At 44.4% G+C, this 132016-nt stretch overlaps 2 protein-coding genes across 2 annotated transcripts; one reads left to right on the forward strand and one right to left on the reverse strand.

Moving 5' to 3' along the window:
• Positions 1-435: 435 nt before the first annotated feature.
• On the reverse strand, positions 436-73806 carry MED29 (mediator complex subunit 29). Its single transcript, XM_082262803.1, has 4 exons — positions 73567-73806; positions 64521-64579; positions 25206-25290; positions 436-698 (listed from the first exon to the last, which is right to left on the reverse strand). Exons 1-4 carry the CDS (start codon positions 73774-73776, stop codon positions 468-470), a joined length of 585 nt encoding a protein of 194 aa, XP_082118929.1. The 5' UTR covers positions 73777-73806; the 3' UTR covers positions 436-467.
• A 135-nt stretch (positions 73807-73941) lies between these two features.
• On the forward strand, positions 73942-115797 carry PAF1 (PAF1 homolog, Paf1/RNA polymerase II complex component). The gene is made up of 14 exons (XM_082262539.1): positions 73942-74095; positions 78877-78906; positions 87946-88038; positions 88114-88235; positions 94028-94094; positions 95092-95193; positions 95469-95574; positions 95663-95731; positions 105203-105306; positions 108159-108275; positions 108515-108643; positions 108759-108864; positions 113752-113842; positions 115316-115797. Exons 1-14 carry the CDS (start codon positions 74049-74051, stop codon positions 115711-115713), a joined length of 1581 nt encoding a protein of 526 aa, XP_082118665.1. The 5' UTR covers positions 73942-74048; the 3' UTR covers positions 115714-115797.
• Positions 115798-132016: the final 16219 nt, after the last annotated feature.

The following is a 132016-nucleotide window of genomic DNA, read 5'->3' on the forward strand; positions in this document are numbered from 1 at the left end:
AGAATCAAAAATACACAGATAGAAAAAGAAAAAAAAAAAGGTTAAATATCCTACAAAAGAAAGCAAACCAGCTTTGCTTCAGCTGCTGGAAAGAAAAAAAAAAAACAAAGAAGGAGTCCAGTAGTCCCTTTTTGCTGAAAATTAATGGCAGTGCACGATGGAACTTGCAGTACCTCAAAAGCTAGAGAGTGCAGCCTGACAAAAGATGCTTGATCCAGTCCAAAAACACCAGCTTACAATAAGTCCACTCTGCAATATGCTCCAGATGTCTGATCAACGGCGGGCAGTCAAAGAGTATATCCACTACAAACCATACTGGGTCAAGTACAGAAGGGACGAGGACATTTCAGAAAAAAAAGTCATCGGCTACACCTCCAGGTTGAAGATAGGTTGCAATTGAATGTGGATTATAACATGATTATTGGTCTTCTTTGACAACAGGTGGACTTATGGGTCGCAGAGGCAGATCATAAAACACCCTGGGTAGGGGGTGTTTTACCCATAATCTTTTTGGAACATTCCAACAGGGCATTGTGTATGTCCTTGGCACAGGCAATCTGGGACTTGATCATGCTCAGGTACTGGGTATACGGCAGGCTCTCCGTCTGGACAGCATCTGGTTTGGTGGCTGTAGGCACAAGAGTAGGGGAGTGCTTGGCGCTGTCATAGCTTTGAGAGAGACACTCGTAGGCAAGGCGCTGTGGGAAAAGACAAGTGAGACCACATTATGGCATCTCCTCCACAAATACACCAACTTCTTCCTGTCATGCAGCCACAAGAGGTCCTGGAAAAAACAGGATGGCACTGAGGACCTTTGCTTTGGAAAACGCTAGTTGCCCGACTCCCTGGCTTCAAGACTTAGTCATTGCTCAAGTAGGCAAATCAGGAAAGTTTTAGACACTGAAGATCCTATTTGCATACTTGTTCTTGATCAGCATGACAGTCCGGCAATTAGCATTTTCTAAAAAACAGCTCAGCAAAGGTAGCCTTTGTGTAGACTGCAATGATCTTCCTACCTGACAGTTATCCATTCATACATGATAAAAATTGCAGCGCTAAATAAATGAAGTTCAAAGTAAATCATTAAAAAATAATCCATATAGTGCTTGAACACTAAAGTGCATAGTTTAAGATGAAAAGAAAGTCCATTGAAGTAATATCCAAGGAAATGGGATTGTTTAGATGAATATCCACCTGGTGCACCTCCACCGTGATAATAAACAGGATATGAGCTTACCAGATCTCTAGACTCCACGTTATAGGAGTCTAGGCAAGCATTTAAAACAATAATCCAGCACTCAAAGCAAATCCCTCAGTGGTTAGACCGGAAAGGAAGACTTAAGGTTTATGTTGGAGTTTAGGGATTTTTTTGGGTGTGGTAAGTATACAAAAAGGGAGTTAAAAGGGAAAAGTTTCAATACTTACACTGAAAATAATAAACAAAACAAATAAAAAAAAAAAAAAACCCACATGATTTTTCTGTGCCATAGCACAAGTTCTGTGTGCTATTGCACTAGCCATGTCAAATCTCTTTAGCCCCAGTCACACCAGTGTGGCTTTAAAATTGGGCTACTTCAGCATGATTTCAAAGCCGCACATCAGTGCAATTTGCACTACCGATTTCATTGCGGCTTGCAACTTAATACAACAGAAACCTATGCAAGTCGCAATGAAATTGGCAAAAAGTAGTAGTGATTTGGAACTGTCAAATCGCACCAGTGTGAACATGTGTGAATATCGCTAAAAGCGATACGTGACCTTTTCTAATACTGTTGGATAGTGTGCACCAACATAATCAAATCACTTGCACCAAGTTTCAAAGTTAAAAATGGTTTGAAAATGTACACCATTACCATAGTGGCGTCAGTAGTGTAGTGTAGGGTGGCGGACGGTGAGGAGCAGCACTACAGGAGGGAGAGGAGAGCTGGACAGGTCTACTCTAGATGAACAGCGCACCACCATAATGCAACAAATCAATGCATTGTCATGAAACCTTTGTTTATTTGGTGAATAAGATGTTAAGTAACTGCATATAGAGAAATTAGCACATTTTTCTCCACGTGCTAATTTTTTCCCCCACCACCTCTATAAAAATAGAAACTGTCAAGCAAAACACATACTCTCACAAAATAATGTGATTTTTGACTTACCGTAAAATCCAATTCTCTGATGTTCATTGACGGACACAGCTCCTGATCTTCATGACCTGCGAGACCTTTAAAAAAAGAGGAAGTAAACCCTCCTCTGCAACTTGTACCTATAGGTAAGCCTTAGGCTTACCTATAGGTACTGTAAATATCTCCTAAACATGTACCGTTTAGGAGATATTTACCTTACATGCAGCCAGTGACATCACTGGCGCATGCGCTCTGAAGGAACGGCCGCTGGTGCCGTTCCTTCAAAGCCCCGTGACCGTCAGCTCCTGCGCGGGAGTGACGTCACCGCGGCCCCGGCCAATCAGATGGCCGGATGCCGCGATCCCGGAAAACGGGCGACTGGACATGTTGCCCGTCATACAGGTAAGCGGGCGGCACGGCGGGGGCTCGTTCTAAGGCAAGTATTTCATAATGAGCTAGTATGTTAGTACTAGCTCATTATGTGTTTCTCTTTCAGGTTGCAAAAAAAAAAAAAAAGTTATGGGTTTCCATCCTCTTATCATCCAGAGTAGCCCCAAACAGGTGATCCCCTTGAAAGGGGAGATCAGTCAAGGCCTTTTAGACGTCTGGTCCACAGACCAGCATTTTAGCCAAAAGACACGCTGAAGGACCACTGCCGAAACAGAGCCGAGCCACTAGGGGAGCCTTCCTGCCAGCCGAATCCTTAAAGGCCAGGAACTTTTCAACCTGGAACTATGGTTGCCTTGTTCAATCTGGAAACCGGAGGGTCCACAACCAGCAGAACAGTCCACTTCTTAATAAGAGACTCCACATAGGGGTGATGCCTAGTAAACTGCTTAGGGGCCCCAAGGGGACGCTTTGGTCGTCCACACTCTTTAGGGACAATACTGTCAAAATAGGCGGGGAAAGGAAACAGCTTTGCCGCTCTAGATGGCTTGTGAGTGCCAAAGGGAAACTGCCTCTGTCGTAGCTGCATTCTCCATCTTCAAGGTCTCATGCACAGATACAATCAGTGCTTCCACCAGCACCTTTTCGTGCGCAGTTACAGATGTGGAGGACTCATCCTTACTATCTGAGGATTCTGGGCGCACGGTCCAAGACCCAGCAGGGTGACCCAGGTCCGCAGCGGCCGAATCAGATTCAGGATCTGATGAAACAGAGGAAGTCGGAGGGCGCTTTTTGCTAGCCCGTCGCCCGAAAATCCACCTCCACCCAGGACACAAGGACTCCAGGACCACCGTCAGTGCATAGATAGACCTAGGCCCGGAGGGCCCCGCAGCCTCAGAGAGGGGATATGGTGGGTGTGACGATACTCACAGTTACTGGGAGTAAAAGACAGATACTGAATGGTTTGGACTGCTTCAAATGGGTTTAGTGTTTACACTTATGATAATGTTTATTGAACTTCAATGTCAGAGACAGGCTCTACCTATTGTTTTTGTATTGTATTTCAGGAGCTCGAGGACGGCCGTCTGCTAGTTAATTGGCCCAGGTTGATTGAATCATTGTCATCTGTTAGTTGCTGAGTGGAAATAGTATACTGTTTGTGTTGGTTGTTCTTTAGATATGTTAATTATATTTCTGTATACAATTTGATCTGCATATGATAATGTAATCAGGCAACCCCTGACCTGATGGGGTAATTTGATCAGGAGGGGGGAGGTCCAAGCTGTATATAAAATTCTGTGTGACTGTTCGATAAAATGAGAAAATTCCAGTACAAGCTAAGTTGTTGTCTAGCTTTGTATGGGGGCGGCTGAAAAATCTGATATCTATGTTCACGACTGGGAGGGCGCCCTATACTGATGGAAGTCCACAAGTACAGTGTAGATATGTGCTCCAAAGACTCCATGGGGACCCCTCAAAAAGTGTAACATTCCAAAAGGGACAACCCCCACCACGCTGGCAGTACCACCCGGTTGCCAGGCACAAAGCACCAAGCGATCCTCAGCAGAGGGAGAGAACCTCACCAGACTCACCACCCAGCAAAAACAGGGACCTGCAGCCACCAGGATATTCTGCACCCCACCTGCGGCGATCAGGAAATGAAAATATCCAGGAGTCAGCACCAGGGGATAAGGAGGGACCCACACCACCGACATCGCCGCCCACAGGGCACCACTGTCATGGCCGCCGCCATTTTCAAACCACCACAAAATGTCCGCCAGACTACACAAACATTGCCACTGCATACAAACACACAGGCTACAGAAAAAGGAACAAGCCCCCCCCCACAGCTGATCGTCGTCACCAGCGGGGGGGGAACCCCTCCGGCCCCCATCACCAGCAAAGCGCCCAGTGTCCACCTCAGGAGGTGGACCAGACCACCCATGTGGGGTTAGTGGGAGGGGCCAGATGAAGGGGGTGCCTGACTGGAAGGAGGGGAACCTGGGGGTTTGACCTTCCCAAGGAGGAGCCCATATCCACCCCAAAACTCTCCAGGGGGAGGGGGGGGGGGGGGACAGCTACTCACCATACCAGGAACCAGACGGGCACTGCTCCATACAGAACCTCCTCTCCATGGCAGACCTAGCGCGGAGATGAGGTCTGCGCATGCTCAATGGCCAGACTGAGGTGACCACTGGATCTAGATTATCCAGCCTGTCATCCAGTCCAGCAGTTGATTGCAGATCTGAATTTATATCTAAAAAGAAAAAAAAGATTGCCAGGACCAGAGATCCTGGCAAGGAACTGGATCCTTATTCCTGACTAGGCAGAAAAAAACTGAGTAACTATAGCAAAGAGAGGAAGTATACCCCCTGGGACTGCCCACAGACGTAGCCAGATTCTTTTTCTGCCTAGTGTCCTACTCCTGTAAGGGGCAGTATACCCCAATGGCCATGAAGATCAGGAGCAGTGTCCATCAATGAACTAAAGAAATGCCCACTTAGCAGCTCTGGAACTCTGACATCACACATCAAATGATGCGCAACTGCCTCGGCTTTACTGCCCTGAAACTAGTAGCCCAGGCGTCAAACATTTTACACCAATTTTTTTTTCCTTTAAAGAGCAGTCCAACTAGGATCCAGCTGAACGGCCCAATCTTTGGCTGTGTTGCAAACTTCTCATCGTGTCTGTATACTCTCCTGCAACCCCACACTCTCCCCCCACCCCAGTGAGCTGCAAGGAATGTCAAGAATGTCCCACATATCCGGCTCAACCTCGCACAGAACATTAACTCCAGCTGTATGGAGATTTACTGGGAGAGGGAAAAGTTATGTGATAAACATGTAGAAACATCATTGCCTACTAGTCTGTACATCTCCATTCCAAACATTCTCTGCCAATGTCCAATGTCCCTGGAACACATTCAGGCAGACCTGACTATTGAGTGTAATAACGATGTTTGAGGAAACGGAAAGGAGGTCAGACATCGGCAGACCGTGAGCCAGTAATGAACATAATTATTCATTTATTTACACCAATCTCTGTCTTTCCTTTGATCTGCACTGAATTAAAAAAATTACGCTTTTCAGAACAGACAGTTCGAAGTCCCCTGTATGCGCAGATGGCCGCACGTTATTACCTGACTTGCGTAAACCTGATTTTACAGGGATGGGGATGGTAACATGTTCCTGTTTCACAAAAGGCATCACTTTACTATTAAATATTTTTTGAAGGGCTGTTGTGGTTTACTTTTTTGGCCCAAATTATGGTTACTTGACTGTACTGAATTGCTCTGCAGACCTGGAGGCACACCGAGACAGGTAGGGGTATTCTTCATTATTTTGCCAACTATCCTAAAATTACCAATATCCCTGTTTATTTCAAAGTTTTGTTTAAAAAAAAAAAAAAAAATGTAAAATAATAAAAGCATGCCATACTCACTAGCTCTGTGCAATGGCTATGCACAGAGTAGCCCTGAACCACCTCCTTCTTCTAGGATACCCCACCCCCGCTCCTGGCCCCTCTTTTGCGAGTGCTCCCATAGGAAGCTGCTTGCTAGTGGGGCACTCATACGGGCTTGCTCCCCGAACCAGCTATGTGTGTCTATTGAGACACACATTGCGGCTTGGCCTTGCTCCTTCCTCTCAACCAGTGGCTCCCACTGTTGCCTCCATGCCTAGCGAGGAGAGAGAGGGAGAGCAGCGCTGCTGTCGAGCACATCGCTGGATCGAGGAAGTGCTCAGGTATTTGGGTGGGAGGTTGGGGGAAAATGTTCACAGGAGGTTTTTTTTTAACCTTTAAGTGGGGTTAAACATGATTCATGAAATTTGGCCAAAGCACATCTTTAGTGTTTTCTTACCTCTCTCCAAAGCCCTAAGTGTCTTTCTGCGGTTTCTTTGCTCTGGTATAAGCATGACATAAGTTCTCTGACAACTGAGATAAAACCAGGCTGAATGTTGTGTCATGGGAGATTACTATAAAATAGATTAGCAGAGAGCTTGTCTTGTCACAACACAGCTCTGCAAGTCTCTGCCTATGTGAAGTGGGGGTGTGTGCCTTTCCTCCAATCAGCTGTCTTGGCTGCATGCCAGGAATCCACTCCCAGTGCTAAACAAAGAAAATCTGACACAATGAGCACTTTCTAAAGAATATAGAAAGCTGAAGACAGCAGATATGCATGTAAAACTTATGTAGGGAGATTTGTTTTATCTGTCATCTGAGGCTGTTCACTTCACTGGGTATATGTAAGGGTTTACATCCACTATAATGTAGAGAAAGCATTAAAGCAGTAGTAAACCGTTTTTTTTTTTTTTTTTTTGCAACCTGCAAGGCAATGTCAAAATGTGCTAGTATACATTGCATACTAGCACATTCGGTGACTTACCTTAAAACAAAGCCCTCCAGCAGCACGTTTTCACCGCTGAAGACGCTTTCTTCTTCACCCGGTCTTTCTTAGGGGGTTTGCAGACACTGGCTGTATGAGTTGCTGGATCAGTAATAACCTCACTCCCACGCATGTGCGTAGGAGCCACCATTTTTGGCATACTACTCTGAAGGAACGGCTCGGGTGGCCCTTTCTTCAGAGCACATGCGCCGTTGACATCACAGGCTGCATCTTCAGTAAAGATCTCCCAAACTGTGCATGTTCAGGAGATATTTACAGTACCAATAGGTGCACAATGTGTGCAGTTGTTGGATGCTATTATTCTGCATCAGGGAAGCCTGTGGCAAGTGGACAACAGAGAAGCACATTTGGGAGAGTTGTCACACCATAAGTGCTTGAACAAGGACTTGTGGCAGGGTCAGTGGGTATTTTTTAAAAAAAAGCTACAAATTAAAAAAAACTGAAAAATGTTGTAATGACCAAGGACACTGGAGCCTGTTCCAGGCCTGCCTTCAGTCACTAACAATGTTGGCTGGAGGAATGTTTCTACACAGATATTTACCAACAGGCACAAGGATCTGGCATGGACGCCAATCCAAGGGGGGTTGCCATTCAGGACATTTATGCATACTAGAATCCTGTGCAGATACAGGCACTGCCCCTTCTGCATCATCTAGGAGGAAACTGCACTGCACATTTTCCCAGCAGTGCCCCTTCGTACAGGACCTATTTAGGGCCTTGGAATCAGAGCTTTGTGGACTTTGGTGTGCTGAACAGACTATTTTGTGGGGCTTTTGCTCAAGAGAACATTCATGGAGCCTGGTAGGTGAGGTGTTGCTTTAAGGATGCTTTATGGTGTGCCAGAAAGTGCCTCATCCACCAGCGGGAGAGGATGTCCATTGAGGACTGTCGTAGACTGGTCCACAGTCTGCTCAGAGATTATAACCTGATGGACTTTGAGGAAGAGGACATCTGAACCTTTTCTCCTTCCCCACTCTCCCTTGTGTCTTGTTCAAGAAAGCTTTGGGCCTTTGAACCCTTTTCCCCTCCCTTATCCCCATTTCCTACTCCCCCATCACACCTATTGCTTATCGATTTGTGTTTGGAATGATGCATGCTTTATTTTAGTTGTGGAGCCTTGTAGGATATGTGGGACAGGGGTCTAAGCCAGGCACTGCACGTCAGACATTGCGCCACTAGTTCAGGGAACAACGTTAGGCATCATACCACAGGGTGAATGTATTTATTGTAGGATTGGAACTGTATTGTAATGTAGTGCATTTATGTGCTGTGTCGCAGTACAGAGTGGAGTGTACCCTGATTAAGTATATATATATATATATATATATATATATATATATATATATATATATATATAATTTTTTTTTTTTTCCTCAACAAAAAAATTGAATGGTAATTTAAATGACATTTTACCACCTTTGTTTTGAGGTGTAATGATTGTGGCTTCTTTTTGGTCCACACCACTATAACGTCAGTGGTCATATGGTCCCGTCGTTCTCTAAGCCCCACTTGGCTGGCACATGGTTTCAATAACTTGCTCTGAAGATAAACAACAAGCTGGAAACAGCTGTAAAGAAGGTTAATAAATGGCCATATAGTTATGCTGTATCTGTGCTAGAATACAGCAATTCTGAAAAATTATCTGTAGGGTTTTTCTCTGTATAAAAAAAAAAAAAAAAAAAAAAAAAAGAAGGAGAATAATCCTTTTTTTTTTTTTTTATTTGTCAAGTCATAACGTCACTAAAACCCATTGCAGTTTTCACCCATCTCACTGGACTCTAAAATGACTGTGCTCCCAAAAAAAAAAAAAACACAAATCATTGGGCCCCTTTGTAATACAGATTCTCCCAGTCCTGGACATACACAGTCAGCTGCACATGAACCGCCAAAGAAAACAAAAACGGTTTCTTCCCTGGAGGAACTTAGAAAGGCAGGTGCAGAATGAATTTGGCATGTATCCAGGCAATATACAGCTATAAGTAACATTTAAAGAGGTTCACTAAGCTTTTCTTTGAACTCACCACCCCTGTACCAGGAAACCCATCTGAAATATTTTTGCATATATTTGCAATAAACAGATAATTTGCAAATTCTTTTAATCGCTTAGAACATGCACGCACTTGCACTGGTCATAGGCATGAGATACCTTTGACCACAGGACGCAATTCATAAATAAAAGTTGTAAGCTGACCCTACCCGTCTCAAGTGATTATATATATATATATATATATATATATATATATATATATATATATATATATATATATATATATATATATATATATATATAAATAAAATCTCCATCCATCTCTATATATATATATATATCTACACACATACACACTCACACACATATACACACAAAGTGCCTTGCAAAAGTATTCAACCCCATTGGCATTTTTCGAGTTGTTGCCTCAAAACCTGGAATTAACATAGATTGTTTGAGGATTTGCATCATTTATTTACAGAACATGCCCACAACATTGACTTTTTTTTTTTTTTTTTTTATTGTGAAGCAAACAAATAGGACAAACTAAGAGAAAAAGTCAATGTGCATAACCATTCACCCCCCTAAAGTCAATACTTTGTAGAGCCACCTTTTAGTAATCACAGCTCCAAGTTGCTTTGGATAAGTCTCTATGAGCTTGCCACATCTTACCACTGGGATTTTTGCCCATTCCTCCTTGCAAACCTGCTCCTTCAAGTTGGATGGTTTGCGCTTGTGAACAGCAATCTTTAAGTCTGACCACAGATTTTCTATTGGATTGAGGTCTGGGCTTTGACTAGGCCATTCCAACACATTTACATGTTTCCCCTTAAACCACTCAAGCGTTGCTTTAGCAGTGTGTTTGGGGTCATTGTCCTGCTGGAAGGTGAACCTCCGTCCTAGCCTCAAATCACGCACAGAGTGGTACAGGTTTTGCTCAAGAATATCCCTGTATTTAGCACCATCCATCTTTCCCTCAACTCTGACCAGTTTCCCAGTCCAGGCTGCTGAAAAACATCCCCACAGCATGATGCTGCCACCACCATGTTTCACTGTGGGGATGGTATTCTTTGGGTGATGCAATGTGTTGGATTTGCAACAGACAAGGCATTTTCTTTGATGGCCGAAAAGTTTAGTTTTTAGTCTCATCAAATAAGAGCACCTTCCGCCATACATTTTGGGAGTCTCCCACATGCCTTTTTGCAAACTCAAAAATGTGCCATGTTGGTTTTTGCTGAAAGTAATGGCTTTCTTCTGGCCACTCTGCCATAAAGCCCAACTCTATGGAGCGTATGACTTATGGTCGTCCTACGTACAGATACTCCAGTCTCTGCTGTGGAACGCTGCAGCTCCTCCAGGGTTACCTTAGGTCTCTGTGCTGCCTCTGATTAATGTCCTCCTTGCCCGGTCCATGAGTTTTGGTAGGCAGCCATCTCTTGGCAGGTTTGCTGTTGTACCATGTTCTTTCCCTTTGGTTATGATAGATGTGATGGTGCTCCTGGGGGATCATCAAAGATTTGGATATTTTTTTTTTTTTTAACCTAACCCCGATTTGTACTTCACAACATTGTCCCTTACTTGTTTGGAGAGTTTCTTGGTCTTCATGGCAGTGTTTGGTTAGTGGTGCCTCTTGCTTAGGTGTTGCAGCCTCTGGGACCTTTGAAAAAAGGTGTATATATGCAATGACAGATCATGTGACACTTAGTGAAATGGTGTCCACCTGTGTGCAATCTATTTATGTGACTTCTGAAGGCAATTGGTTGCACCAGAGCTTTTTATGGGCTTCATAACAAAGGGGTGATCACATACGCACATGCCAATTTTCTGTTTTCTATTTCTAAAAAATAGTTTTATATTTTTCTCATTTCACCTCACCAACTTAAACTATTGTGTTCTGATCCATCATAAAAAAATTCAGATTAACAAAACATTGAACTTAAGGCTGTAATGTAACAAAATAGGTAAAATTTCAAGGGGAGGGGGGACTTTTGCAAGGCACTGTTTAAAAAAACAAAAAAAAAAAAAACAAACACACACAGCTCAAGTCAAACCAGGACTATTAATTTTATAGGTATAAAAAGGGATGCTAGCATGGTGGTACTACACACAGTTGTAAGTAGAAAGTGTGTCCTTTTACTGATAGGTAGCACACATGTTGCGGGCTAGTACCGAGACTGTTAATCAAGATGGCAGACAATTGTAGTTAATTGTAAAGCACCCACCCCATCTCTAACAGTATATAAGAAAGCATTTCTTGGGGAAGGCACATGTGCAAGGGGGGCACCTCTGCTTTTAGGGCTCTTTTCTCAAGGTGGGGCTATTTCTAAAAGGGGGAGCACTTCTGACTTTGCACTTCAGCGAATGCATAAAGTGAATGAACAAAGGAAAGGCTGATATAAACAACATACTGACTACAGGTGACCTTATTTACCCCTTCAGCTCTTTCTCCTGCACTCTCTACCACTTCTTCTGACAGCCGTGTCCTCTATCCTTAAACAATCTCTCCTTCACCCCACAGCTTATATAGATCACCCTCACTTCTGTCCTCTCCTTATTACTGCACTTACCATCTCCTGCCATTTCTAAATCCGCACACAAAACCTCAAGTACACTGGGGCATGTCCCTTCATATAAATCACACTCTCATATTACCACCCTCACCTTTCTGCTTCTCCCAACCACTGGAGACATATCCCCAAACCCTGGGCCTCCATCATTTACCTGTACTCAACACGCCCATTACCCTGCACCCTCTGGCCACAGCTGCAATTAGCACAATTTAGTTCCCATCTCTCTTCTTACCATGACCAGACTCCTTTTCTCTTGCGCCCTTTGGAACGCCCGCTCTGTCTGTAATAAACTCACCTCTCTCCATGACCTTTTTATTGCGAACTCATTTAATCTACTCGCCATCACCGAAACCTGGCTTTACGAATCCGACAACAACGTCTTCTGCTGCCCTATCCCAAGGTGGTCTTCTCGGGACTCACGCCCCAAGACCCAGTGAACGCAAGGGAGGGGGGTGTTGGAATCCTTCTAGCCCCACATAGCACCTTATAGGTACTTCACCCACCTCCCTCTCTGTCACTCTCCTCATTTGAGGTACACTGCATTTGTCTTTTCTCCCCTGTTTCTCTAAGGATAGCTGTGATCTACTGCCCCCCTGGACCAGTATCGGCCTTTGACGACTTCTCTGCCTGGCTACCCTACTTTCTCTCTTCTAAAATCCCCACAATCATTCTCGGCAACTTTAACATCCCTATTAATACTAACACTCCTGCCACTTCCAAATTTCTCAGTCTAACCTCCTCTTTTGACTTGAAGCAATGGCTACATGCTTCTACTCACTCTGAAGGCGATACCCTTGACCTTGTTTTCTCCCACCTATGCACTCCGCACAACCTTTCAAACAACCCTCTCTCTGAGAACTACCTTATTAGTTTCACTCTCTCCCTCTCCTCCTCTCCCTCCAGCTACCTTACAGTTACCCGCAGAAACCTACGCCATCTCAACCCTTCTCTTCTCTACTCTGCTACCGACCACCTCTATGACAAAAATCGCACCCCTGTCCTGCACCAACCTAGCCACTTCTGTCTACAACGCTTCACTTTTAGCCTCCCTAGACACACTGGCCCCCCCTCACTAAACATCAAATCAGGCCCCCACCCCTTCAACCTTGGCAAACAGATAACACTAGAAGTCTGAAAAAGCATAGCCGTGCTCTTGAGCGACTGTGGCATAAGACTAGGTCTCAGATTTCTACCAATATAAATCTGCCCTCCAAAAATACAATTCGTCTCCACACCGCCAAGCAGACCCATTTTATCACTCTCATTAACAACTTGTCATTCCGCCCCCGGCAACTCTTCGCTACCTTTAATTCTCTACTTCGTACTGCACTACCTCCTCCCACTGACTCACTCACTGCCCAGGAGATTGCCAACCACTTTAAACAGAAGATTTATACAATTTGTGAGGAAATCATTGCTGTTCAGTTACCTTCCATGATTTACGCTTCATGCCCACAGGTGCAATCACTACTTCCCTCATTCAACCCCACCACTATAGATGAGGTTGCTAAACTACTTGCCAACGTCCACTTAACCACTTTCCCTCTGAATCCTGTTCTCTCCCAAATGCTACGTTCACCCTCTGGCCTTATTCTACACTCTTTAACCCACATCTTCAATCTCTCCCTCTTTTCTGGCATCTTCCCCAAATCTCTTGCACTAGTCAGCCCCGTACTTAAAAAGCCCTCACTAGACCCAACCAATCTTAACCTATGCCCTATTTCCCTGCTCTCCTTTTTATCCAAACACCTTGAACATCAGGTCTACAACCTACTGTGCAACTACCTTGCTGAGAATAGCCTCCTTGATCCCCTTCAGTCTGGATTTTGCCTCAACACATCACTGAAACTGCTCTCCTAAAATGGCCAAACGATCTACTAACGGCCAAAACCAATGGACACTACTCTGTACTCCTCCTCCTGGACCTTTCTGCTGCCTTTGATACGGTTGACCATCCCCTCAAAAAAATCCACGCCTTTGGTCTCCGCGACTGTACTTTTCACTGGTTATCTTCCTACTTATCCAACCGCACCTTTAGCGTTACTTACAATTCTACTTTCTCCTCTCCTCTTCCTTTTTCTGTTGGGATCCCCCAAGGCTCTGTTCTCAGACCCCTCCTATTTCCAATCAACACCTCCTCTCTGGGTCAGCTGACAGCCTCCCACGGCTTCTAATACAATCTCTACGCTGACGATACCCAAATCTATTTCTCCACCCCTCAGTCTCCGCACATATCACTAATTTACTATCAGATATATCAGTCTGGATGTCACACCACTACCTCAAACTCAATCCATCCAAAACCGAGCTTATACATTTTTCCTCCAAAATGTGCCCCTTCCCCTGATCTCTGTCAATATCAATGGCATTACTATCAGCCCATCCCTGCATGCCAAGGTCCTAGGTGTTGTTCTGGACTCTGAACTCTCCTTCAGGCCCCACATCCAATCGCTGTCCAAATCTTGCCGTCCTCAACCACTGCAAAATCTCCAAAATACGCACCTTTCTAACCAAAGACACAACAAAGCTCCTAGTTCACTCCCTGGTCATCTCGCGCCTCGACTACTGCAATTCCCTTCTCATTGGCTTACCTCTACATAAGCTATCCCCCCTTCAATCCATCATGAACGCTGCTGCCAGACTCATCCACCTTACCAATCGCTCAGTGTCTGCTGCTCATCTGTCAAGCCCTCCACTGGCCTCTGCTCACCCAACAAATTAAATTCTAACATCTTACAAAGCCATCCACAACTTAGCCCCCAGCTACATAACTAGCCTAGTCTCAAAATACCAACCTAATCGCTCTCTTCATTCCTCTCAAAACCTCCTGCTCTCTAGCTCCCTCATCACCTCCTCCCATGCTCGCCTCCAGGACTTTACCAGAGCCTCTCCAATCCTATGGAACTCCTTACCCTTATCTGTCCAATTATCTCCTACTCTATTAGCTTTTAGAAGATCCCTGAAAACCCTCCTCTTCAGAGAAGCCTATCCTACCCACACCTATCAACTATACATCCATTTTCTCCATCAGCTCATCCCCCACACCTATTGCCTTTTGTTTCACTTGACCCCCCCCTTCTAGGTTGTAAGCTCTAACGAGCAGGGCCCTCTAATTCCTCCTGTATTGTCTTCCCTCATATTGTAAAGCGCTGTGCAAACTGTCGGCGCTATATAAATCCTGTATAATAATAATAACAACATTACCCATCAGGCGCTGGCAGGGGCCAGCATAGAGGAGGGAGGAATAGAGGAGACGCAAGCAGCAGAGGTACGCAGCTGGGTGACTGTTAGGAAGGTTAGTGGGATGAGTGGCAGGGAGGCCAGTCCCGAGTTGGTACACCCTAACATATTTGCCGAGTTGCAGGTTGAGGGGGATATCAGCTCAGGGGTGGCAGAGCTGGAGCATGCACCCTCCCCCAGCTGCCAGGGGAGGGGCGGCTCCAGGAAGAAGGGGGGGCCGTAACTCAGGAAAGGTTAGACAGGTCGTGGTAGTTGGGGATTCAATCAAGAGGACAGAGAGGGCAATCTGTAAAAAAGATCTCGGTAACCGAACAGTATGTTGTTTACCGGGCGCCCGCGGTCGGCACATCGCAGATCTGGCAGACAGATTATTGTGCGGGGCTGGGGATGACCCAGCGGTCATGGTACATGTGGGCACTAATGACAAAGTAAAAGGTAGGTGGAGGATCCTAAAGAACGATTTCAGGGACTTAGGTAATAGATTGAGGAAAAGGACCTCCAAGGTGGTTTTCTCTGAAATACTGCCTGTACCTCGAGCCACACAAGAGAGGCAGAAGGAGATTAGGGAACTTAACAAGTGGCTGAGGAACTGGTGTAGGAAGGAGGGGTTTGGGTTCCTGGAGAACTGGGCTGACTTCTCAGTCGGCTACCGGCTCTTTAGTAAGGATGGGCTGCACCTTAATGGGGACGGTACAGCTCTTTTGGGGAGAAAGATGGCCACCAAGTTGGAGGGGCTTTTAAACTAGGAGACGGGGGGGAGGGCTCAGAAGTAGAATCAGTCAGGAGGGAGCAAAGGACTGAAGGCAGTTGTAGGGTCAGCAGCGACAGTAGGTCCACAACGTCAATTGGCAGGTCTGTGCAGGAGAACCTCAGACCAAACAGGAACATACATAACCGCCAACCACGTTTAACTTCCGTAAAACTAAGAGGGGTATATGCTTATGCCAGGAGCCTAGCTAATAAAATGGATGAGTTAGAAATGTTAGTACATGAGGATGACATAGACCTTGTGGGAATAACAGAGACTTGGTTCCACCCCTCACATGACTGGCTGGCCAATATCCAAGGGTATTCGGTGTACCGGAAGGACAGGGTAGGAAAAAAAGAGGGGGAGGGGTATGTCTCTGTCAAGAACAATATAAAGGTGATAGAAAGGAGTGACATTACGGATGGGATGAGCATGGATTTAGAATCTGTGTGGGTTGAACTCCATAGGGAAGGAGAAAAGGGAAAAGTAGTTGTGGGGGTTTGCTATAGGCCACCTAACCAAGGGGAGGAGGTAGAGCTGGAATTTTTAGCACTAATGGGTAAAGTGGCAAGATTGGGATCAGTCATCATATTGGGGGACTTCAATTATCCCGACATTGACTGGGAAGAGGGGACTGCACACTCACAGAAGGCCCGTCTATTCACGGAAACCTTACAGGACAACTACATGTCACAGTTGGTGGATTCCCCTACCAGAGAAAACGCAGTCCTGGATCTATTGATCACTAATGACCCAGACATAATCTCGGAGGTAGGAGTCCAGGACAACCTGGGCTCTAGCGATCACAGGATGATCACATTTAGTATAAACAACAATATAACAAGGCAAGTGGGGAACATAAGAACCCTAAATTTCAGAAGAGCAAACTTTCCAAAATTGTACTCATTGATGGAAAGGGTAAACTGGGACCAAACCTTGGGATCGCTGACCACAGAGGAAAAATGGGAATGCTTTAGGAACATATTAAGCAAATGCATCTTGCAGTGCATTCCTATGGGAAATAAATTTAGAAGAGATAAAGCCAAACCTGGCAGGCTAAACCGTAGTGTTAAAAAACGTATTAGGGGAAAAAAATTGGCCTTCAAGAAATATAAATCAGAGGGCACAGTATCGGCCTTCCAGCAATACAAGGAGGCAAATAAGAAAAGTAAACAAGAAATCAAGATGGCTAAAATCAACTTTGAGAGACAAATAGCGAAGGATAGTAAAAAAAACCCAAAGAAATTCTTTAAATATATCAAACAGCAAAAAAACTAGGGCAGAGCATATTGCACACATAATGAACGATGATGGGAGGATGGTTACAGAGGACACTGAAAAAGCAACCGTGCTGAATGCTTTTTTCTCGTCAGTCTTTACACAGGAATAGGAGGGGTACACTGACCATGACTGCATGGTTAGTAGTAATACACAGGACTTGTGGCTAACAGAGGGTGAAATCAGGGAAAGGCTGGATAAACTTAACACAAACAAATCACCAGGCCCGGATGGCGTACATCCGAGAGTACTCAAGGAACTCAGTAAGGTTACATCTAGACCACTGTTCCTGATCTTTGCTGACAGTATTAGGACAGGAGATGTACCAGGGGATTGGAGGAAGGCTAACGTGATTCCGATATTCAAAAAGGGCCAGAGGCATATCCCAGGAAATTATAGGCCTGTCAGTTTGACATCAATAATATGTAAACTTCTGGAGGGGATAAGGGACTATATCGTAGAGTATGCTAAAGACAACAGCATCATCAGCAGTAACCAGCACGGGTTTACAAATGGGCATTCTTGTCAAACCAATCTCTTAACATTCTACGAGGAGGTGAGCTGTGAGCTAGATAGGGGCAGACCAGTGGATGTGGTGTACTTGGATTTCGCTAAGGCGTTTGATACAGTTCCCCACAAGCGCTTAATTTAAATAAAATAAGGTCTGCAGGTATCGACAGCAGGATTTGCTCTTGGATACGAAACTGGCTAAAAGGCCGTGTCCAAAGGGTGGTAATAAACAGCGCATACTCAAACTGGTCTGAGGTAGTAAGCGGGGTGCCCCAGGGCTCAGTCCTGGGACCAACCTTGTTCAATTTATTCATAAACAGCATTGAGGACGGGATTAGTAGTTCGTTATCAGTTTTTGCAGAGGACACAAAATTGGCCAGGGCAATAACTGCACAGCATGAAGCAGATATCCTACAGAATGACCTGGACAAAATTACGGAGTGGGCAATGACATGGCAAATGAGGTTTAACGTGGAGAAGTGTAAGGTTTTGCACTTGGGGACTAAAAACATAAAAACACAATACACGTTAGGAGGGGAACCCTTGGGGGAATCAAAAATGGAGAAAGATCTGGGAGTCTTGGTTGAGGATAGATTAGGCAACAGCATGCAATGTCAAGTGGCAGCTGACAAAGCCAGCAGATTATTAGCATGCATAAAGAAAGGGATGTATTCCAGAGATAAGACCATAATCCTTCCACTTTATAAAACTCTGGTCCGACCGCATCTGGAGTATTCTGTCCAGTTCTGGTCGCCAGTCCAGAGAAGGGCAACTAAACTGATTAGGGGGTTTGAGGACCTTAACTATGAAGAGCGGCTGCAATCGCTCGATTTATTCTCCCTGGAGAAGAGACGTCTGAGGGGGGACATGATAGCAATTTATAAATATCTTAATGGGGATCTCAGCTTAGAAAAAAAAAAGCTGTTCATTCGAAGGAATTGCATGAGGACTCGAGGACATACAATGCGATTAGAGGAGAAGCGTTTTAACCTCAGGCAACGAGGAGGGTTCTTTACTGTTAGGGCTACAAGATTGTGGAATTGTCTACCACAAGAGGTGGTTTCTGCGGGTAGTATGGTGGCTTTCAAAAGACTCAGACTTACATCTCAAGGATCAGGACATTAAGGGCTATGTTAGATGATTACAGCCACACACACCTACACAGGTTGAACTGGATGGACTATTGTCTTTATTCAACCTCACCAACTATGTATGTAATAATAACAGTGTTAGTGCGTGTAAAGGCATAAAACCTGCAGATATCTACAGAAGTATGGCGAAGAGACACTCAGCCGCAGGGAGACATTTAAATGGTGTAAACATTTCAAAGATGGCCATAGGCCCAGCCGTGGTGGTGCCCAGCCCACAGCAGTCATTTTTGTCAACATTCAGCGTATGGAACGCCTGCTCCTGGATAATCTCTAAATTTGGAGTATCCAAAAGTCCACCCTGCACCCCAAACAAGTTCAATGAGCTTTAAAGGCATAAAAAGACATTCCTTGTCTGGTCATTGAGTTGTGAGACTGCCCGTGTTGTGTGTGCCTGGCTGCTTGTACGTCAGAATGGGAAGAGAACCCGGGGCACATTAGCGGCGCCAGATAGGGGCCTGCGCTACATATAGTCACTATATTACCAAAAGTATTGGTAAGCCTGCCTTTACATGCACATGAACTTGGATGGCATCCCAGTCTCAGTCCGTAGGGTTCAGTTTTGAGTTGGCCCACCCTTTGCAGCTATAAGAGGTTCAAATCTTCTAAGAAGGCTGTCCACAAGGTTTAGAAGTGCGTCTATGGGAATATTTGACTAGTCTTCCAGAAGTGCATTTGTAAAGGTCAGGCGCTAATGTTGGATAAGGCAGCCTGGCTCGCAGTCTCCGCTCTAATTCTTCCTAAAGGTGTTCTATCAGGTTTGGGTCAGGACTCTGTGCAGGCCAGTTAAGTTCCTCCACCCCAAACTCACTCATCCATGTCTTTATGGACCTTGCTTTGTACACTGGTGGTCATGTTGGAACAGGAAGTGCCAACCCCAAACTGTTCCCACAAAGTTGGGAGCATGAAATTGTCCAAAATGTCTTGGTATGCTGACACCTTAGGAGTTCCCTTCGCTGGAACTCAGGGGCCAAGCCCAAACCCAACCCCTGAAAAACAACCCCTCCACCAAATGATTTGGACCAGTGCACAAAGCAAGGTCCATAGAGACATCGATGAGTGAGTTTGGGGTGGAGGAACTTGACTGGCCTGCACAGAGTCCTGACCCCAACCCGATAGAACACCTTTGAGATGAATTAAAGCGGAGACTGAGAGCCAGGCCTTTTCATCCAACATCAGTGCCTGACCTCACAAATGCGCTTCTGGAAGAATGGGCCAACATTCCCAATGACACTCCTAAACCTTGTTGATAGCCTTCCCAGAAGAGTTGAAGCTGGTATAGCTGCAAAGCGTGGGCCAACTCAATATTGAACCTTCCGGGCTAAGACTGGGATGCCATTAAAGTTCATGTGCGTGTAAAAGCAGGCGTCCCAATACTTTTGGTAACCGTGTATTTTATATAAATGGAAATAACGGTTTTACCTACGAAAAATGTGTAATTCATGGCTAAGACTTGCCTATCTCTGTCACACAGCAAAACCCTGTCTTGATTTTTCTCTACTGTAGTTAAAGTGTTTGTAAACGATCACCCCCTTTTTTTTTTTTTTAGAAGTAATCACATTCTCTCTGGTTCTCGGCTGCATAAGATCTGGGGGAGGAGAAAGATCAGTACAAAGGCTGTGCAGGAGGGGCCCGTTAGGACGACTCTGATCATTGGAGAACAGATTGAGTTCCTAGCAGAGCTAGAGAACTGACCATGGTGTGTTCTCCTGCATGGTGTGGTCAGTTTTTAATAGGAAAACAGAGAGACTGGCAGGAACACCAGAGATTTCACACAAAGGAAGCAATACAAAGAACAGGATACTTTTTCATACAAGTACATGCTACAGCAGGCTCATATTAGGAATATAAAAATGTTGGGTTTACATATTCCTTAAAAACGTATCTAGACTTAAACCCAAAATGTAATATATTGCGGCTTAACAACTTTCAAAAACACGGTGGCTACATTTAGTCTCATTCAAATGGCCAAATTGGCCATGGTAATGGTTTTGCAATTGACTGCACTCAGATACCCAGGGGTGTGTGGACAGCTGCGAACAGGAAAAAACTGTACAAAGCAATGAAAGGCTGACAGCGGCCACAGCCGTTCGCTGCTGTTCAGAAGAAATCCCGCAGGGAGAGATTATCTTCGGTTAGGGACAGATGAACGTACCAGGAGGCAAATGATCTCATGAGCACTGTAGCACACCTGACAGGCAACTAGTGGTGCTTTTCTCACTCTCCCAATTTTAGCTCTTACAGGGGATTGCAAGAGTTTGATATCCAGTCAATATCAGATAGGTACTTACACTTGTTTGCTTTAAAAAAAAAAAAAAAAACATTGCCGTAAAAGCGTTACAAAAGTCTGACAGAGGCTGTATGCATGACCCTTTCTTGGAGCAGCATCCCGCACGTAGACTATTAATTGCTGTATATTGTGCAGATTCTTCAGAATTCACGTTGCTTTGGAAAGATTGTGGGGAATTCTCGAAAGTAAAGCAAGCCAACTGACTGGCAGCCAGCATGATAGGAAGTACACAAAGCAATCAGTTTCTTCCCTGGAATTAGTGATTGTAAGTAGGGCTGTGATCTTGCAGTGGACCGGAGATAGATTTCTGGGTTGGTTAGGAATGAGGTCATTTTCATCGGAAAGCAGTGATCACTATTACAGCATACAGTTGACAGGAGAGGTGATGAAGAGGAGTGGGTGGAGGATAGTGGCATTGGAAGGTGGCCAATAGAAAATTCTAAGTACGACAGTCACTTGGATTAGGTTTCCCATTGCATATTGTCAGCTCTTGGGTGCACTGAACTCTGCAGCTTAAAAATAAAATAAGCGCCTGTTCTTCTGTAACTTTCTGTAAGCAAGTTGTAGACAGGGATCAAGCATTTTCAGAAAGAGGTAAACCATGGCAGCCTAATTTTATCATGTACATGTACTTGCAAGTAAACCTGTTGCTTGATAAAAATTAGGCTGCCATTTTCGACCTTTCTGAAAATACTTGTTTCCTGACGGTCTACAGCTGCTTACAGTCACTGGCTGGAAGACGAATGTAGCAATAAGGGTGCTTTCACACTGCTTCTTTGGGGGGGGGGGGGGGGGGGAGTAAAATGCATGTTTTCTGGTTGGCATGTACCTGTGACAAAAAAAAAAAAAATGCACCAATAAAACCGCAGTATTTTATTTTTCTCTCTAAAAAGGGTTTCTATGCATTTTAAAATTGGGTTTTGAAAAGTTCCCCAAAGGACTTGTGTTGTGAAGCATTCCATAGGATTTCGAAGGGAAATGTTTTTATTGTATTTTTTGTATTTTTAGCAAGGTAAAAAAAAAAAAAAAAAAAAAAATAATGCATCAGTGTGAAAGGGCCTCAAGTCAGACCTGCTAATACAGGATCTCAGAAGAGAACACCCCTCACATTTTTTGTAAATGAATATATCTTTTCATGTGACAACACTGAAGAAATGACACTTTGCTACAATGTAAAGTAGTGAGTGTACAGCTTATATAACAGTGTAAATTTGCTGTCCGTTCAAAAAAAAACTCACAGTCATTAAAGCGGAGTTCCACCTAAAACAAAAAAAATACATAAAAATACCCCGGGACAGTCAGGGCTAGTGCATTCCACAATGGATAGCCTCTGTACAGTCCCAATTTGCACTTACCTTTTAGAAGAAATCCTTACCTTGAAAATGTCTTGTCCAGCGCTGCCATCTCCGGTGTGGGCAGCTGAAGCCAGTGCGATCCTCTTCTGCGTCCTCTTCGGTCCCACGATGCACTGCACCGGCCCTGCCGTCACTTCCGGGGCTGCAGCGTCATCCCTACACAGCTTCTGGGCATGCCCAGAAGCTGTTTAGCAAGGTATGACGCGCCTGCACCGGAACGGACGTCGGGGTCGGTGCAGGCGCATTGATTCCTGGGAGCGTTGACATTCAGCTCCCAGGAATCATTGCAAGCCAGAAGTGACGACGGGCCGTGGCCCCAGAGGGAGGAAGAGGAAGGTGAGTATATTTTCTTCTAAAACAAGGTAAGTAAAAAACAAAAAAAAAAAAAAATTGCGATTATCCATTTGTTTTTCAGGTGACCCGGAGCAAGAAGATGGACCGATGTTAAATTTTAGGGTGAACGCCACTTTAATGTCTAAACTGCTGGCAACAAAAGTGAGTACACCCCTAAGTAATCATGTCCAAATTGGGCCCAAAAAATGTCAAAAAATGTTGTGACCACCATTATTTTCCAGCACTGCCTTAACCCTCTTGGGCATGGAGTTCACCAGAGCTTCACAGGTTGCCACTGGAGTCCTCTTCCACTCCTCCATGACGCCATCACAGGGCTGGTGGAAGTTAGAGACCTTGCGCTCCTCCACCTTCCGTTCGAGGATGCCCCACAGATGCTAAATAGGGTTTCAGGCTAGAGCCCAGCTTGGCCAGTCCATCACCTTTACCCTCAGCTTCTTTAGCAAGGCAGTGGTAATCTTAGAGGTGTGTTTGAGGTCGTTATGTTGGAATACTGCCCTGCAGCCTAGTCTCTGAAGGGGGGGGGGGGGGGGGGATCGTGCTCTACTCCAGTATGTCACAGTAATCGTTGGCATTCATGGTTCCTTCAATGAATTGTAGTTCTCCAGTGTCAGCAGCACTCATGCAGGTCCAGACCATGACACTCTCACCCACATGCTTGACTGTAGGCAAGACACACTTGTCTTTGTACGCCTCACCTGGTTGCCGCCACACATGCTTGGCACCATCTGAACCAAATACGTTTATCTTGGTCTCATCAGACCACAGGATATGGTTCCAGTAATCCATGTCCTTAGTCTGCTTATCTTCAGCAAACTGTTTGTGGGCTCTCTTGTGCATCACCTTTAGAAGGAGGTTTCCTTCTGGGATGACAGCCATGCAGACCAATTTGATGCGGTGTATGGTCTGAGCACTGACAGGCTGACCCCCCCCCCACCCATTTAACCTCTGAAGGAATGCTGGCAGCATTCATACATCTATTTCCCAAAGACAACCTCTGAATATGACGCTGAGCATGTGCACTCAACTACTTTGGTCGACCATGGCAAGGCCTGTTTTGAGTGGAGCCTGTCCTGTTAAACCGCTGTATGGTCTTGGCCACCGTGCTGCAGCTCAGTTTCATGGTCTTGGCAATCTTCTTATAACCTAGGCCATCTTTATGTAGAGCAACATTTTTTTTTTCCAGATCCTCAGAGAGTTGTTTGCCATGTTGAACTTCCAGTGACCAGTATGATAGTGAGAGCGATAACACCAAATTTAAACACCTGCTCGCCATTCACACCTGAGACCTTGTAACACTAACGAGTCACATGACATGGGGGAGGGAAAATGGCTAATTGGGCCCAATTTGGACATTTTTCTTCAGGGGTGTACTCACTTTTGTTGCAAGCAATTTAGACATTAATGGCTGTGTGTTGAGTTATTTTCAAGGGGACAGCAAATTTACACTGTTATACAAACTCTACATTCACTACTTTACATTGTAGCAAAGTATTATTTCTTCACTGTTATCAGATGAAAAGATAATAAAATATTTACAAAAACGTGAGGGGTGTACTCACTTTTATGAGATATTGTATGTATTCTTGCTCCAGGTCAGTGATTTAGGAAGCATTGAAGGCATTGGATCGGAAAGACAATCAACATTTTAAGAAATATCTGCAGTTGTCTTCACATCTTCACACTTCTCCCAGCACAGGTAGGAGATGCTTGGGAGACCATCCCATAGAACCCTATGAGAATTACTTGGCAGGCGCTGCTGGCAGGATGTGAACAAACACTGGAGGCCCCAGGAAGACTTGAAGGTACAAATCTGGGGAGGGGGATAACAGTGGCTAGATTATGGTAGGACAAAAAGAAGGGGTACAGCAATTGAAAGTTCCTTTCTGCAGCCACTGCACAGATATCTCATTCTTTTTGCTCCATCTGTTAATTTCTTTATTACAAATAAGTGATGGGGAGAGGAGGGAATCCCTTTTTAGGCTTTACAAATGGCAAAAACGCATAGAACAGGGGAAGAAATCCTGCAAAAAAACACCTTACCAACGAGGTCTAGAAGAGGTATAAAAAGGCAGCTTGGTGACAAACTACTGGCATCCACCTACAGACTGACCGATTGGCTGTGGGTGAAAGCAATTGTGATATTGTAACAGATCTAACCTGCTTATTCCGATGTATGTTACCACAGTACCGAAGAATAAGCATGATGCCAGGAAAATCTGCTCAACTTAAGTGATTAAAAAAAAAAAAAAAAAAAAAACCTTTTCAATCAATCATAAACAGGTCATACCTACCAGCTCTGTGCAATATTCCCTCTTCTTGGGTACCCTGCCGGCGCTCCTCCCCCTCGTATCCCCACAGCAAACTGCTCGCTATGGGGGCACTTATGCATGCTCGTTTCCCAGCCCTGCATGGTTTTTCCATAAGACACACAGAGAGGGGCTCGGCCACGACGCCCCCATACTCCCTCCCTACTTGCTGATTGACAGCAGTGGGAGCCAATGGCTCCTGCTGCTGTATTTAGAGCCAGTGAGGGAGTAGGGGGGGGGGGGGGGCATGGCCAAGCCCCACTCTGTGTTCAGGCCAATGAAGAGAGGGAGAGCCTTGGCTCTTGTGCATATCACTGGAACAAGAGTAGGCTCAGGTAAGTATTTGGGCGGCTAGGAAGGGAGGGAGGAGCACGCAAAAGATTTTTTTTTACCTTCTTACATAGAATCAGTAAAGTAAAGAAAAAAAAAAAAAAAAAAACACAAACTTATGCCTTTACAACCACTAAGAATTATGCAATGTACATCTACTGGCATTCTGGGAATACTTACCAAACAAAGCTCCAGCTGGTCACACAGGGCATAGAATTCCTCCAGACTCTTATCAAACCTCTGAACTGGGACATCTGCAATTTTCCTGTGTGAGAAGAAAAAGGTGAGCACAGAGCAGACATACAGCACCCTTCCAGTAATAGAGACAGAGGAGAGCACAGAGCACACAAATGGCACTTGTTGAAACAGAGAGCAGACTGGTGGTAAGCACAGAGAAGGCACACAGCACTCTTCTATGTGCCCTCTACTCTTATCTTACAGGTAGGTAGAGTGCTGCCTGTCTGCTCTGTGGGGAGAGGGAGAAGAGGAAAATAAAAAAAAAGGAGTGCTGCTCGCAGTGAGGAGTGGAGTACAGAGCAAAAGAGAACAGAACATACAAATGGCAGTCTTGTTGTGTGAGAGAAGAGATTGGTAGTAAGCACAAAGCAGGCATACAGCAATCTCCTGTAAGAAAGAAGAGACTGGATTTGAGCACAGAGAATACAACACAGCACTCCTCCTGTAAGTGGAGACAGGGGAGAGAACAGAGCAGACACCATGCACTCTTCTGGTGTGAGAAAAGATAAGCAAGGCAATAAAACGATTACAACATGTGTATTTGTGTCTAATCAGAATGTCTCAAAACTACACTTCAGTTAAAAAAAAAAAAAAAATATATATATACACACACACATATACACATATACACACACACACAGAACCACCAACAATTTAAACACCATTCTTACGAATTTCTGCAGAAAACAGGATTCAATATACAGTAAACCCCCCTCCATTGCGGGGGTTACGTTCCAGACCCAGCCGCGAAAAGTGAAAATCCGCGAAATAGAAAAACCCTATTAAAACGCATTGTAGGCATGTTTTTTTTACTGTCACTGTACCTGTAAAAGCATTTTAAGGTCTTTAAAACACACTTAAAACAATAGAAAATGGATTTTTGTAAGAACTTACCGTAAAATCCTTTTCTCTTAAGCTCATTGACAGACGTAGTCTTCTTGATTCTCAAGAGCTGGGTTATGTTGTCTCCGCAGGAGTAGGACTAGGCAGAATGACAAAACGTTCTGGCTCCACCCCAGGGGCAGTCCCTGAGGGTATATCCTCCCTCTCTCTGCTACAGGGAATCAGTTCTGTTTAAAGCAGTACAGAGAATTTAACCCAACCCAACTCAATGATAGAGGGGCGGGTACTACGTCTGTCAATGAGCTTAAGAGAAAAGGATTTTACGGTAAGTTCTTACAAAAATCCATTTTTCTCTATCGCTCATTGACAGACGTAGTCTTCTTGATTCTCAAGAGCTGGGACATCCAGAAGCAGTGCCACAAATGAGGGGTGGGATTGACAAAATCAAATCCAATCTAGAAGGCCCAACCGGTGCCAAACTAGAAGTTTTAAAGGCTCATTATAAACAAAGAATGAGGCTAAAGAAAAAAATTTTCCAACGGAAAAAAACCCTCGAGGTAGACCACTGGTCTCCTCAAATTGCGGCCTGCAAAACCTTGCGGCCAAACGAGGCATCAGACGATGCCATTACATCAACTTTATAATGTTTAGAAAAGGTATGCACCGACGACCAGGTAGCCGCCTTGCACACCTGGACCACTGACGCCTGATGGCGAAAGGCCCATGACGCACTAAGTGCCCGAGTGGAGTGCGCCTTAACAGGGAACGGGGGCTCCCGACCCTTAATAGAATAAGCCTGCACTACCGTCTGTCTGATCCATCTGGAAATGGTCGCGGCAGATGCAGGCAACCCCTTTTTGGGTCCATCTGGGATCACAAAAAGTGAATCCGTCTTGCGAAACGAGTGTCGTTTTCAAGTATACCCTGATCGCCCGGACCACATCCAAGGAGTGCAAAGCAAATTCCCGAGGATGACTGGGCTTAGGACACAGGGAAGGTAATACAATTTCTTCATTCAGATGAAATTCTGAAACCACTTTTGGTAGGAAGGATGGATTCGGACGAAGAACCACCTTATCTCTATGAACCACCAGATATGGTGAACGACAAGATAATGCGGCCAGCTCTGACACCCTGCGTGCAGAAGTAATAGCCACCAAGAAGGCCACCTTCTGGGACAACGTGGGTAGAGGAATCTCCCTAATATCTTCAAAGGGAGGTTTCTGAAGAACCGACAACACTAAATTAAGATCCCAGGGGGGTAACGGCGCGTGCACTGGCGGAGCCAGATGTCGCACCCCCTGGATGAAATTCCGCACCAAGGAATGAGTAGCCAAAGGCTTCTGAAAGAAGTTTGCTAATGCTGAGACCTGACCCTTGATAGTACTCAAGGCCAGTTTCTGCTCAACCCCTTGTTGCAGAAAAGCCAATATTCGACTAATCGAATAAGACCGAGGACAGAACCCCAAAGGTTCACACCATGCAATGTAGGACTTCCATGTGCGATGATAAATCTTTCTGGAAGTCGCTTTCCTTGCTTCAACTAGAGTAGGAATAACTGAAGCTGACAAACCTTTGTCCTTCAGCACCTGGGTCTCAATAGCCAGGCCGTTAAAGCCAGCGATCGTAAAGCAGGATGGAAGATCGGTCCCTGAGACAGTAGATCCTCTCTGAGAGGAAGTCTCCATGGGACGTCCGCCACCAGTCTGGCCATGTCGGCGTACCAAGCTCGACGAGGCCAGTCCGGAGCTACCAGGATTACTGGGATTCCTTCCTCCTCTACCCTGCGAAGAAGTCTTGGCAGTAACGCGAGAGGAGGGAAGGCATATATTAGCTGGTATTGCCCCCACGGGGCGATCAGTGCATCTGCGGTTTCTGCTAGAGGATCGCGGGAGCGAGCCACGAATCTCTGAACTTTCCTGTTGAATCGTGATGCCAACAGATCCACATCCGGGGTGCCCCACCGTAGGCACAACTGGTGGAAAACGTCTGGATGGAGGGACCTTTCCCCCTGATCCAGGGTCTGACGGCTGAGATAATCTGCCTGCCAATTCTCCACCCCCGGAATGAACACCGCAGAGATTGCTGGAACAAATCGTTCCGCCCAGCGAAGAATGCAAGCCACTTCTTTGGCCACTCTTGGTGCCCCCCTGATGATTGACATAAGCCACGGCCGTGGCATTGTCCGACTGGATCCGAACCGGGCTGCCCTGGAGCTGCTCGGTCCAGGGAATCAGACAAAGTCTGATCGCTCTCAGTTCCAATACATTTATCGGTAACCTGGATTCTTCCGGGGACCAAAGTCCCTGGACAGATAACGGACCAAGAATTCCTCCCCATCCGGATAGACTGGCATCCGTGGTCACTATCGTCCAATATATTGGCAGAAATGACTTTCCCTGGCTGAGCATTGGAGACCGAAGCCACCAAACCAGAGACTCTCTGGTCTGTTTGCTCAATCGTATCTGATTGTCCAGGGATTCCGGATTCCGATTCCATCTGAGAAGAATCTCTTGCTGAAGAATTCGGGTATGGGACTGGGCAAATGGGACTGCTTCGAATGAAGCCACCATCAACCCCAGAACCCTCATGCAAGTCCGAAGGGAAGACCAGCTGTTGGACAGTAACAACTGGACTGCTGATTGAATCTTTCGGAGTTTCCCTACCGGAAGGAAAACTCTTGTCCTGACTGTGTCTAGAATTAGACCCAGATATTCGAGCCTCTGGGTGGGAACCAGAAATGACTTTTGCTGGTTCACCAGCCACCCGAATTCCTGTAAAGAAATCATAGTAATTTCTATGTTTTGTAGCAAGGTCTGAGGAGACTCTGCATGAAGCAGAAGATCGTCTAGGTAACCTAGAATCGATATACCTCTTTGGCGCAGAAGTGCCAACATTGGGGCCAACACCTTTGTGAAGACCCGCGGAGCCGTGGCGAGACCGAAAGGTAACGCCACAAACTGATAGTGGTTCTCCTCTACGGAAAAGCGTAGAAAACGCTGATGTCCTGCGAAAATGGGAATGTGAAGATAGGCGTCCTTGATGTCTATGGACGCTAGGACATCCCCTGGATGCAGGAAGGCTGCTACCGTGCGAATGGACTCCATTCTGAATCTTCTTATGTTGACGAAAGAATTGAGTGCTCTTAAGTCCAGAATTGGACGCACTTTGCCCTCTTTCCTGGGTATTGTAAACAGGTTTGAATAAAACCCTTGAAACCGTTCTGTCCAAGGAACGTGGACTACCACTCCTTGTTGTAGTAGATCTGTGACTGCTCTCCGCAGATCTTCTAAACGATCCGGAGATAGTCGGATATTGGAAGGGAAGAATCGCGCCGGTGGGAGAGATCGAAACTCGATCTTGTACCCTGACTTTATGACTTCGCAAACCCATTTGTACGGGATTCTGGAAAGCCATGGATCCGGGAACCGGCGAAGACGTCCCCCCACCCCAGTTATGGGTGGGGGCGCACCTTCAGGCTTTGGATGGTTTATCTTCAGGTCTGGAGGGGGCGGGCTTTTGCTTGCCCGACCAACGACCCCTGACGCCTCCTGCAGGAGCTTTGGAGGACTTAGTTTTTTCACCCGCTGGACGAAAAAACCTCTTGTGAGCAGAAAAAGAAGGCCCTCGTCTTTGACGAGTTCCTCTACCTTTAAAATTTTGCGGTAAAAAGGTGCTTTTTCCACCGGTGAGATCCTTAATGATCTCATCTAAGTTGGCTCCAAATAGACGCTCTCCTGAAAAGGGGATATTAGCCAATGCTTTTTTGGAACCTTGGTCGGCTAACCAACCTTTTAGCCACAGTGTACGCCTGAGAACCACTGCTGAGACTGATGCTCGCGCCATTAATGGAGTGGCGTCTAACGCCGCATCACATACAAACTGTAACCCCTGTATCATTTGTTCCAACAAATCTGATACCGCCTGAGGGACTTCTTCTAAGTCCCGGCGTAACCACTTGGTCCATTCAGTTACAGCCTGCGAAACCAGACCAATAGCAATTATTGGTCTGAAAGCTGATCCAATCAAGGAAAACATGGTGCGAGACATAGCTTCTATCTTGCGATCCACTGGATCTTTAAAAGACGGAGCGTCTTCTAAAGGAATAACCGTGGCTTTATTCAATCTAGCAATAGGTGAATCCACCACAGGTGTCTCTGTCCATTTCTTAATAAGGGTTTCCTCAAACGGATAACGCCTGTCAATGCGTTTAGAAATAGTAAAAGTGCGTTTTGGCAGACGCCATTCTTCTTCGATTGGATTGCCAAAACATTTGGGCAATGGAAAAACCTTCGCCACTTTGATGCGCTTTTTAGTCCCAAAAGGGATCTCAGTTTCAGCTATTTCTGATGGAATACCCTGTAACCTTAAAGTCTCTTGAACAGATACAATGAGTGCGTTTACCAACGCTTCCTCTCGGGCTATGGCGGATGCCGAAACATCCTCCTCACTGTCTGAAGAGACAGGACCCGAGACACCAATACCAGATGAAGTACCTGCAACTGCAGAAATAGGCTCAGAGTCTGAATCCGAAGTTTCAGATAATAAGGGGTTAGGCGGGGGTCGCTTTCTTGCGCCCTGTCCCTGACAAGCCACTTCCACCCGGGACACAAAAGTTTCCATAATAGCTGACAAAGATTCAATTGTCAATGGGGTGCTGGAGGATCCCGCAGACCCCTCGAGGGGATCCGGAGGAGATACATGAGTGGCAGGGTCCATGTTAATACAGGACACCTTTGCCAGCAAAAACAAAAAAACTTTTTCTTTCTTTTTTTTTTTTTTTATGTGTCTCCCCCTAGCGCAATAGCGCCCCTCAGAGTACCTGCTTCTCGATCCCAGAGAGAGAGAGAGGGACCCCCAAGGCTCACCAACCGATGCAGTGCAGTTTCCAACAAACTGCAGTCAGCGTCTGTCTTACACAGACTGGAAGGAGCGGTTTGCTTTTTCCCGGGCAGAAGGCGTGGCTCCGCCCCCTGTGTACGCCTTCCGGCGTTCCCAGCCCTCCACGAGGAAGCTGGGCTCACAAAACATGGCCGCCCCCATAGAAGAGACATAAGACTCCAAAAACATGGCGGCCGGCGTGACCTGAGGACATACATGCATTCGGTCTACGGCAAAATGGCGGCGGACCGCCGATATAGTCTTCCCAGCACATCCACCTGCACTCTGCTAAGAGGTGACATATGGATCTACAGAGATACACTGCACATAAGGTAGGATTATACCTCCTATGTCTGCTGTAATGTTACAGTCTGCTGGGTAGAGTGTTAGCTCTTGAACCAAGTCCACTTCCCACAAACACATGCTGTATTACAAGGGGGACTTGTAAGTATCAGATATATACTGACCATATATGGAGGGGCCCATAATATATACTACCTCATAATGAGGAAAAAAGGGAACGTTTACTCACCATACCGAACCGACAGGCACCCTCTCTTCACAATACCCTCTCCACCGGGGTGGGGGTTTGTGGACGCCTCGACTCTCTGGTACCTGGCGTCCAAGCGAGCTTTTAACTCGCAAAGTCAGTCCCTTTACTGGGACTCCGTCGCGGCCGACTCAGCGCACTGGTCTGCACGCGCTCTTAGGCAGAAACCGGGGTGACCACTGGATCTCAACATCCAGCCCGTCGCCCGGCCCCGCATACTTACTTGAATATGTCGCGGCCGACCAAGCGCAATGCCATGGTCTGCGCGCGCTCGTAGGCCGGCTGGGGTGACCACAAGTGTCGCCCAGTCCCGCATTTTTGCTTGAAGATCTCACAGGAAAAAACACTGGAGAAAACTACCTAAAAAATGTCTTTTTCTTAAAGAAAAAAAGTCTTGCCAGGACCAAAAGATCCCAGCAAGGAACTTAGGTCCTTACTCCTGACTAGACAGAAAAAAACTGATTCCCTGTAGCAGAGAGAGGGAGGATATACCCTCAGGGACTGCCCCTGGGGTGGAGCCAGAACGTTTTGTCATTCTGCCTAGTCCTACTCCTGCGGAGACAACATAACCCAGCTCTTGAGAATCAAGAAGACTACGTCTGTCAATGAGCGATAGAGAAAACTCATTTAAACACATAAAAGATACTGAGAGACATAGCAAGAGCTATGGAAAACACAAAACTATTTAATTTTTAATGATTTATATAGTAAGATAACATTACAAAAAAAAAAAATGCAATATACCGGGACCGCAAAAACTGAACCGCAATGGAGCGGGGGTTTACTGTATACAATTTATCAATGTGAACATGGATCTGCATAAAATAATCTATCCTAAATTCATAACTGGAATCCCAACATGATATGATTACATACAAGAATAGTATTGCATCAGAACACAGGACGTAAACCAATAATGTTTATGGTTATACAACCCTGATAACATTTAAACTTTTACTCCGTGCAACTCAAAAGCACTTCATAAACAGAACAGATTGCTGCAAATCAAAAGATCAAAGAAAAACATTTATCCAATACAAAGAATATAAATGTACTAATAGTTAGAGTTATAAAAGCCTCGAATGAGAATACAAGATATTTTTGGTGAAGGGCTATCCACAGCAAGTAGATATTGGAGGACAAAAAGAGAGAAGTATTCCGTGTAGATCCAGAATCTCTCATTTTCTCCAAGACAAAGTGACCAAACAGACTGAAAGTGGCACACAAGCCTCTTATCCATGGCAGAATTTTCTAGGCTGCAATTTGGAAATTCTGTAAGCAATAAAGGCTTCAGACTAGTGGTGCACCGAAATGAAGATTTCAGTAACAAAACCATAAATTCAGTATGCACTTTGCTGAACGCCAAAATGGACAGTTTTTAAAAAATACATTTTATATATTAAAAACGCAACACTTACTTTTGCCCCCCTTTTTCATGAGCTGAACTCAAGATCTAAGACTTTTTCTATGTACACAAAAGGCCTATTTCTCTCAAATATTGTTCACAAATCGGTCTAAATCTGTGTTAGTGATTAGACAACATGATTATTGCACAGGTGTGCCTTAGACTGGCCACAATAAAAGGCCACTCTAAAATGTTCAGTTTTATCACAAAGCACACTGTCACAAGTTTGAGGGATGGTGCAATTGGCATGCTGACAGCAGGAATGTCCACCAGAGCTGTTGCCCGCGAATTGAACGTTCATTTCTCTACCATAAGCCGTCTCCAAAGGCGTTTCAGAGAATTTGGCAGTACATCCAACCAGCCTCACAACCGCAGACCGCGTGTAACCACACCAGCCCAAGACCTCCAAATCCAGCATCTTCACCTCCAAGATCGTCTGAGTCCAGCCACCTGGACAGCTGTGCAACAATCAGTGTTTGACTATGGGGCAGGAAGTGAAATTTCCCCAATGGGACACAGATGGTTTTTTGGCGATCCAAGCGCAAGTTCACCCCCCTCCCCTGCAGCTGTTTGGGACAGGTCACATACCCCAGAAAGCTGTGGGACCATTCACAAAGCGCAGCCTGACTCAAGCATGCACGGTGGGAAGCCGGCTGTGAAGCTACAAGCAGTCAGCACCGGCTTACCAAAGTAAACATGTCAGCACCTGAACCCGAATTCGGCCAAAAAGCCAGCTCGGGTGAGGACCTAGCTGAATCCCTGGACAGGTACAGTAGGTGTCCTGTTAAAAGTTGGCAGCTACAGTATTTGGAGCTGCTGACTTTAATTTTTTATTTCTAGGTTGAAGAACCGCTTTAACTCAAAAAAAGGAACCTTCTATTGCCCTCAGCCTCCTCCATAAATCGCCAAAAATAACTTTTTTCTCAAATAACATGCACTGCTCATTTCAAACAAACACAAGTGAGAGGTTCACAAGTCCATGGAGGATGTTACAAGAAGGCAGAAAAACGAAAAGAAAATTTTTCATGAAAAATAGATTACAGGGGCCAGTAAGTAGTACATTTTAGTGTCATAAATGCTGAAGACTCTGCAAAAAGCTGCAGCACTGGATGGGAGGGAAGGGGAGACATGGGCCGACCCCCAGAGGGGCAAATATAAAAGCTCTTCTACAACAGGGAAAAAAAAAAAGACATTTCGATTTCGAGTGACTGACAGGGTCCCTTTATTGAATTCTCTTCAATTTAAAAAGAAATTCTAAGACAAATAATTACACCTATGAGTCTTCCATGCACATGAATTGCACACTAGCTTATCTCCCATTCAAGATCTAACCTTCAATATCATGTTGATTCACCGCACGCAACAAATGAAAGGAGCGCAAAGAAAGCAAATCACACCATAAGAAGTATTTCTTTCTACCCGCAAATTGTTTGGGTGTTTTTGAATTTTGGTTCCGCTATGTGGCTGATCATCTGAACCATTTCACATCTAGACATGTTCCCCACTGGAAAGACACATGGGTGTCATTTATTTTCATAAGGACAAAGGCTTTTTTTTTTTTTTTTCCCCAAAAGCACTGGTCAGTGTGGTAATGGGGCCAGTTTAGAAAGAATTGGGTTTAGTCAAATTCTCCATATAAAAAGGGGGAAATGCCGCCTAGACTGTTCCATGAGGTTTCCAAACAATGCAGAAGTGTAAGAACCTTTACAATGTAATATATTGCTAAAATAATATTGCATAATAGAAACAAAAATAAAAAGCCTCAAAGTAAACTATAGGCAACACTATTTTCCATTTCGGATAGAGTAAGAGAGGGAAATTACCTCTGTTAGATGGTGCAAAAAAAAAAAAAAAAAAAACACAACTGTCCTTGGAGATTTCTCTTGACTTTTTGCCCCATAGATACAACAGGCAGTGAGAGGAAACCTTCAAAAAGGAGGGAATCCCTGGATGTCCCCAAAACTAGTGTCCCCATGAGAATAAGATTTCCCCTCTATTCTTGTCCTGAGGACAACCCAAATTTTGGGATTTTCTTTAACTTTCGGGGAGAACGGGACAAATAGAGAAGGCACAAACCAAAAATTTAAAAGCTGACAGGTGTCCTGATTCCCCTCCTTATAGTCCAAAAACGAACAAAAGTTTTGTCTATAGTTAATAAATTTTTTTTTTTTTTTTTCTCCAAATTACGGTCCATAGCTTTCTTTCCCTGTAATACCAGCAACCCCTATTTATTGTATAGATGTCAGAGGGACAAAAAGGAAGCCCTCGTTCATGCAGATGCGATTTGTCATGCTATTAGACAGGTCTAAATCACATGACAAGTCGCACCCCACTGCTGCAATTGAAACTGTTCATAGCGCCGAGATAAATGTCACAGCGTTTATGAAAAAGATTCCTGTGCTACTTCTATCAGATTTCATTGCGACTGGCATAGACTTCTGTTAAATTAAGTCGCAAACCGCAATGAAGTCAGTGGTACAAATCGCACTGATCTGGAGCTTTGAAATCACACTGAAGTAGCATGATTTCAAAGCCGCACCAGTGTGACCCAGGGCTAAATGAGAAAAACTGAATTTTTGTAAAATCTTACCTGTAAAATTCCTTTCTCTGAGTCCTCCGACAGTCGCCGCCTCCTCTAAGTCATCACTATTGGGTATTGACTTCCTATCCGTAGGAATAGCTAGGCATATAGGACTTAGTCAAAAGACAAAAGGCATTAGCATATACACACCCATGGGGGCTGTCTCACTGGTCAATACCCCCCCTGCATCACCACTCCAAACTCAGTTTGGTAGCATAGCAGTAGGTAATAAGAACCCCAAAAGAGGGACGGGGGCGGCGACTGTCGGAGGACTCAGAGAAAGGAATTTTACAGGTAAGATTTTACAAAAATTCCGTTTTCTCTTACGTCCTCCGACAGTCGCCGCCTCCTCTAAGTCATCACTATTGGGATGTCCCAAAGCAGTATAGACATGAGGGGTGGGAGACGCAACCGTAGAAAAGGCAACGCAGTACCCACATCAGAGAAAGGAATCTTACATGCACCGTAAGAACCAACTGGGCAACAGAAAAAAACAATGCTCAACAGGAGCAACAGCCCAGGAAAGCAAATGCCAACAGCCAGGGACCCAGAGAAAAAATTCAAGGGTCCATCATGGCACAGTCGCACTGAGAACTTTGCGGCCAAAAGAAGCATCAGCCGATGCCAGAACGTCTACTTTGTAGAACTTGGAAAAAGTGTGCACCGACCACCAAGTCGCAGCCTTGCACACCTGGGCCACCGAGGCCCGATGCCAACAGGCCCAGGAAGTACTCAAAGACCTGGTAGAGTGCGCCTTAACAGGGAAGGGTGGAACCCGTTCCTTCAAAGCATAAGCCTGCTCAATGGTCTGTCTGATCCATTTTCAAAGAAAATCAAATAAAAGATTAGGAAGGCTGAGACTGAAGCCCCAACACAAGGTAAGCGTGACTATTCCTGACGCTAGGCAAAGTAAAACTGAGTTGGGAGTGGTGATGCAGGGGGGGTATTGACCAGTGGGACAGCCCCCATGGGTATGTATATGCTAATGTCTTTTGACTAAGTCTATATGCCTAGCTATTCCTACGGATAGGAAGTCAATACCCAATAGTGATGACTTCGAGGAGGCGGCGACTGTCGGAGGACATAAGAGAAATATATATTTATATTACAGACACACACATACATATACATTATTTATATATATTACATATATACATACACATACACACACACACACACAGTGCCTTGCAAATGTATTCGGCCCCCTTGAACTTTGCGACCTTTTGCCACATTTCAGGCTTCAAACATAAAGATATAAAACTGTAATTTTTTTGTGAAGAACCAACAACAAGTGGGACACAATCATGAAGTGGAACAAAATTTATTCGACATTTCAAACTTTGTTACATAAAAAACTGAAAAATTGGGCGTGCAAAATTATTCAGCCCCTTTACTTTCAGTGCAGCAAACTCTCTCCAGAAGTTCAGTGAGGATCTCTGAATGATCCAATGTTGACCTAAATGACTAATGATGATAAATAGAATCCACCTGTGTGTAATCAAGTCTCCGTATAAATGCACCTGCACTGTGATAGTCTCAGAGGTCCGTTTAAAGCGCAGAGAGCATCATGAAGAACAAGGAACACACCAGGCAGGTCCGAGATACTGTAGTGGAGAAGTTTAAAGCCGGATTTGGATACAAAAAGATTTCCCAAGCTTTAAACATCCCAAGGAGCACTGTGCAAGTGATAATATTGAAATGGGAGTATCAGACCACTGCAAATCTACGAAGACCTGGCCGTCCCTCTAAACTTTAAGCTCATACAAGGAGAAGACTGATCAGAGATGCAGCCAAGAGGACCATGATCACTCTGGATGAACTGCAGAGATCTAAAGCTGAGGTGGGAGACTCTGTCCATAGGACGACAATCAATCAGTTGTATACTGCACAAATCTGGCCTTTATGGAAGAGTGGCAAGAAGAAAGCAATTTCTTAAAAGATATCCATAAAAAGTACCGTTTAAAGTTTGCCACAAGCCACCTGGGAGACACACCAAACATGTGGAAGAAGGTGCTCTGGTCAGATGAAACCAAAATCGAACTTTTTGGCAACAATGCAAAACGTTATGTTTGGCGTAAAAGCAACACAGCTCATCACCCTGAACACACCATCCCCACTGTCAAACATGGTGGTGGCAGCATCATGGTTTGGGCCGGCTTTTCTTCAGCAGGGACAGGGAAGATGGTTAAAATTGATGGGAAGATGGATGGATCCAAATACAGGACCATTCTGGAAGAAAACCTGATGGAGTCTGCAAAAGACCTGAGACTGGGACAGAGATTTGTCTTCCAACAAGACAATGATCCAAAACAAAGCAAGGCAAAATCTACAATGGAATGGTTCACAAATAAACATATCCAGGTGTTAGAATGGCCAAGTCGAAGTCCAGACCTGAAACCAATCAAGAATCTGTGGAAAGAACTGAAAACTGCTGTTCACAAACGCTCTCCATCCAACCTCACTGAGCTCGAGCTGTTTTGCAAGTTGGAATGGGCAAAAATTTCAGTCTTTCGAAGTGCAAAACTGATAGAGACATACCCCAAGCAACTTACAGCTGTAATCGCAGCAAAAGGTGGCGCTACAAAATATTAACTTAAGGGGGCTGAATAATTTTGCACGCCCAATTTTTCAGTTTATTTGTTAAAAAAGTTTGAAATATCCAACAAATTTCGTTCCACTTCATGATTGTGTCCCACTTGTTGATTCTTCACAAAAACTTACAGTTTTATATCTTTATGTTTGAAGCCTGAAATGTGACAAAAGGTCGAAAAAGTTCAAGGGGGCCGAATACTTTCGCAAGGCACTGTGAGATAGAGATTATATATATTATATATATATATATATATATATATATATATATATATACACACACACACATATATACATACACACACACACACACACACACACACTATATTATATATACATATACACACACATATATACATACATCTCAAAAAAAAAAATTAAAGGAACACGTTTTAATCAGTATAGGATCGGGTCAATTACACTCCTGGTAGTAATAAAATTAATAGGTGCACTAGATAGGTAACAATAAGACAACCTCCAAAACAGGAATGGTTTTACAGGTGGCGGCCACTGGCATTTTTTTTCCTACTTATGTTTTCTGTCTTTTTTTTAACAAGTTTTGCATTTGGCTAGAGTCAGTGTCACCAATAGTAGCATGAGGGGATACCTGGACCCTATAGAGCAGGGCTTGACAAATTTTCCTGAAATCTAGGAGCCAGCTAAAAAAGTTAGGAGCCAGTTTTTTTTTTTTTTTAAACTAACAACCAAGCTTTATTTTATAAAATGGATACTAAATTTACACATAAATACGACTAGAACCCCACTCTCCTCTAGCGCAATTGGATGAAAACAGACTGTCTCTTTCCATCCGATGCCATCTGATCCGAACCACGGGATGGATAGAAAATAGAACCACCATCCGTCTGCTTTTGGCGGACAGGATCAGATGGCGGCAGATTACTGCTCCATAGAGGAGAATGAAGGGTCCGATCAGGTCTGCCTGAAAAACTGACAGGCGGACCTGATCAGACAGCCCGTGTGAAAGGGGTCTTCGGCTGTTGCATGGCGATGAGAAAAAAAAAAAATAAATAAATATTATTTCGTTTTTACATTTAAAAAATAAATTAAATTAATAATAAATAACCACACTCCCTGTTAAAGGTAACTAACTGGACAGGGAGATGGCATTGTGAACAAACAGGCAGTGGAAACAGTAATTACAACAGTCATTACTCCCGGCCACCACAAGAGGGCGCCAGTTCCCCATTGAAAGCCTCTCATGTCGAAAAGCCGGGGCCTCAATTTTCGGACGGCCCGGAAGTCCGTGCACTCCGTGCTCGGAAGTCCGTGCAAAAATGACAGGACACCTTCTGCAGGGCACCCCAGGCGCCAGGTCGCTAATTCTAGTCGCAAATGCGACCTGGCGCCTGGGTTTTGTCGAGGCCTGCTATAGATGGCACATCAATACGTGCCATTGCCAGAAGATTTTGGCTCCCAGTACAGTCTCAATAACATGGAGGAGATTCCAGGAGACAAGACAGTTACACTAGGAGAACTTGACAGGTCCGTAGAAGGTCCTTAACGCATCAGCAGGACCAGTATCTGCTCCTTTGTGCAAGGAGGAACAGAATGAGCACTGCCAGAGCCCTACAAAAGGACCTCCAGCAGGCCACTGGTGTGAATGTCTGACCAAACAATTAGAAACAGACTTCATGAAGGTGGCCTAAGGGCCCAACACCCTCTAGTGGGCCCTGGGCTCAGTGCCCGGCGATGTGAAGCTTAATTGGCATTTGCCATTGAATACCAGAATTGGCAGGTCTGCCACTGGTGCCCTGTGCTTTTCACAGATGAGAGCAGGTTCACCATGAGCACATGTGACAGATGTGAAAGGCTCTGGAGAAGGCGTGGAGAATGTTATGCTGCCTTAACATCATTCAGCATGACCGGTTTGGTGGTGGGTCAGTGAAGGTATGGGAAGGCATATCTATGGAGAGACGCACAGACCTCAACAGGCAAGACAATGGCACCATGACTGCCATTAGGTATTACGATTAAATCCTTGGACCCATTGTCAGACCCTACGCTGATTCAGTGGGTCCTAGATTCCTTACAGTGCACTACAATGCCCCACCTTATGTGGCAAGAGTAAGAAGCCAGCTGGAGGATGAAGGAATTGATGCCATTGAATGGCCCTCATACTCGCCTGACCTAAACCCAATAGAACATTGCGAAATTATGTTTCGGTCCATCCAACCTTGCCAGGTTGCACCTCAGTCTGTTCAGAAGCTCAGTGATGCCCTGGTCTAGATCTGGGAAGAAGTACCACAGTATACCATCTGTTGTCTCATTAGGAGAATGCCCTAACGTTGTCAGGAATGCATACAAGCACGTGGAGCCCGTACAAACTACTGAGTACCATTTTGAGTTGCAATGAAATTTCAGCAGAATGGACTATCCTGCTGCATCATTTTTTCACTTTGATTTTCAGGGTGTCTGAATTCAGCCCTCTGTAGGTTGATAATTTCCATCAAACAAACAATGTGGCACCCTTTTGTTACTAACACATTACCCAGGCCATATCAGTATAGATATCCAGCATGAGATTTTTCCCCATTGAGATCTGGTGTGTCTTCAAAGTGTTCCTTTAAATATTTTTGAGCAATATTATATTAGAAAAAAAAAAAAAAAAATATATATATATATATATATATATATATATATATATATATATATATATATATATATATATATATATATATATATATATATATATATATATATATATATCTCCTGAAGGAAAGGTAGCTACTCCCCAGGCAGGAATAGGAAAAAAATAAATAGAAAATGGATGGGTGGCTACAATGTGGAACAGAATGGCACCCATGTGACACACACACACAGATTTCTTCATTCACAAACGAGGTGGGTGGAAAAATTCTAACCTCTCACCGCCAGGACATAGTATTCTCACACTTTCTCCTGCTGCTGTCAAAATACACTGATCAACAGCAGCAGTCGCTGATCGAGAAATGTTTTTTTCACCATGTCCCTGTAACAGAAGTTGAACTTCTGTCAAGGGAGGACAGCCACATACTGATTGACATTCGGCCAGTTCAGTAGGGACTGACTTCTATTCGATCAGTGTATGGCCAGCTTTAGCAAAGGCTAAAAGTAGGTTAAAGGGGAAAAAAAAAAAAAAAGTCTGGCTACATCTATGAGCAGTCCCAGGGGGTATACTCCCTCTCTGTGCTATAGGTAGTATATTTTTTACAAGCAGTGTCAGAAGAATTACAACTCCAGAGAGGGGTGGATACTGTGTCCGTCAGCGAACATCAGAGAAATAGATTTAATGGCAAGTCAAAAATCCCATTTTCTGTTTCGTCCATTGATGGACGCAGCTCCTGATCTTCTTACCCATTGGGAAATCCCAAAGCAGTGTTAAACATGGGGGTGGGAACTGCGAAAACGCAATTCCCAAGGCTAACTACAGCCAACCAGGTAAACAGGAGCTCAACCAAAAGCAACAACTGGAGCTCACCTGAAAACAACAATACACTCTCAAAGAGGACCAGGTTTCCTAAACAGCAGCCTGCAAAAACCTTGCGGCCAAAAGGAAGCATCCGCAGATGGCAACACATCCACTTTATAGAACTTTGCGAAAGTGTGCACCGACGACCAAGTGGCCGCCTTGCAAACCTGCGTCACTGACGCCCGATGACGGAAGGCCCAGAAGGCACTGAGCGCCCAAGTAGAATGCTCCTTGACAGAGAAAAGGAGGAATCTGACCCTTGATGGAATAGACCTGAACCACCAAGTAAGGTGAACAGGATAACCTGTCTTCCAGTCCAGCAGCTGATTGTAGATCTCACAGAAAAAAAACAGGGGGGGGGATAAAAATATCTTATCTAAAGAAAAAAATTTGCCAGGACCAGAGAACACAGCAAGGAACTAGGTCCTCATTTCTGACTAGGCAGAAAATAAAAAAAAAACGGAGTACCTATAACAGATAGGGAGCATACCCCTTGGGACTGCCCATAGGCGTAGCCAAATTTTTTTGCCTAGGGTCCTCCTCCTGTAGGGGACAGTATAACCCAATGATTCAAATCAGGAGCTGTGTCCCGTCAATGAACGAAAGAGAAATCACCAATAAAGATAGCTGCGCTAACCCCTACACAATATATACAGTGCCACAATTGCAGTGCTAGCAGTCCATAAAAGTGCTTCAAACAAAGTGCTCCAATTCTTGGACAAAAAGTGATTGTGCTCCACAGTAAAAAAGAAAATTGCCCGTTTCCATCACCATGCTCGTGCCCTTCTAGAACCAAACTTACCACAAGTTGTTGACCTCCTAAATATACACTTAGGTAGGTCAAACTGTGCTTGACTGAGCATTGGAGAAACAGCATCCTAGTACATTTTGACAGAAGATTATTCAGAGTGCCAGGGGAAGCACTACATATTGTAAGTGCATACTTTAATGATTTTGTGGGGATGTTTTAAGAAGTAGCATTGAGATCTTTTTGGTTCCTTTCCAATGTGTGTGGAGTATTGCGGGGCTGTGGATGTTGACTTACCTTGAGCCGCTGACCAGAGACAATAGGTGCAATTTCACCTACCTCAGTGTATACTGAGGAGGTCAACAACTTGTGGTGAGTTCGGGTTTAGAAGGGCATGAGAATGGTGACATTAACAGGCAAATTTATTTTTTTACCACAGAGCAGTAACTTTTTGTCGAAGAATTGGAGCACTCTTTTTGAAGCACTTTATTTGAAGTACTTTGCACTTTTATGGACTGCCATTACTTAAATGTTGCACTTTATAAACTGTGGCACTGTATACATTATATAGACCACCTTCCTTTTTCAGGTACGAGCAATTGGAGGATGGATATCGGTAGTTCGATAAGGGTCTTTGGGGTGTGACTCCACGGGTAGGAGGTAAATTTGCACCAGGCTTTCATCAACGCCAGGATCGTCAGGGGGAGATGGTGCGGGAGAACTCCTGTATGTTTAGGCTACACAACCAAGTTTTTAGATTTTAACCCGGAACAAGTTTTTTTTTCCAAGTCACTCCACCTAGTGAGGGATGTTGGGCAAACCATTCCTTCAATTGGGTCAGGATACAAGCCAAGTAGTAGTCCTCTGTCTACTAACCCTGATCCCCCTACAGTTCTATGTTTAATGAGCCTAAGTTTTGAGACGCGTGTTTTTTTCCCCACCCAAATGAATAGTTGAAGCAGTAATTGTAGGGAGTTAAGGAAGTTTTTAGGAATAGGGATGGAGAGGGTGCGAAACAAATAGGAGTTGTGGGAGAGTGGTCATTTTAAATGCTGTCAGGCGGCCCGCCCATGAGAATTCATGTTTTACCAGTTGTTGTTGGAGGGAATGGATAAATTGTTGCTAGTAATGGGAAAAGATTTCCTTGAAAAGGAGTTTTGGATTTTTTGTTAAGAGTAATGCCAAGGTATTCTATACTGGAGTCTGCCCATTGGAAAGGAAATTTGAGGGTTAATAAATTATGGGTAATGCTATCAATCCCCATATCCAATATGTGTGACTTAGTGGTGTTTACCTTGTAGTATGAAATATTACTAAATGCATGCAAGATAGATTGAACTGCTTGTAGAGACTAGTGTGGATTTGTAAGCATAAGGATGATGTCATCTGCAAATAGGCTAATTTTATGTTCGTAGTCACCCACTTGTAATCCCGTAATCGAAGAGGAGTTTGTAATGTATTCCGCTAGTGGTTCTATAGTTAAATTGAAGATAGGGGGTGAAAGGGGGCAACCTTGGCGCGTGCCGTTTGATATACGGAATGGGGTAGAGAGCATTTCTGCTACATATACTCGAGCAGAAGGATTGGAATACAATGCCATTATGGCGGATTGGATTAGGTCTTTAAATCAAAATTTAATGAGTACCTCTTTCCTATATCCCCAGTGTACACGGTCGAAACGCCTTCTCTGCATCTGGGGACAGAAGCAGAGAAGGTGTTCTAGTGGCACAAGCCCTGTGGATAAGATTGAGGATTCTTCTTGTGGCGTCTGAGGATTGCCTGCCTTGGACAAAACCAGTTTGGTCGGGGTTTATGAGGAGGTGGGGGGGGGGGGGAAGTAATTTAGAAATGCTGTTGGCTATTAGTTTGGCATATAGTTTCAAGTCCACATTGAGAAGGGAAATGGGGCGGAAGTTTTGCGGGGAGTCAGGGTTCTTTCCTGGCTTAGGGAGGGCAACTACAACAGCAGATATCATTTCAGGAAGAAATTTAGAAGAAGAGGCAGCGTCATTGAATAGATTACATAAATATAGGGTAAGAGTGGAGCTGTTACAACTGTTTGTAATATTCCCCTGGCAAGCCATCGGGTCCGGGAGATTTGCCAGATGGGAGAGAATGAATTGCTTGGGCTATTTCCTGGTCAGAAAAGGGGGAGTTTAGATCTTTTAATTGGGCTGTGTTGAGCGTTGGGAGACATATTTTTGATAAAAAGTTGGATTTGTTCAGGGGAGGGCTGTGTAGATCTTGTTTAAGGTTGTACAAGGATTTGGAATATGTACTAAAAGGTGTTGGCGATATCCTTAGCTTCTCTTTAGTTAATGGGTGGAAAATGTGGGGGGGGGGGGGGGGGGAATCGAGGTTCTGGAGTGGAGCCCCCGAATCCTCTGGGCAATGGCTTTCCCTGCTTTGTTAGACGTGGAATAGAAGGAGGCTTTGAGCCTGTGTTGGGCTATTTCGTAGGAGTCTAGTAGTAGAGTTCTTGAGGAAGGGACAATCGTTTTAGTTTCAGCTCTTGGGTAAGGTGTAATTTGTTTTAGGCGTCAATTTTATTAATTTCCACTGTAATCTCATCTAGAGAGTGCATTCCTTTTTCAACCAGGGTGCCCAGGTACCCTGGAGTGCCTTCGGGTTTCTTCAGTGGTGCCTTGGCAAAATGCCTAAACTGCCTAAAAATTGTATAAAGGCTGCCTTTTAATTATACAGTTTAATTATACAAAGCCACAGGTTTTTATTGCTCACCAATACAACCTTCTAGCTGCCAGCGTCCTAATCACCAATGATGTCACTACCTATGGGGCTTGCTTCAGCAGTTGAGAACAGTGTTTGCTCTATATCTAATACAATAACACGGAAAAAAGAAAACCGTCAAACACATCATATTAAATATTGCTTTACAGTAAACATTTCAACAACGGGAAACGCGATCACTAAAAAATACACAGTACTTCCCATTTAAAAAAAAAAAGAAAAACTGTAGCGTATTTTTAGTGAGCGCATATTTTCAGTCACCATCGCCACGTTTATCGTAATGTAATTCTCAGGTGCGCAGTGCCCGATACGTCCTTCAAATGACTTCTTCTTTCACTATAATCATTCAGCTTCCTTGACCAGACAAACAGAGATAAAATCTCAGCAATATTTCAAGTCTGTCAGACCTGTCTTAAAAATGCTTGTACTGAGGGGGAGTAAGAGGAAGCAGGTTAGCTCACCTTTCAGATATATTAAGTTTGTCCTACAGCACTCAGGTTCCAGGTCACTTGACCTGATGCCGCAGCAGCACTCCGCAAATAAAGACCGTGCAGCCATCAGTACCCACAATGTAATATGCAATACTGTTGCAGGTCATGTGACCCAAACGGGTAGGTTCTGGACACGTGATAAAAATAAAAAGCCGCTGAACCTAGTCATTTCAGCTTATAGACAATTTGTACTCAAGCACCATGTTTCGGATAGAGAGGGGTTACAACCACTGTGTGTTTGGTTTTTGTTTTCGGAGTCATTGAAATTAAAGAAAATCTCTCCAAAATCAAGAGACTGGAACAAGTGTCCACATGAGATACTGAATTCACCCTCTACACATTCCTAGCAAAACCTTTGCATAAAAAACGGAATTTTTGTAAAATCTTACCTGTAAAATTCCTTTCTCTGAGTCCTCCGACAGTCGCCGCCCACTTCATATTCATCACCAATGGGGTTATGTCCTTTATTCCGTAGGAGTAGCTAGGCAATAGAATATGTTAGTACAAAGACTTTTAACATATCCCACCCCCAGGGGGTGGTCCCCTCAGTACATAACCCTCCACTTCCTGTATCCAACTCAGTTTCAGTGGAATAGCAGTAGAGAGTACATCAAAACCCCAAAAGAGGGGCGGGGGCGGCGACTGTCGGAGGACTCAGAGAAAGGAATTTTACAGGTAAGATTTTACAAAAATTCCGTTTTCTCTTACGTCCTCCGACAGTCGCCGCCCACTTCATATTCATCACCAATGGGGATGTCCCAAAGCAGTGTAAACATGAGGGGTGGGAAGAACACAGCCGCGCCCAAGGCAACGCCGTCTCCCCATCAGAGAAAGGAACCTTACCAAAGGAAGGAAACCAGTTGGGCATAAGAACAAAACACTCGCTCAACAGGAGCAAGAAAACCCAGGGAAAAAACAAAAAATCCCAAAAAGCCAAAGAACCCGTAACAAGGGCTCTAGAGAACTGCCGCACTAAGAACCTTGCGGCCAAAGGAAGCATCAGCCGATGCCTGAACATCTACTCTGTAGAATATCGTGAAAGTGTGTACGGTCGACCAAGTCGCCGCCTCACACACCTGGGCCACAGAGGCCCCATGACGACAGGCCCAAGACATACTCAGAGATCTGGTAGAGTGCGCCTTCACAGGTACAGGGGGAACTTTCCCCCTCAAAGCATAGGCCTGATCAATGGTCCGTCTGATCCATTTGGCGATTGTAGAAGCCGACGCCGCCATGCCCTTCCGAGGACCTCCCGGAAGGACAAACAAGGCATCCGACTTGCGAGAAGACTCAGTCGATGTGAAATAGACTCTAATCGCCCGGACAACATCCAAGGAGTGAAGCAACACCTCCGTCGGATGCTTTGGCTTCGCGCAAAGCGAAGGTTTGACAATGTCCACATTGAGATGAAAGTCCGAAACCCTTTTTGGAAGAAAAGAAGGGTTAGGTCGCAAGACCACCTTGTCCAAATGCACAACCAGACACGGAGACTTGTAGGACAAGGCTGCCAGCCCCGACACTCGTCGAGTCGAGGTGATAGCCACCAAAAAGGCGACCTTCTTGGATAACAAAGACAGCGAGATCTCCCTGAACCTTTCAAAAGGAGCACGCTGCAACACTGATAGAACTAGATTCAAGTCCCAAGGGGGAAGAGGTTCCCTCCTAGGAGGGATCAGATGACGTACCCCCCGCACAAAAGTGCTAACCAAAGAATCAGATGCCACAGGCCGTCGAAAAAGAACGGCCAAAGCAGACACCTGACCCTTGATCGTGGCCAGCGCCAGACGCTGGTCAACACCCGTCTGAAGGAAGGGCAACACCCTAGACACCGAATAAGTGTCAGGAGAGAAAGCCCTGGATACGCACCAGGCAAAATACGCCTTCCAAGTACGGTAATAAACCTTCCCCGAGGAAGACTTCCTCGCATTTATTAAGGTGTGAATGAACTCAGGGGAAAGACCCCTGTTCTTCAGGACCTCGGTTTTAACAGCCAGGCCGTCAAGGCCAGCGACTGTAAAGCAGGATGGAAGATCGGTCCTTGCGACAGAAGATCTTCTCGAAGAGGCAGACGCCACAGGGCGTCGATTGCCAGATTTACGAGGTCTGCGTCCCAGGACCGGCGAGGCCAGTCCGGTGCCACAAGAATCACCGTGGTTGGTTCCGCGAAGGAACCTGGACAGCAATTGAATCAACGGGAACGCATACTTCAGTTGGTACTGATGCCACGGGGCAACCAACACGTCCGACGCGTCTGCCCGAGGATCGCACTCCTTGCCACGAACCGTGGTACTTTGTAGTTCAGACGAGACGCGAACAGGTCTACCTCCGGAAGACCCCACCTCGCGCACAACATCTGGAAGACAGCCGGGTGAAGGGACCATTCTCCCTGGTCCAGGGTTCGACGGCTCAGATAATCCGCCTGCCAAATTTTCACCCCCGGAATGTGACCTGCCGATATTGCCGGGACATGCGTCTCGGCCCAAGACAGAATCGCGGCCACTTCTCGAGCCGCCCGGGCACTCCTGGTGCCCCCTTGGTGATTGATGTAAGTCACCGCCGTGGCATTGTCCGTCTGCACCCGAACCGGGTAGCCGTGAAGATTGTCCGTCCAACGACGAAGACAGAGGAGTATCGCTCGCAGTTCCAGAACGTTGATCGGAAAGGAGGATTCCTCCGTCGACCAAACACCCTGGGTGGACAGAACGCCCAGAACACCACCCCAGCCCGACAGGCTGGCGTCCGTGGTGATCACCGTCCACGAAAGGGGACGAAAAGACTTGCCCCCCGATACTGAGGGGGATAGAAGCCACCACAGAAGATCCCTTCTGGTCTGAGAACTCAATGACATCTGGAGATCCAGAGACTGCGGACGCCCGTCCCACCTGGACAATATCTCCGCTTGGAGATCCCGCGTGTGAAACTGGGCGAAGGGAAATCGCCTCGAAAGCCGAGACCATCAATCCCAGACACCGCATGCACGTCCGAATGGACGAAGACGGAACGTCCCTGAGGGACCTGACTGCCTCCTGAAGAGCTGCGAGTTTTTCTTCCGGCAGGAAGACCTACGCCTGGACAGAGTCCAGAATCATACCCAGGTAAGAAATCCGAACCGATGGGCACAATGTCGACTTTAGAAAATTGATCGTCCAACCAAACTCCTGCAGAGTCTGCAACGTGACGGACAGATCCTTCTCCAGACTCTGGCTGGTCGCAGACCGAACCAGAATATCGTCCAGATACCCCAGAACCGAAATGCCCTGGGCCCTCAACAAAGCCAGAACCGGTGCCAGCACTCTGGTGAACACCCTTGGAGCAGAGGCGAGACCAAAAGGCAACGCCACAAATCGGTAATGATCTTCCGCTATGGCGAATCGAAGGTACCTCTGGTGACCCTCGAAAATCGGGATGTGAAGATACGCATCTTGCAAGTCGATGGAAGCCATGAACTCCCCCGGAACCAGGGCAGCCACCACCGACCGCAGGGATTCCATGCGGAACTTGCGCACCCGCACAAGGCGGTACAGCGCCTTCAAGTCCAGAATCGGACGCACCTTGCCCTCCTTCCTGGGCACGGTGAGCAGATTGGAATAGAACCCCCGAAATCTGTCCCGATGAGACACCGGGACCACCACTCCCTGAGCCCTCAGGTCCTGCACCGCTAGATGCAGGTCCCGCAAACGCTCCGGGGATAACAGAAGACTTGAGGGAAAAAATCTGCTCTCCGGCCGAGAGAGAAACTCGATCTAGTGGCCAGATCGAACGATTTCCTGTGAAGTGGGTGAGGGCGCCCCTTCAGGCCGCACTGTAGTGGGCCGCAGAACCGGAGTGGCCGGACCTTTGCTTACCTGCCCACAGCTTCTTGCGGGAGCCTTGACCCTTGGACAGCTTGTCCCAAAAAATGTGACCGAAAGGCACGAAAGGACCCCTGAGGGGGGCCGAAAGAAATCATTCTGTTTTCCAGGAGCCGTCTTAGTCTAGTGGGATTGAGGTAAGAGCGTGCTCTTACCCCCCATGACCCCTTTAATTAGGGCACCCAGGGATTCGCCAAAAAGGCGAGAACCATCAAACGGCAGATTGGCCAAGGTCCTACGTGAAGATTGATCCACAGACCAACACTCCAACCAAACCAGGCGGCGAGATAACACCGCCACACTGTGTACACGTGTAGCCAACGGAACCATATCCAGGTCCGCATCACACAGATACATGACACCCTGGTGGATTTGATCCACCATATCCAAAGTCGCCTGGGGGGCAGAATCAGCCCCCAGGACACGCCTAAGCACCTGCGTCCAGTTCGCGACCGCCTGGGCCGCCATAAGTGAAGCAATAAAGCTTTCAACATAGAACCCATAACAGAATAGGTACGACGGGCAAAGGACTCCATCCTCTTGTCCGCGGCATCCCGGAACACCGGGGTGTCTGCAGCAGGAATCGCAGTGGACTTGTTCAAAACTGCTAACGCCTGGTCCACCGGAGGTGGGACACACCAACGCCCATCAGTAGCGGGCGTAAAAGGATAGCGCAGCTTAAACCTACTTGGCACAGCAAAAGGTTTGCGTATATTACGCCATCGTTCTTTCACAGCGCGCTGAAAATCATCAGTGCATGGAAACATCTGCGATGATATGCGCCTTTTCTGCGACCCATAAGCCGCCAAGGCAGCAGGAGGACATGTGTCCTCCTCCAAACGCAGAGTTTGCTTGATAGAAGCAACCAAGTCATCCATGAGCGCAAGCTCTTCAGACGAGCCAGGGGGAGAATTATCAACCCCCTCTACCTCAGCCTCCATTACTGACCCTATAAGGTCCCGGGAGGAACGAGACCCCGATAAGGAGATCTCTGCCCCAGCAGCCCCAGTACCATCACCCTCTTGAAACAGAGGAAATTGAAAACTCTGGGCCTTTTAGAGGATTGAGCAACCACCAGCATTTGCACCTGAGTCGCAAGGCTAGCCACAATCGCAGCCAAATCCCCCCCCCCGGGGGGGGGGGGGGGGGGAAACCGCAGTCCCCTGGCTTCCCCCTAAATTGGCAGGAAACTAGTATTCCTGAAAATCCATGCCCTTGTAGCAGCAAAAATAAATGGGTGACCGCACCTTTAAGAGAGCGCTGCGATCGTAGCCCACTCTGGATACAGGGAATAAAAAGAAATGAACCTGGAGAGATCGGTGCTGCTGCTGCTGCCTGCGGTGCTCCTGAAGGAAAGGAAATGCTGGCATACAGGGCGCTCTATGAAAGCCTATGGAGGCTACAAGAAAATGGCCGCCATGCATGTAAAACATGCGGCCAGAGCGATCGCAGTCAAAATGGCGCCGTTTGGAAACTGCCGCTCCCACACCCCATGAGGGAGAAGTAAAACACACCATCTGCCCAAAAAAAGGAACATGGTAAACCGCCGCAGCGGCGCTGTAATGTGCCCCAAGCATGAGAAACTCAAGCCCCACAGCACACAGCCGTTCACACAAACAGAAAACTGACACAGAGTGCAGCCAGCCCCCCCTCCTGCAGCCCACAGCTTGCAATGTGAGAGATAGGGAAAACGTAATAGTGTGAACACAGGGCAAGGTACACAGTCCCAGACTGACACCCCCCAGACAGACAGGTCCCCACATAAATGCACTTACCTCTTACATGGCGTGGGGGACCCGCACAGGCGAACAAACCGCTGCACATGAGGCAGGGAGAGTCGCATCCAGGACGCATCAGAAGGTGGGTTGAGAAACCGCACAGCGTCCAGTGAGGTAGCCACCTCACCTAGCATCCCTGCACGGAACAGGGATGGGTCGTTCAGATAACTCAGGAGCGATACCTGACTGAACGCTCGATGGCGGGCTGAGAAGCCACTGACCCACAGCCTGCTACCAGGGGGGTCAGCCCGAGACGCAGCCCGCATGATCCTCTTCATCAGAAGAACTAACTAACGCTGGTAAAATAACAGCTAACAAGAAAGAGAAAAAAACTCAAATAAAATCCAAAGAAAGGAAAGAGAGCTGAGACAAGGTGCCCCAGCACAGAAACTTCCAGCTACTCCTGACAGCTAGACAAATGAAACTGAGTTGGATACAGGAAGTGGAGGGTTATGTACTGAGGGGACCACCCCCTGGGGGTGGGATATGTTAAAAGTCTTTGTACTAACATATTCTATTGCCTAGCTACTCCTACGGAATAAAGGACATAACCCCATTGGTGATGAATATGAAGTGGGCGGCGACTGTCGGAGGACGTAAGAGAAATATGAATTCTTGGTTTGCATAGATTGCAATACATGCTCAAGCTAGTCAATTGGGTCAAAGCATTTTTTGGCCAGTAGAGGGATCACTTTAATGCAGTTGGACAGCTTGATGCTATATTGCATATACGGTTTTTATGTAAAAGTTTGCTAACAATATTTAGATGTATAGCAGTGTGCAGAGGTGGTAATTCAGGATTTTCAGTGTCAAGTCAACATCCTTTAACACCGTTGTTAATACTATACAGTATCTCACAAAAGTGAGTACACCCCTCACATTTTTCTAAATATATTATATCTTGTCATGTAACAAAACTGAAGAAATTATACTTTGCTACAATGTAAAGTAGTGAGTGTACAGCTTGTATAAGAGTCGGTTCACACTAATCCGACTAGAAGTCGCCCCGACTTCGGGCGACTAATGAAGTCGCCCATGCAGCGCGGCTTGCAACGACTTCTCATAACAGAAGTCAATGCAAGTCACTCCGACTTCGCAAAAAAATAGTGCAGGAACCTTTTTCTAAGTCAGAGCGACTTGAGTCACTCTGATTAGAACGGTTCCATTGCACAGCATTGGAAGCTACTTGTCAGGCGAAACAAGTCGGATCAGTGTGAACCGGCAGTCATAGTGTGAATTTGCTGTCCCCTCAAAATAAATCAACACACAGCCACTAATGTCTAAACCGCTGGCAACAAAAGTGAGTACATCTCTAAGTGAAAATGTCCAATTCGGGCCCAATTAGGCATTTTCCCTCCCCGGTGTCATGTGACTCAGTGTTACAAGGCGTCTCAGGTGTGAATGGGGAACAGGTGTGTTAAATTTGGTGTTATCCCTCTCACTCTCTCATACTGGTCACTGGAAGTTCAACATGGCACCTCATAGCAAAGAACACGGACGATCTAAAAAAAAAAGAAAAAAGAATTGTTGCTCTACATAAAGACGGCCTAGGCTATAAGAAGATTGCCGAGAAACTGAACTAAAGCACAGTGGCCAAAACCATACAGCGATTTAACAGGCCAGGTTCCACCCAGAACAGGCCTCGCCATGCTCGACCAAAAGTTGAGTGCACATGCTCAGCGTCATATCCAGAGGTTGTCTTTGGGAAATGGATGTAGGAGTGCTGCCAGCATTGCTGCAGAGGTTGAAGGAGTGTGGGGGGGCAGCCTGTCAGTGCTCAGACCATACGCTGCACACTGCATGAAATTGGTATGCACGGCTGTCCTCCCAGAAGGAAGCCTCTCTCCCTCAGTCTCCTCACGTATCACTAATTTACTATCAGATATATCGGTCTGGATGTCACACCACTTCCTCAAACTCAATCCATCCAAAACCGAGCTTATAATTTTTCCTCCACCGCGTGCCCCTTCCCCCGATTTCTCCATCAATATCAATGGCATTACCATCAGCCCATCCCCACATGCCAAGGTCTTAGGTGTTGTCCTGGACTCTGAACTCTCCTTCAAACCCCACATCCAATCACTGTCCAAATCTTGCCGCCTCAGCCTCTGCAACATCTCCAAAATACGCCCCTTTCTAACCAAAGACACAACAAAACTCCTAGTTCACTCCCTGGTAATCTCGCACCTCGACTACTGCAATTCCCTTCTCATTGGCTTACCTCTACATAGGCTATCCCCCCTTCAATCCATCATGAATGCTGCCGCCAGACTCATCCACCTCACCAATCGCTCAGTGTCTGCTGCTCCTCTCTGTCAAGCCCTCCACTGGCTTCCGCTCACCCAACGAATTAAATTCAAAATACTTACATCTTACAAAGCCATCCACAGCCTAGCCCCCAGCTACATCACCAGCCTCATCTCAAAATACCAACCTAATCGCTCTCTTCGTTCCTCTCAAAACATCCTGCTCTCTAGCTCACTCATCACCTCCTCCCATGCTCGCCTCCAGGACTTTTCCAGAGCCTCTCCAATCCTATGGAACTCCTTACCCTTATCTGTCCGATTATCTCCCACTCCATTAGCTTTTAGGCGATCTCTGAAAACCCTCCTTTTCAGAGAAGCCTATCCTACCAACTCCTAACAAATTTACCTCCATCAACCCATCCCCCACGGTTATTGCCTTTTGTTTCACTTGACCCTCCCTTCTAGATTGCAAGCTCTCCCTTCTAGATTGTAAGCTCTAACGAGCAGGGCCCTCTAGTTCCTCCTGTTTTGAACTGTATTGTAACTATTGTCTTCCTTCACATTGTAAAGCGCTGCACAAACTGTTGGCGCTATATAAATCCTGTATAATAATAATAATAATAATAATAATAATAATAATAATAAAAGATGATGCACAAGAAAGCCCACAAACCGTTTGCTGAAGACAAGCAGACTAAAGACATTGATTACTGGAACAATGTTCTGTGGTCTGATGAGACCAAGATAAACGTATTTGGTTCAGATGGTGTCAAGCGTGTGTTGCGACAACTAGGTGAGGAGTACAAAGACAAGTGTGTGTTGCCTACAGTTAAGCATGGTGGTGGGAGTGTCATGGTCTGCGGCTGCATAAGTGCTGCCGGCACTGAGGAGCTACAGTTCATTGATGGAACCATGAATGCCAACATGTACTGTGACATACTGAAGCAGAGCATGATCCCCTGAGTTTGGAGACTGGGCCGCAGAGCAGTATTCCAACATGATAACGACCCCATACACACCTCTGAGACAACCACTGCCTTGCTAAAGAAGCTGAGGGTAAAGGTGATGGACTGGCCAAGCATGTCTCCAGACCTAAACCCTATTGAGCATCTGTGGGACATTCTCAAACGGAAGGTGGCGGAATGCAAGGTCTTTAACATCCACCAGCTCCGTGATGTCATTATGGAGGAGTGGAAGAGGACTCCCAATGGCAACCTGTGAAGCTCTGGTGAACTCCATGCCCAAAAGGGTTAAGGCAGTGCTGGAAAATAATGGTGGCCACACAAAATATTGACACTTAGGGCGAAATTTGGACATTTTAACTTAGGGGTGTACTCACTTTTGTTGCCAGCAGTTTAGACATTAATGGCTGTGTGTTGAGTTGTTTTGAGGGGACAGCAAATTTAAACTGTTATACAAGCTGTACACTCACTACTTTACATTGTAGCAAAGTGTAATTTCTTCAGTGTTGTCACATGAAAAGATAATAAAATATTAACAAAAATTTGAGGGGTGTACTCATTTTTGTGAGATACTGTATATGCATCTCTCTCTCTCCCTCCCATCTCCTCTCTATGCATCTCTCTGAACCTTTTTGAATTTGAGTGAAGACATCTCTGCATTTCTTTTGCACAGGTCAGTGACTACATGCGAGTCAGCAACCCCAACTGTGACCGTCTGCCCCATATTGGCACTATATGTTCACTGAAATATAAAATAAGCAAACATTTGGAATTTTGAAGAGCAGAGTAGGGACCGGCCAGAGAGGGATCATTTTGCGCGGTTGGCTTTTTTTCTAAAAATTTGCGCCGATCATCAATTGCACCATTAGGACTACAAACAGTTTAATCACCAAGATTTAAGGCAACGATACATGGTTCCATATTTGGCTGGTTCAGAAGGGACTTGAATAATTTCGATCCATGTATGGGAAGGCTGGTTGTCCATAATTTGATTGCCTTCTGGACAACCAGCCTGTTGGATAATTTTCGAACCATTAGTGTTGCCGGTTATAGCCTGCAACACTGATTAGTATATTCAGACAGCAGGGAACTCTCCCCGCTGTCAAAATATAATAGCTTGGCAGAAGGGATTCCCTCATACACATTTTGAATTTGCAGATGGGGGGGGGGGGGTCAATTTATTTTTTTTATTCAACCCGCTGGGAGACAGACAGAAATAAAACCCCTTCACCCTACTCTATCCAAAAAGCTACAGAAAATGTTTTGATTTTAGCTACAATTTAACAGATGAACTGAAAGACCAAAACCTGTGAATTATTAAAAGCAAAAGGTACACATGACCACAACATTTGGGTCAAGCAGTGACGGGTCTTTGTTAACTCATGGGTGAGTAAACCTCTCGATCAGTCTCAACTCAATGACCTGCAGTGCTGCTACGCAATGTCTGAGTGTTCAGGCATGTGATGCCTGGTGAACCTTTTAAAATGAGTTCCTTCAGTATAAAAAGGCCTGTATTTAAAGAAAAGCTTGGACCAACATTTTTTTTTTCATGGAAGAACATTACGGCTGCTAAGGATGCTGTAGTAGACTGTAGTAGCTTTGCTGCCTACAGTAAGCTGCGTTGTTTTCCTGCGCTGATATAAGAAACTTCACTTCTGCAGCAGGAAAGAGACTGCACCTGTATGCAATCTGCCATATATGAGGAAGATTATATACTACAAAAAATTGCGTGTATACTCCTCGCGCCTATGGGTGTCCCAACAAGTGGGTTTTAAATGAAATTAAATCAATATACGTAAAGTGCAGCTGCTACAGGGAATGGATTGTAGTATAAGACCCCAAAAGATTTGCAGCCAACTATAGCGCTTGCTTGGAATAAAACAGGACTGGATAATGACTAGTCGATACCCAGGGTTTGAAGATTGGTGGGCTTCAAATACAGTGCTGGGTGCTATCAAATAATCCAATAACGATAAACCATTAATTTCTAAAATTTAAGGTAAAGATCACAAAAATAAAAATGTGCAGGTAAAAAAAGTCCATATACAAGTTCATAAGTGACTCAGGTGAGAATGCAAGTATATCTTGAGTGCCAATAAAGGAAAAGTGCAGGTGCTCTGTGTTGAATCCTCCAATGATCCAAATGCTGGTACTTGTGGTGTCACAGTGATAGGAGAATACACTCACCAGATGCTGTGGGTCCTATATACCAGTGTTAATTTCGTCAACTAAAACCGACTAAAACATTTTCGTCGACTAACACAATTCAGATGACGAAAACTAAAATGGCATTTTAGTCTTAAGACTAAAATACGACTAAAACTAAAATGGCATAAAGACTAACTAAAACTAAATCGAAATTTGCTGCCAAAAATTAACACTGGTGCATGCTCAAAGCATAAATAATAACATATTCGATTTTTCACTCCAGGACCAGCAGTAGTATATAATGAGTTTGGAAATTGTAGAGAAATGCTTAAATAATGCATTACAAATCACAATTGAACTACACCCATTTGATTATAGATGACTAAAATTAGTTTTAGTCGACTAAAATGTAGGGCGTTTTAGTCGACTAAAATATACTGGAGTTTTAGTCGACTAAATACGACTAAAACTAAAACACTTGCAGAAGACTAAAACGCCATTTTAGTCCTAAGACTAAAACTAAATTGAAATTTGCTGCCAAAATTAACACTGCTATATACCATACGGTATTAAGGCCTATAATCACTTTATGGCCACCAGGGCCAGAGAGGACACTGCTGGGCTTTGTAGTACCGCGATGATCCGTAATCCCCTTCCTGGATAGCCTTGATCCGCAGGATCCGGTCAGGGTAAAAAAAGCTCCAGATAGTGTAATACCATTAAAAATAGTCTTTAATAGGGTAAGGAGGTATACAGTACATAAAAAAACGAAATTTCGCCAGCCAAAATGGTGCCGTGAGTGGAGAGCGGTGAATACCGGCTTGCGTTCCACTCAGGCACCTGTGATGTAAGCAGCGTGCGTTCCACCTTACGCGCATTTCATCAGTGCGTATGACGTCTTCCGAGCTTTTTTACCCTGCATACCCTGACTGGATCAAGGCTATCGAGAAGGGGGATTCCGGATCATCGCGGTACTACAAAGCCCAGCAGTGTCCTCTCTGGCCCTGGTGGCCATAAACTGATTATAGGTCTTAATACCGTATGGTATATAGGACCCACAGCATCTGGTGAGTGTATTCTCCTATTAACCCCCACGGTGACACCACAAGTACCAGCATTTGGATCATTGGAGGATTCAACAGAGCACCTGCACTTTTCCTTTATTGGCACTCAAGATATACCTGCATTCTCACCCGAGTCACTTATGAACTTATATATGGACTTTTTTTACCTGCACATTTGCACTTGAGGCACCTATTGATGTAATTTATTGAATATATTATGTACTGTGATTTTATTTGACATATTTGATTGTTTTTGCACTCACTTTTAGCACCTTCCTCACTATTATTACTGCAAATCCGTCGCCAATTTTATTTGTGATATTTACCTTAAATTTTAGAAATTAATGGTTTATCGTTATTGGATTATTTGATAGCACCCAGCACTGTATTTGAAGCCCACCAATATTCCAACCCTGGGTATTGACTAGTCATTATCCAGTCCTGTTTTATTCCAAGCAAGCGCTATAGTTGGCTGCAAATCTTTTGGGGTCTTACTTAATCTGCCATATAGGAACAACGTATTAGTCCATGAATACAAGGCGATTGGTTAAGGTGGAGAGGTAGGTGCATGAGGTCACGATCTCCACCTCAGCCAACCAGAGAAGGATAAAAATACAAAGTGTTTCTGAATGACAGAGGTGCCATATAGACATCTTGCTCTCTCTTTCTGGCAGCAGAAGGGAAGCCACCTATACAGGAATCGAACGCAGCTTACTATGTGTGGCAAAACTACTGCAGTCCATTACAGCATCCTCAGCAGCCATACGGTTCTGCCACATAATTTGTTTGCGCTAAGCTACCCTAAACAAACTATATAATGAGAAAGTAAACAGAGTTCCGGTTTAAGCCTCACTCCCCGTCATACATTTTTTAAATGCCAGAGAGATTTGCTAAGGGTCAGAGAGGAGACTAATCTCAACTGGGATAGAAGCTCAGACCCTTTGTTCTACATTGACCTGAGATCCACAAGGATTGACATGAAGACTAATGGCCCAATCACACCAATCCGTTTTAACAAAATCCTACTTTCAGAACCTGAATCAGTTCACTGGTGTAAAACGAGCCTAAAACGCATGAAGAACCCAACATGCATGCAATGCACAACTGGCTTGATTGTTAAAGCAGATCTCCAGACAGGGACCCAACCCCATTTAACTTTGCCATCCCCTTTGGATTATTACCCAGCAGATTAAAAAAGAAAATCTATTGCGGCCCAAAAACTTCCCAGAATTTTTGGTTAGATGATGTTCCTAGTCCCCATTATACTTTCTTCTGAGCTGTAAATAAGGAGGGCTCTTCTTCGGGGTTCCATGTTGCGGTCCAGAGACACACAGTTCTGCACTTCCACTGGCTGTGCAGGCTGCTCCATTAGCAGCTTAAGGCCTCATTTCACATGGCCGTAAAAACTTTACCGAGGTTTTTTTCTAGGAGAAAAGTTCCTGCATAATGATCAGTAAGATACTTGCATTTAATGCCTAAAGACGTATACGCATACATAGCTGGTTTTTAAAAAAGGTTTTTCCCACTTTGTTTAGACTTAAACTCGTATACATGCATTTATATGCACAAGCACGTAAAGTGCATGTTCTTAGACACAGATTTTTAGATTCTGTGTTATGGATCTGAATGCAGTTTACGCACCTGTGTGGGTGGCTTCATTGAAAATAATGCAGCTGCATTCAGAACCGTAAATTAAAAAAAAAAAAAAAAAAAAACACAACACTTGTATGCTTCCCCCAGCCCCTTTTACGGCCGTGTGAATGAATCCTAATGTCCCAACAATGGCCAGCAAACAGATCAGACAGTGGGTCTGGACTGCAGCAACGGTTTACCAGGCTTAGCGCCTACAAGAGGTGCCGCAGGGGGCGACAGGATTTCAAAACATAAATAGGGCATGAAAAGTGTTTGTTTTTTTAAGTTTGTGGGCAGTGTACATTTTGGCCTTAATTTATTGGATATGTTTAAAAACCAGATGGTAGAAAAAAAAAAAAAAAAAAAATTATATACACACACACACACTATATATATATATATATATATATATATATATATATATATATATATATATATATATATATATATATATATAGCTGTCTTTTTTCATTTATATAGCAAAAAAAAAACCCCAGTGGTGATGAAATACCACCAAGAGAAAGCTCTACATGTGTGAATGAAGTGATATAAATTGCAGGGGATCAGATTGAGTTCCTGATCTGAAACAAGCACATAGGAAAATGCGAACACTTCTCAGAGTTCACTATCTTCATGTATGTGACAGGTCTGTGACGAGTACAGACGCCATGACTGGGAATCACAGCCCTGGAATCTACACCTTTAAAAAAAAAAAATCAAGTCAGCAATGTCTGCTTCCGCACTCCTCACCTCACAGGTTTGATGACAGCAAGTTGCTAATCAGCTATAGAGATATTAGGGGTACAATATTGAGTGATCAATACAGCATGTCTATAGGGACCACAGAACCAAAAACCCAGTAACCTCATGTATCCAGTACTTTCCTGTCTAAAGTAAAGCAGTAAAACAGAAATAGAAAACCTGAAGCCAAATGTGAATGAAAAACTTTGCAAAACAAGGCCAAATTCTAAAAAACTTCCACATCCGTTTCAGGGACTTTCTTAAGGTTACAGCGCCACCTTGTGGTACCTTCAAAATAATGCACAAGAAATCTGATGAAATACAGTGAAACAAAAAGTAAATATAACTTTGGTGCCAATCTACAGGTATGTGAACTGTGTTCTAGTTTAAATTTGAACTCTATAGGGGGGGGGGGGGGGAACCATACTTTACTCACAGCTTCACTACTTAAAGGAGAAGTAGGGCCAAAGCTCTTTTGGCCCCATTTCTGCTGTAGGTCACAAGAGTGCGAAACTTCGTTCTACACTCCTTTGACCCTGGACATCACTCATCCAGTCCAGGGTCTGGCTCAGTCTCTCAGCGAGCCACTAGGGGACTGAATCAGACACTCCCGCCCCCCTCCCCAGCCCCGCATGCCAGTGAGCACTGGAGGGGCAAAGCAGACAGAGACAGACAGTCACTGCTCTCTGAGTGATTATGTGAACACTCAATTTTCGGTCTTAGAGGTGGCGGGGGACAGATGCAGCATCAAACCAATGCTGCATTCACCTAGGTTAGTAGAATGTTTTTTTTTTTTCTTTCCAATTCCTAAGCCTCTTTTTTTTAACCATAGTTACATAGTTGGTAAGGTTGAATAAAGACACCAGTCCATCCAGTTTAACCTGTATATATGTGTGTTCATGTCAATCATTTCCCATATCTCTGTTTGTTGTGTTCACTAAGATGCACGCCCAAGAGTCTTTAAACTATCAATACTTCCCGCTGTGACCACTGATTGTGGAAGGAATACTTGCCACCCTGACAGTGAAAATCCCCCAACTCAGCTTAAGGTTAAACTGCATCTCCTCCAATTTCAGTGAGTGGCCACGTGCTTTTTTTACTCTAGTACCAGCTTGTAACTCCTTCATTACCAGGTAATTTTTTAGTTCAGTGTTGTGACAGGTTGACTAACAATTACTCGATTATGTAACACTGCAGCCAAAAGGAATTTTTTCTATTTTTGACAGATGATCACAAAGGCAGTAAAAATGGGCAGTATGGTTGTGTCTTTACTGCCTCCCAACTGCCCACCAAAATCCTAACAGTGCAGCCAGAGAGGTTCATATGCATGCCACTGCCCAATGCTTTGCTGCCGCAGGACATTTGACTTGGCTTGCCCAGTTTCAAACTCACGCAATGAGACCTCCCCACAACCGCAAGCCAAAGGCCTTCTAAATGGTGGTGGGAAATAACCATACTCCGCTGTTTATAAACACACAGCAGTAGTGTAGTGGAGTTTTCACATGGATTGCTCGTGCATTGGTTAAAATTAGTTTTTTTGTTTTGTGGTCCCACTGTGTGGGAAGTGACAGGAGATCTTTAAGAGTACAGAGTACAGAAAAACTTCTCTTAAAGTGTTTTTTTTTTGGTTAAAGTATCCTGTTCCCTAAAAGCATGTTTTACAGCACAGTGTTTGTGCTGTGTAATTAGGCCCCCTGTATCGCATTTCTTGGCTGATCCTGCCTGGCTATACCCTCCCTTCCAAAAACTGACACAGTTTATCATGGCTGCTGAGCCCTGACACCATGGTCAGTCTACGTGCCTCAATCATCCACAGCCCTGCTCTCCTGAGTCCTCCCCCCTCCCTGCCTGTCCGCTCTGTGTCACGGCCCGCCAACCCTTCCTGCTGCAGAAATAACTGTTAATGTGTTATAGAACGCTCTTTGTTTCCTAAGCCCGTGTGCCATTTTGTTTTTTTTTTTCAAATGCTGTATATACCCGATTACAGTGTGCTAATCCGCAATCACGTGATCAGCCGGCGCTCTCTCTCCCCTCCAGAGTGAGGCCAGTGGGGGATTTTCGGGCCCCTCCCGCTCTAGCTGTCAGATCAGGAGAGGGAAGAGGTGGTAGGTTACGCTATTGCCGAGCAGCACACTAAAATCAGGTATATACAGCATTTTTTTTTTTTTTTTTATAAAAAAAACACAGAGACAGAGGCACACAGGCTTAGGAAAAAAACAGGATTATACAAAGTCATGCAAGTGGCTGTTTTCCTGCAGGAAAACACACAGAAATGAAAGCCTGATGGAGGTTCTAACTTAATCGATCCAGGTAAGGCTTTTTGGTGATAGCCAGCTAATTGACTACATCTCCAATATATATAGGGGATATATTTATAGTCATACAAAGAATAATTCTGGGGAGCAGAGGACACAATTTCCAGTGAATTGTCTTAACGCACTGGTCTTCTAACTGGGGCCTGCGGACCGGATGTGGCCCTTTGCTTATCTATCTAGCCCTTGGGGCACTATTCTTCCCATTAATAAAAGGCACTATGGTCTCCACTGACACCAACAGTGGGGCATAATTCCTCCCACTGACACCATTGATGGGGCGCTATTCCTCCCACTGACACCAAGGATGGGGCGCTATTCCTCACTCCCACTAACACCAAGACATTTTCTACTCCCACTGGCTACAGTCCAGCCGTCCTAAAGCCTGAAGCACTGTAAACCGGCCTTTTGTTTAGGAAAAGTTTGGAGACCCCTGATCTAGAGGAACAAATGGAGAATGTACTCCAGAGAAGTGAACCAAAACAACTAATTTACACCAATGCCCTAGCTCTCACCAGGACAGGAAGAGATGGGGAATCTCCAATTGTGGCATGAACAGCAATAGCACTCGTAACCCTTACCATCTATAACCAAAATGTTTTGGCTGGCGCTTCCCTTCAAAGCCCAACTGGACTTTTAATTTAAATCACATTTCTGACGCATCGAACAAATTGCATGCAAAGCCCTATAGCTAATTTTTATTTATTTATATTTTTGTTTTTAGAAAGCAGCCACAGCCCGAGTAGAAAAACCCCTCCACTGCCAAAAAAAGTTTCTTCATTTATGTGGAAGCAGCGGTCTCTACTGCGATCCAAAATGCACCCTGCTAAAATCAGAGCTAGAACTTTCTAATCAAAAGGCAGCAAAAGCTTTGCTGATTGCACAACTATAGGTCAGACTCAGCAAGGACATGTTAGGTCTCTGCAGAAAAGACCATTTCTTCCACAAAGAGCCAAGGCCCTTCTCTGCATGCTGGCAGACTTTTCTACTCAGGCTGTGGCTGTTTTTATGAAGAAAAACCACAAGACTTTGCACACATTTTGTTTTGATGTATTATGAATGTATTTAGCCAAATAAATTGACATTTTAATTTTATTTTAGGACAAAAAAGTCATGCCATATGCAGTATGAGCTTATGAGTTCTGACATTTCATGACAAAAAAAAAAAAAAACAGGAACGAGTGAATTTATCTTGGTCATTCACTTTCTGTGACAGTTTAATACTGTACATTTCCCTCAGATTTCTGCTGTGTTTTTTTTAAAGTAGAAGTCCTCCCTAACACTAAAATCCCTGCATCTACAGACATCCACGATTTAACACTAACCTATGTAGCCCTGTAAAGAAGCAATCAGTGTACATACCTTTTTTGAAGCTGAACCAACCCGATTCCACGCTGAGCTGTCATCCGCGGATTCGCTGTGGAGGAGGGTGCAGAGGACACAGCAGACAACTGAAGCCCCATAGTAAGCCTATGGGTGACGTCACTCCCTGTTTATTTTCTGTTGTTGGCTGTGTCCTCTGCAGAGCTTCCGCGGCTGGAGACCTGGACCGGATCGGCTTAAAAAAAAAAAAAAAGGCATGTATAGCAATTTCTTCTTTGTGAGGCTAGATAAGTTAGTGTTAGATCGTGGATGCCTGAAGATGTAGAGATTTTAGTGTTCTGCTGGACTTATCCTTTAAATTACCAGGAAAAAAAATGAAACCTGGAATCAGACTTGGTTGTATACCTTTCTATGATCCAGTTAAAAGGAATCCATAGTGTTAACATATACTTGTGACAGTATTCCGCTAAATTCATGTATAAGTTAAAGCTAAGGTTCAAGTATGGCACTTCAGTAGTTTAATTGGCTGAGCTTGGAGCAAAGTAAATATGTGTCATACCTGTAGGATTCCCTACGGAAACCACTGCAGAAGTGCAACAATAAGCAGCGGAGCAGCCACTCAGCACAGGACCCGGATGCTAGTGGCAATCACCGTAGTAGTAATGTCTACTACAGTAATTTACACCTTCCATAGGGGGATAGCAGGTATGGCACACTGGGCCCAGCTAAGACAATGTAACTATGTAAAAATTGCCATACCTGGGATTTATTATTGTATACAATCCCTGTAAAATACTCATTCAGCAGTATCAAAAAATGAGCTCACTGAAGCATCAGATTATGGTCAGGTCAATAAGATCCTGATAACTATGAATACATACAGCACAAATACTTACTGCCCATTATCAATATTTGTGTTCTGGGCCAGATTCAGAGCTGCGATTTTCATGAGATTCTAAAAAACAAAGAGCACACAGATCAATATTAAAAATATATACATAAAATTCTAATGTGGAACAAGTCATTTGTACAGGGGTTGTAGGGAGCACAAATGTGAAGGCATCAATTTGTAAAGCTGGTTTTAAAATCACTGATCGCACACATCCTCCCTAGCATGTCCGCAGCTGCTCACCTTCTCCCCTAGCACGTCCTCCTCCAGCACGGCGGCAGTCTCCCGCCTCCTCCTCCAGCACGTCGGCAGTCTCTAACCATCTTAGGTCTTCAATCCGCCAGCTTTTTGTAGTATTACATCTACTGAATAGTCTGTACAGCCCTGCGCTTGAGGCCCCCTATATCACGTGAGCTGACTACCACTGGACTACATGAACACTCAGTAACAAATAACCGCTTTTTGTGTTGTGAAAGTTGAACACACCCCATCACAACATTCATTAAAAAAGAATTGCAACCAAAAATAGAACAACAATGAATAGCCCAATACAAGATAATAAAAACAACAAAACCAGCAGCTTTTATTTCCAATTTAGAGATATCCCTGCTGTACCTGGGAAGATCACTGCTGCCTGAGGAGAAGGCCCCTCATGGCCTCGAAAGGTCGCTGCTTTCTGCACGGATGCAGGATGGGGTCCATTCACCTGAATCGGCTGCACTCAGACGATGATACCGTCTGCCAGGTTGATGAGGGTCTAATTCCTGCGTCTCTATGCGACATGTACAACCCCCCCCCCCCAGTCGCAGCTTAAGTGGCAACTGGGGGAGTGGCTGAAGGGCAATAAAAATGGGTCCCAACCGTGGAGGTTTTATGGCCCCCCAACCACAAGTGTAAACAAGCCCTTAAAGTGGGAAGCACTGTGGCTAAGTAGTTAGCACGTTTGCCTAGCAGCACTAGGGCTGCCGTTTTAAATCCCAACCATGGTACTGCCTGCCAGGATTTTCCATCTCCCTGTGCTTGGGTTTCCTCCCCCACTCCATAGACACCCAGGTAGGGTAATTTGCTCCTGTCTAAATGGGCACTGGAATATGTATAAAAAACATAAGTTGCTGCGCTAAATGATCAAAAGTGAAAAAATTAAAAAGCCACAAGAAAACAGTTTATGTAGTGCTCTAAAAAATAATGCAATAGTGATAAGTAAAAAGACTCTTGTTAGGGGTCCAATGAGTGAATGGAATGCGGTAAAAAAAAAAAAAAAATTCACCTGAGTGCACCCTTTACTGTGATTTATACAAAATGCTTACTAGATGCCAAATTACAAGAGTCTAGACATGCAGTGGATGGTAAACCAACGATCAGAACAAGACCATCTGCTTTAGGCTGAAGAGGATGTGTCATGGCTGACAGTGTAAATCGCTCCAATTTAAAACCCATAAGGAAGGGAAAAAAAGTGCCCACATTGAGAAAAACTGTATGAGGTTTGAGACAAAGTGAGGTTAAGAACTTACAGAAATCCACATAAAAGCCAGCATAAGAAATTCGAAAGCTCCCAGGAACTGGTCCGCTAGTAAACAGATTCGGCTTGCGTGTTCAGACAGACTCCGCCCTATTTGTTTCGTCAGAGGCGACATCAGGGGCATGGAGTCCTTGTCCCTCACCACGCAGATATATATACTGCCTGGAGCAGAAAGCACAGCTGTCCCATGAATCCAAACAGACTGCCAGTTAACCGGTTCCGGACCACCCACCGCATATATACTGCGGCAGGCTGGCCCTCCCGCGGGAACAGACGTAGGGCTACGTCGGTCGCGTGCCTGCAGCTAGGGGGCACGTGCTCCCGCCCCCACTCGGCAGCGGGGACTCCGATGCACATGGCAGGCAGCTCTGATTGCCGCTTGACACCCGCGATCGCTTCCCGCTGAGAGAGAAGAATGGTCAGCTGTTTTAAACACAGCTGACCGTTGTTCTCTCTGGAATGATCACAGAGCTCATGTGATCCTTCTATATAGGATCACAGGTCTCTATGGTCATTCCATAAGCCCCCCCCCCCACAGTTAGAATCACTCGCCTAGGCTCACATTTAACCCCTTGATCACCCACAGTGTTAACCCCTTCCCTGCCAGTGTCATTATTACAGTAACACTGCATATATTTAGCACTTATTTACTGTAGTAATGTCCCTGGTAACCCCAAAAGTATTAGTTAGGGGTCCGATCTGTCCGCCGCAATGTCGCAGTCCCGCAAAAAAAAAAAAAAAAATTCGCAGAACGCCGCCATTACTAGTAAAAAAATAAATCTTTTCCGTAGTTAGTAGACACTATAACTTTTGCGCAAACCAATCCAAATATGCTTATTGCGATTTTTTTACCAAAAATATGTTGCAGAATACAAAGTGGCCTAAAATGTTAAAAAAATTTAGATTTTTACATTCTCTTTTGGGAATGTTATATAGCAGAAAGGCAAAAATATTGTTTTTGTTTTTTTCAGAATTGTCACACTTTTTTTTGTTTATGGCGCAAAAAAAAAAAAAAAAAAAAAATTGCAGAGGTGATCAAATATCACCAAAAGAGAGCTCTATTTCTGGGGGGGGGGGGGGGGCGACAATTTTTTTTTTTCGGTACAGCGTCGCATGACTGCGCAATTGTCCATTAAAGTAACGCAGTGCCGAATCGCAAAATATGGCCTGGTCGTTAAGGGGGAAAATCTTCTTCCGGTCTAGAAGTGGTTAAAATGGCTGCCGTTGTTGGAATAGATGGTCAAGCCTCGTTCTGAATGTTAAAAATGGCCGCCTTTATAGCAAGCCGGGTAGCCAAGCCTTTTTCAGAAAACAAGATGGTCGCCTGTGTACCAAGATAGATAACCAAGCCTCGGTGTCAAAATGCGGAAACAACTGGACCTCATCTTGGATGGAGACACAATAGCATCACCCCATGTCACGAATCCTTCTCTTCAGGCGCTCCAAATCGAACAAAAATAAATGAACTGGTTAGTCTAAATAAATATGTATGGTCAATAAAATAGTGCTATTCAAAACAAAAAATAAATAAATCAATGTGATGTCCCATACAGACTGGATGGTGTCGGGTCCGGTTGGATACAATATCTAAAAAAAAAAAAAACAGGTAATCAAAAATGGGAAAATATACACCCCATACATCCCAAATAGACATTGTACCGGAGTGATGCCTGCAGCTAGAGGCATCACCCAGTACCGGCATCCATAGCCGAAGGTCGGCTGTCTTGTAACGACATCCAATGCGGCTGAGAAACTGCTCGGCTAGGAGCGGGAGTGGGGGGCTCAGGGGACAACGACTTTCCCCCGCTGCATTCCGCGAGCCGCCCGGGTCTCCCGTTCCACCGGGAGACCCGGGCAACCAGCATGCACGGCCACCGAAGACCCGATCAAAGCCGCATTCGGCTCTGATCGGGTCTCTGTGCAAAAGCCCAGAAGTGATGTCATGAGTGACATCACTTCCAGGTACTGTCTGGCACCAGATTAAAAAAAATTACAGCATTCAAAACAGCCAAACTTGGCATTTTGAATGCTTTCAAGTGCAGAAAAGTACTTGGCAAAAAAATTAAAAAAAATTTTTTAAATGTATAAAAATATCGGCCAATACCGATATGTATTGGCCAAAATATTGGTATCAGTAACGAAAAACAGATATCGGTCGATCACTAGAACGTATTAAAACTGTTCATTTGTTTGGATGGAACAAATTTAAGACCCTTATCTAAAAAGAGTTTGCTCTTGTGTGAGGGTAGTTCAGCTGAGGTTAAAAATACCATTCTCTTTTACATCCTTCTCCTTTTGCCTCTGTATTCGCCTCCCCCCTCTAGTCCATCTCTTTGTTCGGGGCCCCTCTTCCTTTTCCCTTGAGTTCCTTTGAAAAACCCCACCCATTCTGTATGGGATGGTCCTGATTGTAATTGTAATGGGGTTTGTATAAGTGTCCCCATCTTGTATCATGTAGGGATAGGATGAATGTCCTTGATCATCATCTCTTAAAGCAGGGGTGGGGAACCTTTTTTCTGCCAAGGCCCATTTGGATTTTTGTAACATCATTCAGGGGTCGTACAAAATGTATGCATAAATGTAATAGGCATTGCTTTGCGGCAAAAAACGCTGTAAAAAATTGCGTGACTTTGGAGGTCACAAAAGTGTGAAAGGGGCCTTCAGTAATCAAGGTATAGCATGCCCCCTTTCAATGCAGACTGACCACTGGGTGCCCCCTTTCAATGCAGACTGACCACTGGGTGCCCCCTTTCAATGCAGACTGACCACAGCGTGCCCCCTTTCAATGCGGAGTGACCACAGCGTGCCCCCTTTCAATGCGGAGTGACCACAGCGTGCCCCCTTTCAATGCGGAGTGACCACAGCGTGCCCCCTTTCAATGCGGAGTGACCACAGCGTGCCCTCTTTCAATGCGGAGTGACCACAGCGTGCCCCCTTTCAATGAGGAGTGACCACAGCGTGCCCCCTTTCAATGAGGAGTGACCACAGCGTGCCCAATTTCAATGCGGAGTGACCACAGCGTGCCCCCTTTCAATGCGGAGTGACCACAGCGTGCCCCCTTTCAATGCGGAGTGACCACAGCGTGCCCAATTTCAATGCGGAGTGACCACAGCGTGCCCAATTTCAATGCAGACTGATTGACCACAATGCAGACCACAATGCAGAGTGAACAGTGTGCCAAGCCCCAGTGCACTTGACTTACCTGTTGTAGCGGCGGCTTCCTCTCTTCAGTCCCCGCGTCTCTTCGAGTCCTCCCGCGTCCCGCCTCCTCCTCGGCCAATAGCATTGGCCGAGGAGGAGGAGGATCTGTGAGACAGTAGCGAATTTTCATTCGCTATTGTCACACAAATGGGTGGGCTCGAGGCGCACTGCTCTGCGCCTCGGGTCACCCCTTTTCGGAGATTCACAGTGTCAGAACGGAGCCATCGGCTCCTTCTGACACAGCGGCACGGGGGGGGGGGGGAGGGGGCAGACAGAACGATTGTGCAGGCCGCATGCGGCCCGCAGGTTCCCCACTCCTGTCTTAAAGGGTAATATCTTATGAGTCGACCCCTGTCTACCCCTTAACGGTTCATATGGAGCTCTGTAGTTAGGACTGGATTGTCTACCATATGAATATGGAGGGGGGGGGGGGGGGGGGGGGGAGTGTTCCTGGACCACCACCGCTCCCACCATGGTTCCTTCAAATTAGTATAGTCCCTGTATGGTTGACCATTATGGGAGTGATGTTTTGGAGTCTGATGGTTACATTCCCCGAATCGTAACCATAAGGCCTGGTTTGATGATTCTGAGTGTTCTATGGCTATTACCCATAGGTGGTTGAAGGGATGAATGTGCCCTATCAGGAGATTGACCTCTCCTGTTGACAGACCCATGGGTGGCACCATAAGGAATCTACTCTCCTGGTTGGCCAGCTCTAGATTTTGATTTCCATAGCCAAAATTTTCCTTTTTGCCATTTAAAAAAAAAAAAAAAAAAAAAAGAAGGATTGGTGATCTCCCACGTCACAGATATACTTTCATTTCTTTATTTTTTTGTTCAGGTTCCTCTTTTTCAAGGGTATTATGTAAATTGGAAGAAAGGGAAGGATATCTTGCATCATCTGTAAATGGCACAACTTTACACTACGTAGGCACTTTTTCCTTCCTTATGGGTTGTGAATTGGAGAGATTTAGGCCCTTTTCACACATACGGTCCGTTCAGTTCATCAGTTCGGTCACGTCAAAATGTATCCGTTTTTCATCCATTTTTTTTTTTTACATCCACTACCAATGCAAAAACGGATGAAAAAAACACGGACCGTTTGTCCATTTACTTCCATTTTTCGTCCGATGAAAAATAGGGCTTTCATCAGTTCCAAAAAACGGACATTGACGGAAGCGGATGAAAACGGATGTTACTGGATGATCATCCATTTTTACATAGAGATGCATTGATGTCTGTTTTTCATCTGTCAACGAATGGATGAAAAATGGACAAATGGACCGTATAAGTGAAGGGGCCTTACACTGCCAACCTTGACGCTATCCTCTTCCGCCTAAAGCAGAGGGAGTTTTTCTGATCGTTGGTTTACCATCCACTGCATGTCTAGACTCATAATTTGGAGTCTATTGTTTTGGTAAGCAAGCATGTTGTATAAATCACGGTGGAGGTGAACTCGGGTGAAGTTTTATACAGCATTCCATTCACTCATTGGACAGCTATCAAGAGACTTTTTACTTATCACCATTGGATTTTTTGGAGCACTACACTGTTTTCTTATGGATTTTTTGTGGTTTCACTTTTGATCATTTAGCGCGGCAACTTATGTTTTATATATGGTTTAACACAAATGGATTTGTTATGGTTTTGCCAGCAGCTTTCCCTCACTTTGTTTATTGTAATAGTTCTCTACCTGCGCAATATTCTTCATATACACTACTATATGTATGTACATATGTATGAATGAATGCATGAATGAGAGTTAGTGACTTTTTTGGTAAGGGAGGGCTTTTTTGCCATTTGTGTCCCATTGGGGAGATTTCTCTTCACTTCCTGTACCAAAATGATAACAGGAAGTGAGAGGAAATCCCTTCCCAGGGGAATCTTTGGTTGTCCAGTAGACCTGGAGTCCCCACTGGCAAATTCCCCCTCTATTCCTGTTCTGCTGAACTCACAATTAAGATTTTCTTTCACTTTTGGTGATAAAAGGTTATCAGTACAAACATGGTGAATCACGCCAATAAGACACAGACAAAAACCTGACAGGAGATCTAATCCCTCTCTGCTCCATCCAAAACTAAAAAAAAAAAAAAAACACATTAAAAAACAAAAACTAACCCCCCCCCCCCCCCAAAAAAAAAAAAAAAAAAAAAAAGACTGCGGTCAGTTCTACTTTCTGTAGATGAATATGAGGTGTGCGCACAGCTGTGTGTTCATAGTTCCCTCATATCACTGACCAGGTAGTGGGGAAGGAAAGATAAGGCTCACAGGCCTTTAACCACTCGCTGATCGCAATAAGTATTTATATATATATATATATATATATACACACATATACATATACATATACACACATACACATTGCGATTTGCAAGTGGTTTACTGGCGATATGACTAAAGCTAGCAACCATAACCCCGGTATCTTTGTTTTCAGCAGGTGGCTGGCTTTCTCTTGAACGCAGTCCGAGTGGCTCATCTGGCAATTGACTGCTTTCTGATGCGGCGGCAGGAGGGTGGTGCTCCCCCCCTCCCGTTTTCCACCGGCTCAACCGAGAAAAGATCCAATAGAGCGGCCAGCTGTTCACAGGGGCAAACAGAGACCAGATGTTCTTTGATCGCCTCCATGACCTTGGAGAACCAAGAGTGATATCATGACGTCACTTCTGGTCCAGGGAGGAAGTAAACACATTTTTTTTTTGTTTTTTTTGTTTAAAAAAAAAAAAAAAAAACTACAATTTTTTATCTTTTGTGATCTTTCGCTTAAAAAAAAAAAAAAAAAAGGAAAAGATTTGGAGGGCTTTTTGACTCCAGATCTCTCCATAAGGCGGACCCACCATCCTTATTTCTATTACAATGGATGTTTACATTTCATGTAATAGGAATAAAAGTGATACAAAATAAAAGTAAGTGCAAGTTTAGGCAAAATCTAACACTAAACCTGCTCTGTGCCACATTCTAAACCTAATCTATCTAACCCTGTAATGCAAAAATTGCTATACTTACCTATTTTGCAGGCGACCTGGTGAGGTCCCAGAATCAGCGGTGGCTTCAGTGTAGAGGCGGGTGCAGGAGAGGCAGCCGGCAACGGAAGCCCCATAGGAAGTCTATTGGTGACTTCACTTCCCAGGCATTTCACAGCCATTGTCGGTCCTCTCCTGTTTCAGTTTCAGCCGCTGGAAACTGGACCGCATCTGCTGCAGAATAGCGATTTTTGCTTTCCAGGGTTAGATAGATCAGAGTTAGAATGTGACAGGGGGCAGGTTTAGCGGTCATTTGTTTTTGCCTGGACTTAACACTTTAAATTTTTTTTGAAAGCCCAATCCCTTGGTGCTCGCACGCACACAAAATTATATTAAGTCACGCAGCAATATGTAAATGCTATTCGCACCACACATGTGAGGTATCGCCACGAACGTTAGAGCAATCCATCTGCTGCCAGATCTTCTCTGGATCTCTAAACTGGTAACCTGTAAATAATTTTAAAGCATCGCCTATGGAAATGTTTTAAGTACCATATTTTGTCACCATTTAACCACTTAAGCCCCGAAGATTTTACCCTCTTCCTGACCAGACAATTGCGCGGTCGTGCGACGCTGTACCTAAACAAATTTGACGTCCTTTTTTCCCACAAACAGAGCTTTCTTTTGGTGGTATTTGATCACCTGTGCGATTTTTTGATCATGCGCTATAAACAAAAAAAGAGCGTCAATTTTGCAAAAATAACAATATTTTTCACATTTTTTTATATGAAAATTCCCCAAAAAAAAAAAAAAAATGTAAAAATCAAAATTTATTAACATTTTCGGCCAATTTGTTTTATGCTACATATGTTTGGTAAAAATCGCAAAAAGCGTATCTTGATTGGTTTGCGCAAAAGTTATCGAGTTTACTAACAAAGGGAAAAATTGTCATTTTTGGTGTTTTTTTTTTTAACGAGTAATGGCGGCGATCTGCGATTTTTTTTGTGGTACTGCAACATTGCGGCAGACAGATCGGACCCTTGACTGACATTTTTGGGGTTACCAGTGACATTACTGCAGTAATCAGTGCTATACATATGCACTGTTACTGCAAAAATGACATTGGCAGGGTGTGTGTGTGTATATAATTTTTGGGGGCTACAAGTAATTTTTTTAGCAAGAAATACTGATTTATACTTGTAAACAAAAAGGCCTGACCTTAAAAAAGGATAACATGCAGCAAGCCCCACAGTCTCCCATAGCAACCGCAAGCCTAGTTTCCCTTTCCTAGGACTGGTCGCTGCTGGGGTCACCTGTCCCCTCTAGCCCCACCTAGTGTTTATCAGTGATAATCCCCTCAACCCGGGTGGTACCTGCAAACTCTCCTTTAGCTGCGGGATGAGCATCCTGTACCTCTGCACCGGGTCGAAGTCCTGCTGCTGCTGTTGTTGTTGTTGTTGTTGTTGTTGCTGCTGCTGCATCCCCATCTGCTGCTGTGCGCCCCCGGGGCCAAATTGAGGCCCGGGGGGTCCGCCGCCCGCAGATGCCTGGGGACCCAGAGCTGGGTTCATGGGCGCCGCCATTGTTCAGTGGAGAAATCACGTGACTTCAGCACTCACGCTTTGGTGATCGAGGGCTCCGCCTACCTTTTTGAACGATCTTTATTCAGCAGCAGAGGGCTCTTCAACATCTAAACTACAAGTCCCATGATTCCTTGGGGGCCCATCCAGGACCTTACGTTATGGGTGGCCGTGGCTGTGCCTGTTGCGTGTGTTAGAGGAGGCGGAGCGATTGAGGGCCCCGGCAGTCGGGACCTGGGATGCGGTCGGCTGTGGTTTGTGTGCTGTGAGGTAGTATGGCGCCCACCATCCAGACTCAGGCACAGCGGGAGGACGGCCACCGGTAAGTCCAGACGTAGGGTGCCGCGCGGGGACTGTATTGGGGGTCTGAGGTAGAGAAGAGAACGGTGTTGACGTCACTTGTAGCTGCCTCTGTGAGGGCTCCATGGGTCACACACAATGCTGCTCCTGGGGAATATACCAATGCCTTTTATTGTGAGGGGATAGGAACAAGGGACAGGCTTGGCTTTGAGGTAATGACCTGGAGCAAGCATGCAGCAAGGGAAGGCAGCTGCTGATTGGCTAAAAATGACCCTTTAACACTTGTGCGACTTATCCTGTGACTTGGGACTGCAAAGTCGCATGAGAGGACGTACCCCATGATTTCCAATGAGCGCCGTTCATATCTGCGGCTTCAAGGTAGTTCTGCACTACTTTAGTCTGACTTCGATGCGACTCGAGGTTCATAGACCTCAAGAATACAAAAGTCGCATCAAAATCACACGACGTTCAGGTCATACAGGTGTGAAAGGGGTCACATACTGAGGTCACCGTATTGACATTGCAGCCAGGCGATTGGCATTTCTAGAAGGCCTCCCTCAGTACAGGTACTCTTTAGGCCTCAGTCACATCTCCACCGAACGATTGTGGAGCCATTCGTTCTTAACCACTTCAGCTCCGGACGGTATAACCCCCCCTTAATGACCAGACCATTTTTTGCGATTCGGCACTGTTATTTTAACTGACAATTGCGCAGTCGTGCGGCGCTGTACCCAAATACGATCGATGTCCTTTTCCCCCCACAAATAGAGCTTTCTTTTGGTGGTATTTGATCACCTCTGCGTTTTTTAGATTTTGCGCTATAAGTGCCAGTTCACACTTGTGCGATGCGGGAACTCTGCGAATATACAGCCTGTTCCCGCATCGCAAACGCACATCTGGCAGTTCACACTGCCATATGCGTTACGCAGGGGGTGTCAATTAAATGTTAACGACACCCCCAGTTTGATTGCATATTGCAGTGCGATCTGACAGTTCGCACAGGCTCGGATCGCACTAGTGTGAACCACTGTGCGATCCGATCCTGATGCGGCTGCAAAAAAAGGGTCCTGTGCGTTTTTTTGTGCGAATTCATCCATACAAAGTGTATGGCTGAACTCGCACCGTACATCCGATCGCATGTAATGAAGGAGCAGTGCGCTCCGATATTACATGCGATCTCCGCACTCGCAATAATGTGAACCGGCACTAAACAAAAAAAGAGAGCGACAATTCTGAAAAAAAAAAAAACATTTTTTACTTTCAGCTATAAAACATTCCTAATAAAAAAAAAAAAAAAAATTAAATATCAATTTTTATCAGTTTAGGCCACTTTGTATTCTGCTACTTATTTTTGGTAAAAAAAACAAAAAACAAAATATTAATTGGTTTGTGCAAAAGTTATAGCGTTTACAAACTACAGGATAGATTTTTGGACTTTTATGTTTTGTTAATGGCAGCGATCAGAGATTTGTAGCAGGACTGCGACATTGCGGCAGACAAATCGGACCCCTAACTGACATTTGACAATTTTTAGGGACCAGTGACATTACTACAGTAATCAGTGCTAAATATTCTGCACTGTTACTGTATAAATGACACTGGCAGGGAAGGGGTAATACTGGGGGTGATGAAGGGGTTAAATGTGAGTTTACTAACCGTGGAGGGGGGCTCTATGAAAGGCACAGAGCGATCGATGTTTTAGCTTAGCTGTAACACACAATCTCACTGTGCCTGTCTGACAGGAGAGCCGCCTGCTTTGTTTACATAGACAGGTGCTTCTTCTGTCAGTTTCCTGAAGATCGCGGGAGGCCGGTGGTGATCAAACCCACTCCTCCCCCGGTCTGACGCAGAGACCGCGTGCATGTAATCACGTAGATCTATGCGATTATGCGCAGCCGAGCCGCCCTGCCGCAGTAAGTCTGCGTGGGGCAGTCGACAAGTGGTTAATGAAGCTACAAACGCAGGTCGCATTCATAGGTGGAAAACGCACATCGCAAAAACACGAGGCGCACAAACAATATATATATGTAAACCGAGGCTCGGCAAACCCTGCGAGCCAGGTTGCCATGGCGACAAAAAGTTTTATCCTGGGCTGCCGCCTGTGCGCACCCCCCCCCCCCTCCTCCTCTGTAATGTATGCCAGGCTCCGCTTGCCCATCTGTGGGCCCAGGACCGGCATAGCAGGTGCCAACGGGTAGAGGGGAGGAAGGAGAGTGGACACACTTCCGTTTAGTTGTTGACTTGGAAGTGACATCACTTCCGCATCCAATACACAGTTTCCCCGCCCATCAAGGCCGGGAAAGAATGTAATGCAGTGCAATGTGCATTGTATTTAGTGATGGGCTTGGGTGTATTTGGATCCAGCCCTCCAGGAAGCCGGCACCAGACACTGCCAATCATAGATAGTGTGTGTGTGCAGCTGCTGGTCAGGAAATGCCTCGCTGCCCGTGATTGGCAGTGAGGGCTTCCTGGGGGGCTGAATCCAAACACGTCCAAGCCCATCACTAATTGTATTACATTCTTGTAACAGAGCAGGAAAGTATACATGTTTGTTATTTATATAGAATGCATTAAAGAGGAAGTAAACCCTCTGCAACTTTTACCTATAGGTAAGTCTATGATAAGTCTTACCTATAGGTACTGCAAATATCTCCTAAACATGTACCGTTTAGGAGATATTTACTTTGCATGCATCCAGTGACATCACTGGCGCATGCGCTCTGAAGGAACGGCCACTGGTGCCGTGACCGTGGGCTCCCGAGCGCATGCGCAGGAGTGGCGTAATCGCGGGCCTGGCCAATCAGATGGCCGGATGCCGCGATCCCGGAAGACGGGCGACTGAACATGTCGCCCATCATACAGGTAAGTGGGTGGCACGGCGGGGGCTCATTCTAAGGTAAGTATTTCGTAGGTATGTATTTCATAATGAGCTAGTATGTGATGCGTTTCTCTTTCAGGTTGGGAAAAAAAAAAATTTTCAATGGAGTTTACAACCTCTTTAAGGTGGAAAACTTTGAGACCTTACAATCCCTTTAAAGGATAAGTTCACCTTCGCGAACATGTTACACGTTCCACCCGTAAGATTTGTTGTTAAAAAAAACCTGGCTCCTAACTTTTTTAGCTGGCTCCTAGATTCAAAGCAAGTTTCTCCAGCCCTGATATCAACAAACACCCCCAGAGCTGTTTTGGCATGTTTGTTGCACGTCACTCAATGGGTTAAAAAGGATGGCGAGGAGGTGACAGAACGCCTCAGCACTGCCTGTCAAACGCCCTCTAAACAGTGGTCCACCACAAATCTCTCTTCAGAGTGTCACTCATGTATAAACAAGCCCTACTTAGTAAGAAAAGAAGCTTCCTAATGGGGGCACACAGCAATAAAATCCTGACAGAGGTTATAACCCCTTGTCACTGCCCCTAAAAGTTATGAGTTTAAATATACACTAAGTGAGAGAAATGTTTGTCCCAAGAACCAGATAGAATCATACAAAGGTTGTTTGAGGACCATTGCCTAGAGCTGGCCATTGATGGACCAAAAGTCAGCCAGTTCAGCTATGGCTGTTCCTGCTCGACAAAGTGACTGTTGGAATACTTTCATTTCATCCAAGGTTGCAGCCAATGGCACAGCAGAGAGAATCCCTCCATCCACCTCACCTTGTGTGGATGGTGGAATTGTTCATTTTTTTTAGTTTGTTTTTAAAACCACTTGCCAACCGCCCTACGCAGATTTACTGTGACAGGGTGGCTCGGCTTCGCGTAATCACGTAGATCTACGTGATTATGTGCACGCATGTCTCAGCGGCGCACACGCCACTGGAGCCGCGCTCCCGCTGTTATTGGACACCACACCGTGAGAGGAGCGGGCTCGATCGACGCCGGCCTCTCGCAATCTTCGGAGAAACTGACAGGAGAGCCGTCTGCCCATGTAAACAAAGCAGGCGGCTCTCCTGTCAGACAGGCACAGTGAGATTGTGTGTCTCAGCTAAGCTAAAACATTGATCTCGGTATGCCTTTCACAGAGCCCCCCCCCACAGTTAGTAGGCACAATTTAGGCTCACATTTAACCCCTTGATCCCCCCCAGTATTAACCCCTTCCCAGCCAGTGTCATTTATACAGTAACAGTGCATATCATTTAGCACTGATCACTGTATTGGTGTCACTGATCCCCAAAAAGTGTTACTTAGTGTCAGATTTGTTCGCCGCAATGTTGCAGTCCTGCTAAAGATCGCTGCCATTACCAATAAAAAGTCCAGAAATCTATCCCGTAGTTTGTAAACGCTATAACTTTTGCGCAACACAATTAACATTTACGCTTTTTGGGATTTTTCTTTTTATGTAGCAGAATACAAATTGGCCTAAACTGATAAAGAAAATTTTGATTTTTTTTACTGGGAATGTTTTATAGCAGAAAGTAAAAAAAAATGTTTTTTTCAAAATTGACGCTCTTTTTTTGTTTATAGCACAAAAGCTAAAAATCGCACAGGTGATCAAATACCACCAAAAGAAAGCTCTGTTTGTGGGAAAAAAAAGTACATCAATTGTATTAGAGTACAGCGTCACACGACCGCCTAATTGTCAGTTAAAGCAACGCAGTGCCGAATCACAAATAATTAAGGGGGTAAAACCTTTCCGGGACTGAAGTGGTTAAGGCGCCTCAATGCTTTCTTTTTGATGTCAATGTCTATACATATTATGAAGAGTGTAACAAGAACGGTAACATCAAAGTCTCAGCAAGAAGCAGTTTGTTTTCTATAAGCTTTATGCCTTCCTCTATTTACCTGATAGAGCTCTGTTTTGTCTTCCAGGTCCAATGCCCACCGAACAGTTCCAGAGCGGTGAGTTGCTCACATAATCTATTACGTGGGGGCTCATTTATAAAAAAATGGGTGTGTAGCCTATAGCAGCCAGATTCTATCAGTAATTGTTTGGGCACAAAGTTTTTAAGGGTTATTTCCACCTTTGCAGCTTATATAGTAGAACAATAAATGGGGGAGCAAGAAAATACTGTGCTAACTAATAAAGTGAAAAAGCAGCTAGCACCAATCACTAGACAAAAAAGTGACCAATAATACAAAAACGGAAAAAAAATGTGCAGCGCTAATAAATATGTATAAACAAATAATACATAAAAGTCCAATCAAAGATTAGCAAGAAAATTGTTTTGAATCTAGAAAGATTTCTTGCTTATCTTTGATTGGACTTTTATGTATTATTTGTTTATACATATTTATTACATAGTTACATAGTTAGTGAGGTTGAAAAAAGACATCAGTCCATCCAGTTCAACCTATGATGTGTGTGTTTTCTTTTAACCGTACATTGTATACCCCTGTATGTTGTGGTCTTTAAGGTGTCCATCTAATAGTTTTTTGAAACTATCAATGCTCCCTGCTGATACGACTGCTTGTGGAAGAGAATTCCACATCCTTACTGCTCTTACAGTGAAGAACCCCTTACGCACTTTAAGGTTAAACCGCCTTTCCTCTAGTTTTAGTGAGTGGCCACGTGTCTTATTGTATCTCCTTTCTCTGAATAGTTTGTTCCTTATGCTCGGGTCGCCAGTACAGTATTTGTACATTGATATCATATCCCCCCTCAATCGTCTCTTCTCCAGAGAGAATAGGTTCACTGCTTGTAGTCTTTCCTCATAGCTGATGTCCTCCATTCCCCTAATTACTTTTGTTGCCCTTCTCTGAGGACCGGTGTCCAGAACTGGACAGCATACTCCAGATGTGGCCGGACCAGAGTCTTGTAGAATGGGAGAATAATCTCTTTATTTCTGGAGTGAATCCCCTTTTTTATACATCCCAGTATTCTGTTGGCTTTGCGGCAGCTTGGCATTGCATGCCACTGCCAAGCCTGTTGTCTACCAGTACCCCCAAGTCCTTTTCCATCCTAGACTCACCCAGAGGTTCCCCCCCTAGTGAGTAGCTTGGTTTCTGGCCCCCAAGTGCATTACTTTACATTTTTCAACATTAAACCTCATCTGCCATGTAGTTGCCCACCCCGTTATTTTGTTCAGGTCCGCTTGCAAGGTTTCCACATCCTGCATAGAAGATATTGGCATGCCTAGTTTAGTATCATCTGCAAATACTGAGATTGTACTCGATATCCCCTCCTCTAGATCATTTATGAATAAATTAAACAGGATTGGTCCCAGGACAGAACCTTGGGGGACCCCACTTTCCACACCCGCCCAATCCGAGTACTCCCCATTAATCACCACCCTCTGTACTCTCCCCTGGAGCCAGTTCTCTATCCAGGTACTCACCCTATGGTCCATACCTACCTTCCTTAGTTTGTACAGTAAGCGTTTGTGGGGAACGGTGTCAAAGACCTTTGCAAAGTCCAGATACACCACATCCACAGGCTTACCTTTATCTAGGTGGCTGCTCACTTCATCGTAGAAGGTTAATAGATTGGTTTGGCACGAACGATTTTTCATGAATCCATGCTGATTACTACTAATACCGTTTTCATTACTAAAGTCTTTATTAGCGCTGCACATTTTTTTTTTTTTCCGTTTTTATATAGTAGAACCCCTTCTTTTATATTTGTTACATGATCTTATCCTGGCTCCTGGGCTGCCGCCCAAATTCTTCCCACACCCCATGCACAACCCTCCCTCTGCAATGTTTACCAGGCTCTGCTGGCCCATCTGCGAGACCAGCATAGCAGGTGCCAATGGGTAGAGGAGAGTGGGCACACATCCGTTCTCCCATTTTAGTTGTTGACCCGGAAGTGACTCCACTTCTGTGTCCCAATACACAGTTTCCCCACCCATCAAGGCTGGGAAAGAACGTAATACAGTGCAATGTGCATTGCATTTAGTGATGGGCTCGGGCGTATTTGGATCCAGCCCTCCAGGAAGCCGGCACTGCACACCACCAATCAGTGTGTGTCAGCTGCCGGTCGGGAAATGCCTCACTGCCTGTGATTGGCGGTGTGCAGTGAGGGCTTCCTGGGGGGCTGAATCCAAACACGCCCAAGCCCACCACTAATTGCATTACATTCTGTGGAGCACAGGGGAGACATTGGGGGTCTTTTAGACCCTGGATGTCTCATTAAAAAGAACTTGTCACCGACAAAAAAAATCAGCCTATAGCAGCCGGATTCCATCAGTAATTGTTTGGGCATAAAATTTTAAAAGGTATTTTCCACCTTTGCAGACTATATAGGATAACACCTACTTTTGTATTTGCTTGTTCCAATGCACATAGCATAACTTAAAATATTATTTAGAAATTGCTCCATACCTTGCTTACTTGCTGAAAAATCCTAATTCACTTTCCTCTTCTGTGTAATGTTATGAAGGGGGCTGGGGAGTTAGGTTTGCCACAGTAAATGGTGTCTGTACTGTGCTGGTCCATTATCAGTTGTAATCCAGATGTGTGCAGCATTTATCCTAAGAAAAGAATACAGTTCTCAAGGCCTGAGTGGTACACTGTCTGTAAATGCTCTTTTTAAAAAAATAAAATAGTAACCGAGTGTGCCTTAAAGCTGAGCTCCACCCAAAAGGGGAAACTCCACTTGTCTGCCCCCCTCCCCCTTCCTCCAGGTACCTGGTTTATAACAGGTACCTTCTCCTACTTCCAGCTCAGTTTGCCTCAGGAAACTAAGCTGGAAGCTCACTCCCTTGCCCCGCAGCCGGCCTATTCACAAAGCGCAGCAGGAAACCGGCTGTCAAGCCCTAAGGCTTCATTGCTGGTTTCCCTTAGTCAAGATGGCGGCGCCAGCACCTGATAGCTGATTGAAGATTTGGCTCAAGTGACGACACCGTTGGATGCCAGGACCGGTAAGTGCCCTAATAGTAAATGTCAGCAGCTACAGTATTTGTAGTTGCTGAATTAATATTTTTTTTGGTGGGGGGGGGGGGGGGGCTCCTCTTTAATGACACATTGGAAGCTATTCCAAACAAAACTAGCTGATTGTCATAGGTAGAAACCTGCTCCAAAGGAACAACCTGTAGAGTAAGATTATTTTTTTTTAGTTATGTTGTGTGAATGGGAACACATAACAAAAATATATTGGGGTTTCTCAAATTTCACTGCAATGATGGAAATATTCTTTGAAGTAAACCTTTCCTAAGGAAACTACAAGAGCTTCCTTTGCTGACGGCCTTCTGAAAATCCAAGTTTCCAGGCTTTAATCCGAACTTGAATACTTTTGAGTCGCTGACCCTAAACAAGTATGCAGATTGGGAAAATCCTTATCTACTTAAGGCCCGTACACACGTACCGATCGTCGTCATACAAACGTCGGCGGACGAAAGATCTGCCGATTGTACGCTTGTTAGTATGGTGCCTCCGACAGCTGTCTGCGCACATTCTGCGGACAAGAGTCTTTCTTGCAAACATAAAAATTTTTGTATGCCGACACCAGAACGGACGATTTTTCGCCAGTCAGTACAGAAATCAGCCGACAGACCGCAGATTTGCAAGACTGGGCATGCTCAGAAAAGAAAAAACACAGGGAAAGTTAACCATTACATGACATCACTTCTGCAGTCAGCTGAAGTCGGCGGACAAAATTCTTGTGCTGTCTTTGCACTTTTCAACAGACACCGACAGCCCGGGGAGAAAAGACGAACGTTTGTATGACGACGATCGGTACATGTGTACGGGGCTTTACTTAATCGAGATTAGTGGATGTCTGCATTGTTGACTTGTTTTTGGGGCATGAATTCTGTGGCTTCCATCCATATGCTTTACTTAAATCACTGATCTGCAATATGTATGTATTTCAGCAGTGATAAAGATGGGGTTTGCATTTGTTGACATTGTTTAGAGTTACACCACGTGATTATTAATGTTGTGAGTGAAGCAACTGAGTTGTATAGAACATTTGGTTAGCTCATTACATGAAAATAAGGCTAATAATAAAGTTGATAAGGTTCGATAATTCAGAAATTTACAAGTTATAGGATGGAGAAGACCTGGCCTTTCTCCATATCTCAGAGATCCCAGTTAGAAGCTATGAGAAGTCTATTGTGCCGTATATGTTAAACGCCACAAAAGCATGTATTCCACTGTATTGGAAGAAAACACAGGCTCCATCAGTGTCGGATTGGGCACGAAAAGTAGAAAGTATTAATAAGATGGAGGATTTAGTTCTATCTTCACAACATAAACAAGTACAATATAATAAAACCTGGAATGCGTGGAATCTCTTTGTTGCCTCAGAAGAGGGGAAACAACTTATAGTAAATGGACTAAGTCCATAAAAGTATGATGGGGTAGATGTAGAGGAAGGCGCCATCCATCTCTGAGGGGGGCTCAACCTTTTTTTTTTTTTTTTTGGGTTTATGTGTGGGGATTTATTTGGTTTTATGAATAAAGGAAAAAAGGGATGCTAAGATGAAAGGATGAGGGGAATGGTAATTTATGAAGATGAGAGGAATAGACTTGATTTAGAGAGAAATGTGAAAGATGAGAAAAGCAATGTAATCTTGGAATTTGTGGTAGAATTTATGTGATATATGATTCAGATTTTTTTTTTTTTGGATACCCATTCCTACGAGTCATGTTTCTTTGATGTAATGTTCATGTTTTTGTATTTTTGGCACCCGAATAAAGTAATATTTGAAAAAAAAAAAAAAGTAACGAAGGCTAATAATATAAGTTGATTACAAAATCTTCAGTTTTACTCAAATTAGTTGATGCAAAAATAAATACACCCCACAACAAAAACTACTTCATCTAGTATTTTGTATGACAGCACCAAGACCTCTAGGCATGGAATGAACAAGTTGATGACATATTGCAACATCCTATCTTTTTCCATTCTTGAGGAAGGGCCTCCTTTTAGAGGCTGGATGGAGAGTGATGCTCAACTTGTCTCTTCAGAATTCCGCATAGGTGTTTAAGTTCAGATCAGGAGACCTACTTGGCTACTGAATTACTTTCACCCTGTTTTTCAGAAATGCAACAGTGGCCTTAGATGTGTGTTTTGGGTCATTGTCATGTTGGAAAAGTGCGTGACGACCGAGGGCGCAGAGTAATGGTAGCATCTTCGCTTTCAATATAGAGCAGTAAATCTGTCAATTCATGATACCATCAATGAAATGCAGTTCCCAGACACCAGCAGTACTCATGCACCCCCACAGAAGGACACTGCCACCACCATGTTTCACTGTAGGCATCATGCATTTTTTTTTTTTTTGTACCGCTCACGTTTGCGATGCCATACAGTTTTTTTTTTTTTTTTTTTTTTTTTTTTTTTTTTTTTTTTTGAAGCAATCAGTTCCAAAAACCTTTATCTTGGTCTCATCACTCCTGAGTACCTGAGTACAGAGTCCCAGTAGTCTTCTTCTTTTTCAGCATAGGCCCTGGCAAATTTTAGGCGGGCTTTTTTGTGCATGGGCTTTATGGAGAGGCTTCTTTTCGTGGATGACTCCTATACAATTCCATTCCTCTACAGTGTACACTGTATTGTGTGAAGAGAAACAATCACCCCAGTTTGGCTTTCTACTTTTTTAGCTAACTCCAGTGAAATTGCATGGCGACTTTCTTCAACCCTTCTCATCAGAAGATGCTCTTGTCGAGGTGTTCACTTCTGTGGACGGCCTGCATGCCTCTGTGAGATGGTTGGAGTTCCATCTTTGTTACATTTTTGTATCACTTTTGCTAAAGTATTCTGAGTGATCAGTAAAGCTTTGCTGATCTTCTTGTAGTCTTCACCTTTCTTGTGTAAAGAAATTATTTTCTTTCTCAGGCCTTGTGACATATCTCTTCTATTGGTGCCATTGCTGACAGCATGAAATGGGGAGGGGTTTTCTTTGTTAAATAACGCCCCTTTATAATCCACTTTCTGCTGGACACCGGTTTTAATAAAAATAATTAGACTCACCTGTAGTTGAGTTCTTGTTAATTAGGATTTTGTCTAAAATGTGCATTGCTCCTAAGACTTTCTTTGGGGTGTATTCATTTTTGCAACATGGTCTTGCTAACTTAAGTTTTTTAATATTTCGTACAAAATCCTTTGTTGGTAATGACAGCTTCAAGATGCCTCCTGTATGGAGAAACTAGTCGAATGCATTGCTCAGGTGTGGATTCTTCCACACAGTCAGTCTTTAAATCTCGAAGGATCTGTGGGCCTCTTCTATGAACTCTGATCTTTAGTTCTTTTTATAGATTTTGTATCAAGTCAGGTGATTGGCTGGGCCATTCTAGCTGCTTTTTTTCTCTCTTTGAAACCAATTGAGAGTTTCCTTGGCTTCGTGTTTTGGATCATCGTCTTGCTAAAATGTTCACCCTCATTTCATCCTCATCATTCTGGTAGATGGCAGCAGATTTTTATCAAGAATGTCTTGGTACATTTTTTTTTATTCATTCTTCCTTCAATGACATGAAGTTTGCCAGTATCGTATGCTGAAAAACTGCCCCACACCATGATGTTCCCACCTCCCAAACTTCACTGTCGGTATGGTGTTTTTTGGGGTGATGTGTAGTGCCATTTGACCTATAAACATGGTGTGTATTCTGGCATCCAAAGAGTTCAATTGTAGTCTCCTCTGACCAGTTGTATTGTGTAGCAAAGTTTAAATGAGCTTCAACATGCTGTTTCTTCAGCAATGGAGTCTTGCGTGGTGAGCGTGCATAAAGGTCATGGTGGTTGAGTGCATTGTTTTCTGTTTTCTTTGAAACAATTGTTCCTGCTAATTCCAGGTCTTTCTGAAGCTCTCCACGAGTGGTCCTTAATTCTTTTCACTCCTCTGTCCGAAATCTTGCGAGGAGCACTTGGTCGTGGCCGGTTTATGGTGAAATTATGTTCTTTCCGCTTCCAGATTATGGCCCCAACAGTGCTCACTGGAACATTCAGAAGTTTAGAAATCCTTCTGTAACCAATGCCTTTAGTATGTTTTGCAGAAATAAGGTTGCAAAGGTCTTGAGGGAGCTCCTTGCTTTTAACCACCATGAGAGGTTTCTTGTGTGACACCTTGGTAATGAGACACCTTTTTATAGGCCATCATTTGAGACCAAACCAGCTGATATTATTTGCACTGACAAAGGGGCAGGATTGCTTTCTAATTCACAATAGCTTTCAGCTGGTGTCTTGGCTTTCCATGCCCTTTAACTGCCCTTTCTTCATGTGTTCAATACTTTCTCCCTGTGTCATTCCTTTTTCTTACACATAACTTAATTCCTAAACTGATTTGTTTTGGTTTGTTTGTGTGCATGGACTGCATGGGTTATTACTGATGTAGTGAAAATTTCATATCAATAGGACCTTTTAGAAATATGTTTACTTAGAAAAATTGTGACATGTTCAATACTTATTTTACCCGATGTGTGTGTATATATAGATATAATGTGTGTATGTATGTGTGTGAGATAATATATTTATATATATATATATATATATCACACACACAGCATTTAAAGCGGACCTTTCCCCCAGCCATAAAAATCCATTGCAAATGCATCTGCTGATGATACCAAAACATAAGCAATCATTGGTTAATTATAGTCTTTTTTTTTTTTTGTACATTTTTTGGCTGATTGAGGCACTGGTGACTTAGCCAGGACCCCACTGCTGTCCCCTGGGAAAGCTACATCAGAAGTGCCATGGAACACCATAATCTCAGGGAAAATGTCCCCCCCACCCCTCCTCAGATGATGTCTACTGTCATTGTTTATTGGCTTCAGCAGTGTGAGTGTCACGCATGTTGCTTAAGCCATGACAAAGTGTAAACAGTAGGTGACCATGTTATGCCTCGTTTCCACTGAGCGGTTCGGTACGGTACGCTAATTTGAGTGTTTCCATTATGAAAGTGGCCCATACAACCGAACCAAACCGCACCATTCCTGGTCCTGCTTTAGATGTAGGGCCATAGGAAATGGTACGGTACGGTTAGGGCGGAGCTACTGTCGTCACACAATAGATTCCACTGATTGGCGGACAGGAAAACTTCAATGCTCACGTCAAATGAAAGAGCAAAACAAACGCCTCATTTGGTGTAAACGCTGCATGGTCCCTGGTGGCCCGACTTGCAGTGGAAACGCTCACCTGAATAGACCGGTCCATTCTAACCCTTCCAAACTGTACCGACCCGAACCGTTCCGCTCAATGGAAACGAGGCATTAGATGTCATAGTGCGCATGTGTGTGATCTGGCGCTGTTATCCCCAGTGGGTCAGCGCAGAAAGTGCATAAGAAGCCAGCCGCCAATGACGTTGGCTTTAAAGATGGCGGCACAGTTTCACAGGAGGTAGTGCAGAGCAGCATAAGGAAAGGGGAAGACAGCAAGACAGGCAAGCGACAATGGTTAATGTGTTTTTGTTTATCACAATGTAATCTGGTGTAGATTTCTCGAATTGATCTAATTTTGATAGTTTGCACAATTATACATATCTTTTATTGATTTTTGTTTTTTTTGCCCCAGGGTATTGACTTTTCACACCGGTGTTATGTGCTTATGGTAGATTTTAAATTTCATAATAAGTGATCTTTTAATTCTATTTTCTAGTCCCATTTGTCATTCTTTTCTATATCAATTATATGATTTTTATGGAGTAGGTTTCACAGGTTTTTGCAAGGTAGTGGTCGAATTCTATATCTAAATGTGTAAGAATAAGGCTGGCAGCTCAGAAATATGCACCTGTCACAGCGAAGTATTTGTGTATAAAACTTCATGCATTGTCATTCTCTGACTCCAGGGAATTTTGCATTCATTCACCTACCTAGGGCTAGTAACAATTGTAGGAACTCTGACAGTGGCAGCTTTCAGCAGCGCCAGAATAGTGTAAGCAGTTTCAGAATTTTGCCTTCATATTTCTAGACCCAGGCAGCTTTCCCTGCAGAATTTGCACTCCAACCTCAGTTTGTACAGTTCAGAGTTCATATTTTTTAAACAGTTTCTCTGTCTTTCTGCAGGTCTGGAGTTGTATGTCGGGTAAAATACTGCAATACATTACCAGATATTCCTTTTGATCCCAAATTCATAACTTATCCCTTCGATCAAAACAGGTAAGTGAGTGACACAACTGTGATGTTTGCCTAGATGCCATTTCTCTGCTGACAAGGCCTAATTTCCTCTTTCAGATTCGTGCAGTATAAGGCCACATCTCTTGAGAAACAACACAAACATGACCTTCTAACCGAGCCAGACCTGGGAGTCACCATTGACTTGATCAACCCTGATACATATCGCATTGACGCAAATGGTGAGTGAGGATGCAGGACCACCTCACCTCCTGCCCCCAATGACTTTCTCTTACGCCTATCCTCTGGGCTGAATATATAGCAATGACTCTTTTCTGCAGGATTGGCAGAGAAAATTTTGAACCACTTACATCAGTCTGTGCCTTTAGTGCCCATCTCTGCCTCTGCCTTTTAACAAACACAAGTGTTCTCTTCAGGTTTGCATGCGTTTTTGCGTTTTTTCTGTGCTGTCTGTGAGGTGTCAGGTGTCTTGGAAAAAGAAAATCCTAGTAGGAATGCTGCTAATGTGACCTATAACAGGAAAAGGTTGCCATTAGGTGACCTCTTTCTGAAAGTGTTAATTTCCAGGTGTGTATATAAAACTGAAAAGTCCCACGTACACACTAACAGCGATTCAGGACAAAATATGTAAAAGTCCCACGAACGACCTGAACATGGCCAGCTCGCATATATACACATGCAATAGTCCCAAGTGTGTGTGGTGAAATCCTCTTCAGTATTTCAAATACATAAACCGGATGATGAACACCTCCACTGCACCTCTGTGAGCCCCTTAGGTAATAAACACGTACCCTTATGTCATATGACTGGCGCTTTCTATGATTAATTCAGCCTGGCTCTCCACATCGGTTTGCTTGCAAACACCTCAATCAGGAACCTCTCAATATGAACCGCCATCACTCCTCCAGATGCCTCTCAACATCGGTGGTAACATATAATCATAAAGGGGAACTCATAATGTGATCCGTTTACAAAATGGAACTTTATCACGTAAAATCATGAAAAAAACACACTCACATTTTTGTCTTTTTTTGGACCGCACCAGTGACTACAGTGGCGGCAGATCGTACAGCCGCAAGGGTGTCTATACTTACTATACGCTGAGAGTACAAGCCAAAAATGTGAGTGTGTTTTTTTTTTTTTTTATGATTTTACGCAATAAAGTTCCATTTTGTAAACGGATCACGCTATGAGTTCCCCTTTATGATTATATGTTACCACCGATGTTGAGAGGCATCTGGAGGAGTGCTGGCGGTTCATTTTGAGAGGTTCCTGATTGAGGTGTTTGCAAGCAAACCAATGTGGAGAGCCAGGCTGAATTAATCATAGAAAGCGCCAGTCATATGACATAAGGGTACGTGTTTATTACCTAAGGGGCTCACAGAGGTGCGGTGGAGGTGTTCATCATCTGGTTTATGTATTTGAAATACTGAAGAGGATTTCACCACACACACACTTGGGACTATTGCATGTGTATATATGCGAGCTGGCCATGTTCAGGTCGTTCGTGGGACTTTTACATATTTTGACCTGAAGCGCTGCTAGTGTGTACGTGGGACTTTTCCGTTTTATGTACACACCTGTTTCCAGACTCACTATTTGTCTTTACGGATAGACCTCCCAAGGGGCTGGCTGCTTCTGCTGTGACCTTTTCCAGATGGATCAGACAGACTGTGGTTCAGGCTTATTCTGTTAAGGGTCAGGTTATTCCTTTCCCGGTCAGTGTGTGCTCTACTTGGGCGCTTAGTGCCTCCTGGGCCTTCAAGGCGGCCACCTGGTTGTCTGTACACACATTCACAAAGTTTTATAAAGTGGATGTGTTGACATTTGCGGATGCTTTTTTTGGCCACAAAGCTTTACAGGCTGCTATTTAGAGGACTTGTCCTCTTTGAGGGCGTTTTTTTTTTTTTTTTTTTCAGGTGATCTCCAGTTGGTTATAGTTGATCTCCAAGTTCCCTGGTTGGCTATGTTAAGCCTTTGGGAAGGTTGCTTTCTGCTGTACCCACCCCTCATGTTTGACGCTGCTTTGGGGTGTCCATACGGTCATGAAGATGAAGAGCTGTGTCCGAAAGGCAAAATGGGATTTTTGACTTACCGTAAAATCCCTTTCTCTGGTGTTTGTCGGACACAGCACCCGCCCCTCTTTGGAGTTGTTTTTTTTTTCCTTCTGACACTGCTTGTTACAAAACTGATTACCTATAGCAGGAAGTGGGAGTATAGCCCCAGGGACTGCCCCATAGGCGTGCTCAAGCTTTTTTCTCTGCCTAGTGTCCTACTCCTGTAGGGGGCAGTATAATCCTATGATCATGAAGATGAAGAGCTGTGTCCGTCAATGAACACCGGAGAAAGAGATTTTACGGTAAGTCAGAAATCCCATTATTACAATCTTAAAGCATGTGCAGCATTTATGATCTGCAAAAAGCACCCACAGTATTTAACCACTTAAGCCCCGGAGGATTTGGCTGCTAAACGACCAGGGGGTATTTTGCGATTCGGCACTGCGTGAATTTAACGGACAATTGCGCGGTCATGCGACGCTGTACCTAAACAAATTTGACGTCCTTTTTTTCCCCACAAACAGAGCTTTCTTTTGGTGGTATTTGATCACCTGTGCGCTTTTTACTTTTTGCGCTATAAACAAAAAAAGCGTAAATTTTGCAAAAATAATATTTTTCACATTTTATATGAAATTCCCCCCCCCCAAAAAAAATGTAAAAAATCAAATTTTTTTTTAACATTTTCGGCCAATTTGTTTTATGCTACATATGTTTGGTAAAAAAAATCGCAAAAAGCGTATTTTTATTGGTTTGCGCAAAAGTTATCGCGTTTACTAACAAAGGGAAAGATTTTTGTCTTTTTTTTTTTTTTTTTTTAACGCGTAATGGCGGCAATCTGCGATTTTTTTTTTTTTTTTTTTTTTTTTTTTTTTTTTTTTTTTTTTTTGCGGGACTGTGACATTGGGGCGGACAGATCGGACCCTTGACTGACATTTTTGACACTTGGGGTTACCAGTGACATTTCTACAGTAATTAGTGCTATAAATATGCACTGTTACTGTAAAAATACACTGGTAGCGAAGGGGTTAACTTTATTTGAGAGGGAGGGGCTGTGTGTGTCCCTAGGGCGTGATTCTTACTGTGATTGCCTGTGACTTCAGGTGTAAGGACACTGTTTAACGGTTCTACATAGTAGAACCGTGTGATCAGTGTTTTTACACCGAGGAGAATGACAGGCAGCTTGTTTACACAAGCCGCCTGACTTTCTCCCTCTCCCCCGACGATCGCCGAGTGACCGGTGGACATCGGGTCCGCCGGTCACATGCGTGGGGGGGTCCGTGAACGCGCCTCCGGCGGCGCGCGCTCGCTCCCCAGACCCTCCCAGGCTAGTGACGTTAATTAACGTCACTTTGCCTGTGAGGGGCTGACCGCCGCAGTAAATTTACTTGCGGCGATCGGCAAGCGGTTAAAAATGATAAAAAATCGGTGTACATATTTTTCATTTATAACGTTTGAATATTTATTATTATTTTTTTATTACTTTTTTTATATTATTTTTGAATATTGTGGATTTTTTTTGCACATTATGAATGCTGTGTTCGTAGCACATGCTGTAAGCTGGGAATATTCTATATTTGGAGACACTGCATTATTTTCTTTGTTGGTTTGTTTGGGTACTGTATATTTAGCTATTGCAAGCTGCCCATTTATTTTCTTTAGCGCTGACCCCTTTTTTATGTTTTTACATATATTGCAGCTTACCAGTCCTTTAACTGTGGTGGCTGCATTGGTGGTATTTTTTAAGGTTGTTTTTTTTAAATCTTAAGTAAAAAAGTATAACCGCGCTAGTGACTAGACAAAAAAGAGCTGCAGCTTCCCGTAATATACCACAAATGTAAATAGTAATAATACAAGCTGCGCTTAAAATTGATGAAAAATAAGTGAAAAGTGAATGACCACTGACCAGAAGTTATAGTGGAATAAAACACTAAATAACACGTATATTATAATGTGCAATATTGAAAACGCATATGAAAAATCCAGATAATCGATAGTGAGTATAATAGTAAACAGTCAGGTAAATAACTAAAGAAAAAAAGTCCCAAATTGTGAATGGTGAATGCAAATCAAGTGTATCATGCTTAAAATATATAAATAATAGACACGTGATGTGTTGTCCTCCACCGCCTATGCACAAATCCGCCACCACATGCGAGTCTGCTTACCAGATGGCACAGGTAATGGAGCCCAAACAGCCACTACAGGAGGATCAAGGTGCACCGATGTTCATTAGCTCAACAGGACATCCGTCCAAATGTAGATGCAGGGAGATTCCCGGAGAGCCACCCACTAGCAAGGGGGAAGGCAGCAAGGACCACTTGTATAACACCGCTCGTCGCTCAATCTCAGGTCCACGGATCATCAAACAGCCACCATTTAAAAGAGCAATAGGGGCTCCGTAGTGTAAAACGGCTTAAGAAATTTGTTATAAAAAAGAATCACACTTCCATATTATAAATCAAATCGCGCTATATTATTATTTATTATACAGGATTTATATAGCGCCAACAGTTTGCGCAGCACTTTACAATGTGAGGGAAGACAATACAGTTAAAATACAATTCAAAACAGGAGGAACTAGAGGGCCCTGCTCGTTAGAGCTTACAATCTATAAAAAGTTGTGTGCCGGCCGGCTAATCGCTCTCCCATCCTTCCTGGTAACGTATGTGACGTCAGCATGCTGTGACCCGACGCGTTTCGTCACATATGACGTCTTCCTGGGGCGACTTTATTATTGATTGCGCTGGCACTTTATTATTTAGCATATGTGATTGATTTGTGGAAGAAGGGCTAAGTTTTAACAACCTTTTGTCCTCATTTTCTAACCTTACACAGTAGCAGCAGCTTCAATCCCACTTTCATTAATTTTATATTTAACTCTTTCATGCACTTTTATAATTGGTTTAATATATGTGTAAACTGTTCACAGATGGTTGTGAGTACACTATCCACAGACAGGACACTGAACTTAAAACCATAGCACGGGTACAATAACCTTTTTTTCCTCATGTGGGTGACAGGAGTGCACTTACTTTTGTATTCCTGCGACCCAGAATCAGCTGTCCATGGGCTAAAGTCCACTGTTGGCTATTGTCACAGAGCTGCTCCTGTCTCTGGATATATCCCAATAGTAATGTCAGGATCTGCCAAAAAGCCTAGACCGGCTGCTGGCTTAGTCTCTCACACACACCGCTAAGAGCCTGAGCCAGCTGCTCCCACCCCCTCCACAGCCTGACACTACAGTGAGCATAGAGTGATGACAGACTGTTACTGCTCTGTGCTCAGGGCAGGCCCAAGAACTGAGCCATCAGCAGTAATGTGATCATTCCGTTCTCCGGCTTACAGTTGGCAGGTGACCGATGCTGCAACCATAAGGGTGAGTATATACAGAATATTTGTTTTTTCACCTCCCACTCCTCTCCTTTAGATCCTTTTATCAAACCAATGTTTTCTGCAGTGTTTTCATTTATATTCTGCCTACTAGTGCACACGCAGTGTATGCTACATTCAGGGCATGCTTCTGGTTAGAGTGGTCAGTTTTCAGTGTGCTTATGTTTACTCTCAACCAAGCTCTCAAATAGCTGGTGTCACAGCTGATCACAAGTGCAGTACCATTGCAACTGCAGATCTACATAGAGGCTAATGCCCCATACACACGTGCAGATTATCTGCAGACTTTTGTCTGCAGACTTACCTTTTCTATGTAGTGCAAGGGCCTGCCGGATTGCATACAAATTGAAAGTGTTTAGGTTTGACCTCATATTATATGGTTTTGGTAAGTCTGCAGACAAAAGTCTGCAGATAATCTGCACGTGTGTATGGGGCATAAGATGGCGATGTCCCCAGCAGAATGGAAGGGTTTAGTTACACCTTAAAGAATGAATAGGCTTTTTCTAAATTTAAAGTTGATGATGATAATAAAGATAGACAAATTGAAATATTTGCTTTTATTGCAGTCCCCCTGGATTTAGCTGATGAGAAGCTTCTTGAAGAAGAAATTCAAGCACCCACCAGCTCCAAGAGGTATGGTTTATAACTTTGTGCGTCATCATCTTTGCATAAGTTAATGGTCCTGTACTCTAATCCTTCTTACTTAACATAAATGGCCACTTAAAGTGATATTAAACCTTCATTTTTAAAAAAAAATTAAAATAACAAACATGTCTTCTTACCTGCTCTGTGCAATGCTTTTGTACAAAACCTCCCCAATCCTCTTCTTCTGTGGTCCCCCGCCCGTGCTCCAGGCCCCTCTTCTTCAGCAAGTGCACCCACGCAAAACCCCCCTACATGGGGGCACCCGTGGGGGCTCACTCCCGAGCTGCCCTGTCTGCATTTATTGACAGAGCAGGCGTCTCAGCCACGCCCACTGCTCCTGTGTCACAGCATTTGATTGGCTGGGGGGAGCCGCAGCTCAGAAGGTTTTTCAGCTTAATGAATAGAGTGTATATTTTTATGTTATTTATATAGGGAATCAGTTAATTATACTAAATTATTTTTGCGCACAGGTTATTCATTTTATTTTTTGGTATATCCACACAGCGCTGCAAATAGGTTTGGTTCAGGTTATTTTATTTTATCTTAGTTATTGGGTTTGGGTATATATTGCAGCAACAGTGGATTTGGGTTTCATCTTTGATGCACTGGTAAGCACTTTTCCATAAGAACAGTAGAGGAGATACATAAATTAATTAACCCAATTAATTGCAAAATGTTCTTCCAGCTCTTCCTTGTTGTACCACTTACTTTGAAAGCTTTTTGTTGCCCTGCCCCAACTTTTCCGAAACATGTTGCTGCCATCAATTTCATAATTACCTTATTTTTTCCCTAAAATTATACCGTTTCTCAGTTTAAACTTTTGAAATATTTTCTATTGTGGATAAAATATGGATTTATGAGATTTTCAAATCATTACATTCTCTTTTGATGTAGGTTTTACACCGCTTCCCAACTTTTTTGGAATTAGAGTTATAATAGATTAGCCATAATGGTTTCTTTTTTTCATCTTCTATTTTACATACAGGTCCCAGCAGCATGCTAAAGTAGTTCCATGGATGAGAAAAACTGAGTACATCTCCACAGAGTTCAACAGATATGGCATCTCCAATGAGAAGCCTGAAGTCAAGTAAGTTCAGTGTGGATATATTTCCCATGCACCTTTGCAGCTATTACCCTTAGTGTTAGTCTAAAGCTGGATACACACTATCCAACTTTTGTGTTTAGATTTCCTTCAGATTTACCTTTTCTATGTAGTGCAAGGGCCTGCCGGATTGCATACAAATTGAAAGTGTTTAGGTTTGACCTCATATTATATGGTTTTGGTAAATCTAAAGGAAAAAGTCTTCAGAAAATCTTATAGTGTGTATGGCCCATTACTCTATGGTAATTGTGTCACCGCAGGATTGGAGTGTCTGTCAAGCAGCAGTTTACAGAGGAGGACATTTACAAGGATAGAGACAGTCAGATTTCAGCTATCGAGAAGACGTTTGAAGATGCTCAGAAATCTGTGAGTGCAATGCATGATGAGCCTCTTATAGAGGATTAAAGGACCCTGTATGTCTCCATTATTAACGTTGTTCATTTCCTCTCTTCAGATTACTCAGCATTACAGCAAGCCTCGTGTTACCCCAGTGGAGGTCATGCCTGTCTTCCCTGACTTTAAGGTACAGTCCTTAAGAGAAATAGTTGACAAGGCGTAAGATAAATCGGCTACCCCCTACTATCCAGGGAAAAACTGTAACTGCGCTAAAGACAAATTCTTTTCATTTAAATTTTAGCCCAAATTTTACAGCATTCAATATAGCCAATGTTAGAGGGTTTCTTTGGTATAGTTGGGTGGGAATACTGCCTCTTGTGAGATAATCCTGTGCCCCCAATGTGTGTATATGTATGAAGTTTGTGGGCACAAAGAGAGGGAGGATCTGAGGTCGGTGAACTCGGCTACCTGCAGTCTAGGTAGGAGTTATGGGTTTCCAGAGAGGTGAGTATAATACCTCTTCTCATGATTTATTCAGAGACATTCCTTAACTGTTTTGCTGCCAGAGGCAGTGTGCGCATATTAAAAAGCTAATTTTTAACATGAAAACTCAATTTAAACCTAAAAACAATATATATAGCCATGTGGCAAAGCAATTACAGGCCATGGAAAAAGTTGACTTTCAACTGTTTTGACCCTTATTTAAACAGTGCCTACAGATAAGGGTGATCTACTTGAACAAAAACACAAACATGTGCCTTTTCAATCATTTATTCAACAATAAATATTATTATATGCACTGTTTAAAAAGTAAACATACCCTTGGCCTCAGAAGCTGGTATTGCTACTTTTAGCAGAAATTGCTGCTTGTAATTCTATTGCATAACTGGCCACCATACAATATCGGCTTAATCTATGTACCTCCATTCAATTGCAAGATGTTTGTGGGACTTCCTACATGATCTGCCCATTTCAATTCCTGGATTTGTGTGTGTTCTTTAGATCGTTTTTGTGTTGAAATATCTCTCTCTGGTTCAACTTTAGTGATTATCAAGGCTTGTGGTGTTTAAATAACAAACCTGTCATATTTACCTGCTCCGTGCAGTGGTTTTGCGCAGAGCAGCCCCAATCCTCCTCTTCGCAGGTCCCTTGCTTGCACTCCTGGCCACCCCAGCCCTCACTGAGTGCCCACTTTAGCAAGCTGCCTGCCATGGGAGCACTCGTGCGTGCTTGCTCCTGAGCTGCCTGTGTGTCCATAAGACACACAGAGGGTGGCTTGGCCCTGCTTCCTCCTCACTGGCTGTGATTAACAGCAGTAGGAGCCCATGGAAGCCCCTGCTTTCATGCACATCACTGGATTGAAATTGGTCTCAGGTGAGCATAAGGGAGGGCTAGGGGGGTGAGCTGCACTGCATGAAGGTAAAAAAACCTTCTACCTTTACAACCACTTTAAACCTCAGATGGGCTCACATTTCCATCAAGCACAATTCAAAGTTTAATCGATAACTGCAGGCTGTCCATTCATTAAACAACAAAGCATCCCCAAGCCAAAACATTTTCTCTATCGTTCATTGACAGACGCAGCTCCATATCTTCTTGACCATTGGGTTATGCTGCCCCCCTACAGGAGTATGACACTAGACAGGAAAAACTTTACCATGCCTATGGGGCAGTCCCTGCAGGCATACACCAACACACTCTGCTATAGCACTCAGTTTGTTTCTGCCTAGTTTGGGAGTAGGACCAAGTTCCCTGCTGGGACTTGAGTCTTAGTGGTTTGTTTTGGTGACCTTTTTTTGTAAGACTTTATTTTTTTTAGTTAGTGTTCCTGAGAGAACTACAAGCAACAGCCGGCTGGGTTTCGGACTGAATATCCTAGATCCTGAAGGTCTCCCAGCCTAACCAGCGAGCCTGAGCAAGTCATAGTCCAGCACTAGGCATCGCTACAACAGAGCCCTGATGGACGGAGACTGCCCGCGCATGCCCCTTGGCTGTCAGCACCCCCACCCCATTTGGAGAGGTAGTCTGTTCGGAGTGGCGCCCACCTGATGCCGTAGTATGTTGTCCCCCCAATTCTCTAGCAGTCTTGGGGTGGACGTGGGCCCCCTCCCTTGGAAAGTCAGACCCTCGGGTATCCCTCGGTTCCCCTGGCCTCTCAATGATACCAGGCCCCCCTCGGCTGTCCCCTCCCCCCACAAGGTTCTGCAGGGGGGGGGGGGTGGAGAGTCTGCCCTGGTGGGGTCTCCTCCTGGGGACCCCCCAATGCCTTCTGTCTGATAACCCCCCTGGGGGGGGGGGGGGGCTGGAGACTGCATGGTGCACCGTGGGGGCCCCCATTTTGCTGTAGGCTTTCTGCTCTGCATCAATGTAAATCGTTTTCTCATTGAAATGCATGGGCAGCCATGTTTTGGTAGTTCCCCATAGGAATGCATGGGACAGCTATTTTCTTGAAGTCCACGATCGCTGGACAGCAAGGGAGAAGCTAGGGGTTCTAGGCATGACCCATGTGCTTTTTTGTTTCCTTTGTCAGATCGTTTCTATTCTCTGCACAGAACGTTCCTGAAGCCTCCAGACTGGTTTGGTGGTATGTTCCTGGGGACCCTATAGGTATTTCTCATTCCCCTGCTGCAGGCTGTGTTAGGGCTGGGACTTGTGGCGCAGCGGTGTGGATCGTGTTTTTTTTCTAAATTTCTTAAAGTGACACTGGCTTTTTGTTTTATACTAATGGAGTCCCAGGACCAAATATCGCCTATAGACCCCCTCAGTGTGGTTGCAGGACCCTCCGGGTCACAGCCGCTGTCTGCTTTTACAGCAGTTTTGGAAAGCCTGGTGTCAAAAGTGGATTTAGTTTTGAAAAATGCCACTAGCCGAAAACGCTCTTTGCCTTCACCTCCCTCTGTAGTAGAATCTGCCGCGGACGCATACCATCCTGGTGGATCCTGTGTCTTCAAAATGGCGGATGGGTCTACAGCGTCAGGGACGCAAGTGTCTTTTGGCACTCGCAAATCCCAGAAGTTGGGCAAGGTGTTTCCCTGTCCGGTACTTTTTGACAATTTTGTCAGTGAACAGTGTGGACACATCAAACAAATGTTAGTGGTGCCTAAGCGCTTTAAAAGGCGTTACCCCCTTCGCGGATGCGGTTTCCACTAGGTGAACCGTGCCACCTAAGATGGATCATCCGGTTTCCAGACTAAACAAGTCTACTATGGTCTCAGTGGAAGAGTCCCCGGTATTTACAGACTCGGTGGCTAGACGGATTGAGTCTCTGTCCCCCCATTTGCATGTGTTAGCAGGCTCCATACTAAAACCTAAAAGTCTTTGTGATCACTTTGGTGTCACAGACCATCACAGAATGGGCGAAGTTGCTAAAAGGTGACTTGGAAATGGAGCAGCTCTCACCAGCCTGATCGAGCTAACGGACCAAATGGTTCAAGGCCTTCTGTATATATGTGATGCGTCGCTGGATGCGGCTCCACAGGTAGCCAGAGTGTCTGCGGTGGGGGTTGCTATTAGATGCATGGTGTGGCTGAAAAGCTGGTCTGCGGACCGGTCTTCCAAAAAGGCTCTTTCTGACCTTCACTTTACGGGGGACAGGTTGTTTGGATCCTCCCTGGATGAGTTGATCAAAGACCTTACGGGTGAGAAGAGTACTCTTCTACCCCAATCCACCATGGGCAAGGCACCTTGTAATAGAGGGGGGGGGGCCTTCATTTACTGTTTAGAGGCAGCCCTTTCGTACTTCCGGGTCGCAGGAGAAAGGAGCTAAGCCATTCAGGTCTTCCGGGGGTTCCAAGAAGCCTTGGTCGGGTAAGCTGAGAACAGGCCAATCTGGATCTGCGGACAAATCCTCGTCTGCATGAAGGGACGCCCTCACCCGTTTCTGGGGTGGGGGGACATCTTTGCTTCTTTCCGGAAACATGGACTTCCTTGATTCAGGACAAATGGGTCCACGAACTGATCCGATCGGGTTACAAGATTGAATTTCCGGTCTCAGCGGTCGGACAGGTTCTTCCTGTCCAATCTACACCTATCTCCAGACTGGTTAAGGGATCTAAGAGAGGCGGTACAAGATCTGCTGTCGCAAGGGGTGATTGTGCCGGTTCCTTCTCGGGAACGCTTTCAGGGGTTCTGTTTACTATGCCCCGGAAAGAAGACAAAGTACGTCCAATCCTGGACTTTAAGTCTCTGAACCCCTTTGTGTGGGTGCAGAAGTTTTGAATGGAGTCCATTCGCACAGTAGTGGCGTCTCTACACCAAGGAGACTTTTTGGCCTCCATAGATATCAAGGACTCATATCTACACTTCTCTATTAAGCGTTTTCTTCGCATTGCTGTAGGAGAAGAGCATTAGCAATTTATGGCATTACCCTTTGGTCCTGCCTCCGCCCCCAGGGTCTTTAACAAAGTGTTGGCTCCGGTTTTAGCATTACAGCGACTATGGGGGATTACGGTACTGGGGTCAGGGCCGGCCTTAGGGGTGTGCGAGCCGTGCGACTGCACAGGGCGCCATGGGCAACAAGGGCGCCGTGCAGCCATCACAGCTCGCAGAAGATCAGGCACAGCGGGAGGCAAGCGGCGACCGCGGCCTGGACAGGGATAACACGGGCCGCGGCCGCCGCTTACCTCCCGCTGTGCCTCGGTCACCTCACCTACTGCAGTGCTGTGCTGACAGTCTGAGGGCGAGCTGTGTATCACACACAGCTCGGCCTCCGATCCACCATGGTGACAGATTCCCTCCTCCCTGCAGGGATCGTCAGCTCCTCCTCGCCCCGCCCTTCTCCTCCTCCTCCTACCCCGGGGATGTGTGGGTGGGAAGTTTAAAGAAAAGAAAAAAAAAAGCTGCAGAGCAGACAGCGTGAGGTCTCCTTCAAAAAATGTAAGGGGGCTCTCTGATGTGGGGGGCTGTCTCTGATGTAAGGGGGCTTTTTGTGGGGGGGGGTCTGTGATGTAAGGGGGGCTCTCTGTGTGGGGGGGGGGCTTTTTGAGGGGGGTCTGTGATGTAAGGGGGGCTCTCTGATGTGGGGGCTCTGATGTAAGGGGGCTTTGTGTGGGGTTCTGTGATGTAAGGGGGTCTCTGATGTAAGGGGGGCTTTGTGTGGCGGTCTCTGATGTAAGGAGGGCTTTGTGTGGGGGGTCTCTGATGAAAGGGGGGCTTTGTGTGGGGGATCTCTGATGTTAGGGGGGCTTTGTGTGGGGGGTCTCTGATGTAAGGGGGGCTTTGTGTGGGGGGTCTCTGATGAAAGGGGGCTCTGTGTGTGGGGTCTCTGATATGAGGGGGGTTTTGTGTGGGGGGTCTCTGATGTGAGGGGGGATCTCTGATGTTAGGGGGGCTTTGTGTGGATGGTCTCTGATGTGTGGGGGGTCTGGTCTCTGATGTAAGGGGGCTTTGTGTGGGGGGTCTCTGATGTAAGGGGGACTTTGTGTGGGGGGGCTTTGTGTGGGGGATCTCTGATGTTAGGGGGGCTTTGTGTGGGGGGTCTCTGATGAAAGGGGGCTCTGTGTGTGGGGTCTCTGATGTGAGGGGGGTTTTGTGTGGGGGGGGTCAGCCCTGTTGGGCGACTTGACATTTACTGTATGGACTCTGGAAGAGTTCGATTGGAACATCAATTTAAAAAAAATCTGCTCTGATGCCATCCTTAAGATTGGATTATCTGAACCTGACTCTGGACTCCGCTTCAGCGAGGGTTTTTCTTCCCCCGGACAAGCTGCAAAAGTTGCAGGGGGCAATTAATTTGCTGTTAACTAGAAATCTGTCCTCTCTGCGGTCTTGCATGCGCGCCTTGGGCCTGATGCTGTCAACCTTCGAGGGGGTTCCGTTTGCTCAGTTCCACACGAGACCCTTACAAAGGGAGATTCTTGTCAATTGGACCCAAAGTCCTTGGACACTATGATTTGGTTGAGTCCCAACACAAGGACTGCCCTATTATGGTGTCTTCACTCATTAGCACTAAGCCAGGGCAAGTCTTTCCTTCCACTGTATTGGACTGTGGTAACCACAGACGCCAGCCTGTCCGGCTGGGGAGGAGTGCTGGGGAAGCTCTGCATGCAGGGGTCCTTGATGGCAGAAGAGTCCAGACTTCCAATCAATATTCTGGAACACAGAGCGATAAAGCTTTACCTGAGTCACTGGACAACTCGTTTACAGGGTTGTCCAGCCCGGATTCAATCGGACAATGCCACGGCCGTGGCTTACATCAATCATCAAGGGGGCACCAAGAGTGTCTTGGCGGTCCGGAAGGTGGCTGAGATCCTAGTGTGGGCGGAATTGTTTGTTCCAGCCCTTTCTGCAGTGCACATACCAGGTGTGGAAAACTGGCAGGTGGATTACCGAAATCATCAGTTGTTGGATCAGGGGGAGTGGTCCCTGCACCCCGGAGGTGTTTCACCTATGTGTCTGGTGGGGGACACCCGATGTTGACCTAGTTGCTTCTCAACTCAACAAGAAGGTTCAGGGGTTTGTAGCCAGGTTGAGGGATCCTCTGGCCGACGCCACAGACGCACTGGTGGCTCCTTGGGGTGAGTATCGGCTGATCTATGCGTCCCCTCCACTGAAACTCCTGCCAAGGCTTCTTCACAGAATAGAGGTGGAAGAGATTCCGGTCATTCTGGTGGCCCCAGACTGGCCTCGCCGGTCTTGGTACGCAGATCTGGTAAGGTTGGTCGCAGATGTTCCTTGGAGACTTCCTCTCAGGGAAGATCTGCTATCTCAAGGAAGATCTATTCTCTTCCAGGAAGATCTATCATCGTACGTGGAAATCGTACAATTCATGGTGTGAATCGCTGAAGGTGTGCATCCTCCCCTTTTTTTCGGTGGCTAGGATTTTGACCTTTCTTCAAAAAGGGGTTGAACAGCCGTTGGCTTTGGGCACTATCAAAGGCCAAGTGTTGGCTTTGACTGTGTTTTTCCAATGCACTTTAGCTACGCATGCTTTGATTCACATTTTTATTCAAGGGGTTAGCCATATGGCTCCTCCGACGCGATCCCCGCTACCTCCGTGTGATCCTAATTTGGTATTCTCTGTTCTTTAAAAACCTCCTTTTGAGAACATTAGGGAGATTCCTCTGCTTAAACTGTCATAGAAGGTTGCCTATTTGGTGGCTATTACTTCTGCCCACAGAGTATCTGAATTGGCAGCGTTGTCCTGCTGTTCAACTTATCTGGTGGTCCACAGGGATAAAGTGGTACTTCGATCTAATCAGTCGTTCCTTCCTAAGGTGGTTTCTGATTTTCATTTGAATGAAGACATTGTGCTGCCTTCACTCTGTCCTATGCCCAAGCATCCCAAGGAAATTGTTTTGCATTCTTTGGATATGAATCGGGCAATTAGAGTTTACCTGGCAGCTACTGAATCTTTCAGGAATCAGACTTTGTCCTCATCGAAGGACCTCGAAAAGGATTGACTGCGTCTGCTGTGACCATATCCAGATGGATCAGGCAGGCGGTGGTTCAGGCTTATTCACTGAAGGGTCAGGTTTCACCTTTGCCTGTGAAGGTGCATTCTACTAAGGTGCTGAGTGCCTCTTGGGCGTTTTGCCATCAGGCGTCAGTGATGCAAGTTTGCAAGGCGGCAACTTGGTCGTCGGTGCACACATTCACAAAATTATACAAGGTGGATCTGTTGGCATCCTCGAAAGCTTCTTTTGGCCGCAAGGTTTTGCAGGCTGCTGTTTAAAAGAGACACTATTCTCTTTGACAGTGTATGTTTTAAGCGAGCTCCAGTTGTTCCTGGTTTGAGCTCCATGTTACCTGGTTGGCTAAGTTTAGCCTTTGGGGAATTACGTTCGTTCTTTGCGTTGTTTTTCCCACCCCCCATGCAAATACTGCTTTGGGGAGTCCCAATGGTCAAGAAGATATGGAGCTGCGTCTGTCAATAAACGATGAGAGAAAACTGGATTTTTGGCTTACCGTAAAATCCTTTTCTCTGAAGTTCATTGACAGACGCAGCACCTGCCCCTCTAATTATGAGTGCTTGCAACAAAACTGAGGGCTATAGCAGAGTGTGGGTGTATGCCTGCAGGGACTGCCCCATAGGCATGGTAAAGTTTTTTTCCTGCCTAGTGTCCTACTCCTGTAGGGGACAGCATAGCCCAATGGTCAATAAGATGTGGAGCTGCGTCTGTCAATGAACTTCAGAGAAAAGGATTTTACGGTAAGTCGAAAATCCAGTTTTTATCACCATGCTTCAGTTTGTATGAGATTCTTCTCTTGAAATATGTCAGTTTGTGCCACACATGCCTACTGCTGCAGTAGCTAAACAGTTCTACTCTTTGGCTCATCAGTCTAAATTACATTGCTCCAGAAGGCCGTTCTTTGTCTATATGTTCAGTTGCAAACTGTAGTCCCACTGTAATGTTTTAAAGCGGTGAAATATCTTTCTAATTGTAGATGCATGCACTTTGACACCAGCTGTTGTAAGAGTTACTGCACTTACCGCAATGGTACTTTGGTGACTTCTAGCATCTATCCGCTCTTGATCTGAACCTGCTGGAATGACCAGTTCTGGTCAAGTCAACAGTCATTTGAAATCTACGTTACTTGTAGATTCATTTCCTTATAGTGGAATAATTATTTTTCTTATAATGTGGCCATCTTGTTAAAAATTGTGACAGATTCCTAGGCTTCCACATCTTTTTTCTGAGCTTTTTATATCTTGGTATAAGACATAGCACACATTGGCAAAAAAAACAGTAGACATTTAAGGTTTAAATAAGACCAGTTCATTGGTGTGTAACCTGGAACATCTAAATGTGTGTATTTGAAGTGGTGGTAAATGTGAGGGTGTACTGCTTCTTTTTTTTTTTTTTCCTTTCTCCCCCCACCTGAATAATCTGCATTATTTTCATTGATTTAGATTATAAGCATTAATACACCATGTCAATTCTATGTGTAGCTTACTCAATTAGATCACTTTATATGTAGGAACTATTTGAATGACTATCTAATGTTCAAATATGTTTAAAAAGTCAACCATTTCCATGGGGTGAAAGGCTCTGTAGAGTAAAATGTTGGTAGTTGCATTTTTCTGTCACATATTTTCCCTACTGTTAATATAAAAGATGAGGATCTACATAAATACCAAATATTTCAAGCCTTAACGTTTTTTTATGCCCACAAAGCCATAAAAAAAGGTACCCAAAATGTCATAGGTGTTCTGTTAAATGCCTTTACAGCTGATTAAGTTGGAGTTCACCATGAATGACAGCCCTTGAATTATTGCTTTCACTTTGGAGTGTGCGGTAAAACCCGATGTGGTGCAATCCTCCTTTTTCATGCACTTTATTTTTTTAAAATTTTTATTGCTGTAACGAGGGCTGAAAAGCCCCCTATGCAATAGCTTGGTGCAGGTGACCGATTCTTTATTAGAACTTCAGAGTCCCCTCTAAACCTGATCAGTTTCTTCCCCAGGCAAAGTGCCTATGATCTTACAGCTTTGAACCCTTAGAAGCTCTCAGAGCTGAGGGCTATGCTCATAGGGGTTCATACTTCGCAGGGAAGATCAGTGAGCAGATGTTCACTGAAGCCAGAGACAGACAAGAGACTAGCATTTTCAAAGGGAGGTCAGGATTTCCTTTATATTCAGAATATTTGGTTGGCATGTTGCATTACTGCAAATTCCTTCTTTTCTTTCTCATAATCGTTACTATGGTTCCATTCCTAGATGTGGATTAACCCCTGCGCTCAAGTCATATTTGATTCTGATCCTGCACCTAAGGAGGCCACAGGATCTGCAGCCCTGGAGATGATGTCCCAGGCCATGATCAGGTAAGCTTTCATCCGTGTTCATTCTGCGCCATCTGATGAAGTACAGGACCCCATAGACCTGTGGGGGAAAATAGTAGAAAAATCAAACCATTTTATCAGAAAGCTGACAGACTATATCTCACTCCAGTGGGAGGACTGTCCAGCAGTGGTTCCATCTATTCCAAAAGATAAAACCTCCCATCCACAAATTTACTATATAATGCCCAGGACTGTATCAGTAGGCACACGCAGCATTGCCATATTGGAAGCGGTCCATGAGATATTCAGATTCCAGCTTTTAATAAGTCAATATTTACAGGTGCACTCCGAGCAGCTCTGGAGTAAAACGCACAAGTGCCTAAACTGGCCCTTTGCTATATATCTGATGGCTAAATGGAGTAAGATGCACTATAAACCACAAACCTATTGCTTGCAACAGTCTTTCCTAAAGTGATTGTAAACCTCAGGCATGAAATATGAACAAAGTATATCCCTTAGCGTGCTTACCTCAATTAAGAGTTTTAAGTGTCTACGGCTGTGTTCCTCTGCTGTCAGCATGAATCACTTCTGACATATTTTCCTGACACCAAAAGAAAAAAATTTTTGGAGGGGGATTTCCTGCTGATTGACAGCCTCAGCTCTGTTCCTGTGAGCTGTGGGAAGAGAGGTGTGTCTCTTCTCTCCAATCGGCTCTCAGAGCTCTCCTCACTGAGCTCTGCAGAATGTAACTGCAGCTTTCTGCCCCCTTTTTTCTAAACTCTCAGGCAAGAATAATTCAGCACTTTAAAGAGATGAAGAGAAGACTGCAGATAGAAAGGTACAGCTTATGTAGGAGGATTTGTTTAATTCTCTGTGTAAGGCCAGTCACTTCACAAGTTTGTATATGTAAAGGTTTACAACCACTTTTAACCAAGGTTTCTCTGGAGGTTTCTAGGGGTACCTTAAGCAATCGGAGTGATCATCTCTGCAATCAGTCCATTTGTAATCAAACTACCAATGTAGGATGATACTTTTTCCACTGATCTCAATGAAAGGAGTGCACTTCTGCACCAACCATCAAAGTTATAGTGTATTTCTAGTCAGTACATATATTGAAATGCTTTTGCAGTATATACTTAGTACTCATTTATAATGCCCTCACATAGCAGCTCTATAAGGGCTCATAATTATTTTTCCCCACTCTGCCAATATCTTCACTGTGCAGCCTCCCTGGCATCACACAGCCGCCTTTTGAAAATACTCCCTTTTGAGCCTGCTCAATGGAAGATCCATAGACCACAAGTCAAACCTGCAATCCTTATGTACCTATATAATGACAAGCTGTATACAATCAGGTTTTTGGTGTTGGCAGCTCAGTGGCTTTAAGCACTGGGTTCCTTGGTTAGAACTCCACCCAGGACACACTCTGTTTGCACGTTCTCCCTGTGCTTGTGTCCGTTTCCTCGGGGTACTCTGGTTTCCTCCTACGCTCCAAAGACATGCTGGTAGGCTAATTGGCTCCTGTCTATTGCTTCTAGTATGTGTGTTTATATTTACAATATGTGAGATGGAGACCTTAGATTGTAAGCAGCTCGGGAAACCAATGTGAATGTACCAGGGTGGATTTGATTTAAATCAAGTCGGTTTAAATCGCTAGTAAAAAGGCTTGATTTAAATCAACTCGATTTTTAAAGAACAAGTGTCATCTCTGTCCTGCAGCATCTCCTCCTATGACCCCCTGTTGACTCACTGACATTCTTATTCACTTTAATGGGATGTGATGCGGCAGTAACCTAACAAGGTGAGGGACGTGGATGCCCGCTAACAGGCGCTGCAATTATGCTTCTGAAATGACAGATGCTCTTTAAATGTAAGGGCTTATTCTTGCTGGTAGATAGAATCTTTAATATTTTTCCTATTTAGAATAATATGCTGTCAGGTGTATAACAGCGATATCAGAACCAATTAAATCATACAGTTTGTTGTGTACATAGATTTGCAAAACAATGGGATAAAGGAATATTCCTGAACTTTGTTTTATCTCATGGTTACTGTGAAATCGTGCAAATGCATCAATGCAGTACATGTTATCTCAGCTTGCAGAGCTTGGATTCATTGAAGTTTACCAAAAATGTAAATATTCCAGAATATACAGCCTCATGCTACATATCTGAGCTCCATTTCATGCTGAATAAACTAAATTAATAGTTTTTCTTAAATAGAAAATTATCTTTAGATAGATTTTTACTCCAGAAGCATTTTATTAAAACAAATTGGTAAACAAAAAAAAAAAAAACAGATTTAAATAAATTAAAATAAAAAAAAATCATCTTTTTTTTGTTATTGATTTTTATCCACCTTGGAATATAGAGTATGTAAAGTGCTGTATAAATTGATGGCGCTATATAGATGTTAGATGTTAATAATAATTATAATAATAAAACAATATTACACTTTGAGGTTTTTTTTGTTAAATTTAGCTGATCATTTTTAAATGTAGATAAAAATGAAGAGGGTATAGATCTCATTCTAAAGTGTAACGCCAGTCCAAAATGTATTTTGGTATGTAGAAAGTGGGGGAGGGTTATAAACTTTGGTCAGGTTTGTATCCCTGCTTGAGTCTCTGTTGGAAAGATATATTTCTATCTGGGCTGATTTCCACTTGTTTGACCTCTATAACTGAGATAGAAAGTGAAGGGATTTTGAATAGTGGTGTTGGATGCAACAACAAACCTGACAGATGCTAGTCTTTCCCCACTCCACTCAACAAAAAATAAATAAATAAAGGTATGTTTGTATTCATGTCTAGGTAACCACCATCCCTAGAACAGGAAAAAGAGTAAATCCCAGGTTTTAATACTTTGTCATTATAAATTTCTGAATTAAATTTCCAGAGGTATGATGGATGAAGAAGGAAACCAGTTTGTGGCATATTTCCTGCCCGGTGACGACACCATGCGGAAACGAAAAAGGGACCAGGATGAGGGTCTGGATTACATGGCTGAGGACATGTAAGTGAAGAAACTACCCGCAAATCTCTGCTTTTGTAGGGCTACCCTAATAGTTATTTTGTGGACCTGCATTGTTATAGACCTGTAATATTTTGTAGACCTGCATTGTTATAGACCTGTAATATTTTGTAGACCTGCATTGTTATAGACCTGTAATATTTTGTAGATCTGCATTGTCACCTTTTTTCCTGGACTTGAAGATGCATTTTTTTTTCTAAACGTGTGCTTTTAATGTATAGATATGACTACAAGATTGCCAGAGAGTACAACTGGAACGTTAAAAACAAAGCCAGCAAAGGCTATGAGGAGAACTATTTCTTTATCTTCAGAGAGGGTGATGGCGTTTACTACAATGAACTGGAGACAAGGTGAGCTGCTCTGTTATGGTTTGTGTGTTTTATGACCCAAGAGTTTGTGTTCCGTTAGAACTTTGTCATTGTTGAGAGGTATATGCTAATACAAAGTCTTTCTTGTTTGGTGCAGGGTGCGTCTCAGTAAAAGGAGGGTGAAGGCTGGAGTTCAATCTGGAACCAACGCTTTCCTCGTGGTTAAACACAGAGATATGAATGAGAAGGAGCTGGAGGCTCAGGTAGGACTATGTTCAGTGATGTCAGATAGAGATGGAAATTTTGGTGGTATATCTAGATGGTGGTTAGAGAATAAGGAAGCATAGATTATAAATTATAAGAAAACATGCAAAAACTAAAATCTTTTTCTCTTTCGTTTGACGGACACAGCTTCATATCTTCTTTGACCGTTTGGGTTATGCTGCCCTCTACAGGAATAGGAAAGTAGGCAGAAAAAAATTGACCACGCCTATAGGGCAGTCCTAGGGGTATACTTCCACTTCCTGCTATAGGACTTTAGTTTTTTTCTGACTAGTCAGGAGTAAGGACCTAGTTCCTTGCTGGGATCTCTGGTCCTAGCATTTTTTCCTTTTTAAACTAAACTTTTTTCCTTTTGTTGTTTTTCTTTCTACGATTAAGTCTGTTCCTGTGAGAACTACAATACACTGCCCGACTGGGTGACACACTGGATATCCTAGATCCTTATGGTCTCCCCATTCTGGCCAGCAAGCGCGTGCAGACGGCAGCTCCACGCTGGGTCGGCCATGACATAGCCCCACTGGGGAGACCATAAGGATCTAGGATATCCAGTGCGTCACCCAGTCGGGCAGTGTATTGTAGTTCTCACAGGAACAGATTTAATCGTAGAAAGAAAAACAACAAAAGGAAAAAAAGTTTAGTTTAAAAAGGAAAAAAATCTAAGATGGGGAGGTGATCTGCCCGGAGTGGGGCCCACCCGCTTCCAAAGATGTGGTGAGTAGTGTCGTCCCACCAATTGCAGATCCAGTAAAAAGCACCCTCCGCCTTCACCTGCTTCCTCTGCATCCTCTGATTCTGAGGCTGATTTGGTTGCCACGGACGCGAGTCACCCCACGAGGTCTGCGTCCACGCGCTTCAATTGCTCCAGTAGTGAGGATGATTCCTCCTCCACCACATCTGTGCAAGAAAGGGCGCTTGTGGAGGCACTGATTGTATCAGTGTGGGAAGCTTTAAAAATGGAGGACACAGAAAATGCTGCGTAAGCTGTGGCGGTTTAATTTGGCACCTGCAGACCATCCAAGGTGACTAAGGTTTTCCTCTTTCCTGCCTATTTTGACAAGATTGTCGCTTGTCAGTGGGGTTCCTCGAAACGCATGGTTGGGATACCGAAGTGTTTTGTTAGGAGGTATCCTTTTGAGGAGTCCCTCCTAAAGAAACTGACAGTTCCACTGGTGGATGGTGCAGGCCTATTCCATCAAGGGTCAGGTTCCTCCTTTCCCTGTTAAGGCGTATTCTATAAGGGCGCTTAGTGCCTCCTGGGCCTTCCGTCATCAGGCGTCAGTGGTCCAGGTTTGCAAGGCGGCCACCTGGTTGTCTGTGCACACATTCACTAAGTTTTAGAAGGTGGATGTCCTAGCATCTGCGGATGCTGCTTTTACTTGCAAAGTTTTTCAGGCCGCTGTTGCGGAGGCTCTTGCCTCTTGAGGGTGTGTGTTTTCTTGGTAGGTGAGCTCTAGTTGTTTGGGTTATATATTCTTCTGATACAGCTTGTTACAAAACTGAAGTCCTATAACAGAAAGTGGGAGGAGTATACCTCCTAGGACTGCCCTATCGGCCTAGTCAATTTTTTTCCACCTAAGGTCCTACTCCTGTAGGGGGCAGCATAACCCAAAGGTCAAATAAGATATGGAGCTGTGTCCGTTAAATGATCATCAGAGAAAAGGATTTTACGGAAAGGCAAAAATCAGTTTTTTTTTTTTTTATTTTGGAAATCCTCTTTAACCCCTTCCCACTGTGTGCCTTCTGGCCCTTTAAGCGTTCTAAATGCAGGGAGGCAGTGACAGGCAATTGGGTCATGTGAATGCTTTGATTGGCTGTCACAGCAGTCACATGATCAGAAAGCTCCCAATCACTAAGTATGCATCAGGAGCTTTCTGGTAACTCTGCAGCTTATGCATGTATTTGCAAATCTGTGCAACCAAACCCCTGTTTTTAACGCATACTGTTAGACAGGTCAATTCGGTTGGTTGCTGGCTGGTTGGTAAGTTGTGACTGGAAATCTCTTCGTTTTTTTGATCTGCGTCCGCCCTTCCAGAGCTCCTTACCACTAAGACCAGTTATGGGTGGAGGCGGTGACCACTTTTTTTGCATTTCTGGTAACTCTTGCCTACTGTGCTGAGAGCGCACTCTCAGCACTGTTAGTGGTTTACACAGGGCTGGATATATGCTGCCGCTCGGCGTGAAGGCTCACACACCGAGAGGCGGCATATGTTTGTTCGGCTGGCGTGAAGAGGTTCAAGCAAAATCCTGTGCTTGTTCATGTAGGTCGAAGCAACAGGTTTGCATTTATGCCTCACTCTGTAGCTACAAATACTCTCCTATCATGCACTTCATTGATGCTCCATTGAGCCACAGGGATTGAGTGGAAACAACAAAACTTTTTCATATAGACGATTATGTGATGCTTGGGCTAAAGGAGTGAAGAGACAGCCTTTTAGCCCTGTGTAAGCTCCAACTAGAGTAAAGGAGTCTGCGCAGAGCTTCCCTTTCCTTGCTCTTTTCAGTTGAACAGAGCTTTAAAGGGCTTGTAAACCCTTGCGTTTATTTTTAATAGAAATAACAAACATGCCTATACTTACCTACTCTGTGGAATCATTTTGCACAGAGCAGCCCCAATCCTCTTAATTACATAGTAAGGTTAAAAAATACACAAGTCCATCTAGCTCAACTAGTGCTCCAGACCCCTCTGCTTCATTGGGTGCCCCACAGAAAGCCGCTTTCTCCGGGGGCACCTGTGCGGGCTCGCTTCCAAGTTCCTCTGCTGCGTCCATAATTGCAACTGCTGCAGCACCACAATTGGAGTGCGAAAAGTAACAAGGGTCGCAATCGCCTCCCTCGCTTTGCGGCGAAGTTGTAATCCTGGGCAGAATCGCGGTGATTCCACCCGTGATCCAGGAAGCCTAGATGTGAACGGAACCTAAGGCTTTACAACCACCTTAAGCATTTGCTGCTGGAGAGGGAGACATTAAAATGAAAATCCATTGCGTTTCCTTCCGTAGTCAAAGCAAAAGCTTACCTTTTAATATTTACATGTACTGGAACGGGGAAAAGTAAACTGGTGGCTTTACTTATTTTATCGCTCACCTTCATCTGCATGCATGATCTTTTCTTCTTTAGAGCACATTTGTAGCCCTGGAATGTGGAACATTCTGTTATGCAGTTAATGATATCCTGATAGACATTGGTGGATTAAACAACCCCTTCCCATGCCATGATAAGTGTTGCTAAACGTGATGGCTTCTACTGCCACAAGAAAGCATTAGAGAGTAGGCCAAACTACCAGCTTCCTGATAGGAGGACTTTATTGCACCCTAAATGTTGGGGCTTAAGGGAAATAGTGATATTGTATACATTTATTTCCAGACCAGGTTTGCTTTAAATTTTACCTGTCATTGGAAAAAAAATTCTAGACTTCCTTTGAAAAGACTGGTTCCCTGGCTGTAATGCTGATGCTGAGGTTTTGAACACTTTGTCCCCACATGTAACAAATCTAGAGAGTATAGTGATAAGGGATTCTGATATTTACTACATGCTTAAATTTTAACCACTTCTGGACTGGAAGGATTTCCTTAATGACCAGGCCATTTTTGTGCGATTCGTCACTGCTTTACTTTAACTGACAACGGCGCGGTCGTGTGACGCTCTACCTAAATAAAATTGATGCCATTTTTTCCCCACAAACAGGGCTTTCTTTTGGCGGTATTTGATCACCGCCAAAAGTTTTTTTTTTTTGTTTTTTTTTTGATTATACGTTATAAACAAAGAGTGACAATTTTGAAAAAAAAAGCAGTTTTTTCACTTTCTACTATATAACATTCCCAATAAAAAAAATTTCAAATCAATTTTTTTCATCATTTTTGGCCAATTTGTGTTTTGCCACATATTTTTGGTAAAAAAAAATCCCAATAAGCGTATTTTGATTTGTTTGCACAAAAGTTATTGCGTCTAGAAGAAAGATTTGTCATTTTTATTTATTTGCTTTTTTTACTAGTAATGACGGCGATCTGCGATTTTTAGCGGAACTGCGTCATTGTCAAAAATGTCAGTTAGGTGTCTGATCTGTCCGCCGCACTTTTGGGGGGACCAGTGACATCACATTACTACAGTAATCAGTGCTAGAAATATGCGCTGTTACTGTAATAATGACACTGGCAGGGAAGGGGTTAACCTAGGGGCAATCAAAGGGTTAAATATGTACCTGGGGGACGATTTTAACTGTGTTGGGGCCAGACTTGGTGGATGGAAACAGGGCTCCTGTGTTCCGAAATTACAGGAACACAGGAGCCCTGTTTCAGTCAGTGACAAATGAGCGGTGTGCCGTGTTTACAACGGCTCACCGCCTTCTGTCAGTATCTGCAGCGATCGCCGCGGCCTCCAGACCCATTGCTTAGCTGCAGGGCTAGAGATCTGTGGCGGCTGGTCTTTAAGCGGTTAATGTATGAAAGCCAGACAACTAGCATTTTTAAGGGGCCAGCAAAGGCAGCACTGATATTTCTCTCATGACAGGAGTACTTTAATGTCCATCATGTGGACACCGGTACTATTTACATATTCTTAGCAAGCAGTAAAAGAGCTTAAGTGTCTTGCATGTGGCCATTTATTAGAGCATATGGATGTACAGAACAAGTATGGCTGTTTTGGCACCCGGAAGCCCCAGCTTCGGTGTAATTTTAACCAATGACATGCATTACAGAATTTGTCTTAAAAAAAAAAAAATACACCGGTGTATGTGTAAACTCAAGCGGCTGCACCACAGCTACACGCGGGTTTACTCGGTACGGCCATACACCTTTATGTACGAATTGAGAGATACATTTTGGCCAGCAGGTGGAGACATTGTACATGTTGCTGAATTCTCTTCTCCATTACAGGAAGCCCGCAGAGCTCAATTGGAGAATCACGAGCCAGAAGAAGAGGAGGAGGAAATGGAAGTGGATCAGGATCATGATACTCAGGGATCAGGTATGGTATTTATTGATCCTGTGTAGACAGGTGTATATTACTGCTAATGTCACCAGGATTGAGTTAGCCAGTGTGGCAAGCTTTGGTCTGATGCGTTTTGCAGCACAATGCACCATAGGGCTATAGTGAGAAACTCCCTTTTAGATGGAATTTAACAGAAAATTGTGGTTAAAGGATAAGGTAAAAAAAAAAAAATTGTTCATTGGTTGTTTGAGAACTCCAAGCCAACAGCCGCAAAAGACGTTGGGTAATTAATTTGCCTGCACAACCACGCTAATTTAAAAAACTGACAGCTAGTACTGCTGTCACAGGGAGGGGGAGGATTGGGCAGCGGATGCAGCATTGGGAACATGTTACATGTTCCACCCTAAAAACGGGTGGAACATGCAACATGATCCCAAAGGTGAACTTATGCTTTTACTTTTTATGTTACTGACCTGTCCCTGTTATATGTACGGTATGTATACAGCAGCGCAGAGCACACGCAGCAGTGACAGCAGACACACACGGGTGGTTGTTTCAGCAGAGCTCCTGAAGGCTGCCATTAGTAGAGGGACAACACAAATTAGACTAACCTCCAGGAAGCATTTACATTTGCTACCAATACATATAATCCATATTACAGTCTATTGAGGATTAGCAGTAACCTGTAATAAAAATGGCAATATTCCAATGCAGATATCATTTATGCCATTATGAAGCCCCAGAATTTGTGGTATGATTGTCTGGATAAGCTAATAGCGGATTACAGTTATAGCTGTATCTGATGACCTATGCTTGTACCACTTCTGTCATTTGTGAATTGTGTTATGTATGTGCTTCTCGATCATACGGTGGATAGGGTCATCCCCCCACATGCTTTCATTAGGGTGTTCTCCACTGTTGGCCAAGAACAGGTCCTCAACTTAGTGTTCCATTACAGGATTTGGATGTGGTCAGGTCAGGCTACTTGTCACCCAGTTTAATTTGCATCAGTCAGAATCACATTACTTTTTTTTTTTTTATTTCATGCTCGATCAAAGCCCCTGGACAAAGAGTTTCCCACCTATCTTCTAGAAAGGAAGTAGATCATTTCTATCCCCAACCAACCACCCTTGCTCTGTGTTCCTCTCTCCCATGCTGTGCTCTGCTCTGCATAAAGCACACATCCAACTTTATTTTTTTCTAAGGCACCTCTCTTGTCTGATGTTTGCAGCCAGGCAGAAGACATTGTCACCAACAAGCATACCTGAACAACAGTCAGGCAGGAGAGGGGAGGGGGGGGGTGCTTCTTCTTCTCTGCCAGGATAGTATGGCTGATAAGCAGAATGCCTAAAAGGCCATTACATGCTACTTTTATGTTAGAAGTGTTTGATTGTATTCAGAGTTTAAGGAGCTGCTTTTGAGACTGAAAAACCGGTAGCCATTTTGATACATAGTGTGTATTCTGCTTGCATTGCTGATTATCAAATAACTCTTTCCTTTTAGATGCAGAAGACGGAGAGAAGGGCAGTGAGAGTGAGAAGGAAGGCAGCGGTGGAGAGGCCTCGGGTAGTGAGAGTGAAAGAGAAGAGGGAGAAGAAGTCCAAGAGGAGAAGGAAGAGGAAGAAGAGGATAAGGAGAGCAGTGAAGAAGACAGAGCTGCCAGAGACAAGGAGGAAATCTTTGGCAGTGATGATGACGACGACAGTGATGACGAAGTGCAGAATGAAAGCGGAGGTGAAGCAGAGGAAAGTGTCAGCGAGGAAGAAGAGGAGGGCAAAAACAGAGGGCGCAGAAGCCGCAGCGCCAGCAGCAGTCCGTTTGGGAGTGACCGATCCCAGCAGGAAAACGAGGAGCAAAGCGGAAGTGAGCAGGGCTCTGCCTCCAGCGATGGCAGTGATAGCGACTGAATACAAGAACCTTCTCAATACCCAGTTTTGTAAATATTTGTTATATTATGCTTTTAGTTCAATAAAAGTTTTCAGACAGTTTAAGTATGGAGTATTTGCTGTAAAAAGTCAGCGACTGGGATGACTTTACCCAAGCTATGTTCATAAAACGCACTGGTACATAATATTTAGAAGTTTTGTTTTTGTAGATCTTTATTGGCATCTTGATTTAATTCCCTCTCCAGCCTGTGGAGAGTCTGAACTCTGCCCTTTTCAAGTAACACAGCCTCCAGTAAAGACGTCCGCATTTGACACTTCCAGGAGTGTCAAATGCCTATTTGTGTCACTCAGTGGTAGCTCCTGCTGGATAATACTGTATGTCCTAAAGAATCCTGTAGGGTTGGCAGAAGGAACCACAGCGCCTGCACTTGTGACCCAGGCATTTGCCACTACCAGAAGTATCAAATGCTGAACACTGTGGTGCCTGTGCTGCTTGCAGGTGGTGGAGCTTGGATTCACTAAGTATTCAGTGTTTTCTCTTGCAGGAGCAATGCTTTGGATAGGTATAGTGTAACTCCAGCCAGTTATTTTTAAGTTTTGGTAAGGCTGAAGAAGGCTTATGTCCCAATTTTTTTATTTCTTAGTTGTGTGCCCCCACAGCAGAAATGTATGTACCTTCCTTGTCTCAGTGACCACAAGGAAGTGATTAAAAACTTTCCCAGTGAAGATGCAAAAACAAATATGATTAGATGCTCATTAAGGACAGTCAGTCAAGTACACACCCTTTGTGAATAGCAGAAGGCTCGATTCATTGTGTACAGACAAAAACAGAAGTGGAGCCGTGAATTCTTGTGGTTTGCTGGGGATATGTGATCAATAGACACATGTATTAATATGGCCTAGAACAGGTAATTCAGGTGTATGGCCCAGCTGAGGCGTAACATCCCAAGAAGAGACCGGTAGGAATGTGAATATTTTCAGTAATTTCACTTCACAGGAAACAATTGAAAATCCAGCATTTCACAGATAACTTACATGTTTAGACTTTATAAAACCAATTGAATCGTTAAAAAAAGCATAGAAATAAGTGTGGACTCTTAAAAACCTCCCACCGCCGCCTGCATTGTATTCTGGATGAGCGGGCGCTGTAGACAAAGTGATGTTACCCGTACATCGCTGCCTACCTCCGGGTTTAGGGCACACACATTGGCGAACATGTGTTCTGCCTGCCCCATCCCCCTATACTTACTGAGCCTGCTCTCGCTCCAGTGCCGTGCCTGAGGACAGCGGCTCTCCCCTCTTTCTCTCTTCACTGGCGTAGAGGCAGCAGTTTGAGCCATTGGCCCCTGCTACTGTCAATCACAGCCTGTGATTAAATAGCAGGGGGTGGGGCTAAGCAGAGCTGAGCGTTTCAATGGATGGATAGAGCGCTGCTCAGGAGAAAGCCAAAACTAGCACCCCATTGCTATGGAGCACTTAGGAGGGAAGAGCCCCCGTATGAGACGGATTGGGGCTGCTCTTTGCAGGTATTATGTTTGTTATAGGACAAAAAACAAACACTTTACAACCACTTTAATCAATTAGTGACTGTCTAAACCACATCGGTATGGAGGCTAAAGAGAAGGCCTGGCAGCACTTGAGACATCAGTTCAAATCCCAACTACGGCACTACCTGCCTGGAGTCTGCATGTTCTCCCTGTGTCTGTGTGGGTTTCCTACAGATGTATAATATACACTGTTCGAAAAAATTAAAAACACTTTTTAATCAGAGTATAGCATCAAGTCAATTAAACACCTGGGATATTGATCTGGTCACTTAAGTAGCAGAGGGGGTTGTTATTCAGTTTCAGCTGCTTTGGTGTTAATGAATTTAACAACAGGTGCACTAGATGGGCAACAATGAGACGACCACCAAAACAGGAATGGTTTTACAGATGGAAGCCACTGACTTTTTCCCTACTCATCTTTTCTGACTGTTTTTCACTAGTTTTGCATTTGGCTAGGGTCAGTGTCATTACTGGTAGCATGAGGCAATACCTGGACCCTATAGAGGTTGCACAGGAAGTCCAACTCCTCCAAGATGGCACATCAATACATGCCATTGCCAGAAGGTTTGCTGAGTCTCCAGGAGACAGGCAGTTACTCTAGGAAAGCTGGACAGGGCCATAGAATGTCCTTAACCCATCAGAAGGACCAGTATCTGCTCCTTTGTGCCTGAGACCAGGGATGAGACAAGAGGTGGGCAGGAAGGGCAGCTTCCCTGGGCACTGTGGGATCGTGTGAGATTGGGGGGGGAAGGGATTTGTATTGACAGGGGGAATTTGGAGATTGGCAGGGGGTAGGAATTCCTCTAGGAGGGCAAATTTGGGGGGGGGGATCTGTGTTGGGAGAGGGATGGGGGAAGGCAATTTGGGGTTTGTGCTATAAAAGTAATATGGTAGAAGGGAAGTGTGTGTATATATGTATATATATTTATTTATTTTGGGGTGGGGGATTTTGTTAGGAGGGAAGGGAAATACGTGCTGAAAAGGGGGGGGGGGGGAGAATTTGCCTAGAGGGCAAATTTAAGTGGTAGAAGATGGGGGCATATACAAAGATATTTGTGCTGGGAGGGGGATTTTAGCAGGGGATAGATTTGTACTGGGAGGAGGAGGGGAAATTCATGTATAAGGGATGAGCGTGCAGACTTATGCTCGATTTTCACTGATACATATTGGTCATACATCTTGGGAAGTGGGGGGGGTGGAGGGATGCAATTTGGCATGTTAGCCCCTGGCTCTAGATGACCTTGTCCCAGCCCTGCCTGAGCCTGAGGGCCTGACGTCCTCTAGTGTGCCCTGTGCTCACTGCCTGGCACTGTGGAGCTTGTTTGCCATTGAAAACCAGAATTGGTAGGTATGCCAGCCCTCAAAATTTCCACTCGCCTGCTCGCATTTGGCGAGTGGAAATATGAGGAGTGCGAGTATGGACAGGGCTGTTCTGTCCTGGAAATGTATAGCCAGTGACCAAACCCCCCCCCCCCCCCCCCCCGCCGTGCACAGGCTCGCATCGTGGGCATTTTAATTGTAACAGTCAGCTGCCTGGGACCGCCCTTCTCCACTTCCCGCCTGTTGCACAAGCGGTGCATGTCTCAAGGCAGTCCTAAGTGGGCGGGCTCAAACCCTCTCGGTCCGCCCTCAGTGTGCACTGATGCTTGACCCCTGTGGCTGCAGGAGAATAGTAACTATAAAAGTGTGCTTGGAAACAGTGCATGTGCTTGAGGGGGGTTACAGGCATTGAATGAGGGATTGAACAATATGTGTGCTGGGAGGAAGGGGGGGGGGGGGGCTAAAGCATAGATGTGCTGGATTTGGGGGGGGGGGGGGTTATTTGGAGGAATAGGTATAATGGATTGGGGGGAGGGTAGAAGTGGAGGCATAGGTCTGGATCATACTTATGCCTCCACTTCAACCCCCCCCCCCCCCCCCAATCTATCATGCCTATGACTCCAATTCCACTGCATTGCATTGGGGCTGCATTGATGGGCACTGGTGAGGCTGCATTGATGGGCACTGGTGAGGCGACACTGATGGGGTTGCATTAATGGGCACTGATAAGCCGCACTGAGATACTGCACTGATGGGCACTGATAAATTTGTTGTTAATATTTATTTTTGTAACTTAATTCTGCATAAAACATTGAGTGTAATTTTGTGAGGGCGTGTTTAGGAACTGAGTTAGGGTGGGGCTGGGTACGGGTTGGTTGGGGCAACTGGTGGCGAGTAGCTCCTAAGGCCTGGCTAGTAGCTCAGGACTTAAATTTTGAGCCCTGGGTATGCCACTGGCGTCCTGTGCTTTTCACAGATGAGAGCGGGTTCACTCTAAACAAATATGACAGACGTGAAAGAGTCTGGAGAAGCCATAGAGAATGTTATGCTGCCTGTAACATCGTTCAGCATGACCGGTTTGGTGGTGTCAGTGATGGTCTGGGGAGGCATATCCATGGAGGGACACACAGACCTCTACAGGCTAGACAATGGCACCCTGACTGCCATTCGGTATTGGGATGAAATCCTTGGACCCATTGGCAGACCCCACGCTGGTGCACTGGGTCCTGGGTTCCTCCTGGTGCATGAGGATGCCCAGCCTCATCTGGCGAGAGTATGCAGCCAGTTCATGGAGGATGAAGGAATTGATACCATTGAATGGCCCCCACACTTGCCTGACCTAAATCCATTAGATCACTTCTGGCGCATTATGTTTCAGTACATCCGACGCCGCCAGGTTGCACCTCAGTCTGTTCAGCTCAGTGATGCCTTGGTCTAGATCCGAGATGAAATACCCCAGGATTCCATCCATTGTCTCATTAGGAGTATGCCCCCGATATTGTCAGGCATGTATACAAGCACGTGGGGGGCCATACAAACTACCGAGTACCATTTTGAGTTGCTTCAATGAAATTTCAGTAACATGTACTATCCTGCCGCATCATTTTTTTTTTTTTTCACTTTGATTTCCAGAGTGTCTTTGAAATCAGCCCTCTGAAGGTTTATAATTTTAATTTCCATCAAACAATGTGGCATCCTTTTGTTCCTAACACATTACCCAGTCCATATCAGTATAGATATCCAGCATGAGATTTTTTTTTTCCCCCATTGGGATCTGATGTGTTTTCAAAGTGTTCCTTTCATTTTTTTTTTTTTTTTCTGAGGTGTGTGTGGATATATATAAGGAGCTGTATTGCCACTACTGTATATAATTTATTTATTGAGTTGAGGAATATATTTACACATTAAATGACAAAATCTTGAGAAAGGGCATGTAAGCGATCAGCATGTAGCTAAATTTAGGTATCTAGTATTTTCAAAAACACATGACTCACCAGACAGCAGCAGTCTGGGTCATTATATATATCATCTGAAGAGGGCCCTATCCTACATTTGAATTATTGGATATGGAAAGGTTGGGAGACAAGGATTTCGGGCACTAAATTTTCATAAAATTGCTTTTTATTAAACAAACATTTTAAAAACATCTAATGATACAAGCAGATGAGAAGAAATCTACATTGAACATGAGACCAGAAAACGGTCGACAGTATCAGATATAATCTTGCATGAGGTGCTAGACCTTCATATAGTATAGGAACAGTTGTGTACAGAACAAGTTGTATTATGCATACATCCAATGTAATATACTTCAAAGCAGACAGAAGCTGCCGGCGGACACCTCGATGCTCAGGGTGCCAGTCAGCAGAGTCGGCCGAAGTTTACAGTAAATATATAGTATACATTACTCATGACAGTTTGCTCAACATGTTTCGCCTTCTCGGTGAAAGCTTCGTCTGGAGCTTAGTAATTGTTTTGTCTGTGTAAAAACATAAGTAATTTTAAGGAAACAGAATATATTGTTTACTACATATTCCATAAATGAGAATAATGTATTTTATATGTGATATACAATGTCAATGTAAAAGAAAAAGCATTTCACACACATGATATTACTGTTCTAGCCATCAGGGGGGAGGGGGCTCGGTGGGTAGGCAAGAGGATAGCCATTGGGACACATGTGGGGACACACACCGTATGAAATAGATAACACTATTTTTTAAGCATCAGTATATATACATGGTAAAGAAAAACATATCTGTATAGGATATGAACATACCTGTACAGTGTATATTCTGAACTTTTTTGGTACTGTAACGAGGAGGACTAAAAGACGGTCACTGAGCTCATAAATGGGGGAGCCGATGTTCACAAGGAGTGTAAATACAAACGCTCCTGTGTGTTTGTATCTAGGTTGGATATAGAAAGTGCGCTAATTATAATATATCAAATCATTATCGGTAGAAAATAGCCACACCCGGTGCATGTTGGTACACAGATAGGTGAGGATAGAGTTGTTTGTATATAAAAAAGGAAGAAACCCATTGAAGAAAGATGCATGGACATATACCAATCACAGGGAGGGAGCTTCTACTTTATGTCATCATATACCGCAATAGTTAGAGGTTTTTATGAGAAGAGTTCCAAAAGAGTAATTGCCTAGGTATAAGTCGCTTGTATGGTCCCAAATCTCCATACAGGCAATCACATAGGATACATTGATTCCCTCATATGAGGTGTAACATTATTCAGCCTTGAATGTATAGTGGATTAGAAGAATTGCTTCTAATACCGCATTACTTTCAATGAGCCCAGCGGTGGTAGTCAATGCATGTTTCAAGATAGTTGGAAAATCACCAATAGTTACATACGAGTGTATTGGGGGCTCACTAATAATTAAACATGCTCACCGGTCCTGCAGAATACTTTGTTAAGATAAAGGTAAATTAAACCTGCCTTGTAAGTGGCAGACACTGTTGAATTGAGAAAGGATTAAAGACAAAGTTGTAAGTAAAATGGTGTGCATAATCCAAAAGATAGCGAAGATATAAGTTTGTCGGCTTACCCTGTTGAGCCAAATTCCGTCATAGATGTCCTCCCCGGATTGGGAACCGCCGCCATACTCGGACGCTTGTATGGCGCCCTTTTATGGCGTGGGTCCCGGGCGGTTCGTCAGAACGACGTCGCCACCCCGGCCACACCCCCCGGAAATGACGATGCGGCGCAGACGGAAGTGATTCCGCTACGGCCACTCGTAACGCTCCGAGAGGTTAGGTCAGACTCTCAGAGCTGGCAGGCTCCAGAAAGTCTGATCTGGTGCCACAGGAAACGATGCTCCTGGGAGCGGAAGTCCACTGTGGCTTACCAGGCCGCACATATATCACCGGATTGGCTGATAACTCTAGCGTCCCACAGCGCCCCCAGAGGTTACTAGCATGGCACACTTAAATACAAAGCATCTGCAAACACATATTAACAAGAATACATTAATCTGAGTAGTAATTACAGAGAAAAAAGAAATATATACATCAATATTTAACAGAGAGTGATGAAAACAAGAAAAACCAAGAATATAATAATATATTATATTCTAAAAGAAGAAAAAAGAGAAAAAAGGATATACATAATATGTTAATAAGGGAAAAAGGAAAAAAAAAAAAAAGGGAATGGTGTATCTAGCACCTAGGCAATTTGGTGCTTAAAGAATGGAAGGATTAGAGCTGTTAGGCCCAAAAATTGAAGACACTACCCTCAATAGCTTTTAAACATATGAAGAGCTGAGTTTGGAAATTATGATTCTCATACATATCAAAGAGGCATAAGATCAGCACATGGACATTCATTGGGTTTCATATGATGCGATAGTAATTCTTCTAATGATTAGTGAAAGATAATTGGGGGTAAAAAGACACAAAAAGGGGGGGGGGGGGCCAGGGCTAGAAAAGAAAAAGTGTGTCCCAATGGCTATCCTCTTGCCTACCCACCGAGCCCCCTCCCCCCTGATGGCTAGAACAGTAATATCATGTGTGTGAAATGCTTTTTCTTTTACATTGACATTGTATATCACATATAAAATGCATTATTCTCATTTATGGAATATGTAGTAAACAATATATTCTGTTTCCTTAAAATTACTTATGTTTTTACACAGACAAAACAATTACTAAGCTCCAGACGAAGCTTTCACCGAGAAGGCGAAACATGTTGAGCAAACTGTCATGAGTAATGTATACTATATATTTACTGTAAACTTCGGCCGACTCTGCTGACTGGCACCCTGAGCATCGAGGTGTCCGCCGGCAGCTTCTGTCTGCTTTGAAGTATATTACATTGGATGTATGCATAATACAACTTGTTCTGTACACAACTGTTCCTATACTATATGAAGGTCTAGCACCTCATGCAAGATTATATCTGATACTGTCGACCGTTTTCTGGTCTCATGTTCAATGTAGATTTCTTCTCATCTGCTTGTATCATTAGATGTTTTTAAAATGTTTGTTTAATAAAAAGCAATTTTATGAAAATTTAGTGCCCGAAATCCTTGTCTCCCAACCTTTCCATATCCTAGGTATCTAGTATGTTAATCCATGGTATCTCTCAGAACGAGGTCAACTTGTGTCTAGTGGGGCTCATACATGCTAACTTCCAGAGAATTAGGCCAACTCTTAAATATAAAATTAATATAACAAACTTATACTAAGTGTTTTTATTATACAAAGGTCAAAGTAAAAAAGTAGGGGGTGGATGGTGTGGCATATCAAGCCCCGCCCATTATTCATAATGTATCAAGAAGGGTCCTAAAAGAAGACCCAAACTAATCAGCAAGCCATTTGTAGATGCCTCAAAGTTAATTTAGTTAAGTTTACCCATGTGAAGCAGTGACACTGCATCTAATCTGACAGTTCCACAACCCCCCTATGGTGCCAACCCAGCTTTGATGGGTCCATTCAAAAGATTATCCTGCCTATTATGTATGCTCCAAGGGTGTCCACCACCAATACTAGAAAAGTCAGCCCAAGATGAGCCCGTTCAGCATACAATGGCGGGTGAAGTCACCTGAGCTGGGTCCTGGCCCAGTTCTACAGTCAATGGTAGCCCCACACATCAGCAAACAACTTAGGCTAAAGTCTGCTTATTTCTGCTTTTTGTATGATCAACATTTTACAGTTGTCACTAAGACAGGAGGAAAGGGGAAATCTTCCAAGCGGGGGCACCCAATTTCTCCCCCCCCCCTATATTCACTCGCTTTCCATTGCATCTCTGGGATAGGAAGTAAGAGAAAATTTCCCCAACTGGACAAAGACAACAAAAATTAAACTGACAATTAAAATTCCTTCACTGCTCTATTAAAAGCAGAAAACCTTTTTTGAAAAAGACACCCGCCTATTCCTTCTTTGTAAGTAAACAAATCCCATATGTCTGCTAGTTACTGCACTGTAAATATTTCACAGGCCAGTCGCTCTGAAATCGCAGTGACATGTTACCACTGTAGAGCATCTCATACCAACTATCTATAAGACCAGATACATTTACATGGGTCTAGGTTTTATTAAATCTTGTTATATCAAAATGTAGTTAAAGTACAGTATTGGAGATCAGGCTTTAAAAGAATTCTGCAAAACACTAACTAGTATTTAAAAAAAAAAAATGCCCCTACTGTGGTACCCATGCCAACTAATCCATGTTTTAAAAAAAGAAACCTATCTATTTTCAGCCTGTTTCGGGTCCGGTCATGTGATCCAGCTGCACTGTGTCAGTCAGCAGCAGCAGCTGCAGGGGAGAGGGGGGGAACCTATAGGTGAGTCACCACTATCATATTGCCCAGCTATTGAACACTCTCTCCTCTTTCCCACAGCTACCATTCACTAACACAAAGGATCACATGACGGGAGCAGACTGAAAATAGGTAAGTATACTAGGAATCGACCAATTATCGGCAACACGGATATATCGAGGGCCGATATGCACTTTCCCCGATAGATCGGAATTGGCCCTGGAGGTTACCGATCTTTCAAGAAAGGGCTTGTACCGGAGTGATGCCTGCAGCTAGAGGCCTCACCCCGGTACCGGTGTCCATAGCCGACGGGCAGCTGTCTTGTAATGACAACCAATGTGGCTGAGAAGCCGCTCGGTCATTACAAGGAGCAGGAGGGGACGCCCCCCTCCAGCGGCTCGCTCGTCCCACCGGGAGAGCCGGGCATTCAGCCTGCACGGCCGCCAAAGACCGATCAAAGCTGCATTCGGCTCAGATCAGGTCTCCATGAAAAAATCTGGAAGTGATGTCATGACATCACTTCCGGGTACTCGGCGCCAAATTCAAAAAAATGACAGCATTCAAAACAGCCAAACTTGGTGTTTTGAATTCTTTTAACCGCTTGCCGACCGCCCACAGTATATTTACTGCGGCAGTCAGCCCCTCCTGGGCAAAGCGACATAGTACTACGTCGCTCGCCCAGGAGCCTGCAGGGGGCAAGCGCCGGCCACTCACAATCTCCCGCTGGAGAGGGAGAAAGGCAGGCGGCTGTGTTTACATCATTCTCCCTGATGTAAGGACAGAGACTATACGATCCTGCTATGTAGGATCGTAGGTCTCTGTGGTTACATCACAAGCCACGCCCCTTTAGTTAGAATCACGCCCCTACGAACACACTTGACCCCTTAATCACTAATAATGTTAACCCCTTCCCTGCCAGTGTCATTTTTACAGTACAGTAACAATGCATATGTATGGCACTGTTTACTGTAGTAATGTCACTGGTACCCCCAAAAGTGTCAAAAATGTTAGTCAGGGGTCCGATCTGTCCGCCGCAATGTCACAGTCCCGCAAAAAAAAAATCACAGATCGCCGCCTTTACTAGTTAAAAAAACAAAAATGACATGTAGAAAAATTTGAAAAATAGTTATTTTTTTTTTGTTTATAGCGCAAAAAATAAAAATCGCACAGGTCATCAAATACCTCCAAAAGAAAGCTCTGTTTGTGGGGAAAAAAGGACGTAAATTTCAATTGGGTACAGCGTCGTACAACTGCGCAATTGTTTGTTAAAGTCACGCAGTGCCGAATCGCAAAATAGGCCCTGGTCTTTGAGCAGGAAAATCCTCCGGGGCTTAAGTGGTTAGGTGCGGAGGAGGGATTTGGGGTCTTTTAGTCCCCCCGATCCCTCCACAAGAGTACCTGTAAAAAAAATAAATTAAAAACTTTTTTTTTTAAATGTCCAAAAATATCGGCCGATACCGATATTTTGGTCATCGCATATTGGTATCGGCAATAAAAAAAACGATATCGGTCGATCAATAAAGTATACATTTTTTTTTTTTTTTTAGACAGGTTAGTCAACATAGGTAAGAGGGGGGGAGGGGACATTAGTCACTGTTAGGAAGGAATTCCACTTTACGTACTCTTAAAACAATATGCCATGACACATTAAGACATAATTTCCCATCACAAACACTGGTATGAAGCCTCTTTTTACTGGCCAACCATATAAATACCACATTATGCCATCAGCCACCATGTGTCTAGCCCTAGGCCAGCAAATATATTCAATACACTTTATTACCTTGTGATGACTTCCAACAGTTGATATTTACAAGCAGTGTGTGCAATGGCAGACATGAATGTGAATCATAGGATTTAATTCCTTTTTTGTTTCTAAACAACAATAATTACATAAAAGGACATGTCCATAATGTTAACAAAGACTTTATTTTTACTGCAGTCTACACTATATTACCATTAGTATTGGAACGCCTGCCTTTACACGCACATAAACTTTAATGGCATCCCAGTCTTATGGGCCATACATTATAAGATTTTCTGAAGACTTTTTCCTTTAGACTTACCAAAACCCTATAATATGAGGTCAAACAGTGCTTTAAGTGGCCCAAAATAGGTGCCGGTACTGTATTATAGCCTATAAATTTTGAGGTCAGGAGAAGGCCTGGCTCGCAGCCTGCACTCCAATTCATCCCAAAAGTATTCTATCGGTTTGCTTTGTGCACTGGTCCAAATCATTTGCTGGAGGGGGGAATCATGGGGTGGGGTTAGTTCCAGTCAAGGGAACTCTTAAGGCGTCCACATAACAAGACATTTTGGACAATTTGATGCTCCCAACTTTATGAGAACAGTTTGTTCCAACATGACTTCGCACCAGTGCACAAACACGGTCCATAAAGAGGCCTTCAGTAATCAAGGTACAGTGCCTTGAAGCAACAATAGCTCCCCTAAAGCAACAATAGATCCCCCAGAACAATAGACCCGAGCAACAATTGCCACAAAAACAGCTGCCTCCTCTAGCTCCTCTCCCCTTCATGGTCACGCTTAACCTATCTGGCTGCCGTGTGCCCGCGTAGAGGGGCCATCAAGAGGCTGGATGAGAGGCTGTGACGCCCAGCCCAAGCACCGCCCCTATGACATTGGACGTCCTGATTGGTCCAGGCTGGACCAATCACAGGACGGCAATTGTGAATGGGAGTGTCCGGGGCGCATCGCTCTGCACCCCCGAGGGCACTCTAAAGGGCCGCCAATCACATCAAAAGAAAAAAGAGGCACATGATGCCTAAACCCCACCCCTCCCATAGCCAGCAATGTGTCCGGCGCCCCGCTGCAATATTAAAGGTACATTTTTTTTTATGCTTATTTTACTGTAACTACCCTTGGGGGGGGGGCGGCACCCCTGCACCCCCTATTGACCAGCTGCCACTGCACAGAGTCCTGACCTCAACCCGATGGAACACCTTTGGGATGAATTAGAGCAGAGACTGCGAGCCAGGCCTTCTTATCCAATATCAGTGTCTGACCTCACAAAAGCGCTTCTGGCAGAATGGTCAAGCATTCCCATAGACACACTCCTAAACCTTGTGGACAGCCTTCCCAGAAGAGTTGAAGCTGTTATAGCTGCAAAGGGTGGGCCAACTTTATATTGAACCCTACGGACTAAGACAGGGATGCCATGAAAGTTCATGTGTGTAAAGGCAGGCGTCCCAATACTCTTTCCAGCATTCTATCATCCTGTGTTATTCTTTGCTTAATGTACCTTAAAGTGTAATAGATTTGTTATCCAGTCCTTACCATGATGTGTACTCAAACATAAATGTTTAGTAGTTTCACACCCAATTCGACCTGTATTGGCTTCTCTGTATTTCAGTCCAGTGCTTGGAAAGTCGAGTGTGGGAAAGTGATAATGCTAGACAATTAGTAAATATGCTTAAAGAGTACCTGTATGGGCATACAGCATTTTATTCAATCATTTGCAAGCCTGTTTGTAGTGTAGCATTTGCCCCCCTAAAAGGACTGCTGGATTCCACGGGTTCTTCTCCCAAGTTAGTGCAGAGACAGCTAGGCACACAGCAACAGCTCACTCACTCCAGCTCAATAATCAGTCTGGGGATGTCTTTTCTGATTTATTTCTAAAACATAGTCTTTCATTCCCACTGAACCAGGAGAATATTATGCACAGAATTCAAGAGGGGCCTTCCCCCTAGGTAGTAGCAACAGTCTTTCACTCCCAGCTGTAGACCAGGAGAATGTTAGAGCATGAGAACTATTATTGAGAAATATCTCATTAGAACCCTGCAAGAGCAGCAGCTAATAGAGTTGGGCCAAACCTCGCCCCTTCGGCGAACACAAGAATTTGCAGGGTGTTCAGTGGGTGTTCACCCTGCAATGCACTGTGCAGTTAAAAGCTGGTTGTTAAGGAGCAGGCCGGGAAGCAGGCCGCCATAGCCTTAACAACTGATGATTCATCAGCTGTCAATGGGCTTCCCCACTGACAGCTGAATAAAAGAAAACATTACCTGCAATAAAAAAAGTGAAAAAATAAATAAATACACTGACATGGGGTCCCCCCCATCTATACTAGACCCTTGGGGTCTAATATGGATTTTAAGGGGAACCCCATATTAGGGGTTCTTTTAATTTTTTATTGCTGCCAAAATATAAAACAAAAATCCCCCCTCAAAATTCATACCAGTCCTTTATTCAAACATGCCCCCCCCCCTCGAACCATATCTAGGCCACATGCAAGGGCCTCTTCCCGACAACCCTGGGCAGTGGTTGTGGGGGCTTAGCGGAATCGGAGTATGTGGTACCCATTCACCAAAAAAGTGTCAAAAAGTAATAAAAACACAGACAGTTTTTGACAATTCCTTTAATAAAAAAAAACAAAGTCCCCAGATATAGATCTATCATCAATTAGGACGCCCCCGCCACCACCACCACCACCACCGACCCCAAAAAAAAAACTCTGCCATCTACTAAGGCAACCTGCCAAATGCCTGGCTTGCCGTTTGACAGTTCTTATATAGGTAAGGGGTGCAGCCACCTGGCAACATAACCTGGTGACACCGCCCCCTTGTGACATCACCAACTGGTGCATTCTGGGTTTGTGACATCACAAGGGGGCAGTGCCACCAGATGACGTTGCCAGGTGGCCCCACCCTTACCTATACAAGAATTGTCAAATGACAAGTCAGGCATTCAGCGTTTTGCCTTAGTTGACAGCAGAGCGGGTTTTTTCTGGGGGGGGGGGGGGTTTCCGGGTCCGGTGGTGGCGTCGTGATTGACGATGGATCTAATGGATTTACACTGGGGAACAGTGTTTTTTTATTTTTAATAAAGGAATTGTCAAAAACAGCCTCTTGTTTTTATTTATTTTTACACTTTTTTTGCTGAATGGGGTACCCAATACCCCATACTCATTCACATAGGGGTAAAAAAAAATGTTTTCTTTTAATTTTGGCATGGGGTTTCCCTGAAAATCCATACCAGACCTGAAGTGCCTGGTATGGATTGGGGGGAGGACCCCCCCCCCCCCCACGCCATTTTTTTTTACATTTTTCTAGTGTCAATTTAAATATTTAATTCATTTTTATTCTATAGAAATGTCAGTTTTGCTGCAGTAGGTTCTATCAATGGTACAGATGCACCACTTACATGCAGACTAAGGGGACGCCCAGGCACTATATTTACAGAAATCTTTCTTTTTTATTGTATCACTTTAAGCATCATTAAAATCACTGCTCCTGAAAAAAGCAATCTTTAAAAAAACATTTTTGCATTGATACATGCCCCAGGGCAGTACTTGGGCCCCCATACCCTTTCTTTTTATGGCCAATTACTTGCATATAAGCCTTCATAATGGAGACTTTTGATTTTTCAAGTTGGGGACCCATAAACTTTATTAGGGTTTGCAGTTCGGGTCAGAACTTTTTCTTCGGGAGTTCTGGTGCGAACCAAACAGGGTCGGGGTGTTCGGCCTATCTCTACTAATAATGAAAAAGTCAATCCCATTCACTGTGCACATTGGGGGGGTGGGGGGGAATCTACTAAATAGACTAGGAAGAAGGGGATGTGGAAGTAAGGTCAGGATCTGAAGTTTTGTTTTGGTTACCTAGCCTGTGTTGTAAACAGGAAATCTGGAATTTCGTTACTAATGGGTATAACCAATATTTTTTCTTTACACTAATCATTACTAAGCCATAGTGTTGATGTTAATGCACAGTGACTCTTCTATGATGAATCTTATGTGAGGAGGAGGAGGGAGGAGATTTGTTAGAAGCGCTTTAAAAAAGGAAAGAGATCAATGTCAATTAAAGTAATTCCATGTGGCTCAGCCACAGAGCAGGTTTGTGACATAACTTTGTCATGTAAGAAGGCTCCTTCTGCAATGCACAGATCAAATAAAGTAATCACAGGCCTGCAGTGTTTAACACACCAGTACAGAAGTAAAACTCCGGGGGACACAGCGTCATTTCGATGGTCATAGGGGTCAACACTTCCTGTTCTTTAATAAAGAAGGCACATCCTGCCTGGTGGCAGACATTGGAGGTTAGGGCTGGGCATCTTGTAAAGGTTTATTCCAGTCAGTCACTATTTCCCTTAAAGCGACTGAGAGCTTTTATACTCAACCCTGTGTCTCTGAACATCTCCCCATTCCAAGTCTGCAACCTCTGTCAAAGGCTTTAGCAACTGACACTTCCAGGAAAGGTAAAGTGTAACTAAAGGAAAAGCCTTTTATTTTAATTTTGGATAAGAGTAAGGGAGGGTTATAAGCCCTGTCAGGTTTTTTTTTTGCGCCATTGGGAAGATTTCCCTTCACTTCCTGTCACTTAGTCATAACAGGAAGTAAGAAGAAATCCCTTCAAAGTAAGGAAACCCAGTGTGCCACCAGAACTAGGGTCCCCACTGGAGAACTTTCCCTCTATTGGTGTTCTGATGTCAACTCAAATTTTTCTTTTACTTTCAATGACACCAAAAACAAGACAATTCGAGAGAGTGAATCTCCATAATGGGGGCACAGACAGCAATAAAGATGGACAGGGGTTCCAATCCATCTACACTCCAAAAAAAACACCCACCAGTTTTGCCTTTAGTTATACTTTTAGATGCCTGTGTTTCCTGCCACTCTCCCCGATTCTATCATCTTCCAGTGGTGTAAAAGTCAGAGGGTGGAACCATAATGAGCAGTGGGGGGGGGGGGGGCATAACCATTGGACACTTCTGGAGTTTTACAGAAACTGCAGTGCTGGAAGTGGGTGAAGGGGGAAGACACAAGGAAGAGGTGAGCATAAAAACTCTTCTATTTTAACGACCTTTGATTTTTTTTTTTTTTTACCCTAATGGGATCACTTTAAGGGCTTTTCAGGTATATATTTACATAGTTAGTCAGGTTGAAAAAAGACACAAGCCCATATGGCGCAACCAATAAACAAAAAAAAAAAACAGTAAAGAAAACCCAACCACACAATCCCATATACACAATCATTTATCTGCAGTTGATCCAGAGGAAGGCGAAAAAACCCCAGCAAAGCATTAACCAATTGCTACAGCAGGGGAAAATAATTCCTTCCTGATCCACCGAGAGGCAATCGGATATTCAACTTTACCTATAAATATTAATACCCACTTGTGACGAGACCCTTGCTTGCTCGCTTCCGTTCTCCCGACACTCCTCTAT

Source organism: Pelophylax lessonae, assembly GCF_965119305.1.
Source record: "Pelophylax lessonae genome assembly, chromosome: 7".
Lineage (NCBI taxonomy): Eukaryota > Metazoa > Chordata > Amphibia > Anura > Ranidae > Pelophylax > Pelophylax lessonae.

Coding starts and splice junctions, on each gene's coding strand:
- MED29 (XM_082262803.1), bottom strand. CDS start 73,776: ATGGCGGCGCCCATGAACCCAGCTCTGGGTCCCCAGGCATCTGCGGGC. Junction 64,580..73,566: donor AGCTAAAGGAGAGTTTGCAG/GTACCACCCGGG, acceptor TTTGTTTTTTAG/AATCTCATGAAAATCGCAGC. Junction 699..25,205: donor ACCAGCTGGAGCTTTGTTTG/GTAAGTATTCCC, acceptor CTTTTCCCACAG/CGCCTTGCCTACGAGTGTCT.
- PAF1 (XM_082262539.1), top strand. CDS start 74,049: ATGGCGCCCACCATCCAGACTCAGGCACAGCGGGAGGACGGCCACCG. Junction 74,096..78,876: donor CAGCGGGAGGACGGCCACCG/GTAAGTCCAGAC, acceptor TTTGTCTTCCAG/GTCCAATGCCCACCGAACAG. Junction 95,575..95,662: donor TTGAAGATGCTCAGAAATCT/GTGAGTGCAATG, acceptor TCCTCTCTTCAG/ATTACTCAGCATTACAGCAA.